Source organism: Schistocerca americana, chromosome 3, assembly GCF_021461395.2.
Source record: "Schistocerca americana isolate TAMUIC-IGC-003095 chromosome 3, iqSchAmer2.1, whole genome shotgun sequence".
Classification (NCBI taxonomy): domain Eukaryota; kingdom Metazoa; phylum Arthropoda; class Insecta; order Orthoptera; family Acrididae; genus Schistocerca; species Schistocerca americana.
This window is the reverse complement of record NC_060121.1, coordinates 671,843,429-671,987,607: the sequence shown is the minus strand read 5'-3', so window position 1 is coordinate 671,987,607 and position 144,179 is coordinate 671,843,429. Positions and strand designations below refer to the sequence as shown.

Below are 144,179 nucleotides of genomic sequence, written 5' to 3'. Positions count from 1 at the left end.
AGGATATTGAAAGGATAATGCAGTATGTAAAGGGGGACGAAAATCTAATAGTCATGGGCGATTGGAATGCAGTTGTAGGGGAAGGAGTAGAAGAAAAGGTTACAGGAGAATATGGGCTTGGGACAAGGAATGAAAGAGGAGAAAGACTAATTGAGTTCTGTAACAAGTTACAGCTAGTAATAGCGAATACCCTGTTCAAGAATCACAAGAGGAGGAGGTATACTTGGAAAAGGCCGGGAGATACGGGAAGATTTCAATTAGATTACATCATGGTCAGACAGAGATTCCAAAATCAGATACTGGATTGTAAGGCGTACCAAGGAGCAGATATAGACTCAGATAACAATATAGCAGTGATGAAGAGTAGGGTGAAGTTCAAGACATTAGTCAGGAAGAATCAATACGCAAAGAAGTGGGATACGGAAGAACTAAGGAATGACCAGATACGTTTGAAGTTCTCTAACGCTATAGATACAGCAATAAGGAATAGCGCAGTAGGCAGTACAGTTGAAGAGGAATGGACATCTCTAAAAAGGGCCATCACAGAAGTTGGGAAGGTAAACATAGGTACAAAGAAGGTAGCTGCGAAGAAACCAAGGGTATCAGAAGAAATACTTCAGTTGATCGATGAAAGGAGGAAGTACAAACATGTTCCGGGAAAATCAGGAATACAGAAATACAAGTCGCTGAGGAATGAAATAAATAGGAAGCGCAGGGAAGCTAAGACGAAATGGCTGCAGGAAAAATGTGAAGACATCGAAAGAGATACGATTGTCGGAAGGACAGACACAGCATACAGGAAAGTCAAAACAACGTTTGGTGACATTTAAAGGAACGGTGGTAACATTAAGAGTGCAACGGGAATTCCACTGTTAAATGCAGAGGAGAGAGGAGATAGGTGGAAAGAATACATTGAAAGCCTCTATGAGGGTGCAGATTTGTCTGATGTGATAGAAGAAGAAACAGGAGTCGATGTAGAAGAGATAGGGGATCCACTATTAGAATCGGAATTTAAAAGAGCTTTGGAGCACTTACGGTAAAATAAGGCAGATGGGATAGATAACATTCCATCAGAATTTCTAAAATCATTGGGGGTAGTGACAACAAAACCACTATTCACGTTGGTGTGTAGAATATATGAGTCTGGCGATATACCATCTGACTTTCGGAAAAGCATCATCCACACAATTCCGAAGACGGCAAGAGCTGACAAGTGCGAGAATTATCGCACAATCAGCTTAACAGCTCATGCATCGAAGCTGCTTACAAGAATAATATACAGAAGAATGGAAAAGAAAATTGAGAATGCGCTAGGTGACGATCAGTTTGGCTTTAGGAAAAGTAAAGGGACGCGAGAGTCAATTCTGACGTAACGGCTAATAATGGAAGCAAGGCTAAAGAAAAATCAAGACACTTCATAGGATTTGTCGACCTGGAAAAAGCGTTCGACAATATAAAATGGTGCAAGCTGTTCGAGATTCTGAAAAAAGTAGGGGTAAGCTATAGGGAGAGACGGGTCATATACAATATGTACAATAACCAAGAGGGAATAATAAGAGTGGACGATCAAGAACGAAGTGCTCGTATTAAGAAGGGTGTAAGACAAGGCTGTAGCCTTTCGCCCCTACTCTTCAATCTGTACATCGAGGAAGCAATGATGGAAATAAAAGAAAGGTTCAGGAGTGGAATTAAAATACAAGGTGAAAGGATATCAATGATACGATTCGCTGATGACATTGCTATCCTGAGTGAAAGTGAAGAAGAATTAAATGATCTGCTGAACGGAATGAACAGTCTAATGAGTACACAGTATGGTTTGAGAGTAAATCGGAGAAAGACGAAGGTAATGAGAAGTAGTAGAAATGAGAACAGCGAGAAACTTAACATCAGGATTGAGGGTCACGAAGTCAATGAAGTTAAGGAATTCTGCTACCTAGGCAGTAAAATAACCAATGACGGACGGAGCAAGGAGGACATCAAAAGCAGACTCGCTATGGCAAGAAAGACATTTCTGGCCAAGAGAAGTCTACTAATATCAAATACCGGACTTAATTTGAGGAAGAAATTTCTGAGGATGTACGTCTGGAGTACAGCATTGTGTGGTAGTGAAACATGGACTGTGGGAAAACCGGAACAGAAGAGAATCGAAGCATTTGAGATGTGGTGCTATAGACGAATGTTGAAAATTGGGTGGACTGATACGGTAAGGAATGAGGAGGTTCTACGCAGAATCGGAGAGGAAAGGAATATGTGGAAAACACTGATAAGGAGAAGGGACAGGATGATAGGACATCTGCTAAGACATGAAGGAATGACTTCCATGGTACTAGAGGGAGCTGTAGAGGGCAAAAACTGTAGAGGAAGACAGATTGGAATACGTCAAGCAAATAATTGAGGACATAGGTTGCAAGTGCTACTCTGAGATGAAGAGGTTAGCACAGGAAAGGAATTTGTGGCGGGCCGCATCAAACCAGTCAGTAGACCGATGACAAAAAAAAAAAAAAAAAAAAAAAAAAACGCGCCCGTCTACAGCTGTCGCCTGATATATCTTCCATTTTAGCAGATGACACGCGATCAGCCGATCGCGTTCTCGAGTTCATTAGTGCCAGTGAGATGACGTCAGTAATTTGAAGCTCTTTTTGGGGACAGACAACCCCCCTTCCATAGTGGTTTTTTAAGCTTTCCTTCTGTTTTTTTTCCCACTTTTTTGAGTTTTGCTCCCATTGCTGCTGGTTTCCAGTTTCGTTTTTTAGCTTTTCCTAAGTCACAGACCGGGCGCTAATGACCGTAGCAGTTTTGCGCCCTAAAACCGTAACAAAAAAAACTAAGCGCTGCATTAAAAACTGTGGTTGTGTCTACCTGTCAGGGTAAAACCATGTAATATTTATCTATCCCCGACAGATAAATACCATATCACAAGCTGGTGAAGCTAGTAGAACAGCTGCCTCCTTCCTCACTCCTACAAGGGAACTTCAGTACCCACAATGCTCTGCTTGGGGGATGCTGAAACACTCATTTAACAAGGGCCAAGTAATAGCGCAATTAGTTTCAGAACCAGAAGTCTGTTCTGAGGGTGCAACATATTTCAGTACAACCTATGAATCGTAACCAGCCACAGGTATTACAGTCTGCAGCCTGAGCGCCTTACTCTTGATTCAGTAGTACGTCCATGGCCTCCCCTGAGTCTGCGAGCACTCTCTCAGGCTATCGACCAAGGGAAAATGCACCACGATGGTAGCTTCAGAAAGACAACCGGCAAACTTAGACTTCCAAAGCAACTTCTGAATCCAGACGAGGGAAAGATATCGATGAATAGGTAAAAGATACTTCTGACACGATTATAAACGGTGCGAAAGCAACCATACCCTATTTTTTCAGGCCCTCCTGGGAACCTGTGTGACGGGGTCTGTAAAAATATCTGCAACTATCAGAGAGAGTCGTACGGAGCTTCAACGATACAAACGCCATTCTTCTACGGAATATTTAATAGCATTTGAGGGACTTTGAGCGAAGTCATGGTTTTTAACAAAAGAAAAAGGAAGCAGATTCTTGAGAATAGTATGTATCGTCTATGATGGCCCACATCCCATCATCTCAACCATGGACTGAACTCCGCCACCCACTGCCCACAATAATTCCTAGCAACACCCTCAATGGCGACATCCGCACTCATTGCTCAGTCATTGCTGGGTGCTTCGCGATACACTTTGCTGACTACGAAACGCGTGGCGGAGCAAGCTACTTATCCTCCTACGCAAGACTTTAATACATCCAGTATTCCATTTAGTCAAGGAAGTTCCGCCACACTTCAGCAGAATGTCGAGAGACAGCCTCTGGATCCAATAAAACCCACAATCAAATGTTTAAATTCCTTAGCAACGACAGCATAAAACACACCCTCGAATTTATCAATCATATTTCACGGGAACGATAGCTTCCTAGCCTGAAACGGCTAAAAGACCCTCAAATTTCGAATAATTATCGATGGGCGATTGGTCTACCATTGAGCAATTAATTTAAACAGAGTGTGCAGTGTGCAATGCTTGCACGCATTGAAAAAAAACTCGTCGCTGAATTCTTCGATATGTAGAAGTCGTGTGGCGCCACCTGGCGCCATCATATCCTATCTACACTGAATGAGTGGGGCTGCTTACTAGTTGTGTCCAGAATTTCCTACCCTTCGACAATTCCAGGTCCGGATAAGTTGAACCCTCAGCAACCAATATTTACAGAAAAATGTGGTCCCTCAGGGATCGGTTTTGAGCGTAAACCGCTTCACCATTGCAGTCAATGATATCATGGTTGCAGCGTGATCTACGGTCTCAGTCACTATGTGGACGATGTTTGCCTATATTACAGCTCTACATCATTACACACCGCAGAGTGCCAACTTCATGGAGTTATACAAGAACTGCATAATTTGGGTAGAACCGTGGACTGTGAATTATCCCTCAGAACGTCGCCTCAGTAAAGATCCGCACTAAATCGAAACTTACAAATTTTTATGCCTTTTGTTTAGCAGTATGATAATATGGTTACCACATGTAAGCCTTCTCTAGGAAAAATTCGTGAGGAAACTTAATACTCTGCTTTCTTTCATTTCTACAAAGTTTTGATTTTATCCGTCCTGGACTATGCATGTGTATTCTACGGGTCGGCTGCAGCAGCATCGGTACTGCGCTTGTTAGACCCTGTCTGCCACAGTGGTGTGCGGTTGGCAACTGGAGACTTCTGTACGCGCCCCGTAGGCAGCCTCTTGTCAGAAGCTAGTATCCCATCACTGAGGGTCAGCCGCTAGTAACTGTTTACGAACTTTTATTTTCTTTTCTTTTTTGTCTCAGGCTTCTGACTGGTTTCGTGTGGTAAGCCACGAATTCCTCTCCAGTGTCAATGTTTTCAACTCAGAAAATAATATTGAGGACGTAGGTTGCAAGTGTTACTCTGAGTACATTCAAATCTGTCTTCCTCTGCAGTTTCCACCCTCTACTTCTCCCTCTAGTGCTATGGAATTTATTCCCTGATGTCTTAACAGATATCCTATCACCCTGTCCCTTCTTCTTGTCAATGTTTTCCGTATTTCACAACCCCATCGATTCTGTGAAGAACCTTCTCAGTCCTTACCTTACAAATCCACCTTACTTTGAACATTCTTCTGTACCACCACATCTCAAATGCATCGATACTTCTATGTTCCCCCGTTCCCAAAGTCCATGTTTCAATACCATACAATGCTGTGATCCAAAAGTACAATCTCAGATATTTCTTCCTCAAATTAAGGCCTATGTTTGACATAGTAGAATACTCTTAATAAGTAATGTCCTTTTTGCCAGGGTTAATCTACTTTTGATGTCCTCCTTGTTCTGTCTGTCATAGGTTATTTTGCTGCCTAGGTACCAGAATTCCTTAACTTCATGAACTACTTGATCGTCAATTACGATGCAAAGTTTCAAGCTATTCTCATTTCTGCTACTTCTGATTACTTTGACCTTTCTTCTGTTTATTATCAATCCATATTGTGCTCTCATTAGACTGTTCATTCCAATCAACAGATTCTGTAATACTTCATTTCCACTGAGAGTGACAACGCCACCTGCGAATCTTATTGTTGGTATCGTTTCACCTTGAACTCTACTCCCACTCCTGAACCTTTCTTTTATTTCCATCAATGGTTCTTGAATGTACAGGTTGAACAGTAGGGGCGAAAGCCTGCATCCCTGTCTTACGTCCTTATTAATCCGAGCACTTCGTTCTTGGTCTTCCAGTATTTTTTTTCCTCTTGGTTGTTGTACGTATTGCATATTAGCCGTCTTCCCCTATAGGTTACCCCTATTTTTCTCAGAAATTCGAATGTCTTGCACCATTTAACACTGTCAAGCATTTTTCCAAGTCGACAAATCCTATGAATGTTTCTTGATTGTTCTTCAGTCCTGCTTCCATTATCTACCGCAACATCAAAATTATCTCTTTGGTACCTCTACCTTTCCTAAAGCCAAACTGACCGTCATCTAACAGATGCTAAAGTTTCTTTTACATTTTTTTCTGTATATTATTTTTGTCAGTAACTTGGATGCGTGAGCTGTTAAGCTAATTGTGTGGATGATGTTTTTCTTAAAGTCAAATGATACATCTCCAGTCTTATATATATTACACATAAACTGAATAGTCATTTTGTGGTCACTTTCCCCTACGATTTTAGAAATTCTGGTAGAATGTTATCTACCCCTTCTGCCTATTTGATCTTAAGTCTTCCAAAGCTCTCTTAAACTCTGATTCTAATACTGGATAGCCTATCTTTTCCAAATCTACTCCTGTCTCCTCACATCAGACAAATTTTCCCCTTTATAGAGGCCTTTAATGTATTCTTTCCACCTATCCGCTCTCTTCTCTACATTTAACAGAGGAATTCCCGTTGCGCTCTTATTAATGTTACCACCCTCGCTTTTAATTTCACTGAAGGTTGTTTAGACTTTGCTATATGCTGAGTCAGTCCTTCCGACAATCATTTATTTTTCGATTTCTTCATATTTTTCGTGCAACCGTTTCGCCTTAACTTCCCTGCACTTTTTATTTATTTCATTCCTAAGTAACTTGCATTTCTATATTACTGAATTTCCCCGAACATTTTTGTACTTCCTTCGTTCGTCGAGCATTCCTTTCGATACCCATGGTCTCTTCGCAGTTACTTTCTTTGTACCAATGTTTTTCTTTCCAACTTCCGTGATTGCCCTTTTTAGAGATGTCCATTCCTCTTCAACTGTACTGCCTACTGAACTACTCCTCAGCACAGAACGTATAGCCACAGAGAGCTTAAAGCATATTTCCTCATTCCTTAGTACTGCCGTATCCCACTTCTCTGATTTCAGAATCTCTGTCTGACCATGATGTAATATAAATGGAATATTCCCGCATCTCCCGTCGTTATCAAAGTATGCCTCCTCCTCCTCCTCTTCCAATTATTCGCAATTACTAGTTGAAATTTATTGCAGAAATCAGTCTTTTTTCCTCTCTCATTCCGAGTACCAAGTCCATATTCTCCTTAACCATTTCTTGTTTACACACTAAACTGGCCATTCCGTATCCTCATATAATTTCTCTATATCATTTTCGGCATGTATACCTGAACTATAGTTGTCTGTGTTGGTCTGCTGTGGATCCTGAAGAGAACGACACTATCGCTGAACTCTTCACGGTGAAACACGTTTTACCCTACCTTTCTATTCATGACGAATCCTACTCCCGTAACACCATTTCCTGGTGCTGTTGATATTACCCTATACATTTTTGACCAGAAATCCTTATCTTCTTTGAATTTCACTTCACCGATCCTCACTATATCTAGATAGTCTTTGCATTTCCTTCTCAGATTTTCTAGCTCCGCTTCCCCGTTCAAACACGTGATATTCCACGCTCAAACTCACATAAGATTACTATTTCGTTGGTTATTCAATCTGTTTCTCATGGTAACATCCCCCTTGGCAACCCCTCCTCGGAAATCCGGTCGGGGGAATAGTCGAGTGTCTTCAGCCATTGGAGAGAACATAAACACACTTTTCAAATACTACTAAAAAGTCCCATAGGTACACGTTGTATCTTTAATACATTGGTATCCATTGCCTAGTAGGCACCAGTGGTATAGGGGCAGCGTCATTAATTAGGCATCAAAACATCCTCGCTAGAATAGGCCCGTGGTATTCCTGCCTGTCATAAGAGGCTCCTAAAAGGAGTCTCACACTTTCGACCTTTATGTGATGGTCTCCTGTCCTGTTTGACCTTTCTAAATTTTCCCGAAGACCGAGCCAATTGGGGAAGGGCGTCTTACATGGTGCATTGTGTCAATCGTGCATTGAGATCTTAAGCTAATTTTCTCGTCGTCGCATTTCAAGCCCGCTGATTCTCCATCTCTTGGGCAAGGGCACCTTCTTGGGTGCGTTTTCCACCTTGCACTATGCAGTGTCGCTTTCTGCGCCGACGATGACCATGGACTTCTTAGCACCTCATATCCAGCATGGTAGCCAGTCCGCTATGTACCCCGTTAATTGTAGTCCCCCGACAACACAGGGATCACTCTGCTGACGCCTGCGCCCATAACTCCCCACGTATGCCATGGAGTAGATGCCCATCTCCCTGGGGCATCGGGATTCCAGGCAATGACTATCCTGCCAGGTGGCCCTTGCTGAGGCTGGGTGGCGCCCATGGGGAGGGCCCCTGGTCGGAGTGGGTGGTATCGGGGCAGAAGTGTAGTACCTCATCTCTTGCTGGTGGTCCGCCACCATCAGTCTCCAAGCGGAAACCGAGCGAGGTGGCGCAGTGGTTAGCACACTGGACTCGCATTTGGGAGGACGACGGTTCAATCCCGTCTCCGGTCATCCTGATTTAGGTTTTCTGTGATTTCCCTAAATCGTTTCAGGCAAATGGTTCCTTTGAAAGGGAACAGCCGATTTCCTTCCCAATCCTTCCCTAACCCGAGCTTGCGCTTCGTCTCTAATGACCTCGTTGTCGACGGGACGTTAAACACTAACCACCACCACCACCACCACCACCACCATCTCCAAGCGGGCAAAGTCTAACTTCATTCCTAAGAAATATGACCTCACACCAGGGAGGAACGCCAGGCTAAGGATGGCAGTCAAGCTTATTAGCCCCGGTACCTTGTATGTACGAGAGTTGATGGGGAATCTTACATGTCCATGAAGCCTCAGTGTTTTGTGGAGTATTTGGAGGACAAGTTTGGGGAGGTGGAGGGCTTGTCCAAACTGCGCTCTGGGCAGAGAATGCTGTTTTTATCAAGACTGACCCAGTCACGGGCATTACTTGCTTGTGACAAGTTGGGGATGTTTCAGTTACCATCACGCCCCATAAAAGCTTAAATATGGTACAGAGTATTATATTCCACAGGGACCTTCTTTTGCAGTCTGACGACGAGCTGCGCGTGAATTTAAAGCGGTGAGGTTTTCATTTCGTCCAGCGCGACCATCAGGGTCCGAGGGATAATGAGGCTGCCACCGGTGCCTTCATCTTGGCCTTAGAGGATGAGACATTGCCTGGGAAGGTGTAGGTGATGGTCTACCGCTGTGATGTCAAGCCATATATCCCTGCCCAGATGTGGTGCTTTAAGTGCTGGAAGTTCAGCCATATGTCTTCCCACTGTACTCCCAGCGTCACATGTCGAGATTGTGGTCGTCTGTCACATCACAATACTCCATGTGCCCCTCCTTCCATCTGTGTCAGCTGTGGAGAGCATCATTCACCTTGTTCGCCAGACTTCAGGATTTTATAGCAAGAGAGGAAAATCATGGAATATAAGACTCCGGAACAACTGACCACTGAGGCTAAGAGGAAATTTGAGCACCTGCATCCTGTGATTATGACCTCCTCTTCACCACTGCTACGAGAACAGTTGCCTCCCCATCAGCTGCTTGCATTCCTGTCGCCTCTCAGAACCAGAAGACTACACCTGCCCCCACGATGGTAGGAGGCACTTCCCTCCCTGTTGCTCCTGCACCACCTACTTTGGGAGCAAAACCCCCGCATCCCAACCATCGGTGGCATCAGTCCCCACTTCTCAGCTGGAGAAGCGTAAGTCTTCTTCGGATCCTCTCGCTAGGAAGGGGTCCCTTGGGGCACTCCCTTCCCAGGTTTCTGCTAGTGGGAAACATGACACCCACCAGTAGCTGAAGAGCCCAAAAGCAGCTAGTCATAGGGCTTCATGCTCATTCTCAATACCGGAGACTGAATCAGTGAAGTCCTCCCAGGCAGGGAAACCCAAGGAGAAGCGAGAGAAATTCAGAAAGAAGGTCCCCAAGACCAAAGCAATGGCGATGGCACCCAAACCACCGCCACCTACAAGCTCTGCATGTGTGGATGACATGGAGATCTGGGTGTCCACTGAGGACCTAGATGTCGCCGGACCCTCAGAGACAATGGATATGGACTGCTCAGGCAAAACGTCGGTGGCAGCAGGTGACACTGAGGCGTAAAGTGCCTCATTGAATGTTCCATGCCTTTCCAGTCTCACGATGACGTTATCCTCCAGTGGAATTGCAGTGGTTTTTTCCACCACCTGGCTGAGCTACGGCAACTGTTAAGCTTTACACCTGCTATCTGCATTGCCCTCCAGGAAACTTGGTTCCCGGCAATGTGGACCCCAGTCCTCTGCAACTATAAGGGATACTACAGGAACCGTAGCAACTATATTGAGTGTCAGGTGGAGTTTGTGTTTATGTCCTGAACTCATGCTGTAGTGAACCTGTGCCTGTTCAAAACCCTCTTGAAGCTGTGGCTGTCAGAATGAGGATGACACAGGAAATCTTCCTCCTGTTAATGCAGTATTCCTGAATGTATTAACTGCACTGATTGGTCAAGTCCCTAAACCTTTCCTACTTTTGGGAGATTTTAACGCCCATAACCCCTTGTCAGGTGGCACCATGCTTACTGGCCGAGGCAGAGATGTCGAAACTTTACTGTCTCAGTTCGACCTCTGTCTTTTAAGTACTGGGCCCGCCACACATTTCCGTGTGGCTCATGGTAGTTACTCAGCCACTGATTTATCAGTTTGCAGTCCAGGACTTCTCCCATCTACCCACTGGAGAGCACATGACGACCTGTGTGGTAGTGACCACTTCTCATCTTTCTGTCACTGCCCCGGCGTTAGGCCCATGGACGCCTGCCTAGTTGGGTTTTAAACAAAGGAGACTGGGAAACTTTCACCTCTGTTGCCACTGTTGAATCTCCTCCACATGGTAACATCGATGTGATGGTTGAGCAGGTGCCTACAATAATTGTTTATGTAGCAGAAAACACGATCCCTCTCTCTTTAGGGTGCCCCCGGCGAAAGGCAGTCCCATGGTGGTAGCCAGAAGTCGCTGAAGCAATTAAGCAGTGTCGGCGGGCTCTACAGCGGCATAAGCGGACCCTTCCGTGGAGCACGTCATAGCCTTTAAACGGCTCTGTACCGCGATCGCCAACTTACCAAACGACGGAAGCAGGAGTGTTATGAGAGAGATGTTTCGACCACTGGGTGCCATTCGCCACCTTCCCAAGTCTGGGCAGAGACCAAAAGTGTTTTCGAGTACCAGACCCCAACAGGTGTTCCCAGTGTTAACGTAAACGGCATGTTACCTACCGACACAAACAGAGTGGGAGCTCCTCAGTGCCCTTGCATATCGCCCCGACACAGCTCTTGGGCCAGATCGGATCCACAGTCAGATGATTAAACATCTCTCATCTGACTACAAGCGAGATCTCGTCATCTTCAACTGGAACATGTGTGATGGCGTCTTTCCATGGCAATGGCGGGAGAGCACATCATTCTGGAGCTCAAACCCGGTAAAAACCCGCTTGATGTGGATAGCTATCAGCTCATAAGCCTCACCAACGTTCTTTGTAAGCTGCTGGAGCATATGGTGTGTCGGCGGTTGGGTTGGGTCGGGTCCTGGAGTCACGTGGCCTACTGGCTCCATGTCAGGGCGTCTCCCGGCAGGGTCGCTCTACCACAGATAATCATGTGTCCCTCGAGTCTCCATCCGAACAGCCTTTTCCAGACGCCTACACCTGGTTGCCGCCTTTCTTTATTTACAAAAAGTTAATGACACCACTTGGCGACATCATGTCCTTGCCTGCCAGGGTGGCCGAGCGGTTCTAGGCGCTACAGTCTGGAACCGCGCGACCGCTACGGTCGCAGGTTCGAATCCTGCCTCGGGCATGGATGTGTGTGATGTCCTTAGGTTAGTTAGGTTTAAGTAGTTCTAAGTTATAGGGGACTGATGACCTCAAAAGTTGAGTCCCATAGTGCTCAGAGCCATTTGAACCATCATATCCTTACCACATTATACGAGTGGGGTCTCTGAGGCCTGCTCCCGATTTTCATCCAAAATTTCCAGTCGCTTCCAACAATCCGTGTCCAAGTTGGTGCCTCCCATAGTTCCCCCCATATCCAGGAGAATGATGTCCCGCAGGCCTCTGTATTGAGTGTGTGTCTATTTTTAGTTGTCATTAATAGTCCAGAAGCAGCTGTAGGGCCATCTGTCTCACCTTCTCTGTATGCAGACGACTTCTGCATTTCGTATTGCTCGACCATCACTCCTGTTGCTGAGCGGCGCCTACAGGGAGCCATCCATAAGGCGCAGTTATGGGCTCTAGCCCACGATTTCCAATTTTCGGTCTCAAAGTCGTGTGCTGTGCGCATCTGTCGGCGTCGTATCGTTCATCCAGAATCAGAACTTTAGCTTAATGACGATCCACTAACTGTAGTGGAGACACATCGCTTCTTAGGACTGGTTTTTGACACCCAATTGACTTGGCTACCTCACCTTTGTCAGCTTAAACAGAAATGCTGGCAGTACCTCAATGCTCTCCGCTGCCTGAGCAACACCAACTGGGCTGCAGATCACTCTACGCTGCTGCAGCTCTACAGAGCCCTTATTCAGTTCAATTCAATTAACTATGGGAGTCTGGTTTATGGTTCGGCGGCGCCACTGTGCGTTTACTCGACCCAGTGCGCCACTGTGAGGTTCGCCTAGCGACAGGAGCTTTTTAGGACGAGTCTGGTGGTTAGCGTACTTATGGAAGCTGGAGTCCCTGCATTGCACAACTGCTGGCCACTTACGTTGCACACGTTAGTAGTTCCCCTACGCACCCCAATCAACATCTCCTTTTCCCACTCACGGCGGTTCATCTCCGTATCAGCGCCCCAGTTCAGCGCTTCCAATTGCAGTTCGTGTCCGATCCCTTCTTTCCAAACTGCAGCCCTTGCCTTTACAACCAATATGTGAGGTCCACTCACGTACACCTCCAGGGTGTACACCTAGGTCGGTGTACACCTTTCACATGGACTCAGTTAACCCCATGGCTCTCTGCTGCCATTTCCTGTCGATTATTGACATGTACCGAGGCCACGAAGTGGCTTACGCCGACCGCTCGATAGCTGATGCTCACTTCGGTTTCGCGTATGTCCATGGAGAACACGTTGGTCATCATTCCTTGCCCAATGGCTGCAGTGTTTCCACTACTGAGCTGGTGGCTATTTGTCGTGCTCTTGAGCACATCCGTTCATGGCCTGGAGAGTCGTTTCTTCTGTGTACTGACTCCTTGAGCAGCCTACAAACAATCGACCAGTGCTACTCTTGTCATCCTTTCGTAGCGACCATCCAGAAGTCCATCTATGCCCTGGAACGGTCCAGTCGTTCAGTGGTGTTTGTCTGGACCCCAGGTCACGTCGGAATCCGAGGCAACGAACTTGCCGACAGGCTACACGGAAACCGCTTAAGGAGATCTGATTCTCTGCAACTGACCTGCATTCAGTACTATGCTGCAAGGTTTTACGGCTATGGGAGTCGAATTGGCGTAACCTCAGCGTGCACAACAAACTGCGCGTCATTAAGGAGACTACGAATGTGTGGCAGTCCTCCATGGGTGCCTCTATCAGGGACGCTGTGGCTCTCTGCCGGCTCCTCATTGGCCACGCTTGGGTGACGCACGGCTACCTCCTGCGCCGTGATGACCCACATCAGTGTCGGTGCGGCGCCCGGCTGACAGTGGCCATATCTGGGTGAGCTGGCCTTCTTTGGCTGCCCTGCGACGGACTCGTTGCCATTAATTTTAGCTGACAACGCCTCATCGGCTAATTTAGTTTTACTTTTTATACGTGACGGTGTGTTTTATCATTCTATATATGCTTTAGCGCATATTCTTTATCCCTTTGCGTTGTCCACTCTAATGCTTTTAGGGTGGATGTTTTAAAGTGTCGCAGAGTGACTGGCTTTTCCATTTTATTCTCGTGGTCGGCCAGCCACGGTCATCTAGTCTCTTGGTTTATCCCTTCTACTTGTTTCTTGCTTCTCTCTGTTCTTTTCCTGTTTTGTCACAGTAGTGTTGGTTGTCCTTCTGTCGTTCTTCTGGTTCTTCCTTTCTCCTGTTATTGTGCTGTACGTCTCCTTCTTCTTCTTTCCCTTGTGAAATTATTTTACCGGGAACAAGGGACCAATGACCTCACAGTTTCGTCACTTCCCACTCCCCCCCCCCCCCCGCTTCCCTTCCCCCCTCCTCTTTTAAACCAACTAACCGGGCATGAAAGTCGCCACCGCTTAAATTTTGATTAATTGGCGGCTGCAGCCGAACACTTCCGTCATAAGAAGTCACCCTCATTCAGCCAACGGCCTTGTCAGAAAGTGCGGAGGAGTGGACAGAAGGTTCAGGGCACTCTTTTGTCCTTGGGATGGGAAACTGCCCATAAAGGCGGAGGAATCAGCTACGATCAACGGCATGAGGTCCGCCCCTGGTAGGTCAGTGATCAGCGCGACAGAAAGTCAATCCTAAGGGACTGGGTTCGTTTCCTGGCTGGGTCGGAGGTTTTCTCCGCTCAGGGACTGGGTATTGTGTTGTCCTAATCATCACCATTTCATCCCCATGGACGCGCAAGTCGCCAAAGTGGCGTCAAATCAAAAGACTTGCACCCGCCGAACGGTCTACACGACGGGAGGATCTAGTCAGACGACATTTACATTTAACAGCATAGAGATGCAGAATGAAATGGAAACCACTACATTGAAGACACATAATGTGTATCCACAGAACATGTGACCTGTATTTGAAGAAGTGTCATGATTTTTCCATTGTCTTGATGATTTCTCCATTGGCATTCCGTAATAGTTCCCCATTCGGATCTCCAGGAGGGGACTGCCAAGGTGGAGGTGACCATGAGGAAATTATTGAATAATCAACGAAAAGATAAGTCGGGGCGTGGAATGTCAGAAGCTTCAATGTGGTAAGGAAGCTAGAAAATCTGGAAAGAGAAGTGCAAAGGCTGAGTCTAGATATAGTAGGGATCGGTGAAGTGAAATGGAAAGATGACAGGGATTTCTGGACAGATGAGTGTAAAGTAATATCAACCACAGCGAGAAATGCTACGACGGGGGTAGGATTCGTTATGAACAGGAAGGTAGGGAAAAAAATGTGTTACAGTGGAGAGTTCAGTCATACAGTTGTTCTTGTCAAAATCGACAGCAAACCAACACCGACAACGACAGTTCAGATATACATGACGACGTCGCAAGCTGAAGATAAAGAGATACAGAAAGTATGAGGGTATTGGAAGGGTAATACAGTACACAAAAGGGAAATGAAAGCCTAACAGTCACGGGGGTCTGAATTGCAGTTATAGGGGAAGGAGTAGGAAAAAAAGGTTACAGGAGAGTATGGGCTTGGGACAACTAATGAGAGAGGAGAAAGACTAATTGAGTTCTGTAACAAGTTTCAGCTAGTAATAGCGAATATCTGTGCACGCACCCAGGAGCAGATATAGACTCAGATCACAACGTAGTAGTGATTAGTCAGGAAGAATCAATATGCAAAGAAGTGGGATACGGAAGTACTAAGGAATGATGAGATACGCTTCAAGTTCTCTAATGCTGTAGATACAGCAATAAGGAACAGATCAGTAGGCGGAGTAGTAGAAGAAGAATGGACATCCATAAAAAAACCAACCACGGAAGTTGGAAAGAAAAACATAGGTACAAAGAATGCAACTACAAAGAAACCATGGGTAACAGAAAAAGTACTTCAGCTGATCGATGAAAGGAGGACGTATTGAAATGTTCAGGGAAATTCTGGAGAACGTAAAAACAAGTTGCTGTTGAATGGAATAAATAAAGTGCAGGAAGCTAGGACGAAATAGCTGCATGAAAAAAAATGAAGAAATCTAAAAAGACATATTTGTTGGAAGGACTGACTCAGCCTACAGGAAAGTCAAAACAGCCTTCGGCTACACTAAGCGCTAGGATGGTAACATGGAGAGTGCAATGGGAGTTCCACTTTTACATACAAAGGAGAGAGCGGATAGGTGGAAAGAGTACATTGAAGACCTCTATGAGGGGGAAGATATGTCTGATGTGACAAGATATGTCTGAATAAACAGGAGTGATTTAGAAGAGATATGGGATCTACTATTAGAATCGAAATTAAGCGAGCTTTGGTGGACATAAGATCAAATAAGACAGAAGGGATGGATTACATTCCATTAGATTTTCTAAAATCGTTGGGGGAAGTAACAAAACGACTATTCAAGTTGGTGTGTAGAATGTGAGTCTGGGGACATACCATCTGACTTTCGGAAAAATATCATCCACACAATTCCGAAGACTGCAAGAGCTGACAAGTGCGAGAATCATCGAACAATCATCTTAACAGCTCATGCATCCAAGTTGATGACAAGAATAATGTACAGAGGAATGGAAAAGAAAATTGAATATGTGCTAGACGCCGATCAGTTTGGCTTTAGAAAAGAGAGACCAGAGAGGCAATTCTGACATTGCGGTTGATAACTGAAACAAGACAAAAAAAATCAAGACAATTTGATGGGATTTGTCGACCTGAAAGAAAGCTTTTGACAATGTAAAATGGTTCAAGATATTCGCAGCTGTGAGAAAAGTAGGGGTAAGCTATGAGGAGAGACAGGTAATGTACAACATCTACAAGAACCAGAAGGGAATAATGGACGACCAAGAACGAAGCGCTCGGATTAAAAATGGTGTAAGAGAAGAATGTAGTCTTTGCTCCCATCCCCCTCCCCCACCCCCTACTGTTCAATCTGTACATCGAAGAAGCAGTGTTGGAAATGAAAGAAAGGTTCAGGTGTGGGATTAAAATTCAAGGTGAAAGGATTGCAGTGATATGATTCGCTGATGACATTGCTATCCTGAGTGAAATTGAGGAAGACCGGCATGATATGCTGAATGGAATGAACAATGTAACGAGTAGAGAAAACGGACTGGGAGTAAATCGAAGAAAGACGAAAGTAATGGGAAGTAGCAGAAATGATAACTGCGAGAAAGTTGACATCAGGATTGATGGTCATGAAGTAGTTGAAGTTGAGGAATTTTGCTACCTAAGCAGCAAGAAACCAGTGACGGACGGAGCATGGAGGACACCAAAATCAGACTGGCACTGGCAGAAAGATCATTCCTGGTCGAGAGAATTGTACTAGTATGAAAAATAGGCCTTAATTTGAGGAAGAAATTTCTGAGAATGTACTTTTGGACCACAGCAGTGTAAAGTAGGAAAACATGGACTGTGGGAAAACCGGAACAGAAGAGAATCGAAGCATCTGAGAGGTAGCGCTTCAGGCGAATGTTAAAAATTAGGTGGTCTGACTAGGTAAGGAATGAAGAGGTTCTGCGAAATTCTGGAGAGGAAAGGGATATGTGGAATACGAGGGTCACTCCAAAAGAAATGCACTTTTTTTTTAAATCCATCTTTTGTTCTACATGTTTGAAAGTTTTACAGTGTGTAGATACATCCTTTAGGAACAATATTTTCAATTCTCCACACAATTTCCATCCCTCTCAACTGGCTTGCGCCATCTTGGAACCAGCGCCTGTATACCCGCACAGTAAAATTCTGGACCAACCTGTACGAGCCACTGTCTGGCAGCGTGTACAAGGGAGTCATCTTCAAACCTTGTTCCACGAAGAGAGTCTTTCAGTTTCCCAAAGAGATGATAGTCACACGGAGCCAGGTCAGGACTGTAAGGTGGGTGTTTCAGCGTTGTCCATCCGAGTTTTTCCATCGCTTCCATGGTTTTTTGACTGACATGTGGCTGTGCATTGTCGTGCAACAGCAAAACATCCTGCTTTTGCCGATGTGGTCGAACACGACTCGGTCGAGCGTGAAGTTTATTCAGTGTCGTCACATATGCATCAGAATTTATGGTGGTTCCACTTGGCATGATGTCCACAAGCAAGAGTCCTTCGGAATCGAGAAACACCATAGCCATAACTTTTCCAGCAGAAGGTGAGGTTTTGAATTTTTTTTTCCTTGGGAGAATTTGCATGATGCCACTCCATTGATTGCCTCTTCGTCTCTGGTGAAAAATGATAGCCATGTTTCATCACCTGTCACATTTATTTCAAGAAATTCATCTCCGCCATTCTCGTACTGTTCCAAAAGTTCGCTGCATACCGTTTTTCTTGTTTCTTTGCGAGCCACTGTCAACATCCTGGGAACCCACCTGGCACAAACCTTTTTTAACGCCAACACTTTCTGTATTCTGCAAACACTTCCTTCCCCTATCCCAATGTAGCGTGACAATTTGTTCACTGTGATGCGTCTGTCATCAGTCACCATTTCGCTAACTCTCTGCACATTGTCTGGAGTGTGCGCAATACGAGGCTTGCCGCTGCGAGGACAATCCTCAATATTGCTGTGCCTGCTTTCATCACGTAACCTGCTTGCCCTCTGACTAACTGTACTGCGATCGACAGCAGCACCTCCATACACCTTTTTCAACCTCTTGTGGATGTTTCCCACTGTCTCGTTTTCACAGCACAGGAATTCTATGATAGCACGTTGCTTATGACGAATGTCAAGTGTAGCAGCCATCTTGAAGACATGCTGTGACGGCGCCACTCACGGGAGCAGGTTGAACTAAGTTTGAAAACAAGCGGGAAGGATGTATCTACACACTGTAAAACTTTCACACATGCAGAATGTAAACTGTATTTTTACAAAAACAGTGTGCATTTCTTTTGGAGTGACCCTCGTACATTGACAACTAGAGGGGACAGAATGATAGGAAATCTGTTACGACGTCATGGAATAACTTCCATGGTACTAGAGGGAGCTGTAGACGGCGAAAACTGTAAAGGAAGACAGGGACTGGAATACATTCAGCAAATAATTAAAGATGTAGGTTGCAAGTGCTACTCTGAGATGGAGTTTGGCACAGGAGAGGAATTCGTGGCAGGTCGCATCAAACCAGTCAAAAGACTGATGACGCCCTCCCCCCCCCCCCCCCTCCAAAAAAAGCCTTCTGCACCCTCATACCATTGATCATTGCTGATTCTTCCACCTTTTAGTGGCAGTTTCCACACACCAAGGGCTACAGAGTGGCCTGAACCTCTGTCTGCTCCTCTGTCGTCCTTGAGAACGCCGTTGGCAGAACAAGAGTGACACATTTTGTCGGAAGTCTTCGACCGCCATTGCTGATGATTTCTATTCATAATTTAAGCAATGTCTGTCTGCGAACATAGGACCTAGGATGTTTTGATTATCAGTCAAATCCACTACCCCTAGCCTATGAGTGAACTATGCAGTCACAATGTCAGTGGTTTACCCATCCATGTTACTTGGCTCTTTCACAGTCAGCAGTTCTTAGCGTTTACAAATCACCCACAAATGGGTTGGCTGGCTGAGATAAGATTGGAAGCTCTGTAAGAGGACATCCAACTGCCGCCCCTCCCCCCCTCTCCCCTTCCTCTTGTTCCTCTTGTCAATATATATAGAGTTCCCTCTAGGCACCCACCGTCATGTGTTCGATTTGTATAGACATTTCCGTGACACCAAGGTAATTGCTGATCACACCATTCACAGAAGCCTATTCCGTTCGATTCTTTACGACGACCTGAATTAGACATGCATCTACACAGACAGATCGACAGAGACAGTGTAGGTTACGCTTCTGCGTACCCAAGGGGCCACGAAAAGTATACTCTGTGCTGGTTGTATGAACTGTATACACTGCAGAGTTGGTCGTCATATCACGAACTCTGCAATACATTAAAAATCTCTTCACAAAGTACTCCTAGGTTAGTAGCGAATTAATGAACTGTTCACAAGGTAAATCACAGTGCTACCCCAGAAATATTTTAGCAGCTAGCAGCCAAGATCTCTTTGTTGACATCCAGCTCTGCGGCACCACCGTAACATTCCTCTGGACACACAGCCACGTAGGTATTCCGTGAAATGAACTCTCTGACAAATTAGTTAAAGAAGCAACAATCGGAGGCAAACTTGAATATCTAGTACCGGGTACAGACCGATGATTGCAACAGCGGCATCAGATTCTGAAATCCTGAGACATGGAATGGCAGGCTACCACAACCTTCAAGGAAACCACCAAGGGATGACATCTTTCTCTCTAGCCCTCTCGGAAAGATGACGTTGTACTGTGCCGACTACTTACCCGCCACACCAAACTTCCGAACGAGTTTCTTTCATGTAAAGAGCACTGCTACGAGTGCTGCTGAAGTAGTCGACTCACAGTAGATCATACTCTCACAATGTGTGCTCAGCTGACTGGTCTGAGACGAGCCATGAACCTGTCTACCTCCCTGTCCCAAATACTTGGGGACGGTGGGATAGCAGCTAACGAAGTCATAAGTTTCCTGAGAAAAAGCGGATTATGTTAGAAAATTTAATACACCTTAACTTTCGATATTAGTGGGAAGTTGAAGTGGGAGAGTGCCTTTCGCTGCGGCGTGTGACCCGAGTGTCCTCTGGCTACTTCCATCCCTCTGCACTGTCATGCATTTATAAATTTTTATGTAGCAATCTTATTTATCTAACTGTTCAAGCTAATTAGCGCTCTAGTCTGTACAGTATTCATTTTCTCACCCCAATTCAGACGTACTTGCTATGACGACTCTTCCTGGTGTGCCCTTCAGTGACCAGTTGCAGTTTTTAGCAGCGTGTGTTTTATCTTACTTTTTAACTATCTGATTAATTCTGTCAAGCACATTCTCATCCACGACGGCAAGTTCACATGCCCAGGAGCTGCCAGTTCTTTATTTCACGTTTCATATTTTCCTATGGGATGTTACACTGAGAAAGGAACTGATAACCAAGTTGTTTAATCCCTTTAAACCAATAATCATCATAAATTATTAACACTCTTCTGTAACTTTGTGAAAACATACGCAGTGTACACAGAATACACAAAATGGTGCCAAGAGTGGCGGAAGGTTGATAGGTGAGCACGAGGGGTGAATGGGAAGAACCAGCCAAGAAAAGAGCTAAGGTAAATAGCTTTCTGCACCTACATCTACACTCCGCAAGCCACCGTACAACTACTAGTCGTGTCCTTTCCTGTTCCACTCTCAGAGCGAGGAAAAAACGATTATCTTTATGCCTCCGTACGAGCCATAATTCCTCTTATATTCATGGTACTCATGCGAAATGTACGTTGGTGGCAGTACAATCGTTCTGTAGTCAGCATCAAATGCCGGTTCTTTAAATTTTCTCAATGCGGTTTCGCGAAAAGAACGACGTCTTCTCTCCAGGGATTCCCATTTGAGCTCACGAAGCATCTCTGCAATACTCCGCGTTGACGGTCTAGCGGCTCGCCTCTAAATTGCTTCGATGTCTTCCTTTATTTCGGTGTCGTGTGTGAGCTAACATCCCTGAGATGTTCGGGCTCCAATGCGGTTCCTTTTAGTCGAAATGTCTTGGCTGAAACTCGTTTAGGGGTTGAACCGCACGTGTCGCATTACACGCCCTAAGCTACACACTCGTGACACTTTGGTTAAATTGTCTGGCTGATGACAAGTTTTCTAAATACAAAGTTAATATAACTATAGTAACAGTAATAATATCGGGAACTAAATTAACAACCCATAAATGATGTAGGCCTCACAATTGCAATTTGGTTAGGGTAATGTTTATTCAGAAAGCAAAATAACAGCGAAAGAGGTCGTATTTAAAATTACTATTACACATATCCATTTGACACAGTTCGATCATTCAGTCTCATCGCGAGATACGAGTTATCTACGCGAAAAGTTCACATCAGGCGCGCGGCTGCTCACCTCTCAGAGACTAAGTCTCGCGATGCCACACAAAGCGAAAATTTCTAAGTCGTTTCACTTCCTAGCTGCTTAAGACCGACTGTCCGCTTTCGCGTCTCAATCCGAACTGTACCCTTTGGCGTCTCGACCACAACTGCCCTCTGCCCGTCTCCGATCGCGTTTCCCGCGCACCGAACATCTTCGCTCAACTGACTAGCGCAGTTATCTTTCCTGAAGCCGTCCATCTGATTGGCTACAACTTATTGTACATTACTTTACATTTTAACATATTTAAATAATCAAAGCTTGACCACTTTCTAAATAAAGTAACAGTAATATCCATTACATAATAAATGTCAAGTTTTTTTTACATAAAACCGATACAATTTCCTTCTTAGCTTTGAATGCCACGGTCAGTAGCCTTGCACCAATGTGCTTTCTGATAAATAAATAAAGCACAAAAGTAAGTATTGTGCACCAGACTTTACAACAAACATTCTATTACCTAATGATCCAATAAGGTGTCATGCTGCCATCGTTGAATGTGGTTTGCGTGGAAGAAATGATGATCTGATGCTTAAATGTAAATACAGATAACTTAAATTTACTATATCTTTTAAACAAATAAAGTTACAGAGTTGATATTTACAACTTTTGTCATTTTAATGATGATCTTCTATGTGAAATCTCGATTGTTAAGATCGACCAAAGCGTTCAGACATTAGCATTCAGGTCTTTGTTACAAAACTTGTTACTTTCACTTTAACAGTAAATAATAAACTATTCTAGATATGATCAATATTAAAGTTTCATTGGGACCCCCATGAAAATCTATGAAGGATGGTAAATTAAAATTACTGTGGCTTAATTCCCTGAATTATTACAGAATTAAATAGTTTTTATAAATGTTTCCCTTTATGGCCGATCTTAGGTCCGCCATATTTAACACTGCTACGTCTCCTCGTCCACAAAAGCCTTCTACTGGGTTTTCCTATGACGTAGGTTCTCGTCTGTCTCACTCGCACACCACAGCGCTTAGGCCTCAATAGACGCCTGTGAGTTTCCCAATCTCGTGGTGAACCTGCGCCCTTCGTGGCAACCGGTTCTGGACGACAGGGTCCGTTTCACAATTCCTGAAGGCTGACTCTTTCAGTCATATTCTTAAACGAGAGCGCAATGCTCGTTAACTCACAGGTGGGAATTCCAAACATTCGAGCAGCAATCAAGAATGGGTCGCACTAATTTTCTGTACGTGAGCTCACTTCTCTAGCATTCTTCCAACAAACCGAAAGTCGGCGGTTATCCCTCCCCAATACCGCCCTTGTGAGCTTGCTACATTTTATATCGCTTTGCAACGTTACACCTAGATATTTAATTGATAGGACTGTCAGGCCGCATATACAATGCTTTTCTCGAACACTATGGGACTGTTTCTCCTACTCACTGCATCAATTTACATTTTTTCTACAGTTAGAGCAAGCTGTTATTCATCAGATCAAACGTAAGAACGTATTTTCTTATGGCCACTCAACGACGACAGATTACCGTTTACCACAGTGTCTTTGGCAAACACAGATACATTGCTTCACACGCTGTCTGTCAGATCATTTATGTATCTTGAAAGGGTACAGTACCGCCCGACATTGAAAATAGGTACAACATACTTCATTATTTTTGTCAGAACACATTTTTTTGTAAAATAACTCAATTTCAATTAATACAGCGAAGCCGGATACCAGTGTAGGAAAGAATGACAATTTATTTATTTAAAAATTGATCACATGTGCACCCCCTCAAAATAAATCCCAACATCCAGTTTGGTGAGATCTGTGAAATAAATGAATGTATGGTCGTCTGCTAACCGCAGATAGTGAATGTGAATATATGATCATCTTTGAGACGATCCTTTGGTGGGACCAAAGAGATGAAATTTACCTGATCTTTGAGCGCCTGAAATGTGGCTGACCAATACGGTAGCAAGGTGCTCCCCCACTTCAACAGAGGTGTGAGAGAACCTGAAGAACGGCCATGTTTCAGCACTCTGCCGCTGGATCTTGTGCTTTTAAGACCTGTCTTAGTTGTGCTCCGTAAAGACAAAAGAGTGGAGACGTGGTATGCATGTGGAATATTTAAGAGTAGTTTGAAATAATAATTTCTCTATTTCAGGAACTTTTTGTGGGGAGAATTAAATGTCGGGCAGGTAATATTAATGGGATCGTAGTAATCTTTGGAAGTGACAAACGGTCACAATGAAACCACGTGTAGCAATAAGTGAAATACTTCCGTGTGCTTAAGTTAAGCTGAATTACTAGCGTGTGTACTATAAGTTGAAATATTTAAGGAATGGCGTGTGCAAGATTTGAAATTAGAGTCGAGTACTTCCACGTGGTGAGTACTGTGTGAGTCTCAATCTGTGTATGAGACAAAGGATAAAGAGAAGTACTCGTCCATGGTATCAGTTAAGGACTTGCGTGTGTGATGAATATGCTCTTAATAGTACTTTGCATGTTATGTTTCCGTGTGACGCTTGATTCAAACTATAATACTCTGATAGAGAAGCAAGGTGAGTCAGCCGTCTATCCAGCAACGCCACTTGGCTTGCATTGCACAGGAAGACGTGCATATATCTCCAGAGTTCATAGTAGGAAAGAAGAATTACGAAGTGGGGCAGTGTCGTGTGAAACTGGGATAAATACTAATTGAAGTGGGAAAGCTGAAAGTGATAGTGTTGACTATTTATTGTATTGTATTCCATGTTGTAGTGTGGTGTATGTCATGTAATTTGGGTATGTGTGGTTTGCATGGGTGAGTAGCAAGGTAGTTTCAAAAGATTAGTGGGTTACGCTTGTTCCTTCTGTACCGCTCGATCTGGAGGAAAGTTTCGTGATGATGATTGTGAGAGTCGAAGTGTGAGATACAATAAAAGATCCACCATCCTATCCAGAAAGTGCACTGTAGCGTTAAATAATTACGAGACCATAAGGTAGAGAATCACCAATGTAAAGCCATCCCCACTGGGGCGGAATTTCTCATGTATTATTGTTGTAGGTTACAGAATTTGTGTGTTTAGGTTATAGAATTTATCGGAATAAATAAGATAGTGAAAAGAAAAAGATTGGTGGCCTTTTCCTTCGAATTGTATGTTGTCATGATATCCAGAATTTATAATGTGTGCGCCACTCATATTCAGTGCGATGGCCACGTGTCGATAAAAGCCGTTAAATAAAAAAAGAAAATGTGGTATTGCCAGTGCGTAGTGAACAGTCAGAGTTCTGTAAATTACTGATAGTCAGATGTCCGTTTCCGTTGCGCATTATTCATACAGGAGGATAATTTGTAACTTAATTGTGAGTACGAGAGTTCATGTTACTCGATAAATAAGAATGAATCCACTCGCTTGGCAGACCTCTCATCTTGCAGGCCTGACTGCTTGATGCCGCAGTATGAGCAAGGCATGTGGGTGCCTCTCAATCTAGAGAGTAAGAGCGGTGCTACCCCACTTCCCAGGTCCACTCTTGACGACACCCTTGTCTCTTATTAACATTCTCCGCCGATGACAGCATACTAGGTTCTACTACTCAAGACGTCTTAGAGTCATTCATATATCTCTATTCCGTATACTGCTCGGATCTTCGCTAAGTCTGCTGTGGGACACCGAACCAATCGCTTTCGTGAAATCGAGGAATGTGGAATCTGCCTGTTGCCCGTCATCCATGGTCAGAGGATATCGTGTGAGAAAAGGACAAGCTGAGTTCCACAGGCGCGGTGCTTTCTGAATCCATGCTGATTTGTGGATACAAGCTTTTCCGTCTAAAGAAAATTTATTATTTTTTGGAACTGAGAAAATCTTAACTTCTGCAGCAGTCCCATCTTAAGAGTACTGGTCTGTAATTTTGCGGATCTGTTCTTTACGCTGCTGATATACAGAAGTCACTTACGCTTTTTCCCATTTGCTTGGGTCTTAGCGCTGGGCGAGAGTACTCTATGCTAAAACGAATTGGGGTTCCATCAGAACTCGATGACTTAATTGTTTTCAGATCTTTCATTTGCTTCTCAGCGCCAGGGATGCCTATTACTATGACTTCCATTCGGGAGTCGGTGAGACGGTCAGACAATTGTATGTGAGTACGACCCTCTTGCGTGAATGATTTATTAAACGTGAATCTTAAAACTTAAGCCTTCCCTTTGCTTCCTTCTATTGCCACACCAGACTGATCAAAGAGTGACTAGACAGTAGCCTTCGACCGCTCAGTGATTCTACGTAGGACCAGAATTTTCTTGGGTTCTCGTAACCTCGTTTTCTAAGATACGACTATGAGTGTTGCACACTTCACGCATCTATCTTATCTATCTTTTTACAGACACAAAATTTCTAAAGACTTTTGCCTGTAGTCATTTGCGCATTCTTTCTTGAACCGAAAGTGACAATTGACTCTACGTCCTCAGTATTTTCCGAATTTTGTTGCTACATCATATAGGATGTTTTCCATCCTTATTCCACTTACACGGCTCATACTTGTCCACAACGCGAATTACAATCCGTTTAAACATACTTCTACGTCCTTCATATTGGAACTAAATGATATCAGTCATTACCTAAATGAGATGCTAAAAACGACTTATTTTCTCTTTCTAGCAAAAATACTCTCCTAATCTTAATTATTATTATTGTAATTATTTTTTTTTTACTGTAGTGACTATCGTTGCTACGACATCTCGAGTTAAATCTGTCTCTATGTTGACAATATCGATAAGGGTAGATCGGTTTGCAGCTACACGGTATAAAATATTTCTGTTGAATGTGAATTGTCGAACTAACAGCTCGAGAGAGTTTTCGGAAAGCATGTTCAAAAACTATTTCACAAGATTCTGCCCATACCACGTGCAATGACCCCTATAGACGTCCCATTATATCCTCGGTAGGTCAAAATTTCCTGGTTTATCTGGATATTTCCACTCTAATGAGCCTATAGTTCCCTTGAATGTTTCTAAAACTTTCACATGTGAATAGGGAGGCCTGTAAAAAACCCGATAATTGAGCTAATCTAGGCCTGTTTTTCGTATCCACTAACTCCACAGTTAGACTCAGGTTCGACGTCGATAGACACAGTAGTTTTTGCTGACTGCAGTGAACAATCCCGTCCTAGAGCGTCCATCTGCCTTTTCGATATACATTCGACACCACACTAAATATTTAGAAGCTTGCTATTTCAGATTTCAACCAGCTCTTGGTTCCGAGAACAATTTGGACGCGACAAATTTCCTGGAGGGTGGTAAATTCGGGAACTTTGTTGCGAATACTTCGACAGTTTACCGTTAAAATTTTGGCAGTCGGTGGCCGTGCGGTTCTGGGCGCTGCAGTCCGGAACCGCGAGACCGCTGCGGTCGCAGGTTCGAATCCTGCCTCGGGCATGGATGTGTGTGATGTCCTTAGGTTAGTTAGGTTTAACTAGTTCTAAGTTCTAAGGGACTAATGACCTAAGCAGTTGAGTCCCATAGTGCTCAGAGCCATTTGAACCATTTTTTTGACAGTCGAAGGTTCTTTACTTTGTACTAGGTCTGATTTCTCTCTCTGCATAGTGATTGCGGAGCTTTCATGAGAGAACCTAAAACTACCGCTTAGCGTAGAGAGCCCCAAATGTACTCCACAAATACTCCACTACCCGAGTAGCTTCTTTCTTTCTGTATTGCACCGCTGACTAATCACCGGGTGTCCTAAAATTCTCCACCCTATAACACAGGACCAGAAACCTGCAGCCAAGACAGCCACGGAATCAGCGGAGCCTTATGGAGACCCTCCATTTGGCTCCAAACTAAAGTACCTGGATCTCTCGATCAACTCGGGGAACGATACCAGCATATCGTGTGCTCTGTGTGCGCCCTGCAATAAGGTCAAGAGTCTTCACCACTTCCACCAATCACCTGGACGAACAGGGGATGGCCTCAGAACCCAAATGACAGGCATCACTGGTGCCGATGTTAGCCACAACATTGAGACAGCTGCATCCTGCACGCTCGATAGCTACAGGCAGGGCCTCCTCGGCATGCACTACAAAAACTACTTCAGCATCTAGTAGACGCCTTATATGCTGGTTACAGCAAAAGAAAAGGAAAAAGAAAGTTATATGTCTGCCCGAAACAAGGGTGTGCAGATGTTTTCCAGAATGCTTCACGAACTGGAATTTCATATTATCTAACTTCGAAAATAAAAATAAACCATGTCCGCTATTCATGCTAGTTACTAATTCAAAACCAGGCTTAAATCATAAAAAGAGATTTCTGCGTCAGTTGCAAGCTAAAGGGTGTGACCTCAAGAAATGAATGTAATAACTGTAGATAAGCATGCATATCGCCTACCAGCTTAATTCTGTTCTCCTTATTCAGTTATCCCAAGCTTCCGCGTGCAGTTCCTTCGTCACGAAGGGGCTAGATCTTGTCTGCAGAAGTTGATTGTATATTAACATATAATTATATCGTCTCTAGTGTTCTTTTTTTTCGTAAGTCTTTCACAATAAAAATCTCATCCTGCGATGCAGCATCAGTATTTCTGATATTGGCTGCAACAAATGTTTTTTGATAGTTTCGCAGGAAAGCACTGTAATATTTGTGAACGTAAACTGTGTATGATCTGTGTTCAGAAATAAAACTTTTCATGTGAATGTCTAAAACTGTGGGTATTGTACGTCGTGTATGGATATTTCAGACATGTCGTCGACCAGAAGTTTCACAGTTTATATTACTCGTATGGTCACTGCTCAACATAAGTGACGACTATCTGTAAGTTTGGCAGTACAGTACTCTGTCGTATTAGTATTAGAACGAATGTTTGTAGAACTCCACTGCAATGTTTTCCGTAATACAAATATTACATTAATATAAAGAAAAATAAAGCAAAAACGACTCAAAAGCAACGAAAAATTACCCCAATACAGACAATAAATAATACTAGATGTGGTGTGTTTACTATCCAGTCCACAACAATAACTTCTGATGTGCTAACGTGCCGCTGAAATTATGAACTTTTGTCCGTTCTATTGCATCTCTTTGCACCACCGCCGACCGATGTGGCCGAGCGGTTCTACGCCCTACAGTCTGGAAAGTGCGACCGCTACGATCGCAGGTTCGAATCCTGCCTCGGGCATGGATGTGTGTGATGTCCTTAGGTTCGTTAGGTTTAAGTAGTTCTAAGTTCTAGGGGACTGATGACCTCAGAAATTAAGACCCATAGTGCTCAGAGCCATTTCTTTGCACCACCGACAAATGTTGGAGGCTCTAGTTATTTGTCGGCTCCGGTTATTTTCTTTCGGAGATATTTTTTCTCCTGATTTTTAGTGATTTACTTTCTAATTGCATTCATTATCTCTTAAATAAAAAAGTTTGCCTCATGCTGTTAGTACGCTTTATTAGATACATCATCCAAGATTGAATACGGGAAAATAATGTACTGAAATATATACCTTCTAGTTATTTGAAATATATCGTCACTTATCACACTGAGAATCTGTACTTTCTTTTTGCTGTGTTAGCGGTTTGTACCTACATTTTAAGAATGTACTTATTTGCATAAATAGTAATATGAATATGTACACTAACCATCAAATATTTTCTTTGTACGCAGGGAACAGGGTACGTTCAGCAAGTGCACGATGTACAACGATAGCCATACGTACAAGGCTGCCAACATTTCAGAAATAACCTGCCAACACGGTTGGGCCTACGACAACACGTGGTTCTCCATGACTGTGCCATCGCAGATGAGCTGGGTGTGCAGTAAAAAGCACATTGTCAATGACATCATGTTTTACTCGCAATATGTCGCTGCTGTAATGGGACTGCTCTTCGGCTACGTGGGAGACATGTAAGAAAACCATTCGGTCGTTGAATTTTTTGTATACTAAACCACTTATAATGAATGAAAGCAATGTTTTCAGTTAGCTGGTCGACTTACATTGCACGCTAACATTCCTGCAGATTGCAACACAAATACATATTTGACTGAGAACGACATGAACAATATGAAAAAGAACTGCACGTAAATGAGAGAATTCAGTATGATCTTAAGCATTCATCGAAGCCTGTATCAAAGATGAGCTGAAGTCCTTGTACAGAACTTCACTCATCGTGGATTGTTTACGAATTCGTAAAAGAGTGAAATATGATTGTTGGAGGACTGTAGTGAAGACCATGCACCTAACCATGTTATGGACAGTGCGTGAAACAGTAAAGTTAACCAGGACGGTGACTGTAATCTTAGTTGTGGGTGTAAGTGTGATGATCTCGACACTGGGTTCTATACAGAAATCCATAAAGTTATAAGGGACAGGCAAAGGAAAAAGAGATGGAAAAAGTCAGCTATTTATTATTTAAAAAGTAATCGCCACAATTAGTAATACATTTACTCCATTGTGAGACAAGACTTCATGGAAAACTGTTACCAGTTTCCTACTGAACCATGATTGTACCCAGGGGCACACCTCTTCGTCAGAACCAAATCGACGGCCACGAACGTCTTCCTTCAGGACTCCAAAACTATGGAAATCGTATGGGGAGAGATGGGGACTATATGGAGAACGTGTGAGAGAAACTTCTGCAGTATAGTCGAAACAACCTGCCAACAAAATGCCCGCCCATATGTTGCCACGTTTGTTTCGAGTACGCTGTAGAAGATTCGCTGGGAGTCCTTACACATCCTACACAGTCCTGATCTCTCCCCGAGTGACTTCCATATTTTTGAAGTTCTGGAGAAACACATTTGTGGCCGCCGATTTGCTTTGGACGAAAAGGTGCAAGCCCTGGTACTATTCAGGATATTTTATAACGACTCCCTATATATCGACAATAAGTATCAATATATCGGCGGAAGAACTATCACTGTATCGACCTATAACAATATCGGAAGCACATTGTAAAGACGCTGCCGGTCTTAGAGTTGTATCGACAGGGGATGTCAAATTGATTCCATGTTTTTACATTTCCAGAAGGCTTTCGACACCGTTCCTCACAAGGGTCTTCTAACCAAACTGCGTCCCTATGGAATATCGCCTCAGTTATGCGTCTGGACTCATGATTTCCTGTCAGAAAGGTCACAGTTCGTACTAATACACGGAAAGTCATCGAGTAAAACAGAAATAATATTCGGCGTTCCCCAAGGAAGTGTTACAGGATCACTATTGTTCTTGATCTATATTAACGACATAGGAGAGGTCTTAAATTGTTTGCAGATGATGCTGTCATTTACAGCCTTGTAAAGTCATCAGGTGACCAAAACAAATTGCAAAATTATTTAGATAAGGTATTTGTATCGTGCGAAAAGTGACAATTGACCCTGAATAAAGAAAAGAAGTTATTCGCATAGGTACTAAAAGAAATCCGCTAAATTTCGATTACGCGATAAGTCACACAAATCTGAAGGCTGAAACTCAACTAAATATTTAGGGATTACAATTACAAATACCCCAAATCGGAACGATCACATAGATAATGTTGTGGGTAGAGCCAACCAAAGACTGAGATTCATTGGCAGAAGACTTAGAAGGTGCAACATGTCTACTAAAGGTACAGCCTACGCCACACTTGTCCGCCCTATTCTGGGGTATTACTGTGTTGTGTGGTATCCACATCAGATGGGACTGACGGATGACATCGAAAAAGTACAAAGAAGGACAGCTCGGTTTGCATTATTGCGAAGTAGGAGAGATAGTGCCACAGACATGATACATGAATTGGAGTGGCAATTATTAAAACAAAGGCGTTTTTTGTTGTGACGGGATCTTCTCATGAAATCTCAATTACCAGTTTTCTCCTCCAATTGCGAAAACATTCTGGTGGCACCCACCTACGTAGGGAGAAATGATGATCACGATAAAATAAGAGAAATCAGGGCTCGCACAGAAAAATTTAAGTGCTCGTTTTTCCGGCACGCCGTTCGAGAGTGGAACGGTAGAGAGACAGCTTGAAGGTGGTTCATTGAACCCTCTGCCGGGCACTTTATTGTGAATAGCAGAGTAATCACGTAGACGTAAAGTTGTAGGTGTATACTTAAGTATTGATTTATTATTCGACATTCTGTACATCAAGCAGCTAGCAGCCTATCTTCCTTAGAGCATGAATTGAAAGAAAACACTTAATCTGAAATTTGTAAGTTAATAATGGGACACTGTGCAGATAAAAAGCTTCTATTAAAATACTTACTTGGGCGATTATTGTGCTAGTTAACAACTGTGTACTTTTTGCATTGTAATGCAATATTTCATTACAGTTAATTTGTCATACTTTATTTTCTTAATTTGTCATTGGCTACTTGTTGGAATAAACCTTTTTTACGCTAATGTAGAAAAACTGCGTGGTGAACTTAAACATTGCAGTTTCTGTTGGTAGCGCCTATCACGTCAGTATTTCCCCTCACAGGTCTCCACACGCGGCAAAGACGAATTTTGTCATTCAGATTTTTGTTCATCACTTTCAGCAACTGTTTTCGAAGACTGCCGATGTGAAGAAATAGATTATAGTAGCGTTAAAAACTGTTATTTAGGCATCTGGTGAGCTATTTCTTCACATCGGATATCCTGTTATTTCATTTATACCACTACCTCCCAGTATAATCGGACTTCCTCTTTTGAGCCATTGACACTTCTTTCACACAGTTAAAGAGAGAGACTGGACGTGACGAAAGCTCAAAAGGCAGTGGAAGTAAAATTAATTTCAAATATTTGCCGAAAATAGCAAAACATATAAAATAAAAATATCGGCACTCGATATTGCCAGTTTGATATCGACTTATATATCTATAGGTTAAGAAAATCTCAGATACGTATCGATATTTCTTGGGGAGATCGATATTTTATGAACTGCCCGAGTACAGCCATGGTTCCATAACAACGCCAAACATTTTTCCATGAAGGTACTGACAGTCTAATCTCAAAGTAGGCTAAATGTATTAACAATTATGTGGATCGCTTTTTACATAATAAACACTTTACTTACTTTTTTCCGTCTGTCTCGTTTTCCTTTGACGGCCCCTTGTATTTGGATGACACCGTGTGGGCTAATAGCAAATACCTGAAGGGAGGGAAATATCACAAGTGGTAAAGTACCAGTGGTTATAAGTGACAGATCAGCAGTTTTTTAGGGTAGGGAGGGCAGGTACAAAAGATGTTCAGAGGCAGGATGAAAATGACATTCATATTAATAAAACAGGCAGCCAGAAAGCAAATTTTAATGTACACTATTCATGCCAACAGCCTCTGATTGAAACTAGAGATCCTAAAAAACTGGCAGGAAAATTAGGTTCATCCAGTTGTAATTCAGCCAGTGCACAAAATCAGTCATCACTATTGCATCAAATATCCCAGGACTAAGGGGTAAGCTTAATGAGGTGCTTATTTGCATTTAAGAATTGGATTTCAGCAAACCAGTTGATATTATCTGCCTCTCTGAACATCATATGACAACTGGTATAGATATGTTAAATGTTACAGGATTTAAGTTAGCTTCTTATTTCTGTACAGAAAATATGGAGAGAGGAGGAGTTACCATATTTGTCAGAATCCGTTTTGATTTCAAGAATATTGATATTAATAAATTTTGTTCAAAGCAGCACTTAGAAGCTTGTGCAACAGAACCAGTATTTCATAATAAGTACTTTATAATAGTAGATATATATGTATCTCCTTCAGGAAATTTTAACCTCTTCATAAAAAATTTGGAAGCTCTGCTGTCCCATCTCATAGTAAAAAACAAGGAAATAGTGGATCTATTGGAAAGCTCTGTCAGTGAACAATTATTGCAGTCAGTAACACTATCATTCAATTTAGTTCCTACTATGCACTTTGCTACTAGGATTCTGAGACTGCTACTGACAATACTTTGTAGACAGATCTAGGGAAAAAAGTCATATCACAAAACCAATAGTAAATCGGCTATCTGATAATGACATGCAGCATCTTGTGTTAAATTTTGAAACATGTCAAAATAAAAATCTATTAAATCTGAGTACAGGAGGGTAATAAATAAGTCAAAAATTGAGAAATTCAGGAAATTGCTCAAAGACATGAACTGGATAAATGTTTACAAAATGTCTGACTCAAATGAAAAATACAAAGCATTCATTAATAAAGTAGCCTCCACTTTTGAAAATTGTTTTCCCCTAAAAGTAACTCAAATCACACAGAAGTCAAAAAATAAACTGTGTATTACACAAGGAATAAATATATCATGTAGGGCAGAAAGGTGACTGTATCGACTATCTAGGAACACCTCTGATGTTAGAATTGTAATGTATTACTAAGAATACTGCAGAATATTGAAACAAGTAATCCAGAAATCGAAGCAGTTTTATTATGAGAAAAAGATAATTACATCAGGTAACAAAATAAAAATTGTATGGGATATTGTGAAGACCGAGACAGGTGGGGTCAAAAAGGAAGATGAACAGATACCTCTAAAAATAAGTGTTGCAAACCTCTTAAACAACTACTTCATTTCTATTACTGACAGCTTGGTGTTTTCAGGTTCAGTGAACAGTGCAATGGAGCATCTGAGACAAGTTTTTAAAAATAACTTCAGTAAAATAGAAATGACACATCTCCCAAAGAAGCAGCATCCATCATGAAATCCTTAAAATATAAGTATTCCAGTGGGCATGAGAACATATGAATGATGTTAATCAAAGAGTGCTCATGCGAGTTGAGTTCAATCTTAAGTTATTTGTTTAATCAATCTCTTATGAGCGGAAAATATCCAGACCGGCTAAAATATACTGAAGTTAAGCCTCTTTACAAGAAGGGGGATAAAGAGATATCATCAAACTATCGACCAGTTTCCCTTTAGCCAGTTTTCTCAAAAATATTTGAAAAGGTTGTGTTCAAGTGTCTCCTTAAGCAACTGACTATAAATAATATATTGTTCAAGTCACAGTTTGGATTTCTTAAATGTTCTGATGTAAGAAAGCTATTTACACGTAGAGTGAGAATGTACTTAAGTCGTTAGATAATAAATTAGAGGCTACTGGCATTTTGTGTGACCTGTCAAAAGCCTTTGACTGTGTGAACCACAGCATTCTCTTAAGTAAATTAGAATATTATGGTGTCACTATCAATGCTGTGAAATGGTTTGAATCTTATCTAACAGGAAACAAAGAGTGTCACTGTGAAATACCTGTGCAGTAAGCGGTCTGTCTTTATCTGACTCGGAATTAATTACATGTGGTGTTCAAGGTTCCATCTTGGGTCCATTGCTTTTTCTTGTGTACATTAATGAACTCTCATCTGTTACATTGCCAGATGCTAAGTTTGTTTTGTTTGCAGATGATACAAACGTTGCAATAAGTAGCAAGTCAATTACAAATTTTGAAGTAGCTGCTAATCAAATTTTCACTGACACTAATTGGTTTAAAGCTAATTCACCGTCATTACACTTTGAGAAGACCCACTATTTGCAGTACAGAACCTGTAAGAGATTCTCTTCCCCCATGAGTATAACATATGAAGACGTGCAGATCGAAGAGGTTGACAGTGTTAAATTTCTGGGATCACAACTCAATAATAAATTCAGTTTGGAAGGGCATACCACTGCTTAAGCGCCTAACTTAAACAAGTCTGTATTTGGCGTGAGAATGATGTCAAATGTAGGAGATATAAATATAAAAAAAACTTTTGTGCTTTGCTTACTTTCATTATATTATGTCACAGGGGATCCTATTCTGGTGCAACTCATCAAACTGAGCAAAATGTTTTAGGGTGCAAAAGCGTGTGATAAGAATCATCTGTGGTGTAATTGAAGAACATCTTGTAGAAACCTGCTCAAGGAACTTTGTATTCTAACTACTGCTTCTCAGTATATTTATTCCTTAATGAAATTTGTTGCAAGTAATACATCTCTATTTCCAACCAATAGCTCAATACATGGTATCAATGCTAGGAATAAGAACAATCTACATAAAGACCTAAAATCACTTACCTTGGTCCAAAACACATATTTTCTATTATTTGCCAGCAACCATTAAGAACTTGGTTTCAGATAAAGCATGGTTTAAACAGAGTTTGAAAAACTTTTTGATACGCAACTCCTTCTACTCCATAGATGAATATCTTAACAAAGAATGTTAAGCCAGCTTAAGTAAGAATATCTGTTAGATTCAGTTTTGACAACACTTGGTCACAACAGTCAAGATTAGGTATTTTGTGTATTTCAAAATTTTAAACATGACTGAATATTTTGTGCGTGATAAATTTATTAGTAGTGTATAACAGTGTTTCTTTCTGACAGCGTGTTAATTCTGTAAATATTAGCTGTTCCAGTTTACTGCATTGTATTAACCTATTTCGACTATCTCCTGGCAAATGATCAGGGTAGTAAGTATTACATTCAAATGTTTTATGTTATACTTTCTGAAATGTTCCACACCCACGAGAATGATCTCACTTCTGGGTCTATGGAACGAAAACTGAATCTGATCTAAACGTTGTGGCACTAGCATCACAGACATCTGTCCCCCTGGCCGTTCTCCGGCGACTTGACGGCAGACAGCTATTTCCATCAAAGTCAATACAGTTTATCGTCGAACGGCAGGTTTTTTAAATTTTAGTTTATTGTGACAAGAATACCAATGTTGTTGTTGTGGTCTTCAGTCCTGAGATTGGTTTGATGCAGCTCTCCATGCTACTCTATCCTGTGCAAGCTTCTTCATCTCCCAGTACCTACTGCAATCTACATCCTTCTGAATCTGCTTAGTGTATTCATCTCTTGGTCTCCCTCTACGATTTTTACCCTCCACGCTGCCCTCCAATACTAAATTGGTGATCCCTTGATGCCTCAGAACATGTCCTACCAACCGATCCCTTCTTCTGGTCAGGTTGTGCCACAAACTTCTCTTCTCCCCAATCCTATTCTATACTATACCAATAGTATGTCATAATACTTTGATATTTGCGCAGTATGTTGTCGCCTAAGGCATGTTTAAGTCCCTAACCCTGAAGTTGTCGAGTACTTGCAAGAGATTTGTGATCGGCGGAATGAACCTCTGTCTTTGCATCACTCGTCATGTTTAGAAATTTACGGCAATCTACTCCCTTTCGCTAGGATATATAACTCCCCTAGTTCCATTTAGTTTTCGTTAAATGGTCCCATGATAGTTTTATCGGGGACTTTAGCTTGTGTGTTGAGTGGGGTGCCAAAAAAATGATGCAAATGTGGTCATCTGTTCCTTACGAATTACTTCAGGGTTGCAAGCACGGGTGTAGTGTCCGTATAAAACAAGAACTGTGAATCCTCAGCTGGCTTGACCGTCTTAAAGAATTGGTCGAATCACCCTGTAAACAAACAACCAGAAGGATGGGCTCTGCCAATTCTTCCTGGAGGAACGCCTTTCATCAACTGGTCCAAAATTTTAGTTCCAGAAAAAGTGAGGATCAAAATGTCCTGATGCACTCATGCAAGCCACGAATGTTAATGTCGAACCTCGAAGTAAGGGCAGCAATTTGGCGCTTTCCCTTTCTGCCAATTACTTGCGGTATTTTACTGTGCACAATACCGGTACTCAAACCTGTCTTATAAACGTTACATATGCGATCCGATGGGTAGTGGTGTTTATTGTAAACCTATTCGAATTGTTCGTAAAAAGCTGTAACATTTTCTTTGTTGAAACCCAATGCGCTTGACAAAGCAGTGCCGCACGGCTAACGAATAGATAGGTGAGATGAATGGCGATTCAGAAAAATATATGCCTGACTGCTACGAGCTGAGTTAGTGGCGAAAAGTGAGTTAATGTCATTTCTCTCTATTAAAACAAACCCTATTCGTTTCAGATCGGATAAAGTATAACCAAGAAACCTTTGTTCCATAGACAGAAAGTAAGGAAAAAGCTCTTCTTCCGGACGTTGTCCAAAACCAGAAGATCTACCTAGCTTAGCACTAACAGCAGCAGTTGGAGTAAGATCTGTTTCCTTTCTTAAGGTCTGCAAGGTAGAGCGAGTACATCATATACTTTTGCACCTTTTAGAGTTTCCATTTTCTTTAACCTCACAGCACTGACGGCTTCAGCCATCTTCAAAGGGTCCCACGTCTTCCTTTTGCCCTTGGCTTGATATTTAGCCTTGTTACGTCTCATACTGAAAAACAAATCTTCAGCAGATTTCAACTAAAATTATAAGAATATAAATTCGTCCAAATATGGACTAGTCCATAAGTAGATTCTTCGTGGTAGCCCATATATGGACCACATTGTGGTTCCTGACAAATGAGGTACAGACAGAACAATGAAAACTGGGAAACAGATTCTTTAACACATCAGTGATACAGTTTTTCGAATGAATTGTAGGGAGAGCTAAGTCAAATTCTGAAGATAATGGTTGAATGCATATCTCTCGTCGGAGTGCAGTTCACAGAATTGAGATTTTCACACGCAAAATCACACTGCATTCAAACAATACGCCTCTTCGCCCATATTTAGACCACTGCTCATATTTGGACCTTCTCCTCTACGTCAGTGGTAGGGTAGTGGGGCTACGAGCACAATTTTGATATCAAATTGATATGTAAATTAATTAAATTGATCAGTTAATCACATTTACTGTGCTGCTCCAACTCTACCCACTACAACAGTGTACAATGACTCTGCACGCCGTGTGAAATCAGGTAACACATCCATTTATCTACAGCACTCCTCCGTTCAAAACTTTTTTGACCTACAGATGGTACTATCCATTGTGTTGGAAAGACTGAACATGTAGGTGCCTTGTGTTAAAGCTGTGTATAGAGACATTGCAGAGTATCCAAGTATGAATAGTGTGCATGTAGACGACTTCGAACAGTGGGTCAGTATGGTGCCAGCGAAAACTAATGTACTGCCAATAAGTTTGAGAGAAATACATGCTGAATTCTGTGCTTACAAGTATGCTTTATTTTCTATATTCCGTACTGGCGTTAAGATAAAGATCCAGTTGATATAGTGCATCCTGTGTGTGACTACTGAATTAAAAAAGTATATAACCATGTATGTGTTTCTTATTTCTTACCTCTTATTATATTGCAAGCACTAAAGCTACTGCCCTGGTATTTTCACTGGAAGTATGCAACACCAGAAAATTATGTCATTTAACTAAATTCTCCTTAAAATCCCATTGCACGCCAGTACATAAACTGGTCGATATCATGGAAGGGGGCACAGTGTACATTTCTTCTATAAAAACCCACTGCACGCCACCTGACGTAGTAGGTATGATGGCAGGGTGGGTGAAGCATCAAGACTTTGTTGTAAGCGACTGGAGCTGTGACGGTGCACAAGAAGACCGGAAGAAGAAGAATGGCGCACTCCTCACGGACAACATACGTGGAATAGTTATAGGTCCATACAACTGCGGCAAGACAAATGTACTCATGTCGCTGCTAAAACATCCGGATGGAGTCCACTTTGAGCATGTATGTGTAAACACTGTTTCAGCCCAAATACCAACTATTACAGGAGATTCTGCAGGGTGTAGACGGTGTGACATTCACATTTAGCGAGAGCAACGATATCCCTCCACCGGAAAAACTAAAGCCAAACACAGTGTTCATATTTGACGGTGTTGCTGCGCAAAACAAAGATCAAATTAGGCGATATTTCTGTTTCGGTCGCCATATGGCTGATGATGTATTTTATCTGAGTCAGACATATTCCAGAATCCCAAAACAGCTAGCGAGGGATAATTCAAACCTAATTATAGCATTCAAACCGGACAATCTGAATTTGAAACACATTTAGCAGGCTCATTTAGGAACCGACATGTCGTTCAATGATTTTGTAAAGATATGTGCAGATTGCTGGAGTTAGTCACAGTATGGGTTTATAGTTATTGATAAAACAATAAAACAGAATGATGGCGCGTACAGACGGAACTTCCAGGAGAGACATAGATGAGTACATCAGTATATGCATCACCATGGATAAATTCGCATATATGCCGGGAGCTCAGTTTGATAGGATGAGTGTACATAGACAAAACATTCGCTTGTACGTGAGCCGCGCGGGATTAGCCGAGCGGTCTTGGGGCGCTGCAGTCATGGACTGTGCGGTTGGTCCCGGCGGAGGTTCGAGTCCTCCCTCGGGCACGTGTGTGTGTGTGTGTGTGTGTGTGTGTGTGTGTGTGTGTGTGTGTGTGTGTGTGTGTGTGTGTGTGTGTGTTTGTCCTTAGGATAACTTAGGTTCAGTAGTGTGTAAGCTTAGGGACTGATGACCTTAGCAGTTAAATCCCATAATATTTCACTCACATTAGATTTTTTTTTTTATACATGGACGCTAAAATTCAATCTCTAGAACAGAAAGTTGGAAGTGTACGCAAGGAACTAGACGTTTTGTCGAACCCTTCTTAGACTGAACAATGCACTGAATGATCGGTTTAATGCAATCGAGAAGAAAGAAAATAGCTTAAATGAAGAGGGAACATCTGTCATTGAGAACGGAACATTGTACGAACGGGTTAACGCAGTTGAAAAGAAAACAGGTAACATAACTGAAGGGAAAACAGCTGTTACCGAGGAGAAGGAGCAGCAGCATAAGAAGAACAAGAGCGGATATATAAAACCACATGCTGCACGGTGTCCGAGATGTCGACTAAGAATGAAGTCATCGAGCCACGGAAGGCTTTTCGCGAGAAGTTACAGTTGCTCATTTTAGGGCATTTGAAGCGGGAACAGACACAGCGAGAAACCTACAAACCAGTTACTGTATTTCTCGATGCATTCTCAACGAAATTCCGCAACAACGACGATGACGCTATTGCCGATTTCATCAACCGTCACAGCGACGCTGGGATGGACAAAACATTCGGTGTTAGTGGGGAGAAACCATCCATGTTGGGTACACAGCCTATAACTTCAAATGAAGAAACACTACAGATCGGCGAGAAACAATTTCAAAGAACATCCGGTCTATTGAAACCACAAAAACTGTAAATTATTCGCCTAAAGATCTGGAAATATTGCTATTAACTGATTTGCATAAGAAGGCAAAAACTCGAAGCAATGTGAAATGCAAATCCATTAAAAGGCCTATTTTGGATGGTGAAAAAAATAGCAACGCTGATGGTATTGACATTCAGCATAAAAGAGAGAGCAATCGATTCTCGCAGTACACGAGTATATCTATTACGACGACCCGAATGAGCTAATATGCCGGCTACGACCGCTCATGTCATCAGCTGCCGCTGGTAATACAGCTCATTCGAATGAAGTTGTTTCAATAATTTCCGAGCTTAGAGAGAGAGAGAGAGAGAGAGAGAGAGAGAGAGAGAGAGAGAGAGAGAGAGGCATCATCGGATAAGTATGGAGACTGTAGTTAGAGAACTGCACAAACCAGCACGCCAAACATACCCTCGAAGATAGGTTTCAATTAAAGGTTTGGATGAGATGTAGCAAGCGGATCTTTCGACATGAGGGAATATTCACGTGTGAATAAAACATTGATAGTTATTCTAAATACGCCTGGGCATTACCTGTGAAAGCGAAATCAGGGAAGGAAGTCACGCATGTGTCTGATGGATTGGTGCAGACGGGGACGAATCGAAGCTCAGATAAACTTCAAACGGATCACGGCGGTAAGTTTTACAATAAATGTGGTGTGATGGAGCGGTATGGAATACATCACTACTCGACGTTCACCCACCTTAAGGCGATTATCGTGGAACGTCTGAACAGAACAGTGAAAACTCAGATGTGGATGAAATTCTATCTTCATGGCTCTCACAGATGGATCGATATCCTCCCACAAATAATTGCACAGTATAATCGAACCAAACATCGCACAATAAAAATGAGACAAGTCGACGTTCGTGATAATAGGCTTCTAGATACAGTATACAATCGTATTAAAATGTTAGATCCGAGCAAACAGCAATTTAATGTAGGTGAATAGTATGTATTTCAAAACACAAGACAACATTGGAGAAGTCATACATGCCAAACTGGTCAACCGAGATATACACAAAGTGCAGAAAACGAATCATAGAACCCACCTATTAAAGGACAGCAGTGGTACTGAAATTGCAGGATGCTTTTAAGCACAAGAGTTACAAAAGAGCTCGGAATCAGGTGTGCATCTCGTAGAGAGGGTCATACGGCGACGAGGGAATAGAGCGTTGGTTAAATGGATTGGTTTTCCCAACTCACAGAACATACGAACCGTCGCTGACGATTTTTTATATAATAGGGAGCGCAGACTCCAATCACCTCAGAGCATAACATGCGTGATAGGAGACGCATTAGAGGAGGAGGCGGTATTCTCGACAAACACATTCCTGGATGTAACTACAGCGGAACTTGAACAAAATTTCAAAATCGATTGGCACGCAGTGATAAGGGAATAAATCTACCCAACGACACGTGTAAGGAACACATCGTTTACGCAACAAATAAAGCTAGTCACACCGCCGATAGAATTTTAGCTGTTAAAGCTAGGACAGTACGTACAAGAAAGGACATTGATGTAGGTCAACGCACTGCAGCATTTGCAGTTGAAAGAACTATGCGTGGTAAAGTTAAACTGGGTTTGGCTTTGAAGTAGTTCACCCAAGTTAAGAGCGCTGCACGTAGGGCGCTAAGGAAGAAGATGGAAACCAGAGGGTACATGGAAAACTGTATCCTGACAACGTTCTATGCAGCTAAAAGCGCCCTGAAGCAGAAAGAAGTGAGTTTAAAAAATATCGATTAAACCACCCAGGGTTCTACCAATACCAAAGACGTCGGGTGGAATTATTCCCTTCCTCATTCCCGCCTTAGCCGGTCTTCCAGCGGTGGGTTCACTGGCTGGGGGTGCTGCGGCTATTGCCAGGACAGTCAAGAATGCACAGAGCTCTCAGGAGTAACTGCAGGAGGCACGAAGACATAACCGCATGGTGGAGGCAGCAGCCATCAGAAAAGGGCTATACTTGAAACCATACAAGAAAGGACTAGAGCTTTTCATAAACAAAAAAAAAGATAATACCCCTAGCAATCCTACCAGACAGGGCGCTTAGATACAGCTCTGCTTAAGTTTGTAACGAAGAAATTCAACATTCCGAGATTCCGAGGTGTGTTCATGCGGAATACACTACCGACGACTATGTGGAAATCAGGAGAATGCGAAATTGTGAATTTGGATGTAGCATGCGTACCTGGAACTCAATGGGTAGCATATGTTAAAAAAAAGAAATAAAAATAACGTCGTGACCTGCAACCCCCAAAAGAATTACAACGATACTTCACAGGCAGAAGACATGTGTTCTACAATTTTTGACTCCACCAAGACTTTAATGCATACCTGTGTGGTCATCTATGCATCACGTTCCTTCTGACTTTTACGAATGATATAAAGGCCGGGTATTGAGCACCCATTCATCAGTCGATGTTTGGATGCAATATCGTAAACTCTGACATTAAAAGAACGATCGTCTGTACTACGTGCGAATTACTTCCCACCAATTGATTTAAGCGTTGGAGATTGGAGAATCGCGCTGATTGGACTAGACATACAACACCATCCAAAATATCACAGAGGCTAACAATAAACTGCATCTGGAAATTAATGTTAAAGAAGAAATTGTAAAAATTGAACCTGGTGCATACGATACTGACGATTTAAACGAAATTCTAAAACAACCTGGAAAAGGGATTGAGCTCCGTGTAAACGTCAGTACACATAAATCTGAAATACTTACGGTGAATGTTTCGATTGACTTTAAGCAGAAAGGTTCAATAGGCACACTACTTGGTTTCACAAAGGCACAGGTTTTGAAGACGGATCCCAATAAATTTTACAAATCTGATCAAACAGTGGATATTCTCCCTGTCAGTACAATCCTTGTTGAGTGAAACACTGCAACGAACTCATATCTCAACGATAGACTGGTTCATTCAATTTACGGATTGTTCCCATCAGTTGGAATAGGGTATAAGATTGTTGAGACTCCTACCACCGCTATATACCTTCAGTGACAGTTCAGACATTGGACTATCTGGAGCTGCGTGTTATGGATCAGAATAACCAACTTGTTGACTTTCGTGGTGAGGAAATCATTGTACGACTACATCTACGACAAGATGGGCGTAAGGTATAAAACCAGCTCAAGCAGCGCACAGCATAGCACTTCGCAGCAGAACCGCACGGTTATAAAACGTGCGAACTACAAGTTTCTTAAATCATTAGGCTTGAAACCTCACAATGACGTGGTCGCTCAATATATCCCACCCAGTGGAATATGATGAGCAAATCACACGCCAGGAATACTTCTCGCATAAACCTTATGCTTCAGCGACATTTAACAAGTACGATGAAATTAGAGTTGTCATCTAGCATTAAGACGTTTCAACTCTTCCATGCAAGAGCTTCATATATTTGGATGGATCCTTTAAGAAAAATGATGGTAGTCATACGGTGGGATGAAGGTTTACATGTAATGCTTTGGCGTTCCTGTTCCAGGAAATGAACGTAATGGGGTGGAGATTGATCGTATACGTAATGTCGGCGTAGTATGAACCCTTAAAACATATGTCTCATCGCAACCCTCAGATTTGAATGGCTTAGAAAATGCAGGATGGTTCATAGACGAGCCTGTGGATAGAACCTCCGATTTATTGCATGCATACCTCTAAAAATACTTAAGGGGTACTTTGAGGACATGCAGCGCATTGTTATGAATGCTAAACAGGAGCTTATTCTGGTATGGAGCGCAACAGATAGCAACTCATACATTGGAGGAGCTCAAGAGGTGAATCAGATCATCAATAAATTTACGTGGAAAATGCTGCACATCACTGTGGCAGACGAGGAGCGTTTGAAGCTGCTTATATTGCTTAAACGATGATGGTCACATTAGAATCACGTTTTACATTCTGGGTCCCAGGATTGAGCAGTTCATTCGATCTTTCTGGTAGTTCTCCCACCAACTCAAATATCTCCATCGCCTGCTCCAGAAGGGAGATCTCGCACTGTCTTTCAGCAGCCACCACCTCATGCTCCCACTCAAGCATCTCACTCTCGCCAGAATTGTTGATGTGAAGCCGTCAATCTATCTCATGGAAGTCGCCTACAACAAGATATTGATTATTAGAAACAACAAAAGATTTGTACTGAATTTAACTGCAGCGAGATATTGATTGCAGCTATAGAAAAAATTAAATAAGTAAAAAATCATGCCAGATGGAATTGATGACTCCTGGTCACCATTCTCGACGCATGCCCCTACAGAGATCTCATTTTCCTCTTGAGCAGCAGCAACATCGACAACAATGAATTTATGTATACCTCACACAACTGTATATGATGTAAAAGTCTAATGGCAATATATTACAACTATACTTAATTTCTTGATGCATTTCAGACTCCAGCAGCAGCAGCAGCAGCAGCAGCTACTGCTGCTGCTCAATGTGCATCAGCGGCTGCTCTAATGCTGCAACAGCGAGATCAAAAGTTTTATAAACACTAGTTGCGGTCTGAATACATCAAGAGCTGTTTTCTGAACATGTAAACTACCACACAGAATTTGAGATGTACTTAAATGAAGGTAGCACAACCTCTTCCACTTGCTGGAGACTTTCAGCTTCCAGCTGGCGTTCTAATTCCAACAACATTTCGTGAATGAATGATATAATAGTAAGACAAAAGAACTTTCATAACCACTTTTTACGAAAATGTATCACACTCTCGAAAAATTTTGAACACTTTGCTACGAAATTTTATAACTGTCGCAATTTGAACTCATGATCTTTTTATGAACATTTACATGGCAATTGACCCAAGTTTGGCCGTTTCCCACTGCCACTGGCATCACTGCTGGCTGAGTGTTTCATGGTGCAGGAATCACACTGGCGCAACTATGCACTGTCAAAGATTGATGATGATTGTGGTGCGGATTGGGCTTTATATAACTTCAGACTCCACCCTCTATTTTGTAGAGGACCAATAGGAACTCAGAGTGCCATGCCAGCAAGTTATAACTTCCATTCTTTTTCTTCTTCAAGCAGGCTTGGTGCAGCTGTTTGAGGAAAATATCACATCAGTGGGGGGAGGAAAGAATGATCTGAGACAAAAATCCTGTGTTTGCCTGCAAGTGGATGGAATATTGGATGCAGCTGCTCGCTTTAGAAAAACACTGTTCATTCTGAGACAGATGGGTAGTCTGACACACCCAATGGCAACTGCACTCCTCTAAATATATGTAGCTGTTTTCCTTAGGACAGAGCTGGGGAGGAAGACGCTAACCTTCTAAACCGGTAATGATCAACAAAGCATGCCTTGAGAGCCACACTGTAAGCGATTCCAGCTGCTGTCTGCCGCCCCCCCCCCCCCGTCCCCCTGACCGAGGCAGACCCATGGACACCAGTAGACAGCCAGACACGTGGCTGAGCTGCACATGTGTCGCAGTTGCGTCATTAGGCTGCCTGAGTGTTACGAGCTCGTGTGGCGTGGCGCCTTTCATGTCACCGCCTCCAGCGCCGGCAAGGGACTTCATAACATACGGGGATGTGGGCGGCCGCTCAGAAGCTACAATGGCGAAGTCCCTGCACGAAACGATGGCGGTAATGTGCGACCTCCGCAGCGCACTGTGGAGCGTCTTAATGACTTTGATATCGCAATATACGAAGCGATGAAGTGATCGGAAGTTAAACAAGAGTATCAATGTCCTATGAAATGCAAATTATGTCCTTCTCAGAGCATAATTCTCCCATTTCCCATTCTCTGAATTGTTTTTTTCCGATTTCTACCACTTATTCCCGTTTTATAAACAATTTCCATAAAAAATTTCCTTAAATATTATGTCCTCTGAACCGCCAGTTGATTTTTACAGCGAAAATTCTTAACTGCCGCCGAAATTCGAAATCACGCCAATAGGGTAGGTGGGGGTGGGGGGGGAGGAAGGGGCTGGGGCACTCGTGCAGGCTGAAAAAAACATGAGACGTCATCCAGGGGCGGGGGTGGGTGTGGGTGGGGGCGGGGTGCTAGGGTGATTAATTGATCAATTTAATTAATCTTCATATCAACTTGATATCAAAATTTCGGTTGTAACCCCACTACCCTATTACTTACGTCTTCCATTTTGTCCCCTGTAACATTTTTTTTTGTCTGTCCTAACAATTTACACAACATACTGCATCTCCCTACTGCTCTCTGAATAAAACTTAATTTTTCAATAGGTTTCGTACCTAAAGGCTACGTCCGATAGCCAACTGCTATCAGTCGAAACTTGTTATGTACACTGATTTTGGACTTCGTTTTCGCATACATTAGATGCTTACGTCTCAGACGGTATTCATTTAGTAAAGGCTCTCCAGGCCATTTGTTACTTCGTGTCGCTGTCCATTAATTTGTAGTCTTAACTGCCCCAAGTATGAAGGAAACGCAGCAGCTGGTCCTCGACATCATTGGTAATTTTTACTATTTTCCTTTCCACATGTTATACACAACTTTAGTTTTGTTGTTGTTAATATTGTCGCACGCTTTAGAACTCGCTCTGTTAATTTCTTGGACTTCATACAAGCAATTCTGTATCTGGAGGCACATAATACTGTATCATAGCCATTGCGAAGATGCCTCAAGTATATTCCAGTAACATGTATTTCTTTTTCGTTTTCATAGCTTAAGAATCTAAAAATTTATTCCACGATAACAGAATACTTTTGGTAATACGAAATATTCTTAAATCTCCTATCTGCTAGTAATTCTGAATTTCCAGCTATCGTGAACAAATCTAATGAAATGAAATGCCGTGTGGCGAGGGCTTCCTGGCCGGTAGACCTGATCGCCTGGTGCAAGTCTTTTGAGGTGACGCCACTTCGGTGACTTGCACGTCGATGAGGATGAAATGAGGATGGTGAACACAACACCCAGACTCTGAGCGGAGAAAATATACAACCCAGCCGGGAATCGAACCTGGGCCCTCCTGCATGACAAGCCGGCCACTGTCCACTCAGCTACGGTGGCGGACAACAAATCTAATGCAGATGTTGATATCAACGGTTACATTTTTCAGTTCATTAACGCAAGCTGAATGAAGATACTGTTCTCAACAGCTATGGGGATGGGTTTTGCTGAAACTTACTCAAAAGGTTCATCGAAGCGTTAGAGTATCCTGCAAAATTGTACTTCACACTGACAGGAAAAGTTGCAACACCAGGGAATTTTGTGAGATAATCAAAAATTGGTAGGCGTGTTTCTGTTACTGAAAGATGATGCCTCTTCAAATTTCGGACTAGTCGCATGAGAGTGGTGTTAGTAGCGTCACTATAACGATGTAAATGAGGTTTTCTTGAAATACACGCTGTAACAGTCGTGAGCATTAGTTACCTTTGAGATTCGACGTGGTCAGTTGATGCTAGTCAAGAATGCCTTTGAGTCGACAAAGATGCCATTATCAACACGTCACTGAGTTTGAACGGGGTTGTGTAATATGGCTATAAGAAGCTGGGTGATAATCCTTCTGCGATACTGCAGAAAGATTTGGCAGGAACGTAGACAATGTACATCGTTGCTGGCAGCAGTGGTTATGAGAAAGTACAGTAGCAAGAATATTGTCCAGACGGCCACATGGCACTACCGAGAGGGAAGACTATCGTGTTCGGCGTATAGCTCTGGCGCATCATACTGAATCTGCAGCAGCAATCTGAGTAGCAATTGGCACGACAGTGACACAATGCAATGTTACAAATCGATTACTTTGACAGCTCATGTATTTGACTGAACCCGTCTGAGGTGTGATTTCATATGACAGCAGGAGCATCTCGAGGTTCTGCTACACGCCCTGACTGCCAATTTGTACGTCAGTTCTGCGATTCAACCTGTTACGCTGTCATTCATGAACAGGATTGCAGGGTTGTTTTTACCGACAGGATGATGCTGGCCCACCTACCGCTGTTGTGGTCCAACATGCCCTACAGTGCTTAGACATGTTGCCTTGGCCTGCTCTATCATCAAATCTATCTCCAATTGAGCGCATATGGGATATCATAGGACGACAACTACAGCGACACCCACAACTACATTTGACCGTCTCTGTATTGACCGATCAAGTGCAACAGGCGTTGAACTCCATCCCACAATCTGACAACCGGCACCTGTAAAACACAGCACATGCACATTTGCATGGTTGCATTCAACACTCTGGCGGTCACACCACTTAATAATGTAACAGAATTTCACATTTACAATGGCTAGTCTCGCCACGTCGGAGTGTGATCTTGCAATATTAATCACTTAAATACACTAATCAGGCAAAACATTACGACCACCTACTTAATTGCAGATATGTCCACCATCGGCCAGGACAACAGCCGCGACATGTCTTGGCATGCAAGCAATGGGCCCTTTGTAGGTCGCCGTAGGCAGTTGGCACCACATCTGCGCGTACATAAGTCACCTAATTCCTGTAAATTGCGGAGAGGGCTTATGAGCTCCGACGCCATGTTCAATCGCATCCCAGATCTGGTGAGATGGGAGGCCAGCACACACTCCCCTGTGTTCCTCGAATCACTTTATCACACTCCTGGCATTGTGACACAGTGCAGTATCTTGTTGAAAAAGGCCACTGCCGTCAGGAAACATGATCGTCGTGAAGGGGTGTACATGGTCTGACACTCCTTGGCCGCCATGATACCTTTCACAAGCCCCACTGGACTCGTGGATGCCCACGTGGATGTTCCCCAGAGCGTAATGGAGCCACCGCCAGCTTGTCACTGTCCAGCGGCACAGGTGTCAAGGAACTGTTCCCCTGGAAGACTATGGATTCGGGCCCTCCGGTCGGCATGATCAAAAAGGTATCGGGATTCATCAAACCATTCAACGGTCTGCCAGTAAGCCAACGTCCAGGGCCGATAGTCACGTTCCCATTTCAGTTACAGTTGCCGATGTCGTTGTGTTAACATTCGCACATGCATGGGTCGTCGGCTGCGGAGACCGGTCGTTAGGAGTGATTGGTGCATTGTGTGTACAGACACACTTGTCCTCTGCCCAGAATTAAAGTCTGATTTTGGTTCAGCCACAGTTCGCCGCCTGTCCTGTTTTACCGGTCTGCCCAGACTACGACGTCCGACATTTGTAATGAGGGGTGGCCGCCCAACCCCTTGATGTCTGGACGTGGTTTCCCCTTGGTTTCGCCACGTGTTGAAGACACTCACCACAGAACTTCTGGAACACCGGACAAGTCGCGCAGTTTCCGTAATGCCGGCGCCGAGCCTCCGGGCAATCACAATGTGCCCTCGGTGAAACTCAGATCGCGCGCCTTCCGCATTCTACACACTCACTGATATTACATGCACCGTGCTTGTGTTCGACTGGCAGTTATTCCTCGCCGGGCGACGCTGCTATCGACTGGAGGTGTTCATATCGGTAGTAGGTTGGTGGTCATAAAGTTCTAGCTGATCTGTGTAAAACTGTATCCCCGAAATTTGTTTACTCTACATTACTTTTTGGCGTTGCGATCTTTTCTCTGTCAGAGTATTTATCGATTAAATGCAGAATTTATTTCCCCACTTGAAATTGGTCAATCATGCTAGACCCACTTCTAAATCCAGCATTTTCCTTTCGCCTACTTCGATTGAAAAACAGTGTTTTGCTTTGCAGTAGGTCACAATTTCAGTGATTTGCTTATACGTCACAGTTAATTGGCAGACCGGACAGAGATTTTTTTCGTCTTTCCTATCTCCTTGCTTGTGAAAGACACAAGTCACGTTTGTAACACATTACCTTCGTTGAAATATTACCATTTCCAGACACCTCTTTTTTAAAAATCTAGAACTGCTTTATACGCATCATGTGACTTTACTTCGTCATTAGGTTACTGATTCAATAACTGAACGATTCTAGTATTGAAGTCAGTCATTGAATGAGCACTGTTGATTTGTGTACTGCTCGTCTTCCAAATTGTATCAGTTGTTTCTCATACAAAATTTTCATCGTTTGTTTGTGCATCCTCTCGAACTTGTTTTCAGTTATTTATGTTTAATGCAGCAAACTTTATCGTGTTCCTACAAGCAGTTGCTTGAAACTGTCGCCGCCTGTTTGCGTGCTTCGTTCCATTTCAGATTTTCCGTCCCTTTTCCTTTTTCGTTCCTTTTTCTTTTTTTCGTTCCTTTTTCTTTTTTTCGTTCCTTTTTCTTTTTTTCGTTCCTTTTTCTTTTTTTCGTTCCTTTTTCCATTCCTTTCTTTCAAGACTGCAATTTTTTTTTGAAAAAATTGATTTGTTGAGTAACTGCCCTTTCTTATCTGCATTTGCATAACCTTCGCTTTCTAGAATGCTGACGTTCTTGTGTAAATTACCCTTGTACACCACTTTTCTTGCGTTAATATTTTTGCAAGTCGGTAAAATACACTGATGTGCAAAAGATAAGGATGAAAGTAGCTTCTGCATTATGCGTCGCTGGTAAATAACATAGCTCGATTAAACTTGGGCTGTACATAAAAAGAGCTGCTACAATACAGAAAGTAACTGAAATAAATACGCAGTGAGAGGAAAAGAAAGGCACTTTTATTCAAAGACAATAATATTACACTGAAGTTATGATGGCCCCCTGGACATTTCAAAATGTGGGACATTGTTATTAAAAAGGGCGTGTGATCACCAAGGACGGAGTTCCATATTCTGAAACGTGTTCCCACGCTACTGACGCATTCCACAAGTGTTCGATGAGACTTAAACCGGAGGGTGTGGGCAGGCCAGTCAATTCTTTGAATATTTTCTTGTTCCGAGAGCTCATCTACCTACGGTATTCAATCCGGTTACACATTATTATCGATAAATATGGGGTCAGTGTCGAATAAACCAATGAAAAAACGCGCATGAACAAGTAGTACAGCGTAACAATAACATTGACCAGCGAGTGTACCGTTTCCGTAGATCTAGCGGTCAATATACCCGCGCAACATTATGCCTTTCTACACCGTAACACGAGCACCAAAACATCATGTTGAACAATTTTCTTTGGTGCATTACGTGACCTCAATTCTCGCCGTATGAGGGTACACCCTGAACCACTACTCATATTGAATTTACTGTCATCTGAGAAAAGCATGCGACCCCTGTCCTTGTTGGTCCAATATCTATGCTGTTGAAACCGTCGCAAGCAAGACCGCCGGTGTGATGCTTTCAATGAAACACAACTTACTGATCTTCAGACAGAGAGTCCATCCCCATGCAGTCGCCAGGCAGCCGAGGAGTGTGAGATTCCCTCTCTTGCAATCGTGATAAATATCGGTGCAATAACATTCAGTAGTTGGTATGGGTCCCTTCTTGCTTGTAACACAATGTATTTGTCGTCTGCTGCTGTGATTGGCCGTGGTCGACCATCTTATCTCCTTCGAGCAGCTGTCTCTGTGGTTTGGTCTCCCCATGCATATCAAACAATGCTGGGAGCAATACCGTACTCCTGGGCTACGTTAGTCACAATTCGTCCTCCTTAGAGTTTCTTGATTCTTCCCCTTGTGAAGTCATCCAAATGTTGTCTCTCAGCTATGAGTAATGAAGAACGCCACCACAATGCACTATAACTGATTGGAACATACTGTTTGTTCTCATTATTTCAACTGCCTCATCTTGCGGGACTAGCCCCATTTGGCACTACAGTCACACTGACCTCATGTCATGTGACGTCCCCCCATTCTTTCATTTTAAATTAGTTGTTAATATGTTACGTTACTTCATCTATCTTGTCCATAAGTTTTGCAGAGCAGTGACTGTATTTCGTCACTCAATTTGTTTATTTTCAATAAGGTCTACGCATACTACATTTTTTTCTCATGTCATTCAAACGTGCCTAGTTGAACAAAAATGAAATATAGAAATAAATAGATAAATAAAAACTCCCGAGTTTCCTAATATGCACAAAAATACTGATGCTTTGATTGACTATCCAGAGTGTGTAACTGCCTTCGAGGGACCAGAACCTGATCTCCACTAACGCCAAGAATTATCGTTCTGTGGGAGGAGTGGAATGGAGTCCACTCGGCATTTGTTATCTATTCTTGTGCTGCAGGTGTGGCCGCCGCTGGCAGCAGTTCTTGTGCTTGGCAGCCCACATGATCAGCAGGGTCGTGCTGATTCTCGCACCATCTATTCCCATGTTATTTGCTGTGGGGGTGTCGCTGGTGGCAGCTGCAAGTGGACCAATGTTCGAGTCATCACTGTCTGTCGGTAAGGTATTCTACGTTTATAGACTAACGTTTTATGAAGTGAATGATCACCACGTTCAACTTTGTTTTTCTCTGGACGTGCATATTGTTGATGGTGCTAGTAGTAGTAGTAGTAGTAGTAGTAGTGCAGAGCACGTGATTAGTGTTAGTGCTACAGACGGTGTTAATGTAGTGGGGGCCAGTGTTGCCGTCCAGCACCGAATAGTTGTGATTGAGTTAGTAGCAGAGGATAACGACGTTTGGATTTGGAAGAATTGTGATTGTTATTACAGATAGGAAATTGGGTTCTGGCTGTTGATGCTATTTGAAGAGGAATGATGCTGTAGCTTCTTCGTGAGATTAAGATAATGGTGTGGGGTTGGCTGGAGAGTTTAAGCCAAAATATTTACGCAGGTGAATAAAGAACTTAGTTCATCCCGAAAGTAACTGACTTGGGCGTTTAACTGGAATACGGAGTGCACAAATAAACTGATTTCAAGAAGACTGCAGGGCCAACCGGGACAGTGAGGGAACATAAAGAATAATTTCTTCATGGTATTGAAAATGGATGGCTATTGAATGTTGGAATAGCAGACGCTTGATTGTAGTTCCTGTGAGGCATAGGGGAGATTTCATGCTGACTTTGATTAAATGAAGTTATACACTCCTGGAAATTGAAATAAGAACACCGTGAATTCATTGTCCCAGGAAGGGGAAACTTTATTGACACATTCCTGGGGTCAGATACATCACATGATCACACTGACAGAACCACAGGCACATAGACACAGGCAACAGAACATGCACAATGTCGGCACTAGTACGGTGTATATCCACCTTTCGCAGCAATGCAGGCTGCTATTCTCCCATGGAGACGATCGTAGAGATGCTGGATGTAGTCCTGTGGAACGGCTTGCCATGCCATTTCCACCTGGCGCCTCAGTTGGACCAGCGTTCGTGCTGGACGTGCAGACCGCGTGAGACGACGCTTCATCCAGTCCCAAACATGCTCAATGGGAGACAGATCCGGAGATCTTGCTGGCCAGGGTAGTTGACTTACACCTTCTAGAGCACGTTGGGTGGCACGGGATACATGCGGACGTGCATTGTCCTGTTGGAACAGCAAGTTCCCTAGCCGGTCTAGGAATGGTAGAACGATGGCTTCGATGACGGTTTGGATGTACCGTGCACTATTCAGTGTCCCCTCGACGATCACCAGTGGTGTACGGCCAGTGTAGGAGATCGCTCCCCACACCATGATGCCGGGTGTTGGCCCTGTGTGCCTCGGTCGTATGCAGTCCTGATTGTGGCGCTCACCTGCACGGCGCCAAACACGCATACGACCATCATTAGCACCAAGGCAGAAGCGACTCTCATCGCTGAAGACGAAACGTCTCCATTCGTCCCTCCATTCACGCCTATCGCGACACCACTGGAGGCGGGCTGCACGATGTTGGGGCGTGAGCGGAAGACGGCCTAACGGTGTGCGGGACCGTAGCCCAGCTTCATGGAGACGGTTGCGAATGGTCCTCGCCGATACCCCAGGAGCAACAGTGTCCCTAATTTGCTGGGAAGTGGCGGTGCGGTCCCCTACGGCACTTCGTAGGATCCTACGGTCTTGGCGTGCATCCGTGCGTCGCTGCGGTCCGGTCCCAGGTCGACGGGCACGTGCACCTTCCGCCGACCACTGGCGACAACATCGATGTACTGTGGAGACCTCACGCCCCACGTGTTGAGCAATTCGGCGGTACGTCCACCCGGCCTCCCGCATGCCCACTATACGCCCTCGCTCAAAGTCCGTCAACTGCACATACGGTTCACGTCCACGCTGTCGCGGCATGCTACCAGTGTTAAAGACTGCGATGGAGCTCCGTATGCCACGGCAAACTGGCTGACACTGACGGCGGCGGTGCACAAATGCTGCGCAGCTAGCGCCATTCGACGGCCAACACCGCGGTTCCTGGTGTGTCCGCTGTGCCGTGCGTGTGATCATTGCTTGTACAGCCCTCTCGCAGTGTCCGGAGCAAGTATGGTGGGTCTGACACACCGGTGTCAATGTGTTCTTTTTTCCATTTCCAGGAGTGTAGATTACACACACTACGAATTTACAGTTGAATGTAGGATAAGGGTGTCTCATTGTTAAGATAGCCAATTTCGTAAATGTATTCAAGAAATGTACGTGTAAGGAAGATAAAATGCGAGTCATTTTGGATATTTCATTGGTTTATGTAAAGTTCTTTCTCGTCGTAGAATTCCCTCCCCTTATCACAGAACTGATGGCTGGAGAGGAGCGAGGAGGACGGGTTGTTTGTGAGATTTTGGTCTGAAAATAGTCTGTGATAGATAGTAACCATGTACTACAATGTGGTTTTCGTGTAATGAAAAGCAGCATTATGTATCTGGATTTACTGCTTACATGGTAAAAAATGGAAACTACTAAACCTAGGCACTTTTTATTTTAAGACACTGTCTCTATAACTATGTAACTTGGCTTCACGGTGGAATAAAATAAAGGAATCGATTTCTGCAGTCATCAGTTAGAAGCAATGGGAGTTAATTCCATCTCGTATACCTGTAATGTATTGCCTCTTGTACATTTCTATAGGTGATAGGTGTTAAGAATGTTTAAGGAACTGGAGGGAATTGGTGAACGTAGACGACTTACATTGAGCTTTTGATCCTGGATGTAGAATTTGGCAGTGTTTATGGTACTGCTCATGGGCGTACCCAGCGAGGGGCAGGGGGGGGGGGCAGCTGCCCCCTCTCCCCCCTAGAAGATATTCGCAGTTTGTCACTAGTTTACTGTTTTATTTAATAAGAAATGCTGCATGTTTTCTCGGATTGTACAAGTGCATTCTTGTATTTAAAATGATTATTAAAAGCAGTTTTTCACTGGTTTATTGTTTTATCTAATAAGAAGTGCTGTATGTTGTCTCGAGTCCTTGTTTCCTGAGACTAGTATGACCTGCCCCTCCCCCTAGTTCAGATCCTGGGTACGCCCTTGGTACTGCTGATGCTGCCACTGGTAGTGGTGATGCTGGTGGTGATCTCGACGGTGCTGCTCCTGATATTGCAGTGAGTGATGAGGTTTCGCAGAGATTGCTCAGTGATTATGTAACGTCCCCTTAGAAAAATTATGAATGACTGTACTGGTAAACCTCTTACGTTATTTCGTTTCCAAACAGCTGAGCAAAACTGGACGTACTCACACATTTCTCTCTTTACTAAAGAGACTAAACTGACACACAATATTTTTAGCGCAGCGCAGTGCAGTCTGACTTTCAATAATCCCTACAAAAGAATGGCCCTGACTAACAATAACCTATACCTTTCATGAATCACTTACCTCACAACAATCCTCGTTACTCGAACTACTGCAATACAGCGAGCGCCAATACTGCCAGCTAAATAAAAGATTCTAACTACTGAAGGCACTAACTACTGATAGGCATTGTTAGCAAATGAAAGATTTTGATAGAGAAAAAACAATGTATTTACCTTAATCATGTTCAAAAGTCTATATATCAGTTCATGACATCCATCTTTACAAATTTCCTTTTTCTGGCGGACACACGTCCCGATCGTTCGCTCAAAACTCTGGCATCTCTGCCCCCACATCCACCACTGCTGGCGGCTCACCTCCAACTCCGCAATGCTACGCGCTGTTCACATCCAACTGCCCAACACTACTCAAGCGAATATTCCAACAATGGCTACCAGCCACTGACTGCACACAGCACAGTCAGTGATTTTCATACAGAGCGCTACGTGTCGTTGCCAACATAAAACCTAAACAGCCTACTTACAATTATTTTTGTATCTAAACTGTGACACCGTTTCGGTGGGAATGACGGGAAGATGAGGGAGGGATAGCAGTTGATTAAAAATCATATTATAGAGCAGGTAAGTAAAACGTGTATGGAGTGATAGTGAACGACAATAAAGAAGACTGATGACAGTGATAGGCTGCAGAAGTAATCAGAATATAATACAATGGATGACAATTGCCGTGAACAGCCACAAAATTAAGACAGGTAGTATCAGTGTCAACTGCTGATGGGCAGCGATATCAAAGACCTGCAGCAATTGGTGGAAAAAAAGCATTGAGATATATACCACATTACTTTCTATTTGAGTTATTTTCCAAATTTCCCAGGCTGCACAGAAAGTTACAGATAAAATATTTCCAAATCAAAGAGATGAAGCACAATAGTTACCTTTAAATAATTTACATATTAATTTCGGCGCCTCTTGCACTGGTTCTTTGGTTAATTTTAATGAGCACTGCGTACAAATCTGCACTGTGGTACTGTGACCACATAACAGGCTGTTGACCTGTGCGTTTGCTTGAGAAGTGGTCAATAATAGGCCGTTTACATGGCAATTAAGGCAAAACTGATTTATATGGTAACCTTGCACCTCACATTTATCACCATTTAATTAAAGAAAAAAAAACTTTTACTGCTAAGAGGAACCACCTACAGAGCACTGACAGCACTTGATTGGGTTAGTGGTGGAGGTGACAGGTCCAGTGACACACTGGTAGTCGAGAGAAATATTTTATTAGACTTTGTTAGCAATGTGAGGGCTGCACAACCCACTCAGGTGACTCAGGATGGTAATGGCTAGCAGACCACTGGCTTCCACTCAGGCGAGGGGATGCATGCGTGGACATCCTGTGTTGATGACATCAGGCTCAGCAACAGTTGGCAATCTGATAAGGGCCAAGGCCCTGACATCAGTGTGCTCTCCTTGTGTTACGACGGTTTGCCATTGTAGAATGGCCACACCTGCCGACAAAGGCTGGACTTACGCTTACCACAGAGGCGAGCAAAGACTACCGTGCATGGTACACGACCCCCTGCCCATAGCAGGAGTCTGGTGATGGCAGGCATAGGCGGCAAGGCGATAGTGTTGTGGCACCAAGAATCACCAGCAGACTCAGAGCAGGAAGTGGGTGGCCCGACCTGGTCTCAAACCCATGGCTGCAGTTGGCGGTGCCCAGTTGCGGCCCAGGCGAGGTGGTGGTGGTGCTGGACACTAAATGAATCTGTCTCAAAATTCACAGCTATTTATACGGCTCTGAGGCGCATTTATTGTAATATTACCCATTCCCCAGCCACGTATCTCAAAACATGGGTCTTGCCATGGTGTGGTGACGTCGTCCTGCCCAATGTGGCTATTAACATTGTGTGGTGCCGGTTTTCTCGAGCACAGTTAGCACAATCGTTTTGAGTGGAGTTGTCACCCCTCTGTAGCCACAATTACCAACAAGTTTCATTTAAAACTAGGTTACTGCGTTACACAACGTAATATCATTGCATTCTCCCCTTTCAAGATCTCTCGAAATCTTTCTAACAAAAATTCATCGTTTTGTATGAGTGCTGTGCTTGTCGAAAACCTGGTTCAGATATCTCGGACCGTTTATGGAAAATCAGGAGTGCCATGGTGCATGGAACACCATGTCTGTGATCGGAGACTGATAGGCTACCTCACCGAGGAGTAATGTTTTCTATGCCATTATACGCTGTGACGTTAACCATAAGTAACCTGAAGTTTAGTTGCAGGATATGTGTTTAATTAATTATTCACAGTACTGACAGTAGAACTTTCCAAGGTCACCTAACTATCTTACTGTTAGTCAGCTATGTCTTGCCATTACGTTGTCACTAGCTTCTGTTGCGGAAGATACCATTTGATACTACTATAGTTCTTGATCCCGTCGATTTTCAAGCATATGTCCTTCAATAATGAAGACTCACTTTTTTAAGTCTTGTAAAGCATTAGTCTTTTGTCGCCAGACCCGAAACAAAATGCTTGGCGTTTTACGACTGCAGATCTTGTCTTTGAAGGGCTCCAGAGCAGAGGGCGATGATTGTGTCTCGCTTTAGTTAATCAGTCACTTCCTAACGAGTAATGACTTCCATTTGACCATGAGGCATCCGACTTTGAAATGGTACCAATCGCATGCAGTAGCTGCTCTGTATTTGTTAGTATGCGATGGACTTCCCAAAACAATACTGGAAACAAGCTACCACACATCAAAAATTTAATTAGAATTTTAATGTGAAGAGAAGGGAGATAATAATTGTGCTGATAATTACTTCACAACTTCGAGATGACTGGTGGTGGAACGCTAACACAACAAATGGAACACAAGAGCAGAAATACTTGGGTCTAGTTTCATTTAAAATCACTGAATATGTTAACTTTAGATTGGACAATATTCAGTAATTAATTACAGCCGGCCTGTGTGGCCGTGCGGTTCTAGGCGCTTCAGTCTGGAACCACGCGACCACTACGGTCGCAGGTTCGAATCCTGCCTCGGGCATGGATGTGTGTGATGTCCTTAGGTTAGTTAGGTTTAAGTAGTTCTATGTTCTAGGGGACGGATGACCTTAGAAGTTAAGTCCCATAGTGCTCCGAGCCATTTGAACAACTTTTTTGCAGCAGTTTTTCACTTTAACGTAAATATGTGAAAGACAATATTCAACTGAACACGATGCTAAAACTGTACTGATGTTATTTAATAACATTCATTTCGTCACACACATTAAAAACAATGTTTTCACTGAACTGCAGTCACCACAGTCCTTATGCTGCTTAATAAGTGATTTGGCGCTTTACCTTTGGAAGTCTGCTTTGTTGTGTATTCCTCAGCCAGTTGGTATATTTTCTACATTAAGCTGAAATAATATTTAGTTGATTCCGTTGCAGAACATATTCATTTAAAATTATATCAGCTTTCCGTTATAACTCTTGAATATGCAAACAAATTTTAGGTACATAGAACACAGGACTGGATTGCACTCACTCCTTACGTAATGAAATATTTAACACCATATTAACTGAACAAAATATCAATTATTCAAAATACACTCCTGGAAATGGAAAAAAGAACACATTGACACCGGTGTGTCAGACCCACCATACTTGCTCCGGACACTGCGAGAGGGCTGTACAAGCAATGATCACACGCACGGCACAGCGGACACACCAGGAACCGCGGTGTTGGCCGTCGAATGGCGCTAGCTGCGCAGCATTTGTGCACCGCCGCCGTCAGTGTCAGCCAGTTTGCCGTGGCATACGGAGCTCCATCGCAGTCTTTAACACTGGTAGCATGCCGCGACAGCGTGGACGTGAACCGTATGTGCAGTTGACGGACTTTGAGCGAGGGCTTATAGTGGGCATGCGGGAGGCCGGGTGGACGTACCGCCGAATTGCTCAACACGTGGGGCGTGAGGTCTCCACAGTACATCGATGTTGTCGCCAGTGGTCGGCGGAAGGTGCACGTGCCCGTCGACCTGGGACCGGACCGCAGCGACGCACGGATGCACGCCAAGACCGTAGGATCCTACGCAGTGCCGTAGGGGACCGCACCGCCACTTCCCAGCTAATTAGGGACACTGTTGCTCCTGGGGTATCGGCGAGGACCATTCGCAACCGTCTCCATGAAGCTGGGCTACGGTCCCGCACACCGTTAGGCCGTCTTCCGCTCACGCCCCAACATCGTGCAGCCCGCCTCCAGTGGTGTCGCGATAGGCGTGAATGGAGGGACGAATGGAGACGTTTCGTCTTCAGCGATGAGAGTCGCTTCTGCCTTGGTGCTAATGATGGTCGTATGCGTGTTTGGCGCCGTGCAGGTGAGCGCCACAATCAGGACTGCATACGACCGAGGCACACAGGGCCAACACCCGGCATCATGGTGTGGGGAGCGATCTCCTACACTGGCCGTACACCACTGGTGATCGTCGAGGGGACACTGAATAGTGCACGGTACATCCAAACCGTCATCGAAGCCATGTATCCCGTGCCACCCAACGTGCTCTAGAAGGTGTAAGTCAACTACCCTGGCCAGCAAGATCTCCGGATCTGTCCCCCATTGAGCAAGTTTGGGACTGGATGAAGCGTCGTCTCACGCGGTCTGCACGTCCAGCACGAACGCTGGTCCAACTGAGGCGCCAGGTGGAAATGGCATGGCAAGCCGTTCCACAGGACTACATCCAGCATCTCTACGATCGTCTCCATGGGAGAATAGCAGCCTGCATTGCTGCGAAAGGTGGATATACACTGTACTAGTGCCGACGTTGTGCATGCTCTGTTGCCTGTGTCTACGTGCCTGTGGTTCTGTCAGTGTGATCATGTGATGTACCTGACCCCAGGAATGTGTCAATAAAGTTTCCCCTTCCTGGGACAATGAATTCACGGTGTTCTTATTTCAATTTCCAGGAGTGTAAAGCACTAAACTTAAGAGAGGTCGGCTGCACAAAACGAAAACTTCGCTCAATGGCTTACTGAGAATGTGTCAATGATTGCACGACACATGTAGTAAAAATATTCAAGTAATTGCTTCAGTGAGCAGTTACTTTGCTTCTGTTGGTAATACTACGTAATTTCACACAGCTGAATCACTTAAATATTTGGCGCCATACAACAATTTGCAATCCACATAACCTGCTAAATTCCTTGTACCAGTAGCCAATCAACATCCATAAGATGCATTTTAACGTCCATTTTATCGTTGAAATACTGACTTTTAAGTACTTCAGAAGTTGATCCAACGTACTCCGCCGATGATGCACAGCTGATACGTAAATGTTGATTCCAAAAGTAGCATTTTTACAAAGTTTACAAAGGCTTACAAGTGTTCACACAAGTAACTTTTCACCAAGACAGTTATAGAACGACTCTCATAGAAGACTCATGAAAAGGCGGGATTTCATCGCGTCTTTGTCCAACCGTAAATCCCCTAATTGACGTAATGGCTATTGCCTTAGTCATTACTCTCTTTAATTACATATCAGTTTTGATAACACTTAGCGGTTAGTTTTGTATACAAAATAACTGAATTACTAAACATCTTAATCTTTTAAAACTATTATTTAAACATTCCTGATTGCACTTGAGGTAACAACGCTCACTCCTTCGAATACGGTTGTACTTTAGGCATAAGACTGCCGTTTCTATGTTAGGATTATAGTTCGATTTCTCTAGTAATATCTTGCAGGGCAACCGGAGGGGTCTCGAAAGTAAGCGTTTTGTTTAATACATAATTCAATGCACGAGTACTTATGTGGGTCATTTTTTTCTGGTTTCAGGACTCGAACTGACAACCATCAAGCACCGTACGACTATCAGCGCCATGGCGTGCCTTTGTGCAGGAGCTGGAATGATGGCGGCTGGCCTGGTGGCGTGGATCATGCCCTATTGGAATTTTCTCTTCCTCTTTGCTGCATTATGTTGTCTTGCATTGTTTTCATTTTTCAGGTGATACGAACTGAATGTTAAACAGAAATGAATGTATTATCTTTTTCCTCATTAACAAATATGTATGTTTTCAGCGGGAGCGCTACGTTCATAGATTGAACTGGTACTGCTACTAACACCAACACTTCCTTTTCAAATAGATCAGTTCTCGTAAGAGGTACTATGTTTACTTCGTTGAGGTCATTTATCAATTAATCGCTACCTTTGAAGTGCGGTGCTTGAGTAAGGTACTATTAAGGGAATATTCAGTTTTTCCAAAGAGAAATATTCACAAATCAATGTGAATTGAACGTCCCATTGTTCACCCAGACCTGATATTTATCCTTCATGCTGTAACATTTACAAATGACAAAGATACTTTGTCTGAACGTTGGTTAGTAGTGATGCCAGGTAGTACGATGACAGCTCACATGGCCTAGAGTTTAAGCCCTTGAATATTGAGCTTCGACCCAGAAACTAGTAGTGACGAAATAAATATAATAGTGTAGATGTGGAAGTTCTTTACAGAAAAGAGGAAGTAGACGTTTGAAAATGTGAGGTAGCCAACATCGTGAAGTGCGGTATATTGAACGTGCCTGCCATTATCTTGGGAGATGGGTTGTAGAACGTCCACCATTTACCACGAGTATGTGGGAGCAGCACAGAGTACCGCAAATATTTACGAATGTTCTCACGGAGTCCATATAAAAAACCCTTAATCTCAAGGTGCGCTGAACACTGATGAGATGCATGGCTGTTGAGGAGGACCAGTCATTAGTGGGCAACCTCTGGGGAACTTCCTGTACCTCACTTGCATAATGTTTACTTAGACATATGGGCTATGTCTAAATGAACCTGCATTTCCGTAGCTGCTAGTCAAACCAAAATCGTTTCTTAGATATTTTCTCTTCCAACTCCTCGCAGAATGAATGTGTTGCTGATAGGTACCAACACCCAGTTAACCCCTGAGGGGCTCGTGATTTTTCCGTGAGTTCGCGCATGGCGCAAATGGGGCCCCGATCTATTGCAGCCCATTCTCCCTTCCCTGGCTATATTTCCTTCCCCACCCTCTCCTTCCCCATCTTTACTCCTTTCCCGCTGCCCTCTCCTTCCCCTCAGCGTTCTTACTTACGCTGACCTGGCTATCCATCTGGTTTCCTGTATTCCTTGCGGTTTTGTTCCCCTTTTTCTTTTTGATCCTTCCTTTTTGACATTTTTGGCTTCCCTTTAGAGTTTGACCTCCGCTTACATATTTTCTCTCCATAGTGTAAGCCATTTGGGGCAGAACTCTCTTCCTAGCATCTATGATGTGGATTCCTCTCCCTCATTCCTTCTCCTCTTCCTTCCTGCTGAAGCACTCTCCGCCCTGCTAGGTCACCAGCACTTGCAGCCGGTCTGTGTGGTGAGGCTGTTAGGTACCTACCTGGCTGAGCACCCTGACAATACTGGCATCATACTTCTGATACCCGAACTGTTGCGTCCCCATGCATGTCTAGGAGTGGTTGCTTGTCATTCTGAAGCCTTGGAACACCTCAGGGCAGATGCTTTGCATATGAAACTATCAAGTTCCAAAAAGCTGGCCATTCTTCTATGACCATCTATGAGGTTGGTAATGGATCATTTCATGATGCTTCTTATGACCCTGGAGCCATCTTCCCTGCTTCCATCATGGGAAGGGCCAGGCTCACTGGAATGGGGTTAAACACTTTCCTGCTACCTCATCTGTACTAGGACGTATGAGGACACATTTACCCATCATTTTTTGTAAAAAACGTCGGAGACAAGTTTGGTCCAGTGAAGTTTCTCAGTTAGATACGATCGAGTTAACTCTTGATAAAAAGTTCTTCTGTCACCCAATCTGCATCCCTCCACGCTTCTTGGCGACGTCTCGGTGTCCATTTCACCTACCAGTCTTTGAATTTGGTACAAGGAGACATTCTTCGCCTTCAAACTCCAGCCAGTCTGGAAAGACAGTGCGTTCATTTTCTTCGGCGCGTTCAGAAAGGTGATCAAGGCAGTTGGGCCAACACTGCCGCCTTAATTCTGGCATTTGAGGGAAACGTCCTCATGGGAAAGGTCGAGGTTATGTGTTACCAGTGTGATGTGAAGCCAAATGTCCCACCACACCACCCATGAGATGTTTTCGATGCCTGCGTTTTGGGGACGTCTTCCCAATGTACGGACGACTGCCTATGTGGCGAATGTGGCCACCCACTACATGAGGGGTGATATATGTTCTGCCACCTGTGTATTTTAATTGCCATGACTATCACTCCCCATGGTTATCAGATTGCCCAGTTTATAAGAAGGAAAAGAAGATACATTTATCTTACACTGAGGTTCATCAGAAATATGATCGACAGCACCCTGTGTCGATGACTCTTACCTTTGCATCTGTTATATCCTTTCCCCTTTTTCCCTTTCCCCATCCTCCCTCTTCCTTAGCCCAGTCCCATCCCTTCTCCTCTCCCCTCCTCCCTCCCCCTCAACTGTGGCTCCAGCGCCCTCTGCTCTGGGTGCAGTTCACCCTGCCCAGCCAAAGGAGAGTCCCCCTTCTTCAGTGCCTGCTGGTGATACGGCTCCTCCCAGGACCACTCCCATAGGAGTCTCTCAGGCCAGAGGCCTGCTACCAGAACTCACCTATGGGACACACAGTCTGTGTACCCCAATGTTGCCCACTCTCCGTTCCAGATGTTCCAGATCTTGCAGAAGTTTGCTCTCCCTTCGTGCCCTCCCCTCCTCGACCTACGAAAGAGAAGAAAAAGAAGCATAAGATCCTGGACAAGGCGCCCCCCCCCCCCCCCTGCAACCTGAATTCGACCTCTTATTTATGGATGTCACCCCATCCTAACTGGTGACAAATGGTGACCTGTCAGGCAACCAGTACCTTCGTGGACCAGTGAGTGCCACTCAGCAATCTGGGTCAAGCTTACACCTCTTTGACGGTTTAACAGCAGGAAACCTCACAGCCTTTCGGGTTGGGAGAGCCAAGGCTCGACATGTCATTAAGGAGAGCAAGAAAAGTTCACGGAAAGCGTTCCTGGACTCCATGAACCGTTCCACGTGTTCTACAAAGGTATGGGAAGCCGTCAGGAGGATTTCCAATAAACACAGTCGTTTACCAATAGCGGCACTGCAGAAACAGAAGTACATCACTGATCTTGCGTACTAGGGATCCGACAGTTTGTTGGTATGTTTTTGGAGGTATGTGGCGCTAGATGTCTACGCACAGATCATGTAATTTGGATAAATAACGGGCAGCTGATATGAGTGTGCGGTGATGGTGGCGATAGCGACCCAGATGGGTTCCACAGAAGAGTTTGATCTTTGTGACATCAACGTTAGTTCACAATAATGCTCCAAAAACCACTGCATCACGGTTCTGGTTGCGAGCCACGGACAATTATACTGCCGAAAGATGACATCGCCGTCGGCGAAGACACAGAGCACAAAGGGCTGCAGGTAGTCCGCAGCTGTCAGCGTGTCTTCGATTAATACCGTAGGTCCTTTTTGAATGTCTGTCACAGCATAATATTGCTCCCACCATCCAGCGTCCGTTGCGTGCTGCACGTTCCGAGCTGCCGTTCACACCAATGACGGCGTTTGTGGAGACGAATATCGACCTAGTGAAGCAAAAATCCGATTCACCCGAAGACCCGACACGTTTCCATTGATTGACGGTCCAGTACGGATGGTCCCGTGCCCACTGCAATTGTAATTGGATCAGCATGTGAACGCGTATGAGTGATACGCTTCAGAGCTCCATGTCCAACAGTATAAAATGAATGGTGTGCTCTAAAACGCTTATGCGTACACCAGCATTGTGCTCTTTCAGCAAAGGTGCCACAGATAACCATCTATCCTACTTTGAGCAGACAAGCCTCCAAACCCCACGTTCTGTGAAGAGTCGCGGACGTCTAATCATTTAGCGCCTAGTAGTAGTTTCACTGTCCTGCTACCTCTTTCCATAGATGCTCATGACAGTAAGCTTCGTCGTTTTCGAGATATTCGTTCACAGGGTCTGCGTAATAATAATCCGCCCTTTGTCAAAGTCGCTGATCTCAATGTATTTCCCCATCTGTAGCTCATATCTTCGCTAGGGTGTTCCCCGTCCGTGTCTGCTGTGCTTACGTACTTTCGTTACCACGTCACGTGCCCGCAACGCCACCGGGCGGCATCCAACGTCGCAGTGGGTAGTGGTCGTAATGTTTTGGCTTACCGGTGTATGTAGCTGGGGGACTCCGTTATTGTTCTTTTATTTTCCCGGATCGTGTCCCCAAGGTCTGACTGTCTCAAGATTTGACTGTCTCAAGATTTTACTGTCTCAAGATTTTACTGTCTCAAGATTTTACTGTCTCAAGATTTTACTGTCTCAAGATTTTACTGTCTCAAGATTTTACTGTCTCAAGATTTTACTGTCGCAAGATTTTACTGTCGCAAGATTTCACTGTCTTCGAAGTGGAATTATACGCGGTCTTGCGCCAGATGGATCAGATGAGACGTTCTTAAAGTCCTAAATTCCTTCAGATCCTCTGAGTGCCCTTCACTGTCTACAACGCTTGTACCCGGCAGATATAGTAGTCCAGAATATCCAGGACGCCCTCCACCACCCACAACAGCTGGGGAAGGAAGTGTCTGTCGACTGGGTGCCAGTGTACACTTTTAATACCACGCTATCGCCTTACCGTTGAAACAAAGAATATTGTCAGTGGGAAGTGTGTGGCTGGAAGTGATAACAATAAGCTCCCTATAGTAAAGCCCACAACGCGGCAGTGGCGTTCCTCGTTAGTCACGTCGACGGGGCGAGGTCTTCCTTAGTAGTCTTTGCATTGGGCACAGCCCTATGGCGCATGGCTTCATGGCGAGAGGACCCTCTAACCTGTAGTGCTTGTGACGTGCAGTTCACTGTGTGCCAAATTATATTTACTGTGTCTTATTTTCCAACCAGCGGGCAGCGGTGGATTTGCCGACGGATGTGACCTATATGTTTGGTGACTTTCAAACGAATGTGGTGAGAGTTTTAAGGTTTTGTGATTTATCCAGCATGTTTCCGAAAATTATAGGGAGGTCTTTTTAACGTTAAGAGGGTGACCGGTTCACCCATGTTTTTTGTTAGCGGTCAGCCAGTCACATTTCCTTATGCCTTTCTTTCAGTTCCAAAATGGTTCAAATGGTTCTGAGCACTGTGGGACTTAACATCTGTGGTCATCAGTCCCCTAGAACTTAGAACTACTTAAACCTAACTAACCTAAGGACATCACATGCATCCATGCCCGAGGCAGGATTCGAACCTGCGACCGTAGCAGTCGCGCGGTTCCGGACTGAGCACCTGAACCGCTAGACCACCGCGGCCGGCTTTTCAGTTCCTTTCTTTCAGTTCCTTTTTATTCATTTTCGTTATTTTTCGTTATTTTATTTATTCTCATGTAAACGTGTGGATGTTTCATTTGGCGAGTGTGCTTAGCTTACGTTAATATAAGTTGCACATAAAGGTCAGTTCAAATATACTCGTATAGTTACATCTAGTTGGAAGAGATGCCCATAATGCGTCAGTGAGTAATCTGTTGACTATCTATTTGTTGCTAGATCGTTGTAATCACGTAAGCTCCATTTGCGTAGGATATTTTCGAGAAACAATTTTAATAGGTGGATTGACTGTTTGTTGTCGTTAATGCTTTATGTTTACCGTATAATCTTTGCTAGTGAGCGATGTTTCATTGATACTATAATTTAGCTCTGACTCGTAGTCTATGGTTACTCCTTATTTACTGTGTTTTTTATCCGTTCCATTGTCCAAAATATTAATAAAATTTTTCTAGATAACTTTTGTATAAGTTAATTTCATTATGAGGATATAGTTCGGGTGAATTTTTTTTTTGTGCATGTATATTTGTAATTCTTTCAGTATTTTCGTGGCATGTTCTTTTGGTACGTGCTTGACCTTAAACTCAGCAACAATAAAAATCATCACGTATTTGAAATTTACGGAAAACCAACTACTACAGACAACATAACCAATGACAGTATTTGTAATCCAAAATGGCAAAAATGTCTATTTCAAAACAGTACTCAGTAGAACAATCAATTCAACACTCGAAATGAGCGGATCAAGAGGTATGTTTCATACGAGTTGTCGGCTTTAGTCAATGAGGTGATGTTTATAGCTACTGTCACGTCACCTTTTGGTGCATATAATCACAGTGTCGAGGTTAGATGGTGAAGCCAACGAATTTGAAAGAAGGGAAAAATAAAATTGGTTGTGGTGACACACTCATCTGTAACTTAGCTCGAGATGTAGGTAAGGATGGAAAGTAACTGTCTGTGAGTTGGCGAAGCCAACTAACGTGATAGTAAAATAATCTTTTAGTGACGACAGGCTGATGTGTAGCTTTGCCTGAGGTCTAGGTCAGGTTGGAAGGTGACAGTCTGTGAGTTAGCAAACTCTAGTTGTAGTGCCGCAGTGATCCGTATCTCAGCCCGTTTGGGGAAAAAAATCACCTTTACCATCACTTCATAGTGCCCATATTGTTTACGGCATTTTTCGCATCTTTCTAAAGTCTCGTATCGAACGTTCCTCTATATCCACATGAGCTTACAATATTCGAAAATTATATACATATCGAACATGTCAAGGAAGCTCCAAAGGTACTGACCGACCGCCGTGTCATCCTCAGCTTATAGGGATCACTGTATGCGTATAAGTTGGGGCGTGAGGTCAGCACACCGCTCTTCCGGCCGTTTTCAGTTTACGTGACAGGAGCTGTTACTCATCAGTCAAGTAGCTCTTCAATTTTCCAAGTGTACCCACTTGCCAACAGCGCTCGGGAGGCCGGACGATCACCCATCCAAGTGCTGGCCAGGCCCGATAGCGCTTAACTTCGGTGATCTGACAGGAGCCGATGTCACCATTGCGGCAAGGCCATTGGCACCTCAATATACAGGGAGTTACAAAAAGGTACGGCCAAACTTTCAGGAAACATTCCTCACACACAAATAAAGAAAAGATATTTTGCGGACATGTGTCCGGAAACGCTTAATTTCCATGTTAGAGCTCATTTTAGTTTCGTCAGTATGTACTGTACTTCCTCAAAAATGGTTCAAATGGCTCTTAGCACTATGGGACTTAACATCTATGGTCACCAGTCCCCTAGAACATAAAACTACTTAAACCTAACTAACCTAAGGACATCACATAACACCCAGCCATCACGAGGCAGAGAAAATCCCTGACCCCGCCGGGAACCCGGGAACCCGGGCGTGGGAAGCGAGAACGCTACCGCACGACCACGAGATGCGGGCTCTGTACTTCCTCGATTGACCACCAGTTGGCCCAATTGAAGGAAGGTAATGTTGACTTCGGTGCTTGTGTTGACATGTGACTCATCGCTCTACAGTACTAGCATCAAGCACATCAGTACGTAGCAGCAACAGGTTAGTGTTCATCACGAACGTGGTTTTGCAGTCAGTGTAATGTTTACAAATGCGGAGTTGGCAGATGCCCATTTGATGTATGGATTAGCATGGGGCCATAGCCGTGGCGCGGTACGTTTGTATCGAGACAGATTTCCAGAACGAAGGTGTCCCGACAGGAAGACGTTCGAAGCAATTGATCGGCGTCTTAGGGAGCACGGAACATTCCAGCCTATGACTCGCGACTAGGGAAGACCTAGAACGACGAGGACACCTGCAATGGACGAGGCAATTCTTCGTGCAGTTGACGATAACCCTAATGTCAGCGTCAGAGAAGTTGCTGCTGTACAAGATAACGTTGACCACGTCACTGTATGGAGAGTGCTACGGGAGAACCAGTTGTTTCCGTACCATGTACAGCGTGTGCAGGCACTATCAGAAGCTGATTGGCCTCCACGGGTACACTTCTACGAATGGTTCATCCAACAATGTGTCAATCCTCATTTCAGTGCAAATGTTCTCTTTACGGATGATGCTTCATTCCAACGTGATCAGATTGTAAATTTTCACAATCAATATGTGTGGGCTGACGAGAATCCGCACGCAGTTGTGCAATCACGTCATCAACACAGATTTTCTGTGAACGTTTGGGCAGGCATTGTTGGTGATGTCTTGATTGGGCCCACTGTTCTTCCACCTACGCTCAATGGATCACGTTATCGTGATTTCATACGGGATACTCTACCTGTGCTGCTAGAACATGTGCCTTTACAAGTACGACACAACATGTGGTTCATGCACGATGGAGCTCCTGCACGTTTCAGTCGAAGTGTTCGTACGCTTCTCAGCAACAGATTCGGTGACCGATGGATTGGTAGAGGCGGACCAATTCCATGGCCTCCACGCTCTCCTGATATCAACCCTCTTGACTTTCATTTATGGGGGCATTTGAAAGCTCTTGTCTATGCAACCCCGGTACCAAATGTAGAGACTCTTCGTGCTCGCATTGTGGACGGCTGTGATACAATACGCCATTCTCCAGGGGTGCGTCAGCGCATCAGGGATTCCATGCGACGGAGGGTGGATGCATGTATCCTCGCTAACGGAGAACATTTTGAACATTTCCTGTAACAAAGTGTTTGAAGTCACGCTGGTACGTTCTGTTGCTGTGTGTTTCCATTCCATGATTAATGTGATTTGAAGAGAAGTAATAAAATGAGCTCTAACATGGAAAGTAAGCGTTTCCGGACACATGTCCACATAACATATTTTCTTTCTTTGTGGGTGAGGAATGTGTCCTCAAAGTTTGGCGGTACCTTTTTGTAACACCCTGTATAGTCCTACAAAATATATAGCTCAGAAACTGTATAGAAAACGCGACACCTAAAAACCAAACCATACACAAAGACATAAAATTAACAAGAGGAAACAAAACTAAACAAAATGCAACATACATACTAACAATATATGCGGAACAAATAGCCAATAAAATAAACCAAATCTTAAACAAAACAACCATAATACTAGCTTTTCCAAAAAAGAGCAATTTAAAAACGAAAATTAGATCTGGAAAACCAAAATACCGGTTTTGCCAAACCACACATAAAAAAATTTCGTGTAAAGACTGGGAAAAATTATGTATCGGTCAAACAGAATGACTTTTCAGCATTATATGCAAAGAACATGAACGAAATTGCGACACCAATCACTCAAGCTGTTACCTGCGTCTCAAAAACCAAAAACCACACAGCAGAACATATCGAGAATAAACATTATAAATTCTACAGTACCAAAAACTATAAATACATATGCATACACAAAATCAGTCAAACGATATCCTTAATGAACAAATCGATTTCAAACATAGAGATTATCTAGAAAGTTTTATCACAGCCTAATACAGATTGTGATTTTATTGACATTTTGGAAAACAGGAACAAATGGCTCTGAGCACTATGGGACTTAACTTCTTTGGTCAGCACTCCCCTAGAAACCTAACTAACCTAAGGACATCACACACATCCATGCCCGAGGAAGGATTCGAACCTGCGACCGTAGCGGTCGCGCGGTTCCAGACTGTCGCGTCTAGAACCGCATGGCCACTGCGGCCGGCCAAAACAGGAACAGATAAACACAATTAATAAAAGACGAAAGATAATCCTAGATACGAATCATAACAAAATTACAATATCGATGAAACACAGTGAACATCACCGAAGAGCAATTATTACACTGTAATGATAAAGCATCAACGCGAATTTTCTTTCAATCCAACTGTCGAAAATGTTTCACGAAAATATTTTGTACCAATAGAACGAACGTGATGATGATCATGATCTAGCAGCAAATAGTCGGTCGACGGTTCACTCAGAGCTGCAATACGGGCATGTAGGCTAAGTACACTCACCAAATGCAACATCTACAAGTTTATGTGAGAATGGCGCTATAGCCGAAATAGGCTTGTAGCAAAGAAGAAACCCGTCTAATTAAACTATTGCAGCTTACCTGGAATTATTAATTATAAAAAAGAGAAGATATTAGAATAACAGTGTGCGGATTGCGAAAGCATTTTCGATGTGCTGGTCGACAGTGGATGTGTACGCATAGCAAGCGCGCTGAAAGGCACACTTAGTTGACGGACTCAGAAGGGTGTAAAAGCTTGATGATGATTTTACAAATTGTGTGTGATGATGACGCTAGCTCTGATATGTTTCTTGGACTGCACTGTATCTACATCTACATGTGTGTAAATACTCAGCAAGCCAGCTTACAGTGCACGTCTGTGGTTACATCTTACCAATATTGTTGATACCAGAATGAGATTTTCACTCTGCAGCGGAGTGTGCGCTGATATGAAACTTCCTGGCAGATTGAAACTGTGTGCCCGACCGGGACTCGAACTCGGGACCTTTGCCTTTCGCGGGCAAGTGCTCTACCAACTGAGCTACCGAAGCACGACTCACGCCCGGTACTCACAGCTTTACTTCTGCCAGTACCTCGTCTCCTACCTTCCAAACTTTACAGAAGCTCTCCTGCGAACCTTGCAGAACTAGCACTCCTGAAAGAAAGGATATTGCGGAGACATGGCTTAGCCACAGCCTGTTTAATATTGTTGATTTTCATTCCTCTTCCATTCGCGTATTCAGCAAGGGAAAAGGGAGTGTCTAAATGCCTCTGTAAGTCCCCAGGTTTCTCTAATCTTACCGTCGTAATCCACACTAGCTTTATGGCAGAGTGATCATCTAATGAAGGGTCTCTAAATTTACCAACATGCTTTTGCGAGAAATGTCGTCTTTGGTCTAAGGAGATCCATTTCAGTTCCCCGATCATTTCTGTTACACTTCCCTATAGGCTATACTGACTAAATAAGATTTTAGCAGTACGTCTCTGAAATTTTCGACTTTTGTTGTAATGCCTACTTGATAATAACTCAATACCAGAGGAATATTCTTCAATTGGTCGCACTAGCGTCTAGTATGCGATTTCCCTTAAAGGTGCATTACATTGTCCCAAAACATTTCCAACAGTTCTGAGTCTTCCATTCCCATTGCATAATACTGATTTTATATGATTGTCCCATTTGATATTACTAATTAGTATTAGACCTTAATACATATATGATGTCACGTGCTCAAGAAGATCACATCTAATTTTGTAATTAGGTCCTTTTGGGTACATAACCTTGCAATGTCAGCGAACTCTTACAGTGCTGGTAATTCTATCTCGTAAATCATTTTTGTATGTTGAAAAGATTACAGATACTATTACACTTCCTTGGGGCCGTTCCGATGCTGCTTCCGCTTGTGTGTAACATTCGCAGTTCAGTATAGAGTAATGCGTTCTTTTAGTCAAATACCAGTAAACCTCCGATTCTTTAAAGAATCGAACTTCCGTGTATAAAGCAGCTTCAGAGTTCTCGTGAGTTAATGTGTTAACTGCACTGAAGGAAAAAACATCGCAACATCAGAAAATAATTAATGTAGAGTAATGAAATTTCGGGAATACGTTTGTCTAGGTAACATATTTAAGTAACTAACGTTACAAGATCACAGGAGAAAAGCCGTTGCAGATGTGAGAAGCTGATACATTTATAACCGGTGTAAGAGCCAGAATGTTGAATTCAAGCATGCAAACATGCATGCATTGTGTTGTACAGGTGCCGTATGTCAGTTTGTGGCATTGAGTTCCATCCCGTGGCGCTTGGTCGGTCAATACACGGATAGTAAATGCTGTTTGTGGATGGCGCTGGAGTTGTCGTCAGATGACGTCCCATATGTGCTTGACTGGAGACACATCTGGTGATCGAGCAGGCCAGGAAAACATGTATAGCATTTTGGATTACAACAGCGGTATGTAGGCGAGCGTTATCCTGTTGGAATACCCTCCTGGAATGCTGTTCAGAAACGGTAGCACAACAGGTCATACCACCAGGCTTCCTCCTATCTAACACACAGTCATCACTGGCACTAAGACAGAATCAGATGTAATCAAAAACACAACAGGCCTCAATCCTAATCTCCACTGAGCTCTCGCTTGACGCGCGAAGGGCGGTGGTTTGGAATCAGTGGGATGTACGCTACGGGATATGTGTCACGGAGCTATCCTTGCAGTAACAGATTTGTAACAGTTAGTTGTCACTGTGGCGCCAACTGATGGTCAAATTGCTGCTGCAAATGCGGTACGACGCGCCAGAGCCATACACAAAACACGCAGGTCTTTCTTCTAGATAGTGTCACGTGGCGTCCGGAGACCGGTTTTCCTGCGACCGTAATTTCTCGTGGCAACTGCTGCCAGCACCCCTGCCAAGTCATTCGAGCTTCTCGTAGCCCTCCTACACTAGCTCGTTCAAACTCAGTGGAGTGTTGATAATGGCGCCTTCGTCGCCCTAAAGGTATTCCTAACTAACATCAACTCAGCACGTCTAGTCTCAAAGGTAACTAACGCTCACTAACGCTCACGATCGTTTCAGCGTATGTTTAAAGCAAACCTATATTCGTCCTCCTAGCGGCGCTACTAGGACAATTCTTGAGAGATTGGCGCGAAATCTTAATAGATATCATCTTTCAGATGTAGAAACATGCCTACTCACATTAGTTTGTCACGTAAATCCTCCTTGGTTTTGAATTTTTATTTAGTCAAAAAGGGTCTGAGCACTATGGGACTTAACCTCTGAGGTCATCAGTCCCCTAGAACTTAGAACTACTTAAACCTCACTAACCTAAGGACATCACACACATCCATGCCCATGGCAGGACTCCAACCTGCTACTGTAGCGGTCTCGCGGTTCCAGACTGTAGCGCCTAGAACCGCTCGGCCACCCCGGCAGCCATATTTAGTCAGTTTACTATTGTGTCGGTAAGCACGTAAGCGAGAAAGTTGCGAAAACTTTGAAGTTATGTATAAATTTTGTTTAAAGTTGCTGTTGTTGTGGTCTTCAGTCCTGAGACTGGTTTGATGCAGCTCTCCATGCTACCCTATCCTGTGCAAGATTCTTCATCTCCCAGTACTTACTGCAACCCACATCCTTCTGAATCTCCGTAGTGTATTCATCTCTTGGTCTCCCTCTACAATTTTTACCCTCCAAGCTGCCCTCCAATGCTAAATTTTTTGTCAAGTTGCGCCACATACTCCTCTTCTCCCCAATTCTATTCAATACTTCATCATTAGTTATGTGGTCTAACCAACTAATCTTCAGCATTCTTCTGAAGCACCACATTTCGATAGCTTCTATTCTCTTCTTGTCCAAACTATTTATCGTCCATGTTTCACTCCCATACATGGCTACACTCCATACAAATACTTTCAGAAACGACTTCCTGACGCTTAAATCTCTACTCTATGTTAACAAATTTCTCTTCTTCCGAAACGCTTTCCTTGCCATTGCTAGTCTACTTTTTATATCTTCTCTACTTCGACCATCATCAGTTATTTTGCTCCCCAAATAGCAAAACTCCTTTACTACTGTAAGTGCCTCATTTCCTAATCTAATTCCCTCAGCATCACCCGACTTCGACTACATTCCATTACCCTCGTTTTGCTTTTGTTGATGTTCATCTTATATCCTCCTTTCAAGACACTGTCCATTCCATTCAACTGCTCTTCCAAGTCCTTTGCTGTCTCTGATAGAATTACAATGTCATCGGCGAACCCCAAAGTTTTTATTTCTTCTCCATGGATTTTAATACCTACTCTGAATTTTTCTTTTGTTTCCTTTACTGCTTGCTCAATATACAGATTGAATAACATCGGGGAGAAGCTACAACCCTGTCTCACTCCCTTCCCAACCACTGCTTCCCTTTCATGCCCCTCGACCCTTGTACCTGCCATCTGGTTTCTGTACAAATTGTAAATAGCCTTTCGCTCCCTGTATTTTACCCCTGCCACCTTTAGAATTTGAAAGAGAGTATTCCAGTCAACATTGTCAAAAGCTTTCTCTAAGTCTACAAATGCTAGAAACGTAGGTTTGCCTTTCCTTAATCTTTCTTCTAAGATAAGTCGTAAGGTCAGTATTGCCTCACGTGTTCCAATATTTCTACGGAATCCAAACTGATTTTCCCCGAGGTCGGCTTCTACTAGTTTTTCCATTCGTCTGTAGAGAATTCGCGTTATCATTTTGCAGCCATGACTTATTAAACTGATAGTTCGGTAGTTTTCACATCTGTCAACACCTGCTTTCTTTGGGATTGGAATTATTATATTCTCCTTGAAGTCTGAGGGTATTTCGCCTGTCTCATACATCTTGCTCACCAGTTGGTAGAGTTTTGTCAGGACTGGCTCTCCCAAGGCCTTCAGTAGTTCTAATGGAATGTTGTCTACTCCCGGGGCCTTCTTTCGACTCAGGTCTTTCAGTGCTCTGTCTAACTCTTCACGCAGTATCGTATCTCCCATTTCATCTTCATCTACATCCTCTTCCATTTCCATAATATTGTCCTCAAGTACATCGTCCTTGTATAGGCCCTCTATATACTCCTTCCACCTTTCTGCTTTCCCTTCTTTGCTTAGAACTGGGTTTCCATCTGAGCTCTTGATATTCATACAAGTAGCTCTCTTTTCTCCAAAGGTCTCTTTAATTTTCCTGTAGGCAGTATCTATCTTACCCCTAGTGAGATAAGCCTCTACATCCTTACATTTGTCCTCTAGCCATCCCTGCTTAGCCATCCCTGCTTAGCCATTTTGCACTTCCTGTCGATCTCATTTTTAGACGTCTGTATTCCTTTTTGCCTGCTTCATTTACTGCATTTTTATATTTTCTCCTTTCGTCAATTAAGTTCAATATTTCTTCTGTTACCCAAGAAGATGTACTAGCCCTCGTCTTTTTACCTACTTGATCCTCTGCTGCCTTCACTACTTCATCCCTCAGAGCCACCCATTCTTCTTCTACTGTATTTCTTTCCCCCATTCCTGTCAATTGTTCCCTTATGCTCTCCCTGGAACTCTGTACCACCTCTGGTTTAGTCAGTTTATCCAGGTCCCATCTCCTTAAATTCCTACCTTTTTTCAGTTTCTTCAGTTTTAATCTACAGTTCATAACCAATAGATTGTGGTCAGAGTCCACATCTGCCCCTGGAAATGTCTTACAATTTAAAACCTGGTTCCTAAATCTCTGTCTTACCATTATATAATCTATCTGATACCTTCTAGTATCTTCAGCATTCTTCCATGTATACAACCTTCTTTCATGATTCTTAAACCAAGTGTTAGCTATGATTAAGTTATGCTCTGTGCAAAACTCTATCAGGCGGCTTCCTCTTTCATTTCTTAGCCCCAATCCATATTCACCTACTATGTTTCCTTATCTCCCTTTTCCTACTCTCGAATTCCAGTCACCCATGACTATTAAATTTTCGTCTCCCTTCACTACCTGAATAATTTCTTTTATTTCATCATACATTTCTTCGATTTCTTCATCATCTGCAGAGCTAGTGGGCATATAAACTTGTACTACTGTAGTAGGCGTGGGCTTCGTGTCTATCTTGGCCACAATAATGCGTTCACTATGCTGTTTGCAGTAGCTTACCCGCACTCCTATTTTTTTTTATTCATTATTAAACCTACTCCTGCATTACCCCTATTTGATTTTGTGTTTATAACCCTGTATTCACCTGACCAAAAGTCTTGTTCCTCCTGCCACCGAACTTCACTAATTCCCACTATATCTAACTTTAACCTATCCATTCCATTTTTAAATGTTCTAACCTACCTGCCCGGTTAAGGGATCTGACATTCCAACGCTCCGATCCGTAGAACGCCAGTTTTCTTTTTTCTGATAACGATGTCCTCTTGAGTAGTCCCCGCCCGGAGATCCGAATGTGGGACTATTTTACCTCCGAAATATTTTACCCAAGAGGACGCCATCATCATTTATCATACAGTAAAGCTGCATGCCCTCGGGAGAAATTACGGCCGTAGTTTCCCCTTGCTTTCAGCCGTTAGCAGTACCAGCACAGCAAGGCCGTTTTGGTTAATGTTGCAAGGCCAGGTCAGTCAATCATCCAGACTGTTGCCCCTGCAACTACTGAAAAGGCTGCTGACCCTCTTCAGGAACCACACGTTTGTCTGGCCTCATAACAGATACCCCTCCATTGTGGTTGCACCTATGGTACGGCCATCTGTATCGTTGAGGCACGCAAGCCTCCCCACCAACGGCAAGGTCCATGGTTCATGGGGAAGTTGCTATGTGTTCTCATTCTCAAATAATGGATGGAGGAGAAAGTACGGTAAAACCTGAGACCTTAACATTTAATTCACTTACGTTTTTTCATTGGGCCGGCTGGAGTTGCCGGGCGGTTCTAGGCGCTAGAGTGTGGAATCACGCGACCGCTATGGTCGCAGGTTCGAATCCTGCCTCGGGCATGGATGTGTGTGTTGTATTTAGGTTAGTTAGGTTTAAGTAGTTCTAAGTTCTAGGGGACTGATGACCTCTGAAGTTAAGTCCCATAGTGCTCAGAGCCATTTGAACCATTTTTTTGTATTCAGTGGTCAATAAGTTCGCAAATTAAGGTTATTCACCCATGGGGTACCCCTTCGAATGAATGGAAGAATCTTGAAAACAAGAAAAATGTTTTATTACACTGTAGAAATATGTGAAAACACATGGGGGTCATTAAATATACTGCCAAGGGATTCGATAAATCTTTTTGAGTTCCAAAACAGGTTTTTAAGAAATATAATTTTTTCAAGGATTCAGAATTTTGATGGTTTAAGAGAAGTTCTCAAAGACTGATCATAATAAAACACCGAGAATACATTTTATTAAGAACATGAATCACAGACGAAGTAGTTGTCGTCTTCCTCAGCACTGGAACATTGTTGATATGTCCAGACACAGGATAAACACCCCTCCACATTTCCTTTGATAAAGAGTCTGAATATAGCCCATTAAAAGTTATGCATACTTCGTCTGGGTGTTCTTCCCCTGATGAAGTCGAAGAACTTTGACTTTAAATTTTTTTGAGCTGTTGTAGTCCTTCCACCTATTGTTGGCTGCTTCTTCGCCTTTATTTATTCCCGACAAAAAGCTTTTGTTTTCAATTTTCCTAATCTTCGCTATCATTTCTAGCTTTTTCTTCAACTTTCAAATAATTTGTGTGTGGAGAGGAGGTCAGTATTCGTGCTTTGCCTTTACTCTCAAGTCAGCCTTCTGAGGCAGGTTTAAAAGTTTTTACTAAACCGGTTTTGCCAAAGCCAGTATATCCGAATGAGCACATAGTGCGAGACTGAACATAACATGGCGTTGGAAAGTTGGAATTAAGTTAATATGCATCACACAAACATTAAAATACACTGATAAACAAGCTGAATCGAAAAAAATCAGATAACTTTTTATCAAGTAATACATCTCTTCGAGACACTGCTCCAAGAAGCACCAACACTGATTAAAATTTCAGCAAAAATTTGAGAATGTTTAGAAGGAAAAGCAAAAGGCGACAGATTACAGGCAGTTAATTAGAATTCCAAGAATGACGGTTGCCATTAGTTATGAGCGTCAGCAAGCTGATGGCAGCACTAGTCACGGAAATCTGAAGCTACCCACTTTATTATACCCGGTTTTACACTACTTTCCCCTATAAAACCCGAGTGCCTTTATGCATCAAGAATTACGCAGCCTTATGACATTCATACAGTTGGTAAGTGTAATATTGTCTTAGTATGCTACACTTTTACCGTTAGATTGTACCTCTTAATGAATAAGATGATAACAGCATTTTAATTTTTTAAATTTGGTCAGTAATTATATGAAGTATTGAACATCAATGTCTTGTTGCTCCTGGACGTCGTTAGATAGGTAACCTACAACTGTGATGGAGTGACGGTGTCCCGAGATAGCTGTTTAGTGGTGTAAATTTCTTCGGCCACATATCTGCGAAGATATTCGATCGTATTTTGCTTAGGAGCCGAACACATTACAGAAATTTAGAAGTAGAGGATATTTAAATTTTTGTACAAAATTTGTGGTATTCAAAGGGAGGTACATGAACTACAAGTTAATTTTAACCAGCGACAGTTGAACTGTGGATAGGTTCGCTAACCATTGTTGCCACATAAATTTAAAATGGGTTAAATTAACTTTAGGAAGACAACTGCTAATATTTTTCGTGTGATTTATAATTTCGCAATCATGTTACGAGAGAAAAAGCAAACGATCAAACTTTAGTGAGATTCCTCTGAGAAGAGGTTTTGTGGTTTTATTCTTTGAACTGAAATAACAATTCGCATTTAAAGCAACATCCAGAGGACAGGTTTGTTTCATTATCAAAGTCCTGTTAGTTGTATTGAAACCAAACAAGAGGGACATAAGAGACAAGAAAATCATATCACTTGGGGTAACTTCTTATGCACATTAACTGTGGTAGCCCGTCCTACTCCCAGTTTAGTCAGATATGCCTACGGCAAGAGTTCTCGGTCAAAAATTTGAAGAAATCATTTATAATACAGACGAAATGATTTGGTTCCACCGACTGTTTCAAGTCTGAAATATCTATGAAGTATATTTGCAGACTGAAGAAACGAAAGAAAATTTGTACCAAGGTCAGGATTGGAACTCGGCTCTCCTGTTCACTAGGCAGATGCGCTAACCACTACACCACCCTGGCAGAGTGACTTTGCGTAACCGCATGGACACTACTGTAGCTTGCCTCCCTCCACAATCCAAATTCCCATTTGGAGAGCCTCTGCAATCCTGTTCCGGTTCAGGGCGAATACCAGGTGGGCTCAGGTGTGAATGGGAATTTGGATTGAGGAAGGAGGCATTCTAGGGTAGTCCGTGCAGCTGTGAAAAGCCTCTGTGCCAGCGTTAGCACATCTGCCTAGTCAGCAGGAGACCAAGTACAAATTTTCATTCGGTGCTGCAGTCTGCAAACACACATGGCAGTTGTAACACATTTTGCAAAGCCTATCGGGTCTGTAAAGTTAGTGATTAATACAGCATTACCAAATCGCTCCCCTGAAGACGAAGATAACAGAAAATTCTGAAAATATATAGGGGTAATGATTGCGCTTTCGCATCAGGCATAAGATCTTCAAATAGAAGGGCAGGAACTATGTCACCCTGCCACAGCCAGGCCCAACAGTACACCTCTCCTCATTCTCATGTTCGCGTGTCACCTGTCTCTTGCAGTGAGGGGTTCGCGGAGGCAGCGCCTATGCGCCTATGTTGCAGGTGGTTCCCCGAGTCGCCGCGCTGGCTGGCCTGCAGGGGGCGCCAGGAGGAGGCGCTCAGCCTGGTGCAGCGCATCGCGGCCGCCAACGGCACTGCCGTGCCTCCGCTCACTCAGAGGGTGCTACGCAATGTGGCCAGGAGCAAGCGCGACAGGAAGGGACTGCTCAGCATTTTCTCCAGCTGGAACCTCTTCAAAAATACAACAGTACTCGTCATCGTCAGGTAAGGAACATTCAGTGGTGCGCCTGATATGTTCACTGGACGACCCCCTAAACGAGCGCATCGGTCTATCACTGTAAATGGCGTAGAACTGGTATCAGGTAATCACGTGATCACCTCCAGTGATGAAGTAAGAAATGGCTGTGTGCGTATGCCAGTAGATTAGAGTAGATTAGATTAGTACTTGTTCCATAGATCATGAATACGACAAATGGTTTGGTTCAAATGGGTCTGAGCACTATGGGACCTAACTTCTGAGGTCATCAGTCCCCTAGAACTTAGAACTACTTAAACCTAACCAACCTAAGGACATCACACACACCCATGCCCGAGGCAGGATTCGAACCTGCGACCGTAGCGGTCCCGCGGGTCCAGACTGTAGCGACTAGAACCGCTCGGCCATCCCGGCCGGCATGAATACGACACTTCGTAATGATGTGGGACGTGCAGGTTAATAAAAGGTGTCTATACAAGATATTAAATTACACAAAATATTACATGACACTTAATATTTTTAATTTTTTTGTGGGGCATGGGGAAATTACCCACTTAATATATCTAAAAATTCATCTAATGAGTAGAAGGAGTTGCCATTAAGAAATTCGTTTAATTTCCTTTTTAATGCTATACGGCTATCTGTCAGACTTTTGATGCTATTAGGTAAGTGACCAAAGACTGTTGTGGCAGCATAATTTACCCCCTTCTGAGCCAAAGTTAGATTTAACCATGAGTAGTGAAGTTCATACTTTCCAGTTAGTTGTATGGTATCAAGGAGCAGTGTGGGTCCATGTGGAGGCGAGATCGAATGACAGCCTGGAGCTGCCCCGTTTAGATGTGCCCATGACTACAGTGGCAGCGAAGTAGCGCACTTTGCTAGTTTATCAACGTGGGCTATCAAATCTTAATAGAAAGGGATCAGGGATGAGTGTAACGCCTTGCCAGTGCACAAGATTTTGTATGGGACATTTTCAACTCAGAGGCGTAGTTAATTTAAAGAGATCAGCTTCAGTTATTCAGTCCACTCACTATATTTACGGTGGTTTTCGTATATTCTGTTTTACACTGCTTGAGCCCCTAATATAGCGTACACATACAGCGTGTTTCAAAATGAATATATTTGTTTTAAGGCTTTGTAGCATTTATTAAAAATGGTTCAAATGGCTCTGAGCACTATGGGAGTTAACTTCTGAGGTCATCAGTCCCCTAGAACTTAGAACTACTTAAACCTAACTAACCTAAGGACAGCACACACATCCATGCCCGAGGCAGGATTCGAATCTGCGACCGTAGCGGTCGCGCGGTTCCAGACTGCAGCGCCTAGAACCGCTCGGCCACCACAGCCACCCAGCATTTATTACATTCAGCTTACAGTTATAAATAGTAGATCTGTAACAGAACTAGCGAGTTGAAGGGCTAGGAGGAAGTAGGTGTGACATTCTTTTGAACAATTTCTCTTTATTGCAATTTTAAACACAGTAAAGATTCTAAAATCCCAAAGTCATTAGTAAGAGAAATAGTTAATATAATCTTTGACACAATAAATGATGATACTGATAATAACACACAATTTCAAACAGCTGATTCCAATGACTGAATGAGTTGCACACTCCAAGTAGTACACGGATAAATTTTGAGAAGGCACCACCTCCAGTCATGAACAAGACTACCACAAAAGTTCTATACCCAAGGCAGCCCACACTACGTGTCTGCTTATCAAAAGAACAAATTTGCTTGCATGAAATAGCACCGGTACAATAACCAGACACAGCGTCCCCTAAAATATATCGGCTAAGTCTCTCACCAGCGCCCGACAGGTTTCAACACCAGTCTTACTTAACCACTTCCAAAAACATAGCAAAGTTCATTGGCAGAGGCACTGACACACACACACCGACCAAAAGGTTAACGCGGCGGTGCGGCGAGCGTCGTGCTGCAGCAAGACGAGTCGACTCATTGACCCTTGCAGGTGGACGGTTGGATTCCAAGATAGGTCGCGATGTGGCCGGCAAGCTGACGGCGCCACACTCGCACCGCTGTCGGCGCCGCGACACAGCAAGTCCCGACGAGGCAACGCCGGAATTAAAGTCGTTGCAACTCGTGGTGACTTAGTGTCGGCACAACATCAAATGATAGAGCATTTCAGTTTTGTTTGTATACCAGTGTGCAAAGGAGGACTTCGAGACGACCAAGAGCGACTGAAGAACGTGTTGAATGAATGAGTCTTTCACGTGTAGTTCCAAGAAATCCGATGGGGAGGCTAGTCGTGAATTAGCAGTTCCAGTGACAACTATGTGGAGACTTTTAAGCAGACGATTACAACTACGTTCTTAACGTTTGCAACTGTTACAAGCTCTAAACCCTACAGACTATGGTTTAACTGCTAACTTTGAAACGAAATGATGGTGCACGGCGATGAAGACTTTCTGGATCGTATCGCATTCAGTGATAAATCGACGTTCAGCTAAGAGGAAATGTGAACACACATAATATTCATATCTGGGGGTCAGAAAATCCCCACGAAATGGTTCAGTTGCAACTAGACTCCCCTAAATTGAATCTTTTTGTGCGTCATATTCCAGCGGAAAGTTTATGGGCCTTTCTTTTTCGGTGAAGCAACTGTAACTTGTGTTTCTTATCCTGATGCGCTAGATTTATGGCTCTTTCCTCAATTGGAAGAACCTGAACCATAGAACATCATTTGTCAGGAGGATGGTGCACCGCCTCACTGGCACAACTCAGTAGGCGATTGGTCAAATGCCTTTGCACCCGACCGCTGGTTCAAAAATGGTTCAAATGGCTCTGAGCACTATGGGACTTAACTTTTGAGGTCATCAGTCCCCTAGAACTTAGAACTACTTAAACCTAACTAACCTAAGGACCTTACACACATCCATGCCCGAAGCAGGATTCGAACCTGCGACCGTAGCGGTCGCGCGGCTCCAGACTGTAGCGCCTAGAACCGCTCGGCCACTCCGGCCGGCCCGACCGCTGGATTAGACGCAAGGGGCCATATGATAGAGCTTCTCTTGCATGACCTCCACGTCCACACATGATCTGACACCATACGATTTTTATCTTTGGGGGTTCATGAGGGACCATTGCGTCTGCCACCGCTCCAGCTGATCTACCCGACTATAGAAACAGCATTGTTGCAGCCATTATTCCAGACACACTGACGTGTCTGAGTTGCTCTTTCATTTCACAAGTTAAGCATAATAACGTTACAAAGTATTAAATCCTATGTATTCATGTTGAAAGACACTGTATTATGATGATTTACTTAGTTTGGTCTATGTTAGCATTAGTTTTTATCTCTGTTTTTAATGTTAATATTCGTTGCTCGTTCATTTTGTCTATGTACCATTGCCTTTTTGCCTAAAACGTTACACTTTGTTAAATGTCTGAGAGTTATTTAGCTTGACAGCTTACTACAGTTCATTCATAGTCTACTATCTTTTTAAATTTTGTAAGCACTCGGATCAGTTCAGATTTTCCGTATCTTCGCCAATAACGACGTAAGTTTACTTCCTTGTACACCATTCGCCTCGCCCGCGCTGTGACCCTCCTCTCAGCCGTGGTTGGCTTTCATAGCGTGCAGAGATGTTCGACAGCTGACAGTGTGAGAACAGTTTTCAGTTCTTTCTTTCTCCTTTGTCCACTCATTCAGATGTTACATTATGCCTGCTTGATTTTTGGGTCCTTTCCTCTGCCATCTCAGATCTTGTTCTGCCTAAGATGGAGTGATTTGTAGCCTTTGCACCCATTGCTCCCACAACATATGATGTATGACCAAATACAGTAAGTGATCAGCCATGTTACATTAGCCTGCTCTTATGGTTTTCCAGATACTTTATATTTATTATTATTTTTCTTACCTCCACTCCGTTCTGTGCAAGTTTGTGTATCTGAAGATGGGGTTTAACCTCCAAAAACCGGTAGTGGATTGAATAAATCATTAGTAAAATTAAAACGGATCTCATTAACTTAATTAGCCTTATCAATGAGAGTTTCAAACCAGGCTCATATCGCCGAGTCAGTAAATGTAGGTTCACCTCAACCACTTTCGGAACACATATTTGGAAGGGAACGTCGTGGCTTTGGACATTTGGAGTCCAGAACCTCGCATAGAGCGAAGTCTTAGGGTTATACCATGACTTTCGTCAACTAATTCAGATTGTCATGAACATGAATCAGAGCGGTATACCTCCTATGGGCAGACCTTGCGCCTACCCACTCAACAACCAACGTTACACCTGAGGGAAGCGGTTACATAACTCTTTAGGAACCAGCCTTCCTGCAGACAGACCAACTCAACCATGATCTCCCTGACCACTAGACGGTATCCCAAGCGACAATAGAGGTCGCTGGCATCGCGGTCGTATTCTCCTCCACAGGCCATGTCACTAAAAGTATTTCCTACGGTATCCTGGTGCCCGAGCTGCATTTAGGCTGGCGCTCAAGCCACTGTGAATGGGCTTCCTGTGTAAGGCGCTGAATGCAGTCGCATTCGGCCAGTCAGTACCTCACGCTGGAGCCGCCGCAACGACGACGCCCTGTTCCATGTAGTTGATCAGCTAGTGGACTTGTAAGATTTCTTGTCTTTACTTCTAACGCAGACTTGCCTGTGTTTCTTCATAGTGCAACGTTGAAACTGAGGTGTCCTTCTGAGACTTCAACTCGTACTGCGCACAAAACTTTTACCGTGCCATCAGTACTTTAACTTTTGCTAGGATAGTGCACTGTGTATTTACTAATTAGTGATATTTTCTAGCAGCGTATTTTCTTCTTAAAGGCCTTTAGTCTTCAGACAATACCGATGTTTATTCGTTCTTCCAAGAAGTAACTGTTTTTGTTCAGGCCTTTGGTCTCCCTCATATTACTATTTTACTTTTTACTCTATCAATTCAGAAAACACTTTTTTTTCAATACTGTTTATTCCTTATTCGAGAAGTAACTGTCTTTGTAAAGCGATTAATTCTTACATTGTATTAAAATTCACGTCGAAGAACATGCATTTTTTCTTGTTAAATGAACTTCGTTCTTACCAAATCTACACGAACATTTCTTGACTGCCGAACCAGGCGGAAGTAACAATATCTACGGCAATTCTGGACAACTTTGTTTATATTTGTGGCATCACGTTACCGGGGTCATCTATCTTACGATGTAAACATACTTAGCACTGACATTCTGCCCTTTCCCCATCTACATTTCTAGCCAACTACAGTGTAGTGTCAAAAATAAAAGTGACAATAAAAAAATCAAAGATTGTTAGTCGGAAATTAAAAACACACTCACTTTCTCCTCCCCCTCATCCCTGTCGCCAGCCGATCAAAAGTTTCAAGATGGGGAACTAGCTCAATTGTGCTATGTACTCAACCGCCCTCTGCCTCGTCTCCATCTAGTCACAGTGAGGTATTAAAATGACGCTTAAAATGGCGTCGCGTTATTTTATTTCCGAAAGATTTTTACATTGTGTGAGGCTTTGGGTAAAATTTATGTCGTTTGTCCTAGTTTATAATTTATAAGTTGGAATATTTGTTACGTCTAGTGCGATTGTTAGATATCACAGTCTTTTACAACGGTGCAGACAGCCAGAAAGCGATGGAGAACGTACTCCCCATAGTCTTCATTCCACAGGACCACTTCTCAGCTCGCCTAAACTGAAATAAAATGTTCCAAATCTCTAAGCATAGTGGAAAAGGATCAGGAACCACGACGATAAATGTCTGCTATCGTCTACTGAAACAATGTACACTCCTGGAAATTGAAATAAGAACACCGTGAATTCATTGTCCCAGGAAGGCGAAACTTTATTGATACATTCCTGGGGTCAGATACATCACATGATCACACTGACAGAACCACAGGCACATAGACACAGGCAACAGAGCATGCACAATGTCGGCACTAGTACAGTGTATATCCACCTTTCGCAGCAATGCAGGCTGCTATTCTCCCATGGAGACGATCGTAGAGATGCTGGATGTAGTCCTGTGGAACGGCTTGCCATGCCATTTCCACCTGGCGCCTCAGTTGGACCAGCGTTCGTGCTGGACGTGCAGACCGCGTGAGACGACGCTTCATCCAGTCCCAAACATGCTCAATGGGGGACAGATCCGGAGATCTTGCTGGCCAGGGTAGTTGACTTACACCTTCTAGAGCACGTTGGGTGGCACGGGATACATGGGGACGTGCATTGTCCTGTTGGAACAGCAAGTTCCCTTGCCGGTCTAGGAATGGTAGAACGATGGGTTCGATGACGGTTTGGATGTACCGTACACTATTCAGTGTCCCCTCGACGATCACCAGTGGTGTACGGCCAGTGTAGGAGATCGCTCCCCACACCATGATGCCGGGTGTTGGCCCTGTGTGCCTCGGTCGTATGCAGTCCTGATTGTGGCGCTCACCTGCACGGCGCCAAACACGCATTCGACCATCATTGGCACCAAGGCAGAAGCGACTCTCATCGCTGAAGACGACACGTCTCCATTCGTCCCTCCATTCACGCCTGTCGCGACACCACTGGAGGCGGGCTGCACGATGTTGGGGCGTGAGCGGAAGACGGCCTAACGGTGTGCGGGACCGTAGCCCAGCTTCATGGAGACGGTTGCGAATGGTCCTCGCCGATACCCCAGGAGCAACAGTGTCCCTAATTTGCTGGGAACTGGCGGTGCGGTCCCCTACGGCACTGCGTAGGATCCTACGGTCTTGGCGTGCATCCGTGCGTCGCTGCGGTCCGGTCCCAGGTCGACGGGCACGTGCACCTTCCGCCGACCACTGGCGGCAACATCGATGTACTGTGGAGACCTCACGCCCCACGTGTTGAGCAATTCGGCTGTACGTCCACCCGGCCTCCCGCATGCCCACTATACGCCCTCGCTCAAAGTCCGTCAACTGCACATACGGTTCACGTCCACGCTGTCGCGGCATGCTACCAGTGTTAAAGACTGCGATGGAGCTCCGTATGCCACGGCAAACTGGCTGACACTGACGGCGGCGGTGCACAAATGCTGTGCAGCTAGCGCCATTCGACGGCCAACACCGCGGTTCCTGGTGTGTCCGCTGTGCCGTGCGTGTGATCATTGCTTGTACAGCCCTCTCGCAGTGTCCGGAGCAAGTATGGTGGGTCTGACACACCGGTGTCAATGTGTTCTTTTTTCCATTTCCAGGAGTGTATTACATGTAGAAAAGAAGCTAATACGCTCCTGTTTTATTGAAAGGCTGAAAAGTGTGGTAGCAGTTGCCTCATTCTGCATTCCTCAGCACCTTTAAAAATTTTCCCAAAAAATTTGGCATGCCAACATATTGGCCCTCTTTCTAACATGCAACTGACGTCAAGTTCCACCCACTGATTCAACGCTCTAAATCGCTCACACTCATCCACTCCAGTTGCCCTTTCCCACTCATTCATTCAGGCCAACTCATTATTATCTCGCTGTGTGTGTCTATCATTGTCTCCAGTGTCACAGCCCCAGTCCCCTTCGTTCTGTCCACTACCACTGTCTCCTGTCACTGTCTCCTTATTCTCTCTTGTTGCTACTATCTCATTCCTTCTTTTGTATCCCGCCTGGGAGGCGGCGCGTGGGTAGGAACGGGAAAAAGTAATACAATTCGGTACTGCTAGAACGTGGTTTACTGGTGCAAAAACAAGGAGATAAAACGATTACATAACTTTTTACGTAGGTACGATGCTGAAGCGAAGTGTCCTGGCTGGCTGCACCTGATCAAATGGGCTGAAGCAGTCGCGGAGCTCGTAGAGCTCGACAGCACCGGCTAGAGGGCGCTGCCGTCTGTCTCTCGTAGTGCCAACTTGAGAAACTATTTCGTGGCATCGTTGCTATCGACACCACACCTTCTTTCCTACTGTTGCTATCTCTTACCGCTGTTGCGCTCTCTCTCTCTCTCTCTCTCTCTCTCTCTCTCTCTCTCTCTCTCTCTCTCTCTCTCCTTCGTTGTTATACCCATATATTGTATTCTGTCTCTTATCTTCACTAGCTCTCGGCCACTTTCTCTTTATTCCGAGCTCCACCTGACACTGTCTCCGTCACTTTTTTTTCCTAGCACTGTTCTGTCACTGTCAACAATGTACCACTGCCACTATATCCCTCTCTTTCCCCCTCTTTCTTCCTCTCTTCCACTCTTTCTACAGCACACACTGCCTCCTATCTTCCAGTATTTATTACTTTCTCATCTCTTTGCTGCTGCCACTGTCTTCTTTTTTCTCAGCATAAAAAAGCTCGAATATGTCCACATGCCAAAATTTTTGGGGAAATTTTAAAGATGCTGAGGAAGGTAGAATGAGGCAGCTGGTACCCCACTTTTCAGTCAGTCTTTCAAGTAAACAGGAACATATTGTCATTTTTGTACTTCAATAGGAACATACACTCCTGGAAATTGAAATAAGAACACCGTGAATTCATTGTCCCAGGAAGGGGAAACTTTATTGACACATTCCTGGGGACAGATACATCACATGATCACACTGACAGAACCACAGGCGCATAGACACAGGCAACAGAGCATGCACAATGTCGGCACTAGTACAGTGTATATCCACCTTTCGCAGCAATGCACGCTGCTATTCTCCCATGGAGACGATCGTAGAGATGCTGGATGTAGTCCTGTGGAACGGCTTGCCATGCCATTTCCACCTGGCGCCTCAGTTGGACCAGCGTTCGTGCTGGACGTGCGGACCGCGTGAGACGACGCTTCACCCAGTCCCAAACATGCTCAATGGGGGACAGATCCGGAGATCTTGCTGGCCAGGGTAGTTGACTTACACCTTCTAGAGCAAGTTGGGTGGCACGGGATACATGCGGACGTGCATTGTCCTGTTGGAACAGTAAGTTCCCTTGCCGGTCTAGGAATGGTAGAACGATGGGTTCGATGACGGTTTGGATGTACCGTGCACTATTCAGTGTCCCCTCGACGATCACCAGTGGTGTACGGCCAGTGTAGGAGATCGCTCCCCACACCATGATGCCGGGTGTTGGCCCTGTGTGCCTCGGTCGTATGCAGTCCTGATTGTGGCGCTCACCTGCACGGCGCCAAACACGCATACGACCATCATTGGCACCAAGGCAGAAGCGACTCTCATCGCTGAAGACGACACGTCTCCATTCGTCCCTCCATTCACGCCTGTCGCGACACCACTGGAGGCGGGCTGCACGATGTTGGGGCGTGAGCGGAAGACGGCCTAACGGTGTGCGGGACCGTAGCCCAGCTTCATGGAGACGGTTGCGAATGGTCCTCGCCGATACCCCAGGAGCAACAGTGTCCCTAATTTGCTGGGAAGTGGCGGTGCGGTCCCCTACGGCACTGCGTAGGATCCTACGGTCTTGGCGTGCATCCGTGCGTCGCTGCGGTCCGGTCCCAGGTCGACGGGCACGTGCACCTTCCGCCGACCACTGGCGACAACATCGATGTACTGTGGAGACCTCACGCCCCACGTGTTGAGCAATTCGGCGGTACGTCCACCTGGCCTCCCGCATGCCCACTATACGCCCTCGCTCAAAGTCCGTCAACTGCACATACGGTTCACGTCCACGCTGTCGCGGCATGCTACCAGTGTTAAAGACTGCGATGGAGCTCCGTATGCCACGGCAAACTGGCTGACACTGACGGCGGCGGTGCACAAATGCTGCGCAGCTAGCGCCATTCGACGGCCAACACCGCGGTTCCTGGTGTGTCCGCTGTGCCGTGCGTGTGATCATTGCTTGTACAGCCCTCTCGCAGTGTCCGGAGCAAGTATGGTGGGTCTGACACACCGGTGTCAATGTGTTCTTTTTTCCATTTCCAGGAGTGTATTTTCTTGGATCCCCTTCTTTTACCTGCTGCAGCAGTGCATATAATTCATATTAAAAGAAATGTATTGGTCAGTAAATTTTAGATAGTTTAGTTATATGAGACTGAAATAACGCAAAATTAATTTTACATCTCAGACCAGATCTTATGTGCAAAAATGTTTTGCATGTGCTACATTACTACATTAAGGGGATTCCATAAAGGACACACTGTACAATCAAAAAATGTTGAAATGTGTGTGAATTCATATGGGAGCAAACTACTGAGGTCATCGGTCCCCAGACTTAAACACTACTTAAACTCACTTATGCTAAGAACAACACAAACACCCATGACCGAGGGAGGACTCAAACCTCCGCCGGGAGGGTCCGCGCAATCCGTGAAAAGGTGCCTCAAACTGCGGGGCCACTCCGCCCGGCTCATTACTATAAAAAACTACGTTTTGCGTCACACCGGATTTTATGTGCGTATTTCACTTGTACAAGTAGGGTAACTTTGGATCTCTGTACCTTGGAAACGGATAAAATTTCCAGAGTTATTCGAGATCGGAGTTTTACGAAAATATCGTAAAAATTTCAGCCATTTGATGCGCATAGCCTTCTTTGAACCCTCGACTGGATTTTGGTCCGCTAGTGATGTAGAAAATACAGGCTCTGAGCACTATGGGACTTAACATCTGTGGTCATCAGTCCCCTAGAACTTAGAACTACTTAAACCTAACTAACCTAAGGACATCACACACATCCATGCCCGAGGGTAGAAAATACAGTAAAAAAAGTCTTTCTTGTAGGGTTTTCTGATGAACAACTCATGACCTAGTGGTGGCTCCATACGTCCCATCAAGTCCACCGTAGGTCACATCAGATGTAAAAATAATCAACCAATTCGCCCCATTTGTCTTTAGGACAGTGACACTAAGAAGCTCCTTCTGTTCGGTGATAAAATGATCCCTAGCCCAACAGTTATTCAAAACACTTGACCCCCACCTTTCTGTCACCGACAGAACACGACGTATGAGCACCGGAAAGTCCTGTTTTTGTGCGCGGCATTTTGGAACTTTCTAAATACGTATGCTGTCCCCATGCACACCGGTGATCAATGTTCGCACCTGTAAAAAAATGGTTCTTCAAATAATTATTTCTTGTCGTACGCAGCATTCGAAGCAGCTCAGAGACGATACCTGCTGCCTGTTGCCATTTACGAAAAGTGGAGAATAATTTCGGACACTTCACACGCAGTTTTATATAGTGCAGCGTGTGGCACACAAAACAGAACATGGAGAACGAAATTCTGGTTTTACAGATAAATACATATTGGAAATAATTTCACTTTTACAACAGTTACCAGTCACAGGCGATGTATCATTCGAATGAAACACAGTATTGTCAACCATTATTAATGGCATCTGAGACGTAAGCGGACACGAACAGATTCACGGCGGAACGTAGCACATTCCCGCATGATTGAGAACGATCGAATAACTCCACAGATGTTTTTTCGAATAACTTCACAGACATTTTTCTTTTTCTTTTTTGTATTTCGATTCCCCCCTCCCCCCCCCCCCCCCCCCCAGAGGGGGAGGGGGGCTGGCAGCAGCGTAATACGCCCCTCTGCAGCCTACAGATAAAGTAAAAGAACATAATGAGGAGACATAACAGTAAAAACAGGTGATACGATGCTGACTGTTTAAAACTGGTACATGGCGAAAAAGTTGTGAAGAAAACATAAAAAACAAAGAGGTCAGTGATGCTGATTAAAACCACTTAAAAATAGACGGGCACAATTAAAAAACATGTGGACAGTTTGGTTTCTGTTCGCAGCACTTTAAAAAGGGGACACACAACACTGAACACTCAAGGAAAACACTGCATGATAGAGTACGAAGGCATATGGGTATGGAGGGGGGGGAGGACCGATGGAGGGAGAGGGCACAGAAAAAGGGGGGCCAGGGCGGACGCGAGAAAGGAGTGGAAGACACTGGAGGGGAAAGAAAAAGGACTCTGGGGGAGAGAATGGAATTAAGGAGTGAGTAGGTGGGGAAAAAGAGGATGGAGGGGGGGAGGAGAGGGAGCCTGGGAAAAGGACAAAGGGTGGGAGGGGGAGGTTAGGATCATAGTTGATACGAGGGATAAATGGCGGGATAGAGGACATCATATGGGAGGGGGAGTTGATGGAAGCCACCTCAGGAAAGGAAATGAAGGGTGCAGAGATGGAGGGAAGGGGGGGGGGGGGCACAACGGTGAAGGCGCGGCAGCGAGCGTGGGTTGGAGATGAGCAACCAGGGGACGAGGGGGATCAAGTCGGCGGGAGGTTTAGAGGATGCAGACATATTAGAGGAAAACGAGCAGATGGGGGGATAGGAATCAGGTCGTAGAGGATCAGTGTGAGGGACTTCACAAATGCTGACACCTCGTTATTTATACACTGAAGCGTCAAAGAAACTGGTATAGGCATGTGTATTGAAATTATATATATGTAAAAACAGGCAGAATACGGCTCTGTGGTCGGCAACGCCTATATGACAGCAAGTCTCTGGCGCAATTACTAGATAGGTTACTGCTATTACAATGGCGGGTCATCTACATTTAAGTGAGTTTAACGTGGTGTTATAGGCAGCACACGAGCGATGGGACACATTGTCTCCGAGGTAGCGATGAGGTGGAGATTTTCCCGGACGACCATTTCACGAGTGCACCGTGAATGAATGTCAGGAATCCGGTAAAACATCAAATCTCCGACATCACTGCGACCCTAAAAGAATCCTGCAAGAACGGGACCAACAACGATTGAAGAGAATCATCCAACGTGACAGAAGTGCTACCTTTCCGCAAATTGCTGCAATGCAGGGACATCGTGTCAGCGTGCGAACCATTCAAGGAAACATCATCGGTATGCACTTTCGGAGCCGAAGGCCCACTCATGTACCCTTGATGATTGCAAGAGACACAAGACTTTACATCTTGCCTGGGCCCATCAACGCCGACACTGGACAGCTGATGACTGGAAACATGTTGCCTCGTCGGACGAGTGCGTAAGCATCCTCTCTGATCACATGCATGCATTGATGTCCACTGTGCATTCCGAAGGACTTGGGTAATTGCAGCACGTCCAGCATTGCTACAGAGAGCTTCTGAGTTTAAACACTTCTGCTGGCCACCAAACTCCCCAGACATGAAAGTTATTGAGCATACCTGGGATGCCTTGCAACGTGCTGTTCAGAACAGATCTCTACCTCCTCGTACTCTTAAGGATTTATGGACAGCCCTGCAGGATTCATCGTGTCAGTTACCTCCAACACTACTTCAGACATTAGTCGAGTCCATGCCACGTCGTGTTGCTGCACTTCTGTGCGCTCGTGGGGGCCCTACACGATATTAGGCAGATGTACCAGTTTCTTTTGCTCCTCAATGTATACGCTGGGTGCAGACGGTGAAGGGAACACTTGTTCCAAAACTGCTGTCACCTCAGCCAACAATGCCCAACCAGCACCCTTTATGGTTACAAAATTATTTATGTTGTGGTTAATAACTCATAAATTTTGGACTCCAGAGTTTTCCAAACGGAACTGACAGTAGATGGTGGACTCTAAACCGTCTCCATTTTAATTTTGTACCTTTTCAAATTTACCATATTATATTGAAACTGAGTACCAATTTATTATTAGACATAATGAATTTAATGCTATCGTCTTGGCTTTGTAGCTTAATGACACAGCTTAACTAATCAAACTTCTTGAACAAAATTTAGGTATAAAAATTGGTTTTACCTTAGTAATTCAAAAAGTAAAAGAGATAGCTTTCTGAAAACGTCTGCCATGTGTTTGATAAGCTGTATCTAATTCCCGAAAAGGAACTTACTAGCTTCAATTTTACGCGACTTTAAGAATTATACAGAAAGTAGGATTTCGAAGTAACTAATTAGTTGAAACTTCCTGGCAGATTAAAACGGTGTGCCGGACCGAGACTCGAACTCGGGAGAGCACTTGTCCGCGAAAGGCAAGGTCCCGAGTTCGAGTCTCGGTCCGGCACACCGTTTTAATCTGCCTGGAAGTTTCATATCAGCGCACACTCCGCTGCAGAGTGAAAATGTCATTCTGGGAACTAATTAGTTAACCATGTGGAGATTCACGTAATCATTGTTTTCATAGTCTCACATAACCTGACAAACTTTTGAAACAATATTTAATCATCTAATTTCATGTAATTATTTGGCGAAACACCTTTGTTAGTGGCTTGCATCACGCGTGATGTTCTCTGTTGGGCTGAACTTGGCTGAGCGACTGGGAAAAATCAATATTTTATTCACCTCCTTAGCACTGGCTTGCTTCCTCACAGTAGGTCTGATTTAATGTTAAAGGATACATAAAATGGTATCAAGTTACATTATCGTATTGATACTGATGTAAAACTGCGTGCATACACAAACCTCTGTATTCAATCAGTGTAGAATTAAAATTGCTATTTTCCCCTTAATTGCGCACATGTGTGCACACCTACAACCAACAATTGACGCCCACAACCAACATCTCTCCCCTCATGCACACACTTCTGTACTTAATTTGTCAAATACTGTAATCTTACCCATGTGATTCCCTCCACCCCCCCCCCCCCCGCCTCTCTCTCTCTCTCTCTCTCTCTCTCTCTCTCTCTCTCACACACTCTCTCTCTCTCTCTCTCTGCCTCTTTCGCATGATTAAATTTAATCTCACATTTGCCTCATCATCGAAGGTATATATTCACATTGAGAAGTGATCAACAACACGGTGATCCGCCCAGACTGGAAAGCAGTGGCAGGATAACGAGGCATCGACCAGCTTGGACTCGAACAAGTGTCCCACTAGGGAGGCTGATGCCCTCAAGACGAAAATCACCCAGTAAGTGACCTATCGACGCAAAGTCGCCAAGTAGTCAGCATACATTGTTCTGTCTCCTCGGATGCCTATAGCTTCTGGAGCTAGTCACAAGACTAGCTACAGTCGAATTCAAACGGGTGGGTATACTGAATGGAGCTTAATTTACTATGTCCCAGCTAGTTCCCCATGTCTACACATGCTGTCTACTATCAAGGAATCCATCTGCCTTTGCAAATCTGCATTACTGTCTTATATGTTCCATCAAAGACTCAATCGCTTCCTGACATGTCATTTCTCGTGTTTGTGATCCAGGCATTTGACATCTACTAAAAATGCTGTACACTTAAAATTTACCAAAAATTCAAAGAGAACCACTACACGCATTCAGGTGTAACAAGAAGAAGAAATGCTATCAAAATTTATGGCGAATAACCAACCACCTCGATTTCATACGTTAATGTGCTTTGTGCCCATAATGCTGGCAAGCACTACATGTAACAGTCATTGATTGTATACAGTGCAACTCACGACCCGATGAAATATGCTGTTGTCGCCTCACTGGTTATATGTAGATGTTTCTATAGTTTCCCCTAAATTGCGACAAGTCTACTGTCCTTCAGATTTCGTAAATTGCACCTTCTGGTGCACATCTTCCTACCATGGTTGTGCACAATAAAGATACAAAAAGACCAAAAATGTAAGGCGTACTCACCACACTCGGACCGTTAAAACTGAGTGCCGGAGCGGGTGCTGACGTCACAAGTGGGACACTTTTCGGCGAATGGCAGGCGCTGACGTTGCAGTCAACACTTCCGCCATGAGAAAGTTGGGGTTGCAAGGTGACCCCCAGGAGTGAGGAAGGAATCAGTTGTTCACATGTCAGGATCGATCACCGCTTCCTTCATGTGGACGTGCGTTTAGAGCGGTGATTGCTGTAATGGAGCGTGAGATCGCTACTTTAGTGGAGGCCGTTGGACCCAAGGTGGTGATGTGGGCCACAGAAGCCCGGTGTGCTGATGTGAGCAAGGCCGCCAGGCAGGCAGCATGCACAGGCAGAGTCGCCCACTGATGTTAGCAAGGCTAAAGAAGCTAACAGAGACCGTGTGCCGCAGATTGTGGAGGGTACTCCGCAGTGTCTTTTCTGAAGGACACGCTGTGCCACTTAACAGTAGCAATTCAGGGAAACCACATGAAATCTAAATTTAGAAGGCCAGATGAGGATTTGAACCATCTATTCGTACCTCCCTAATGGGACTCCATTATTTTACCAATGTGGCAGCTTTAAACGTGCTTCTGCGAACACCACATCAAGCGAATTACATAAAATGATAGCCATGAATTTTTACTGTCGATAGAGCTGTTTTTGTTTTCTTTGCTGCACTTCCATCCGTTTCACTCAGGGTTAGGCCAGTTCCGTTGTTTATGGTGCGTGAGGGGCAGTCAGATAAAAACCGAAAACTCGCCACAATGGGACCATGGAATGGTTCCATTCAAAAGTGATCACCACACACATTAAGACATTTCCAAGCATTTCTCTCTTCATGTCGCCAAAGATGTGAAAATCACATGGTGAAACAACCGGGATGGACAAGTGATGTTACAGTATTTCCCAACCAAATCGCTGAAGCATAGCCTTTGTCCAATTGGCAGTGTGAGGGCGGCCATTATCGTGCATTTCGATGATTCCGTCAGACAGCATTCCTGGGCGTTTGACTTTATAGCTGGTCGTAGGGTCTGCCAACTGACTTCATAGCGCTGCGAACTGACCATAGTTTCATGCTCGAGGAACTCGATGAGAAGAGGGCCCCTGTAGTCGAAGTAGCTCATCTTGACCTTACCGGAACTTGTGTGAACAGTTCTGCATTTCTTTGGTGGAAGGGAGATAGGACGTTTCCACTGTTAGCTTTGCTGTGTACCCTCAGGCTGCTGGTGCGTGTCGGATGGAATCACCTTGTTGCACGATAACGCCTGCCCCCACACTGCCAATCGGATGGAGGCTACGCTTCAGCGATTTGGTTGTGAAACACTGCAACATCCTCCGTATAGCCCGGATCTTTCACTGTTGATTTTCATATCTTTGTTTACCTGAAGGACGACTTGCATGGACGTCCGTTTCTGTCGGAAGGGGAAGTGCAAGACTGGGAACAAGTATGAATCCATCAGGGGCCGACCGTGTTCTACAAAGCAGGAACTGATCATCTCGTCTCCCACTAGGATAAATATCTTAATGAGTGTGTTGTATACTGTAACTGGGTTTTCTCTTTTGATGCTAGTCAATTGTCAGGATGAGTATTAAAAGGGCATTTGATTCTAAAGCATTATGTCAGGGTGAAAAACACTAAATAAATTACTTTTTCTCTCTTAACAACATGTGGGCAGGCTGGGTTCTTCCTTGGCTCGAGTATGAGGTAGAATGAAACAACATTTTTACATAAGATAACTTTTATTGAAAGTTTTGTACAATGGTTTCCTTACGCGATTGTTCTGGCTGGGAGAGCAGCAGTTGTGTCGTTTGTGAAGCCTTCAGCTTGCGTGAGCGGCGGCGTCTGATTACGCCGGGCGGTGTTTATCTCGTGTCGCCGTTTCGCCCAGTTAACTGGAGATGCGCATCGTGCTGTGGCCCGTTTAATTATTGAGAACGAAGTCGTGAATCGGATGGTGATACCTTGGATGTGGCGTCCCAGTGCTTCTCTCTCTATGCGGCCGCGTGCGACGGCCAGCGGTGCGGCGCGGCGGGGGATGGCCAGTGTCCCGGACTCGAACAACGGACTCCAGCTTGCCAGTCTTCGAGTGTTAGATCTTCATCACCAGCTCACAGATGACTGCTGATGTGAGGCCATCTCATTCCCGTCCTCTCGAGTCACATGGGTACGTAAAAATCAGTCTTCAAATACCTTCTAACTTCTGTCTTCTGGCGGCGAGATTGCTGCTTGCTATTCCATTACAGCGGCGGACTTGGTGCTTCTGTGTACGATGTAGTCTCTTCCTGCATGACGGTCTTCAGCACCGAAACTGAACTGAAAACTACTCTCGGGCCTATTGCGTCTCGCTTATTTATTTACTTGAGTTCACTGGAGGTGAACGACTTCACGGTCATTGCCTCTTCCGTCACATTGAAAAGCTTCTCGAAGAATCTTCTTAACGTCGGTCATGGCTCTTGGAATGTAGGCGAGGGCCTTTGATCACATGTGACAACTGAGAAACACGTGAGCCGGTCGGGTGATGCCCTGAATCGACAGCTTCCGCTTATGTGGGGAGGGCAATGGCTTCTCCTGAACGTGCTGACTTCACGGTCATTGCCTCTTCTGCTCTGCCCGCTGTTTGCCAGTGTGTAATTCTTCTAAACTAAACTAAGTTTTTCATTTATTTTCTGATTTCTACTTCACTTCACATTGATTTCACTAATTTATTTACCTATCTTAAGTACCACACAACAATACTTTTGAATGTAACCATACCATGAACCCTCTGCGACCACTGGTTTTCATTTTACCACCCATTATATAATTAGTTAATGCATCATATATTCACACAAAGTTCAGATGAGTATAATGTATCTTATTTGCCATCAAACAAGTCTAAATGCTTTTTAGCACTTTCAACGTGAATGTTTTTAATTGATCCTTTCAGATAGATGAGTGCGTTAGCACGTGACCTCCGGGTTTCACGGAGGTGCCCTGTATCGAATCCACCTGTGGGATTACTAAAAGGACTAGTGTGTCGATCAGCCTGCGTGAGATTTTTAGGCTGTTAACCACTTCTGAGTAGGTCAATACCAGGCTGGTTCCTACGTCCCTCCTTAGTCAAACGATCCGCAGACATTTAGAAAACGCTGTCATACTTGCACGTGAAACAACAGTAGACGCAGGCAGATGGGTTGCATACACAAATTTCGTCTCAGCGGGATGTCGTGGAGACTGGAAGGGAATCCAATCACTCGCCAGGTCTAGCGTTGCCCAATCCGAAAACTGACATGCTGACCTTTTGAGGTTACGGGGTAAGACTAGCAAAACGGAAATACAGAGAGACTGTTTTAATTCGACAGGTTTCTTGGCACCCATTGAACTGAAAAATTTGTCATAACCTGAACGATCTGTGAAATGTGGTGGACAGGTCCTATCAAGATCTTTGCAACGTCAACTAATTACTGCACTATTAATTTTTGCCACGTTCTTGTCCACTGTAGATGTTCTGTGAGTGCCCTGGACGTGCATAAACTACAGTGCATGCAGGATCACATTTGAGTACCCCATTTTTTTACAATAGAAAATGTAGGGGACGAATCCATCAATGTCTAATACAACTGCTCTTATACTCCTATACGGGCTGCAGTTAAACCTCTTAAAAAGAAGTAATTTATTACAATGCAAATTTAAAATTTCATCTAGCTTTGGCCAACACTTAGCACTTTATTGATTACGCAAACACCACACAAAAGCAATACAACTCATGCTTGCATATATTCACACTGTTCCGACAAACTTCAAATTGGCCCTACACTATTCCAGGTACAAGGATTCCTGACATTCTTAGAAATTCGAAAGGAAAAAGCACAGTTAATGGAAGATAAAGAGACAACAGTCAGCATTAAATTCAGCCATATAAGAATCGGACGGTGCTTTTTTCATGAATACACTTCCGTAGCTTCATTGTCCGTTCGACGATACCCGTTCGTGACACGATTAGACCACTGGAAGCTCTTCGCAGATTAACGTTTTATGAGAGACTGGAGCCTTTCGTTACACTGCGATGGACACCATTCCTTTCTTCCAGGAACGGAAGTCCAGCAGAGAATGAAAGCGAGCTTCTGTGGCATTTAGAAAGGGGAAGAAAAGTTCTACCAGGTTGAAGTTGTGAGGTTAGGATCTCCCCCTTTCCCTCACCGCCTCGAACCACGGACTTGAGCGCGAAGGCTTGCTTGCTTGCTTCAAAGGCACAGAGAGCAGTACCATAGTTGCAACCATATCCCAGGGTATCTGTTGAGGGGACAGACTAACTCATAATTCCTGAAGAGGGGTTGCAGGCTCTTCACTCGGTTTGTAAAATTGCCCAACATGGCCTCGATAGGCTGGAACTGCTAACGGCGGAAAGCAAGGGAAAATTACAGTCGTTATCCTTCACGAGTACTGTCTTGACATCTGAGCTCTTAATATGCACACAGCTACTTTTTTTCTTCGATGGCTTCTTCACGTTTCTGTTAGGTCCATTTACCTTTCCCGCTTCCTCTACAGCTTTGCTTCCTCACTCTAGGAATTTCTCCTTCATCACCTTGCACTTTCTGTGAATGTAATTTTTTAACGTCTGAACGTAGTATATTATCTAGTTACATCTTCTGGACCTCGTCTTTATGCCTATTGCGTCCTTTGCTGTCTTCACTGTTTCACCGCTCGAGGTTACCGATTCGTCTTCTAGTGTGTTCCTTGTCTCTGGTTCTATCAATCGTTGCCCAATGCTCTGTTTGAAACCCTCAAAAACCTCTGTTTTTTCTGTTTATTCTTGGCCCAGCTCCTTAATTTTTTTGCATTTTACTATTTGTTTAGTTTTAGTCTGTAGTTCGTAAACAATAATGATCAGAATCCACATCTGACCTGGAGAAGTTTTGCAGTTCAAAATTTGGTTTCGAAACCTTTGCATCACCGTTACATTACCATAGTCTAAACCATGATACATTACTTTGTATCGGGATCTGTTCCAAAACAACATTTTCTTACGATCCCTAACCTATGTGTTTAGCAATTATTGTGTTACGCTCTGTGCAAGGTTCTGCCATGCATCTTTCCGTTTCATTTCTTTCCCCCACGCCATGTTGAACAATTTTTCTTCCTATACCTTTTCCTGTTTCCCATCACAATTAAATTTTCATCATACTTTGTTGTTGTTGTGGTCTTCAGTCCTGAGACTGGTTTGATGCAGCTCTCCATGCTACTCTATCCTGTGCAAGCTTTTTCATCTCCCAGTACCTATTGCAACCTACATCCTTCTGAATCTGCTTAGTGTATTCATCTCTTGGTCTCCCTCTACGATTTTTACCCTCCACGCTGCCCTCCAATACTAAATTGGTGATCCCTTGATGCCTCAGAACATGTCCTACCAACCGATCCCTTCTTCTGGTCAAGTTGTGCCACAAACTTCTCTTCTCCCCAATCCTATTCAATACTTCCTCATTAGTTATGTGATCTACCCATCTAATCTTCAGCATTCTTCTGTAGCACCATATTTCGAAAGCTTCTATTCTCTTCTTGTCCAAACTATTTATCGTCCATGTTTCACTTCCATACATGGCTACACTCCATACAAATACTTTCAGAAATGACTTCCTGACACTTAAATCAATACTGGATGTTAACAAATTTCTCTTCTTCAGAAACGCTTTCCTTGCCATTGCCAGCCTACATTTTATATCCTCTCTATTTCGACCATCATCAGTTATTTTGCTCCCCAAATAGCAAAACTCCTTTACTACTTTAAGTGCCTCATTTCCTAATCTAATTCCCTCAGCATCACCCGACTTAATTAGACTACATTCCATTATCCTTGTTTTGCTTTTGTTGATGTTCATCTTATACCCTCCTTTCAAGACACTGTCCATTCCGTTCAACTGCTCTTCCAAGTCCTTTGCTGTCTCTGACAGAATTACAATGTCATCGGCGAACCTCAAAGTTTTTATTTCTTCTCCATGAATTTTAATACCTACCCCGAATTTTTCTTTTGTTTCCTTTACTGCTTGCTCAATATACAGATTGAACAACATCGGGGAGAGGCTACAACCCTGTCTTACTCCCTTCCCAACCACTGCTTCCCTTTCATGTCCCTCGACTCTTATAACTGCCATCTGGTTTCTGTACAAATTGTAAATAGCCTTTCGCTCCCTGTATTTTACCCCTGCCACCTTCAGAATTTGAAAGAGAGTATTCCACTCAACATTGTCAAAAGCTTTCTCTAAGTCTACAAATGCTAGAAACGTAGGTTTGCCTTTCCTTAATCTTTCTTCTAAGATAAGTCGTAAGGTCAGTATTGCCTCACGTGTTCCAGTGTTTCTACGGAATCCAAACTGATCTTCCCCGAGGTTGGCTTCTACTAGTTTCTCCATTCGTCTGTAAAGAATTCGTGTTAGTATTTTGCAGCTGTGGCTTATTAAACTGATTGTTCGGTAATTTTCACATCTGTCAACACCTGCTTTCTTTGGGATTGGAATTATTATATTCTTCTTGAAGTCTGAGGGTATTTCGCCTGTTTCATACATCTTGCTCACCAGATGGTAGAGTTTTGTCAGGACTGGCTCTCCCACGGCCGTCAGTAGTTCCAATGGAATATTGTCTACTCCGGGGGCCTTGTTTCGACTCAGGTCTTTCAGTGCTCTGTCAAACTCTTCACGCAGTATCGTATCTCCCATTTCATCTTCATCTACATCCTCTTCCATTTCCATAATATTGTCCTCAAGTACATCGCCCTTGTATAGACCCTCTATATACTCCTTCCACCTTTCTGCTTTCCCTTCTTTGCTTAGAACTGGGTTTCCATCTGAGCTCTTGATATTCATACAAGTCGTTCTCTTATCTCCAAAGGTCTCTTTAATTTTCCTGTAGGCGGTATCTATCTTACCCCTAGTGAGATAGGCCGCTACATCCTTACATTTGTCCTCTAGCCATCCCTGTTTAGCCATTTTGCACTTCCTGTCGATCTCGTTTTTGAGACGTTTGTATTCCTTTTTGCCTGTTTCACTTACCGCATTTTTATATTTTCTCCTTTCATCAATTAAATTCAATATTTCTTCTGTTACCCAAGGATTTCTACTAGCCCTCGTCTTTTTACCTACTTGATCCTCTGCTGCCTTCACTACTTCATCCCTCAAAGCTACCCATTCTTCTTCTACTGTATTTATTTCCCCTATTCCTGTCAATTGCTCCCTTATGCTCTCCCTGAATCTCTGTACAACCTCTGGTTCTTTCAGTTTATCCAGGTCCCATCTCCTTAAATTCCCACCTTTTTGCAGTTTCTTCAGTTTTAATCTACAGGTCATAACCAATAGATTGTGGTCAGAGTCCACATCTGCCCCTGGAAATGTCTTACAATTTAAAACCTGGTTCCTAAATCTCTGTCTTACCATTATATAATCTATCTGATACCTTTTAGTATCTCCAGGGTTCTTCCATGTATACAACCTTCTTTCATGATTCTTAAACCAAGTGTTAGTTATGATTATGTTGTGCTCTGTGCAACTTAACGATCTGAATAACATCTTTTACCTCATTATATATTTTTTCAATGACTTCATCTGCAGCGCTAATATAGACGCAAATTTTTACTATGAGTGCTGGTTTTGTATCGATGTTGGCTACGATAATACATTCACTATGCTGTCTCTAGTAGCGCACCCTCATTTCATTCATTATTAGACGTTTTGCTGCATCAAACCTATTTAATCTTTCATTAATAACGCTATGCCATGGACCTTCTGAGGTGGGCTGGCTTTCACGCCTCTGCCGTACAGGTAGCCATACAGTAGGTGCAGCCACCTCACAGGGGTATCTGTGTAGAGGCCAAAAGGAATACCGCTCTTGAGTTAAAAAGTTTGTATTCCGTTCAGTTTCGATTTTTGTCTGGCAAAGGAAGCCTATTAAAATATCCTTAATGGTGGTCTCCTCAAGTAGCTACGATACGATATTGCAGTTCCTGTGTTCAGAAGTATGGTATTTATCCGTCGACATTGGCCAACCGACTTTCAATTACAACGTCTCCCCTGTACGGAAATACACACAATGGATACAAGAGCGCAAGTTGTAGACGGAAGTTTGGATCTGATCGTGAAGTGTGCGGGAATAGCCTTATAGTTAGACACCCGCTCGCGATAAGCGCGAAATCCTGTCCTGCACAAATTTTTGTCGTCGTCATTCAATTACACAACTCACAGTTGTCCATATTCGCAACTGCGAATACATTTTATGTCCCTCACATAGCTGGCTGTGTTCAGAGAAATCTCGACTGTCCGCAGCAACTCCATTGGCTGTCAGGCATTAGGAATCTTTCTCGCAGGACTCTTAGTTTGGTCACATTCATAACGTCTCTACGTCTCTGCGTGTCAAAGTTTACAATGTCCTTCGTGTAACCGCAATAGCGATGACCTCTGGAAATGGCTCGCCGACAAATCCTTTTAGCAACGCTGACACAAGCTCCAGTACGGTTTTATGACAGAGGTTTAAATAAGAATATAGGAAGAGAGAATTTTATGTTTTTGTTGTTCGAATGATTCTCGGGTTTTCGGGTGGATACAATCGTGGAGTGCCCACGATATTTCAGTGGATAACCGTTCTGCCATAGGTGGTGCTGAAGCAATGGTCTGACGCTCTCTGCCGCTAGTATTTATCGCTCGCTGGTCTAGGTACGATTCCGTGTCCGGAGGTGAGGGAAGCGGAGTCTGCGGTAGGTGGTGGTGGTGCACAGGATCTCTTCGGCGGCCATGGCGGAATGATCTCGTGTCCGCTTGCACTGTTGCTCCTAGATAGAGATTAGAATTGGTTCCCAGGCTTTACTGAGTTGGTAACCAGTGTCCCTGTTGACGAGGTTGTTTGTTACGCGAATTTCTATGGCCTCTATGAAAATGAACTCCCAGTAGTTATTTGTGGACGAGGTTGTTTGTTACGCGAATTTCTATGGCCTCTTTGAAGATGAACTCCCAGTAGTTATTTGTGGAGGCCAGTACTTTTGTCTCATCATAATTCGCCATGTGTCCAGCGTTTATGCAATGTTCTGCTAGGGCAGATTAGCTTGGTTGGGCCATGCGGGTATAGCGTTGGTGTTCTTTGCATCGATCTTCCACTGTAGGAACTGTTTGCCCGATATAGGATTTGCCACAGCCGTACGGAATTCTGTATACGTCCGCTTTCTTGAGGCTGACATCGTCTTTCACCGTTCCTAGCATGGCGCGCGTCTAAGCCGGCTGTCAGCAGACTGTGTCGATCTTGTGTTGCCTCAATTGTCTCCCTATTTTGGACGCCCCGTTGCGTGGAGAGGGTAGAAACGCCAGGCCTTATTTCCCTTCTTCGCTTTGTTTTTCATCTAGGTCCCTACTGCGCTTCTGTTATCGAAAGATCCTTTGGATTTGGCGGTTACCATATCCATTCTTGCGGAACTCAGTCTCCAGATACTTGAGTTCCTTGTGTACCAATGTGTTAAGCACTGCTGCGAGGAGTGGCCGCTTGGTTTGAGGCATCATGTCACGAATTGGGCGGCGCCTTCCGCTGGAGGTTCGAGTCCTCCCTCGGGCGCGCGCGCGCTTGTGTGTGTGTGTGTGTGTGTGTGTGTGTGTGTGTGTGTGTGTGTGTGTGTGTATGTGTATGTGTTGTTCTTAGCATAAGTTAGTTTACGTTAGTTGAAGTAGTGCGGGGGTCTAGGGACCGTTTAGGGACTCCGTTTAGCTGAGCCGGATGGTGGCAGCTGGAAACATGTAGATACAGGTCAATGTGCGTGGCCTTTTATCTTTACATTATAATAGATCCGTAGAACGGATCGGAGCGTGGAATGTCAGATCCCTTAATCGGGCAGGTAGGTTAGAAAATTTAAAAAGGGAAATGGATAGGTTGAAGTTAGATATAGTGGGAATTAGTGAAGTTCGGTGGCAGGAGGAACAAGACTTCTGGTCAGGTGACTACAGGGTTATAAACACAAAATCAAATAGGGGTAATGCAGGAGTAGGTTTAATAATGAATAGGAAAATAGGAATGCGGGTAAGCTACTACAAACAGCATAGTGAACGCATTATAGTGGCCAAGATAGATACGAAGCCCACACCTACTACAGTAGTACAAGTTTATATGCCAACTAGCTCTGCAGATGACGAAGAAATTGATGAAATGTATGATGAAATAAAAGAAATTATTCAGATTGTGAAGGGAGACGAAAATTTAATAGCCATGGGTGACTGGAATTCGAGTGTAGGAAAAGGGAGAGAAGGAAACATAGTAGGTGAATATGGATTGTGGGACAGAAATGAAAGAGGAAGCCGCCTGGTAGAATTTTGCACAGAGCACAACATAATCATAACTAACACTTGGTTTAAGAATCATGAAAGAAGATTGTATACATGGAAGAACCCTGGAGATACTAAAAGGTATCAGATAGATTATATAATGGTAAGACAGAGATTTAGGAACCAGGTTTTAAATTGTAAGACATTTCCAGGGGCAGATGTGGACTCTGACCACAATCTATTGGTTATGACCTGTAGATTAAAACTGAAGAAACTGCAAAAAGGTGGGAATTTAAGGAGATGGGACCTGGATAAACTAAAAGAACCAGAGGTTGTACAGAGATTCAGGGAGAGCATAAGGGAGCAATTGACAGGAATGGGGGAAATAAATAAAGTAGAAGAAGAATGGGTAGCTTTGAGGGATGAAGTGGCGAAGGCAGCAGAGGATCAAGTAGGTAAAAAGACGAGGGCTAGTAGAAATCCTTGGGTAACAGAAGAAATATTGAATTTAATTGATGAAAGGAGAAAATATAAAAATGCAGTAAGTGAAACAGGCAAAAAGGAATACAAACGTCTCAAAAATGATATCGACAGGAAGTGCAAAATGGCTAAGCAGGGATGGCTAGAGGACAAATGTAAGGATGTAGAGGCCTATCTCACTAGGGGTAAGATAGATACCGCCTACAGGAAAATTAAAGAGACCTTTGGAGATAAGAGAACGACTTGTATGAATATCAAGAGCTCAGATGGAAACCCAGTTCTAAGCAAACAAGGGAAAGCAGAAAGGTGGAAGGAGTATATAGAGGGTCTATACAAGGGCGATGTACTTGAGGACAATATTATGGAAATGGAAGAGGATGTAGATGAAGATGAAATGGGAGATACGATACTGCGTGAAGAGTTTGACAGAGCACTGAAAGACCTGAGTCGAAACAAGGCCCCCGGAGTAGACAATATTCCATTGGAACTACTGACGGCCGTGGGAGAGCCAGTCCTGACAAAACTCTACCATCTGGTGAGCAAGATGTATGAAACAGGCGAAATACCCTCAGACTTCAAGAAGAATATAATAATTCCAAACCCAAAGAAAGCAGGTGTTGACAGATGTGAAAATTACCGAACTATCAGCTTAATAAGTCACAGCTGCAAAATACTAACACGAATTCTTTACAGACGAATGGAAAAACTAGTAGAAGCCAACCTCGGGGAAGATCAGTTTGGATTCCGTAGAAACACTGGAACACGTGAGGCAATACTGACCTTACGACTTATCTTAGAAGAAAGATTAAGGAAAGGCAATCCTACGTTTCTAGCATTTGTAGACTTAGAGAAAGCTTTTGACAATGTTGACTGGAATACTCTATTTCAAATTCTAAAGGTGGCTGGCGTAAAATACAGGGAGCGAAAGGCTATTTACAATTTGTACAGAAACCAGATGGCAGTTATAAGAGTCGAGGGACATGAAAGGGAAGCAGTGGTTGGGAAGGGAGTAAGACAGGGTTGTAGCCTGTCCCCGATGTTGTTCAATCTGTATATTGAGCAAGCAGTAAAGGAAACAAAAGAAAAATTCGGAGTGGGTATTAAAATTCATGGAGAAGAAATAAAAACTTTGAGGTTCGCCGATGACATTGTAATTCTGTCAGAGACAGCAAAGGACTTGGAAGAGCAGTTGAATGGAATGGACAGTGTCTTGAAAGGAGGATATAAGATGAACATCAACAAAAGCAAAACAAGGATAATGGAATGTAGTCTAATTAAGTCGGGTGATGCTGAGGGAATTAGATTAGGAAATGAGGCACTTAAAGTAGTAAGGGAGTTTTGCTATTTGGGGTGCAAAATTACTGATGATGGTCGAAGTAGAGAGGATATAAAATGTAGGCTGGCAATGGCGAGGAAAGCGTTTCTGAAGAAGAGAAATTTGTTAACATCCAGTATTGATTTAAGTGTCAGGAAGTCATTTCTGAAAGTATTCGTATGGAGTGTAGCCATGTATGGAAGTGAAACATGGACGATAAATAGTTTGGACAAGAAGAGAATAGAAGCTTTCGAAATGTGGTGCTACAGAAGAATGCTGAAGATTAGATGGGTAGATCACATAACTAATGAGGAAGTATTGAATAGGATTGGGGAGAAGAGGAGTATGTGCCGCAACTTGACCAGAAGAAGGGATCGGTTGGTAGGACATGTTCTTAGGCATCAAGGGATCACCAATTTAGTATTGGAGGGCAGCGTGGAGGGTAAAAATCGTAGGGGGAGACCAAGAGATGAATACACTAAGCAGATTCAGAAGGATGTAGGTTGCAGTAAGTACTGGGAGATGAAAAAGCTTGCGCAGGATAGAGTAGCATGGAGAGCTGCATCAAACCAGTCTCAGGACTGAAGACCACAACAACAACAACATTATAATAGATATTTATTTTTCTTTAGTGTTATTTCATCCCCCTCCTCCGACCCATGTAGATGGAGTGGGCTGCCAGCGGATACAATTTGCCACTCTTTAGCCTAATGAGAGTAAAATTTTATATATAGAAACTGGACTTGGCGTTAAAAAAAAAAAAAAAAAAAAAAAAAAAAAAAAAAAAAAAAACTTTTGTACAGTAACAAGACAGCCCGTCAGTTGCGTAAGTTAAAAATGTAATGTTTAATTTGGTGATTGATTACATATAGACACAGAAGATGGATAGACAGCAGCATTAAGGAAAACGGCCAATGTGCTGACTGATTAAAGTAGACATGTAGATGAGTGAATAGATGAGTGGATGTAAACTTCTAGGGATAAGGATATCAAGGGAACGTCGCATTTAAAAGTAGTGCATAGGACGGGGTTTGTGTGTGTGGATGTTTGGAGGAGGGTTTGGGAAGAGTTGAGGGAGATGTGGAAGTGAGAGAGATGGATGTATGTTAGGGCGGATTTCATGGTCGGATAAGGGAAGACTATTATTCGTCGGAAAAGGGTGTGGATGTGTAGTGTTGGTTATTATATGTGAACTTACTTAGATCGTTCACTTAAGTTCAGTTGTTTTATGGTCTAAAGCTGGCTGTACGGGTGAGGCCGAAACTCACTAACAAATTAAAAAAAAAACGTAATTGCGGATTTAGTATTAACACCATTGAGTGTAATTCGAGAACCTGACGGACGGACGGAACCGCGCAGGTCTGTGCACGTGCTGACGATGTTCTCGCTGGTGCTGAGAGCGGGAGGTGTCAGCGCCAACCCGTTCGCCTCGGTGGCCGCGCAGGGGGCGGCCCAGCTGCCCGGCTACCTGGCCGTCCGCCACTGTGCGTCCCGCTTCGGCCGCCGCTGGTCCGCTGTCGCAGCTCCTGTGCTGGCCGCTGCCGTTGGTTCTGCCATGATTCTACTCATGACAGGTAAGCCACATGTCAACATCAGCTCTCTATCTTAACATCACTCTGTGAATGCAGATGCAAAAGGACAACGTCGTAATGTATGAATGCATGGTATCGCGGCGAATTCGTTATTATTTATGGATATCTTTGTGTATTCTCGCCATTCCAGCCGGATAAATTCTAATAAACGTAGGCACTAACATGCATACCTTGAAGAGCTATGGGCACTTCTTCAATAGAATAAATGGGTTTGACAGTAGTGAAGATGAAAAAGTGCACTGTAGAGTCCGTGTTTTCTCGTCAAGTCCTCCTGGGACAATCTGGGTAAGGCTAAGGCCAGCAACTACTTGGAGTGGCTAGATGCCTGAGAAGTACTGAAAAATTTAGGAATACAGCCATTTCCAAAATAATTGAGCAATCGTAAAGAGCGTAGATGCTTCTGACTATCAGCTCTGGAAAAAGCATAAGCATGAGGAGGATCCATGGCACAAATTAAGGAATGTTGTAAGCTACATGGTAGAGTGTGAGGGAGAGAGGATTCAACACTGTTTAATAACAATATTAGAAAGTAGAGTGTTTCTTAGTAAATTCGAGCGATTCCTATTGATATACAAAATCTGAAAAAGCGAATACAAACGTAAGAACAACTACGAGAGAAGGATAACATGAATCCTCAAGGACAATGTTTACTCGACGAGAAGACCTTAAAACCCCTCAGTCTGTTTAAAATCTGTCAACCGATAGAGAGTGAAAGTCGTAAAATAGGTCACGATACACTACATTCTGCCTTTAGAAATTGCTTCATCGAAGAATACAAGACTATTTCTACGTCCAACCGTCACACGAACGCCAAAATAAGATACACACAAATAAGTGACGTGGAGAATCAGCTAACGGAGTTGAATAAGCAAAAAGCACTTGGTATATCGGTGTGCCCGTTGGATTCCGTGTCAGAATCTAGGGAAATGATCTTCCAGCAACAGTCATACGACAGTTTATGTTGCAGACAGACAGCAACGATATAAATGCAGGCTAAAAGTTGATACACAGAGGAACAAAAGTATATAAACACCAAAACCACAACACATTACCATGCCCAATATGGTGTAGGAGACCCGTTCGTGCCGGCCGTTGTGGCCGAGCGGTTCTAGGCGCTTCGGTCTGGAATCGCACTGCTGCTACGCTCGCAGGTTCGAATCCTGCCTCGGGAACGGATGTGTGTGCTGTCCTTAGGTTAGTTAGGTTTAAGTATTTCTATGTCTAGGGGACTGATGACCTCAGATGTTAGATCCCATAGTGCTTCGAGCCATTTGAGACAAACACGTTCGTACTCAGCTTCCAGTCCCTCTGAATAGATAAATACAGGCCCCGTACAGTTTCCAAAGAAATTTAATGCAACTCTTCCAGGAATAGTGGCAAGTTGGGGCAACGATGATGGAGGTGGACAACGATCACGCTCACCTCTCTTCAAAACAACCGAGATTTGGTGTTCGTGGTACCCAGTGGAGACGCGGCATTTCATCACAAAACAAGTTTTGGACAATGAGAGTTGTTACGGTGCTCGCTTATTTCCAAGTTCGTATCGACCTTAGTGCTGAGTTTTCACTGAGACGGCGCTTTGGCGTTAGGCGGTTGTTCCCGTGTGTGATCGCTGGCCGCAGCTTAGCTGGAGGCGTGTGAGGAGGGAAGTGGTGGCTGCTTGGCGTGGAGACAGTTCGGCTCGGCTTGGGTTGTTTGCGTCTGGACGCCGAGTGGAGCCCGATCGGAAGACCGGACCGTGATTTTACGGTTAATAGTGTGGACAGCGGCGTGGTGTGCCGTTTAACTTGATTCGCAAGGGGAGCAAAATCTCGCCTGTTGTAGTTTGTCGAGCCTGTGTTTGAAATACCTTTCAATGTGCGGCGGGATGTCATTTGGTCCTCCTGTCGCTCCGCCGCTGGGATCGCTATCCTCGTTTACCGTCCCATGGATGTATATCGATGGGGTACGCTGCTCTCCGTACTCTACTAGACGCTGGTGATGGAAGTGCGTCGTTCAGCGGCACGTTAATCTGGGTGCTTTATGTTTGATCTTCAAGTGCATAGTCTTCGAGTGGCACTCCTTAGAGTTTGCCTTGCGCAGTTAAATTGGAGTTTATTTTGTCTTGTGGTGCTTCCGCTCTCCGTTAACGAAGGTTGAGCTTCATTCGGCACTCTGTACGACTTTTTACACCTCAGCAGGCGGGTCGGAGCCACCTTCGCGACTAAACGGAAGCCTTTGGACTGAGAGGTCTTGTGTTTGGCATATTGTTCATAAATTGTTGTTTTGGTATTAAGTTGGCCAAGGTTTCTTAAGGATATCCCGGCATTTGGTCTGTTGTCCGGCCCGGGCTAGGTGTCGTTATTTTAGAAGTCGGTCCTTGTTTTGGCTTAGTACGAATCTGGTTTACTGCCTGGTGGTTCTGGTAGTACGCCGGGTCGCTGTGGTTGTGTTGCATTTTGTATGGGGCTGTGTGCTCGGAGCCGTGGAGTACCATGCTTTTATTATTATTAAGTAACATTATCACTTAAATGATTTAATTCTTGTTGCGTTAATTGCAACTTGGGCACTGAGAAATTTAGTAGTGTAATTGCGGAAGATTTAATAGTGGCACATGCCCCTTTACCTGTTTCGTAATTGTTAATTACCGAAAGACCTTAAGCTCATTGTCATATGATGTGATTTTCTGAAAGTATTGTATTTTTTGTCATGTTATTGATTTTTTTTTTAATTTTCTGATCACTGGTGTACTGTTCCAAGTATTAAATGTTTCAGGTAACTATTAATTGGCCGTTCGTGATAGATACTGTTTGTTATAATAGATTTAAGTGTACCAATTGTAATGTCTCATATATCATGATGTGCGTGTGTAATGGTGAAATAAATGGATGATCGTTATTTCTGTTTTGGCGCCCTTCATGCCTCCTTTCTTGTCCCTATTGGTACGCTACCCCTGTGTTCGTAAACCACATCAAGAGTTATATGAACAGGCGCCCTGTCGTCTTGGAGCGCAGCATTATAATGATGGGAACATTGTGGCAAGGGACTGAGCTGATCAGCCAAAATGGTCACATAATCCTTCGCAATAATACGACTTTGCGGAGTAACTGTGCCCCATGGAGCACCCCAATATGGCCGCCCAGATCATTACTGAATCCCCGCCATGTTTCACTCTTGGCATCAAGCAGTCTGCATCTTAGGCTTGGGAAACCGTATGATACACGTAAACTCGACGTGAACTTGGAAAAACTGCGAACAAGACTCATCCGATGAGATAACTTCCTTCCATTGCTTCAAAGCGCGGATGTTATGATTACGGTAACGGGCATTTGCGTTATTTATGAGTGGCTTTGAATTCCAGCTCTCCCTGCAGTTCCGTGCTTATGGAGCTCCCTACGTGATGGTTTGGTGCTGACAGGATTTGCCAGTCCAACGTTCAATTCTGCATTGACTTTTGGAGCTGTCGTCACAATGCCCTTCCTTGACCGGCTACGTTCGTTCCGGAAACACCCACCATGCAAGCACCAACAATTTGCCCTCGTTCGAATCCAATTAACTCTGACATAACGCACTCAAAACTACGCAAAAAAGAGTTTTGACTGTGACTGACACTTAAAACGTACTGAGGACATCGATCAGGTGCCGCTCGTAGCCAGTTACAACAGCGTCTCTGCAAGCTTTGTTAACATCTGTACTCACGTTCAAGAATTCAATTCTCGAGGTGTTTCCATATTTTTATCCAACAACTGTAGGTGGCCTAAACAGCGCAACGTCACATATAATTGCAAAGATGCAGGTCGTTATAACCTTTAAAGTAATCACAGAACGCATGCACACAATTACAGGCCCATCACACTCACGTCCGTTCCTTGTAGGATTATACAATATTTATTTGTGTCGTCACATGGTAACTCTTCTAACCAACATGAATCCTGCCAAGTAGGTCAGGTTTAAGCTCTCTGAGGAGGTCCAGATGGCCTCAGACGGCGGAGGTCAAGTTGGTGCCCCCCTTTTCTTGACCACTGGAAAGTCTCAAATACAGTTGCGCACCGTCGCCTAGTTAACAAAGTATTTGTTTATGGAAGACCAGAACACACATGTACTTTGATTGAAGACTTCGTGACAAACTGCGCTAAATTTATCAGGCTGAACGTTATTGGAAGAAGCCGCTTGTAAAGTTCTGCCTCGACCGGTCGTGAGTATTGATTGTCGGCTTTACCGAGTTGAACTTGAGAGAGAGAGAGAGAGAGAGAGAGAGAGAGAGAGAGAGAGAGAGAGAGAGAGAGAGGGGGGGGGGGAGGGATGGGAGGGTGGAAATAACAGCTGAACGTCTTGTCACGATTGTGTTCAGTGAGTACGAGAGCACAGCAGAAAGCCAAATTACAATGAGTGATGTTACTGTTACGTTAGATATCGCGCATTCAGGAGAGCTTTGCGGTCAAAATTCTAAGAGCCTGCGTTCCAATAATAGTCACTAAATGTATTAAATTCTCGAGCACAAATATCGCGTAATAATCACAAAAATAACAAGAGAAATTCACACGTAAAATGGGCACCAGTAGTTCTCGTTAACGTTTACCAGGGTAGAAGATGGGGCATTTACTCTGATATGCATACACTACACCATGTTTCGTGGGTCGTATGCTCAAACATTTTATGGCGAAGGGTACTTCCGGTATAACTACCTGATCCACTCTTCCCTGTTGCAATTGCGAATGCGGCGTGGGAAGAATGTCGGTAAACCTCCGTATTAACTCCAATTCCTCGACATCTCTCTTTGTGGTAATATCGTTAGATGTATGTGAGAGGAAGTAATAAGTTGTCCAACTTTCCCTGGAACGTATTCTCACCGAATTTCAGCGGGAAACCGTTCCGTGATGCTCGCCTTCTTGCAAGACAGCTAATCTAGCCCAATCTTGCCACGTTAAAAATTCAATGAGGTGGAAAGGGGCCAGTTACAATGCTGAAATCTCTGCTCTATATCAATCGTTGGAGACACTCAACTGCAGAAGCCATTTTTGCAGACCATTTGTATATTCACTGCAATTATGGAAGCTGCTGAGGTCTTTTTCATTGAAAGTGTGACCATGCCAGTTTGAGGGGCAAAATGAGCTCACATGTGACTTATAAGCAATAAATTCGGGAAATCGAGACTCGGCATCACAGTTAAATGCAATCACACGGTAACAGAGACCCGTGTTCGAAATTATTGAGAAAGTTCTTTTATTGGAAAACTGCTGTCAGCTAGCTGCGTGGTACGAAGTACACATTAAACTCTAAGCAAATGGGGAAAGTTACCTTGATAAATGATTCAGTTGTTGAAATTAAAGACAGAAATGTCTAACGCCAAGGCATATCCAGTCTATTGTCAATTAATTACAAATATCATTGAAGAACTGCGTCAGTGTGTCGAAGTTGTCCCAGTACCGTTAGTTTATTCGTAAGGATTTTTGAATCTGACCTCCAAATGCACTTGTGAGATTTTCAATCTCACCAGGAAGAGAGATTGGTGCAAGTCTGACTTCTCTGCCGTGAGACATTAGGATAGTTGTAATTGAAATACGCACAACAAAATGTTTTGCATCTCCTCGGTTCCGAGAGTTCCGGAACCTGTACAGAAAATTGCAATATATATCGAAAAAAACATTATTTTCGTCCTTTTTAGTGCTTATGAAAACAACACATTGCATGTTGTACCATCATATAGACAGACCTTCAGAGGTGGTGGTCCAGACTGCTCTGCACACCGGTACCTCTGATACTCAGTAAAACATCCTCTTGTATTGATGCAAGCCAGTATTCGTCGTGGCATACTATCCACAAGTTCATCAAGGCACTGTTCTTCCAGATTGTCCTACTCCTCAACAGCGATTCGGCGTAGATCCCTCAGAGTGGTTGGTGGGTCACGTCTTCCATAAATAACCCCTTTCAATCTATTCCAGGCATATTCGATAGGGTTCATGTCTGGAGAACATGCTGGCCACTCTAGTCGAGCAATGTCGTTATCCTGAAGGATGTCCTTCACAATATGTGCAAGATGGGGGCGCGAATTATCGTCCATGAAGGCGAATGCCTCGCCAACATGTTGCCGATATGGTTGCACCATCGGTCGGAGGATGGCATTCACGTATCGTACAACCGTTACGGTGCCTACCATGACCGCCAGTGGCGTACGTCGGCCCCACGTACTGTCACCCAAAACAGTAGGGAACCTCCACTTTGCTGCTCTCGCTGGACAGTGTGTCTAATGCGTTCAGCTTGACCGGGTTGCCTCCAAACACGTCTCCGACAATTATCTGGTTGAAGGCATATACGACACGCATCAGTGAAAAGAACGTGATGCCAATCCTGAGCGCTCCATTCGGCATGTTGTTGGGCCCATCTGTACCGCGCTGCGTGGTGTCGTGGTTGCAAAGATGGACCTCACCATGCACGTCGGGAGTGAAGTTGCGCATCATGCAGCCTATTGCGCACAGTTTGAGTAGTAACACGACGTCCTGTGGCAGAACGAAAAGCATTATTCAACATGGTGGCGTTGCTGTCAGGGTTCCTCCGAGCCAAAATCCGTAGGTAGCAGCCATCCACTGCGGTAGTAGCCCTTGGGCAGCCTGAACAGGTCATCGACAGTTCCTGTCTCTCTGTATATCATCCATGTCCGAACAACGTCACTTTGGTTCACTCCGAGGCCCCTGGACACTTCCCTTGTTGAGAACCCTTCCTGTCACAGAGTAACAATTCGGATGCGATCGAACTGCGGTGTTGAGCGTCTAGGCATGGTTGAACTACAGACAACACGAGCCGTGTACCTCCTTCCTGGTGGAATGACAGGAAGTGATCGGCTATCGGACCCCTTCCGTCTAATAGGCGCTGCTCATGCATGTTTGTTTACATCTTTGGGCGGGTTTAGTGATATCTGAACAAAAATTGGTTCAAATGGCTCTGATCACTATGGGACTTAACACCTATGGTCATCAGTCCCCTAGAACTTAGAACTACTTAAACCTAACTAACCTAAGGACATCACACAACACCCAATCATCACGAGGCAGAGAAAATCCCTGACCTCGCCGGGAATCGAACCCGGGAACCCCGATATCTGAACAGTCAAAGGGGCTGTGTCTGTGATACGATATCCACAGTCAACGTCTATCTTAAGGAGTTCTGGGAACTGGGGTGATGCAAAACTTTTTTTGGTGTTTAGAACTGTTCAATCTAGAATTCATCATCATTTGGAAACTGCAATGAAAGTACGCCTGCAGATTTTAAAATGTGTTAAAAGAAGGTGCCATATGCGTCTGATGCAAAGAATGGTTTCCAAATATTTTCAGCTCAGTGCAGTCACTTGAAACTGGTATTTGAGGTAAAAGCTCATTGGTCACCTATTTTTACCAAAAATGCTTTACCCGTCAAGTACACAGAAACGAAATGAGAGGTTAAATTCAACATTCTATGTGACTGACTTCCCAGAAGTCTCACGGCAAATCATACTTGCACCAGTGGTGAGACTAAAAATCTCAGAATCGTGTTTGGGGGTCATATTCAATAATTGTTACTAATAAAGTAACGGTACTGAGGCTACTTCAGACACACTGATGCAATTCTTCAATGATAATACTAATTGGTTAATAATATCGAGGATATGCCTTGGTATTACACATTTCAGCCTTGAATTTTGACAAATGAATAATTTCTCATTTGCATCTACATGAAAACTCTGCAAATCACACTTAAGTGCCTGACAGAGGGTTCATCGAACCAGCTTCACAATAATTCTCTATTATTCGACTCTGGAACAACGCGCGGAAAAAACCGACGCCTATATCTTACCGTGCGAGGTCTGAGTTACCTTATTTTGTTACGATGTCCGCAGCTCGTGGTGTAGTGGCTAGCGTTGCTGCCTCTGGATCACGGGGTCCTGAGTGCAGTTCCCGGCAGGGTTGGGGATTTTCTCCGCCCGGGGACTGGTTGTTTGTGATGTCTCATCATTTCATCATCGTTTATGAATGTGGAGAGTTTGGACTGAGTAACGATTGGGAACTTGTGTGGGCACTGATAACCGCGCAGTTGAGCGCCCCGCAAACCAGTCATCACCACTTTGTTACTATGATCGTATCTCCTTATGCAGGTCGGCATCAACAAAATGTTTTCGCATTCGGAGGAGGAAGTTGGTGATCGAAATTTCGTGAAAAGATCCCGCAGCAACGAGAAACGCCTTTGTTTTAATGATGTCCACCCCAAATTCTGTATCAAGTCCGTGACACTATCTCCTATACTTCTCTATAATACAAAACATGCTGCTCTTCTTTGTACTTTCTCGATGTATTCTGTTAGTCCTATCGGGAAAGGATCCCACACCGTGCAGCAGTACGGTACTCCAAGAGAGGACCGACATGCGTAGTGTTGGCGATCTCTTTGGTAGACCTAATGCCTCTTCTACGTGTTCTGCCAATAAAACGCAGTCTTTAGATCGCCTTCCCCACAACTTTTCTAAGTGTTGTTTCCACTTCAAGCTGCTCCTAACTGTAATTCCCATGTATTTAGTTGAATTTACAGCCTTTAGATTTGACTGAATTATCATGTAACCGAAGTTTAACGGATTCCATTTAGCACTCACATGGATGGTCTGACACTTTTCATTATTTAGGGTCAATTGCCAATTTTCGCACCAAATAAATATCTTTTCTAAATAGTTCTGCAATTTTTTTGATCTTCTGATGGCTTTACTAGTCGATAAACGACAGCAAATCTCAAACAACCTAAGACGGCTGCTTAAATTGTCTCCTAAATCGTCTATGTAAATCAGGAAAAGCAGAGGGTCTATAATACTACCTTTGGGAACGCCAGAAATCGCTTCTGTTTTACCTGATTATTTTCTCTCGATTACTACGAGCTGTGACCTCACTGACAGGAAATCACGAATCCAGTCACATAACTGAGACGATATTCCATAAGCCCGCAATTTGAGAACAAGCCGTTTGTGAAGGCAGTGACGAAAGCCTTCTGGTAATCTGAAATCCCTTGTCTCAACAGTTCGTGTAAGTAAAGAGCTAATTGTGTTTCAAAAAGAGACATTCTCTAAATCCGTGTTGACCATGTGTCAATAGACCGGTCTCTTAGAGGTCTCTCTTCAACATAATTCATAATGTTTTAACACATATTTTCCAAAATCCTGCTACATACAAGCGTTAGTGACATGGGCCTGTAATTTAATGGCTTACTCCTACTACCTTTCTTGAATATTGATGTGACCTGTGCAACTTTCCACTCTTTGGGTACCAACCTTTCGTCGAGCGAGCGGTTTAATATGACTGCTGATGCAATAGCTCCATACGTAACATACTCTCAAAGGAATTTACTTGGTAAGCAGTATGGATCGGAAGACTTGCTTTCATTAAGTGATTTCAGTTGTTTTACTACTCCGAGGATATCTACTTCTAAGTTAATGGGGGCAGCTGTTGCCAATTCGAGCTCTGGAATATTTACTACTTCTTTGGTGAAGGAATTTTGGAAGGCTGTGTTTAGTAAATATGCTCTTGCAGCACTGCCATCGATAGTATCTCCATTGCTATCGCGCGGAGAAGGCAACCATTGGGTCTTGTCGTTATCGTGCTTTACATACAGCTACAATCTCTTTGGAATTCCTGTCAGGTTTCGAGACAAGGTATCGATGTGAAAACTATTATAAGCCTCTCTCATTGAAGTCCGCGCTAAATTACGAGCTTCTGTAAAAGATCACCAATCTCGGAGAGTTGGCGTTCGTTTAAATTTGGCATGCTTTTTCCGTTGTTTCTGCAACAGTGTTCTGACCCGTTTAGTGTACCACGGGGATCAGCTCCGTCGTTTGTTAATTTATTTGGTAAAAATCTCTCAGATGCTGTCGATACTATTTCTTTGAATTCAAGCCACATCTAGTCTGAATATTGTTAATTTGGGAGAAGTGGATATTGTCTCCCAGGAACGTTGTCAATCGAATTTTTAGCTTTTTTTTTGAGTAGATATTTTTTCATTCATTTGGGAGTTACGATCCTGTGTTCACTAATCGCTGTATTCATTTTGATGCTCGTTATTAGCTCAGTATTATTTGTTTCCAAGAGTAAAGTGTTTACTATTGGAGTGGACTCATGAACTAACTGCTCGAAATAATTTTCAGAGAATGCGTTTAGCACCATTTCGGATGATGTTTTGTGCGTACCTCAGATTTAAACATGTATTTTCGCCAACATATCGAGGGTTAATTGAATTCACCACCAACTATAACTGTATGAGTCTGGTATGTGTTTGAAATTAGACAGAAGTTTTCTTTGAACCTCTCACCAATTGTATCATCTGAGTTGTGGGGTCGGTAAAAGGATCCAATTATTATTTTATTCCGGTTGCCGTGAACGACCTCTATCTGTACTAACTCATAGGAAATTATCTACCAATTGCTCCACAAGATAAACTACTTCTAACAGGAACAAACACGCCACCGCCAACCGTGCCTCTTTAGCCTACCCTTTCTGAACGCCGTTAAGTCCTTCGCAAAAGATTCGGTTAAACTTCAGTACCTGTAACGATTGGAGAATCAGTGCTTTCTGTTAGCGCTTGGAGCTCTGGTACTTTCCCAACACAGGTACGATAATTTACAACTGTTATACCAATGATTCCTAGATCTATGTCCTTCCTTTTCTATACCCTGTGAAGCTGTTCTTGTGTTTCCCCGAGACCCTTTAACCTAAGAAACTGCCCAGTCCCCGCCACACAGCCCTCTCTACCCGTGTAGTCGCCTCCTGCGTATAATAGAATCCTGACCTGTTTAGGTCCTATCGTGCAAGTCGAGGAATTTGCAGCCTGCAAAGTCGGAGAACCCTCTGAGCCTCTGATTCAGGCTCTCTACTCGGCTCTGTACCAGATGTCTGCAATAGGTTCTGTCGACTATGTTGCAAATGGTGAGCTCTGCTTTCATATTGCAAATAAGACTGGCAGCCATTAGTCACTGACAGTCGCTCGAAACCAGAGAGAATACCTCCCAATCCAAAGCGCCATACATCATTGGCACTAATGTGAGCCACCACCTTCAGTTGGCTGCACCATGCATGGCATCTGGAAGGACCTGTTCCACATCTGGAATGACTCCACCTGGTTTTCACATGTAGTACAGATAGGCTTTATTCCTCTCCTTAGCAGCCATTGTCCTCAGCGGCCCGATAACGAGCCTAACATTGGAGCGCCCAACTACAATAATCCCACTCTTCGTCACTGCCAAAATCTTGCAGGCTGAGAGGTTTCCTCTGAAACATTACAAGCGACTACATCTAGCTGAGCGACAGTGTCGGCTACAGACAGCAATTGAAACCTGTTTGTCAGAATAACTGGGGAGGCTTTATGTTCGACCCCTGGGAAGTCTGTTACCTGCCATGCCCTGAAGCGATCTCCTACTCGAGCACAGGTGAGGGGTCAACCTCAGTGCGAGCAGTTACTGGGCTGGACACTGGTGTGGACCGATCATGCTGGACTTTCATTGGATCCCCATGAGCGGTCCACAAAAGTGGTGCCCATTCACTGGAGCCCCAAGCTCAGTAACTGAAGCCAAGAAAGCCTGGAGACGACTGCGAAGTGTCAACAACTCAGCTTTCATCCGCACACAGGAATCACAGTCCATGTCGATATTAAAACTTGGAAAACTACGCTACACTACATAGACAAACAAACGACAATCGACACACGCTCAGGCTCTTCTGTAGATTCTGACGGAAAGGCAAGAAACATGTCCAATAAAATAGATTAAAACGCAGAGATTCAAAAACTGAAGTATCAAAGCATCCAGACTACATAATTCGCTCCTGGTTAGCAACTCCTAAAATGTAAAAAAATCGGGTTACTTTCCGACACAAACGAAAAAGCAAATTAACACGCAGAAATTAAAAAACTAAAAAGGACAAAGATGAAACTATATAATTAGTCCTGGTTAGAATCCTTGGTCAGCAAGGTGGCTTTACCAAATTTCCATGTTTCTTTTGTGTATGGGACAGTAGGGCTAAGGATCAACACTGGTGTAGAAAGAACTGGCCTGTGAGGGAGTCTTTAAAACCTGGTGAGAAGAAAATTCTACGCAAAAACCTTGTAGATTCAAAAAACGTACTCCTACCAGTTCTACATATAAAGTTAGGGCGAATGAAACAGTTTGTAAAGGCTTTGCCTAAAGATGGACCATGTTTTAAATATCTCTGCCACAAGTTTCCACACCTTTCAGGAGCTAAACTAAAAGAAGGCGTCTTTGTCGCACCTGACATTAGAAAACTGATGTTTGATGTTAACTCCGAATCCTCAATGACCTTAAAGGAGAAAGAAGCATGGTTATCATTCAAGCAAGTCCTTAAAAAGTTCTTAGGACATGAAAAAACCCAGAATATTTCTATTATAGCTACAATGTTAGAGAAGTTTAAGACTTTAGGATGTTTAATGAGCCTGGAAGTTCACTTTCTGAACAGTCTCCTCGATTACTTCCTGGACAATCTGGGAGATGTTAGTGAGGAGCAAGAAGAGCTCTTTCACCAGGACATTCAAGTGATGGAAAAACGCCAGCAAGTCCGCTGGAACACCAACAGGATGGGGGACTACTGTTAGTCAATTCACCGAGAAGTTCAGCAAGCGACTCATCGTAGAGAAAGCTACACAAGATGCTTAAGAGAAAGAAAATACAACCAATTCCAACTGACAAGTGAAACCTCTATCAACAGACATGGTTTTAAGTAGCTTACTGTAAATACAAACCATGCTTATGTTGTAACAAAACTTTTCATTAATTTCCCCGTTTACTGTATAGCATAGGATTTTTGTACTATATAATAAAAAGCATATTGCTCTAAAACTATGGGTGATACAAAAAAAAAACAAAGACTGGATTTGGATCCAGCTCATAAAAATCTATAAAGATCAGCTATCATAGTAAACAAGGTTTTTAAAAAAAAAAAATTTCGTTGGCCTGTGAAATCAATCTCTCTCTCTCTCTCTCTCTCTCTCTCTCTCTCTCTCTCTCTGTCTCTCTCTCTCTCTCTCTCTCTCTCACACACACACACACACACACACACACACACACACACACTTCACACACTTGTTAATTCAGACGGCCTAAAGGACAGATTTTTCTCTTTTATTTCTTTCTTTGAATGTGCATCCAGTCGTTGCAAATACTCGTCAGTGTTTTAACGACTCTATTTCAGTTTATGGTATCTGCAGTTAAATATGTTGATTTGCACTGTAACTTGTTATAGCTGAGTTTCAGGTCCATTTCCGGACTTTGTCTACTAGTTTCTTCTAACGCGCTTCAGGGAAACAAAATATCAGCAGAAATTTGAAATTAGTTGTTCAGGGATTCCGGTCTACCCCTTTAAAACGTTTTCAATTCCCACTTTTCCAAATTAAGGATCTTAACTTCCTTCATGGTTATTGTAAGTAGTTTCTGTCGTACGCAAACCCCATTCCTGGCTCGTCTGACTTCTAAATTTCAAAATGTCCACATGAAATTTAATGAAGCTGTATCGACGCATTCACTGATGTGCCAAAACATTATGAATACCTGCTCAATAGCTCGTTGATGCACCCTTAGAACGTCGTGCAGCAGCAATTCTGCGTGGTGCGGATTTGATAAGTCCTCGATACGTTTGTGGAAGTATGCTGCATTAGATGACTATGCACAAGTCATGAAGTTCTTGTAAGTTAAGAACGGGTGGTTTGTGGACATGTGTCTGGTGGCTGACAGTGTCTCAGATGAGTTTTATCGGTTTCAGGCCAGGCGAATTGGTGGTCAAGACATCAACGTGAGATTATCAGCATGGTCCTCCAACAGCTTATACACGTTTCTGACCTTGAGACACGCAACAAGTTTAATGTAGTCTACAGCTGTAACGGTGCTTTAGATTACTACCACACGGCCCATGGCAGCCCAGGTGAATGTCCCGCTACACCGTAATGCTGCCTCACTATCCTGTGGATGTCGAGTGGTGCATGTTTCGAGCAGCCGTTCACTTCAACGACATGTCGAGAACTGACCGTTGACCCGGTGCAACAAGAAACACGATTCATCCGACCAGGTAACGTATTTTCACTGAACCCTGCTCTAATCTCGATGAGTCTGTGCCTACTGGAATAGTAATTGTCGTTGAGTCAACATGGAAATACGTAGGGATCGTCAGCCGTGTAGTGCCACGTCAAACAATGTTTACTGAAGAGTGTGCTTCGAAAGTCTTGTGCCAGCACCAGCATTGTAGTATGGGGTAGCGAATCGGACGATTTGGCAACAGCAGTTATGTTGGTTTGGCGGGAACCAATCATTCAGAAACTTTAAAGCACGATTGGGCAACCGACGGCAGCGGGCCGAATGCGCGATTGGTTTCAACCCGGCCCTCGGAAGAAATTTGTGGATGAGAGTGCGAGATGAGGGGCCCTCACACATTCAGTATTATTGTCAACAGCATTGATGTGCAAAATAGCCTCAAGTATTACCAGTCCGTACGTGTGAAGGCGAGTATCATCGGTTTGACAATTTCCTATTCTGTTGTTTCGGATTTTTCTAGTTTGGATTCTGTACAATAAAGCCAATATGCTACGTTCAAGCGATGAGACAACGCTATTTAAAATCAATAAAGATATGAAGGCTAAATTTATTTAGTGTTATAGGGAAAACCCATCCCTTTGTGATCAGTTGGCCATCGTATTTCTCTAAAACTATTTAAAAACTGCTTACTAATGGTGTTTCTGGATATTAACACAATAAACTTCAAACACTTGAATGACTTGACTGTGATCAAAAATCGCTTAGTCCATCCTAATGGCACGTCGACTGTGTTTGCTCATCTCAATGCCACATTTTATTTTTCTGTTCTTTCTCGTATTAATATTGGGAAATAAATCTTGTCCATTGTAGACGTGTTAGAACACTGCTACAGTTGAAACTGAAGGTAATGTACGGTGAATAAGCTGCAAACTCGTTGCTTTTATACGTGTTTATTTTTTCATGGCGTCATTTCAAGATACCTGACGTCTCATCTTCAGATTTTACATTTATATATGGCGTGAATATTGTTTATTCAAAAAAGGCATTGCAGAATTTTTACGCAATTTTTGAAACAGCTATAGTAAGACGTTTTAAGTAAAGAAAGACCTCTGAACATGGGGTGAACATAAAATCAAAGTACTTCCAAAAACACGTGTTTTGAAGCATGATTGTTTGGCGTGGCGTATCGGGAAAGGAGTGCCATTCATATCGGTACTTCACCCCATAAACATGAACCCTAACGTTACCAACACATTTTCCATATCGTGTACTGCCAAGAGGAGGGGGGGGGGGGGTTACTTTTTACCCACCACAAAAAGTTAAAGAATTATTTTCGTTAATTGTTGTTAATTATAGAACTTAATAATGCACTGATGTGTAAGTAGGGTCCACAACGTGAAAGTATCATTTAGTACAGTTTTAAACTCATTTTCCATTTAATGTGTACTACCAAGGATGGGGTACTTCCGACCACCACAAAAAATTAAAAAAATTAAAAATCGTTAACTGTCGTAGATTTTTATTTAGAACATACTTCTTAAAGACATACTGATGTGTAACAGGAGCTCTGAACCTGAAAATAAGAATGGTATTTGGTGTGAAGAATCACATCCACTACGAAGACCTGTTCTTTTGTGTTAAGTTTTACTGAAAAATGTAGAACAATTATGGAATCTGGTAGAAGAAATTACTAAAAACAATAAATATTTTTCAAAAATTTAAAGGTACCTACGATATTTTCAAATGGTGGGCTCAGGTAACCTCCCTCTTGGTATTGCGAGGGTTGATACAGCGCCACCTAGGTGGCGTTGGTTAATACCCCGGACGCTATAGTTCTGACTTGATGCGCTAAAAGCGCTGCTGTCACGTCACAGCACATCACGTGACGAGGCGGCCCGAGAGCTTAAGTATGGTGAATCAGACCTGTGAGTCACCAAAGGTTGCCCATGTCTGCTTTAAAGCTTTGTTTGTAACAATGAAACAGGACATGACGGCAATATGCTTATGCTGTAAAGATATTTTATAAAAACAACGGTTAAGTGATCGCTCAGCGTGAATTTCGGAGGAAGTTCAAGATTCATCGTAGTCAGGGCCGGCACGTGCGAAACGTGTGGCCGCACGGGGCAGCACTTTCCGAGGGGCGGCAAAACTGCCACCCCACCCCTTTTTTTTTAAAACTCAGCACTCATGCCGAAGAAGGGATTCGAAATAAAACCTCGGAGGGAGCGGCTTCGGGAACTGTGGCATGGCGCCTCGACAACCTGCCGGCCGCCCCTCTTGAACAAGGGGAGGGAGGACGACTAATTTCTTCCTCGCCACTGTGGCAGCACCGTCGTACTTTTGCCGGAGGAACAGAGAGGGGGAAGCAGTCTGCCGTACACGCCAGTATTACAGATGGGCAAACTGAAACACGTAACTGTTTCGAAACAAATGAAACAGTACAATGAAATGTTTCGATACGCTGTTTCGAAACAGTGAAACAGTTTGTGTTTTATAACCTAATAAACCTACACATTTTATCATCTTGAATGTCTACTGTATAAGTATGTCCATATAAACACAAATGAGGTGCGAGAGCGCTAATCATATCGCAGAAAGTCTTGGCAGTTTCGTATTTCCTGCAGCAAATGCGCTGCTTTCGTGTCGTGCGACTTTCATACTTTTCAATTGGCTGAGGATAGCCATAGCTGAAGACAGAAGAACCACCACGAACGGAACTGGAGATGGGAGCAAACTGCAGAAACAGCGGATATGCTACTGGGATTCCCACATTCCGTTGGTATGGGTAATATACCCATCCTGATATTTTCCATGCACACAAAGGGAATCATTGTGGATAATAGGCACAGTGACTATGGACTTACAAATAACGCCAAATAATTCGAATAAATAACAAAATAAAACAGAAAAAAATTTTGTCTTTGAAGGTGTTTCGAACCGTTACTATAAATTCACCATGCCTCCCAGCCCTTCCCGTTCACCATAACACTATCAGTGATATGTCAAACAGATTGCTTGCAATTATACCTACATCAGATTTATGTATCTGTCTAATAACTGTCACTCTACGCTTTTTTATTCAAAATGGTTTAGGCTTACTTGCGTTTCCTAATATGATTACTGTACATGAACAGAGAAGCGTATGTTATAAAAACGTGTAATTTAACAATGATTTTCACATATTTATTGTTTTGAATGTGAATAATATGTGTTGTTTTATTTGTTGGTTAGTGTTTATAAAGCAGATGTTACGCCATTTCGGAATAGGACAGTCAGCTAGAAACGAAGCTTTATTTTCGGATATCTTAAGCTTCATGCTATTGCTTGTCAAAAAGACGTCGACACTCTTGAAAGTGTTTCATGAAGTTGTATGTTGTGTTTCAGTACCTGTGCCGAGCCCGAATCTCGTCCGACACAGAGCGGAATGAAACATCACTGTTTCGATACAATTAGTCCGTTCTAAGCACAGGTGGTCTGAAACAGCCTTATTTTGAAACAACGATACAGTTTCTGTGTCTGGCTCGAGATCGAATCTGGTCCGGTTATCCGAGACAGGGGCGGAATGAAACACCACTGTTTCGAAACAGTGAACCACAGCCGTTCCGAAACACTGAAACAGTTCCACGTATCGATACACTGTATCGAAACATAGAAACAGTGGCCAAGTCTAGCCAGTAGTGGAGCGCTACCAGCCTGTTACGCGCCGTGCGTTTACTCACAACTAATTTGGCAGAAGACGAAATCTAATTTGGAAATTCGAATGCAGTGTTCGGTACTGCAGTTACATGTTAAGCCTTAAGCAATTTTGCTAAGCGCTTCAATGGCAGTTTCCGAGTGTTTTATTCTTCCCGCATTATGGAAAAAAATGGTTGAACATTACTACAGTCAAACATCTGCAACACCTACAAATGGCTAGAAGTATTCCGAATGGGTAAATACGCTGCGAGTAATTACAAGAAATAAAGATATTTCTAATAAGCCTGACATGAGTTGGGTTCTGAAGTATTTTTGAAAATTTTTGCAATCCGTTTCTGAGTGATAGTCGGTCGTTTTGGTTTTTGAGCCATGAAACACCTGTCTCCGCCAGAATGAACAACAATTAAACTCTGACCGGCACTTTTGTTTGACAATACTGCTCGCACACTATCACTTTGCCAACATTTATTTACAGTATTATGCGTGTGAATCCATGTTTCATCTTAGTAAACAACTGGTAGCTTTGATTCTGATGAAAACCTGAGAAAGTAAGGTCTTTTAGCAACAATACCCTCTCGTCCGCACAAAACAAAACGTTAATTTTGACACCTTCTAAAACGAAAATCCATAGACAGAACATTGCTTCTAAGGGTTTCCTTGCTAGCTTTGAAGCTCATTTCTGTTTGACAAAAGTTGTGCAGTTTTCGCGAAGTTCCTATTTCTTTCTATTGTTCGTAATGCCATAGAAATTGCTGCCTGATAATACATTTATCCATATCATCGGTCACATACTTATTGTGACCTTCTTGCTTCTTCTTCTTGAGCACTAGTTTAACCGTAGCCTCTCTGTACCTCGTCAGGTCCTGGCACTGCCGTGTCACCACTTCACCTTTCCAGGCAATAGGTATTGTTGCGTTCTCTACAACGAAAACTACAGAATTCGTTTTGGTAGTTGGCCAAGGGAGTCAAGATTGGTAAGAAGCACTTTCATTGCGTTTGGTAAGAACAGAAGAATTGGTGCGTCCGAATTTCTTGCAACTTGGGATGTAATAGGTAAGTGCTTTTCATATAACGTTCAGTTAGTATTGCGCATACACGTTACTCATAAGTTAGAAGTTTTCTCCTTCAAGATAGCAGAATAGGAAAATTTATTTTTCTTGTGATCTGTGACTTCAAAAATTGGCAAGTCGGCAAATGAGCACGCGTCGTCCCAATATCTAGAATGAAAATAAAGCGAAGAAAAGTGAAGTGATTCGGCGATGACTAATTTGTTACCCCTTATTCAATAATCAGACACGAAAGAAGAACACATAAAAATTACGACAGATGTCGAGTGTCAGTTCTTTGAAATGAACAACCGCAGTGCAGTGAGTTAATATATTTCGATTAGCATTAGTACCCGTCGATGTCCGGGTGTGTATTTATTACATTATTATGTTACTCCATCTCCTTATTCTTCCGCTCTCCATTGTCTTCCGCTCCACTCTTTGACCGTTTCACCTGCGTCTGTAGTGAAATTCGGCCTGAAATTCAATTTCACGCGGCTCAGTTCTTATGACATCATCTCCTGGACAGTGTATCCTAGAGTAAGATAATTTTCCGTTTACGTGCAGTGGAATATCAGGAAATTGCCTGTGAAATGTGTTGCAAATAAAGTTAGTACACTGACATCAACAGTTAGTTTCACGCAATCGTTCTTTACAGGCTGGAGTGAAACATGTCCGACGGTAGAAAAAGACTGTCTGGCAGTGAATATAGGAAAAGACGGGCGCTGACGGAAGATGACGATAAGAAGCAAAAGGATGCACTACAACGACATTTCAAACCAAAGAGAGAACGACCTAGCAGCGGCTAAGGTGGAAAAATAGAGCCTGAAAGTACAGAAATTAGTGGAGCTACTGCAGTTACATCTTTATCTTGAGGACATGACCAGAAAGTTGACGAACACAGTATTGCGACCGCCACATACAGTAGCAATGCTGACGGTGAGCCATCCACAACATGTTCAACAGACCTCGTCTGGGCTCAAGATATGCTTTGTGACGAAAGCACCGAGATTGAAAGATCCGGCAGAACTGAAATTAGGGGACCCGATTCGGAAAATACCGGAGGAACATCAGCCGATGAGCCGGCCGAAGTGGCCGTGCGGTTAAAGGCGCTGCAGTCTTGAACCGCAAGACCGCTACGGTCGCAGGTTCGAATCCTGCCTCGGGCATGGATGTTTGTGATGTCCTTAGGTTAGTTAGGTTTACCTAGTTCTAAGTTCTAGGGGACTAATGACCTCAGCAGTTGAGTCCCATAGTGCTCAGAGCCATCAGCCGATGAACTCACCACCGGAGAAGGGATTGAAGGCGAGCCTAAACCGGAAGACACAATTGACTTAGATCCCGGAAGATGGCCGGAAATTATTACCGACTGCGTTCGAACGACTTTCGTCATGTGAGGTCCTCCCGAGCATATTAAGGAAGCTGAAGAACGTCCTAAAAACGCGGACAACCGGATTTTCAGCCCTGTGCACTACAGCTATTCTTTGAAGAATTTAGAATAAGCAGATAGACATTGGTTGGTGTACTCAAAGAGCAAGGATGCTGTGTTCTGCTTTTTCGTCATCTACAGTAAAAATTGCAAAGAACAGTATAAGTGACTGGCGGCACCTTGCTTCGTATATTGAAGGTCACGGGAAGTCTACCGAGCATTTGAATTCACATAAAAAGTGGATCGTGTTTTCCCAGGGACTGAAAAAGTCACGAACTGTCGACGCCCATCATCAAAGGCTTCTGAATACAGAAAGCGAACATTAGAAAAATTTTCTTGAGCGATTAATAGCAATAATTAATTTCCTGGGTCGACAATGTCTGCCTTTGAGAGGAAGTATAGATACACTCTTTCAGCCTGGCAACGGAAACTTCTTGAATCTCGTTGAATTATTCGGAAAGTTCGACACTGTGATGATGGAGCACCTGCACAGAACAAAGCAAGGTGAGAACAAGGGTCATCATCATCTTGGAAAAGAAACACAGAATGAAATAATTCATCTTATTGGATCATCTATAACCAACAACATTCTATTATTGTTGAAATCTGCAAAGTATTACAGTATAATTCTGGACTGCTCACCAGATATTTCAAAAGTTGGGCAGATGACAGTTGTGGTACGTTTCGTCCAGGAGACAAGATTCGACGGGGTATACGATGTCCGAATTCGGGAGCATTTCCTGGGATTTCTTCCAGTGTCCGATTCTTCAAGCTCCACTTTGACGCAGGTCGTACTCAAGTTCTTGGAAGATAAAAAAATCCTATTGTGTAACATGAGAGGGCAAGGATACGACAACGGAGCAAACATGAAAGGAAAGAAGTCTGGCCTCCAGAAAAGAATTTCAGATATGAATAAGAGAGCATTTTATGTACCATGTAGCAGTCACTCATTGAATCTTGTTGTAAACGATGCCCATATATCTTCTAAATATGCTGTTTCCATGTTTTCGACAGTGACAAGCGTGTATGACTTCTTCTCGTCCTCCGTTCGACGTTGGGATGTCTTGAAGAAGTATCTGCCTAACCTGTAGGGGCAATTTAGCAGCTCGCATGGGGCGGCACTTGAGCTTGCGCCGGCCCTGGTCGTAGTAATGCTGTTTCATCAGCCCATGCCATCAAGTCAAGTACGAAACTTTAAGGTGACTGGTTCGGCAGGAAATAGGAGAGATGGCAGCGGAAATAGAGAAAACATAGCGGCAGTGAGACAAGCCATTGAAAGAAGTCCATGCCGTGTCATTCTGACTTTTCGGCTTCTACACCGCCCAGTTCGACGGATCTTACACCAAGATCTTCTTTTCAGCGGCTACAAGATTCAACTGTTCATGCACTACAGGAGAAGGACTGTGGAAATATTTTAATTTTGCTAGCGGCTTCTGCAATGGATTAATGGAAACCTGACTCTTTTTTACAACTTACTCATAAAGGACGAAACAAGCCATCTGTCGGGCCATGTTAACATACAAAATTTCCGTTACCGTTGTAACCTCCCCACAAAAAAATTTTAATAAATGTATGAATATTATGGATAGCGATTCTAATTTTTTGTGTAACCTCAGAACAAAATTTGTTCCCATTTATAACCTCCCTACAGAAATTCATTCACATTTAACCTCCACACAAAATTTGTTTCCCATTTAATGTAAGCTCGAAACAGAGAAATTCCTAAACCTCGTAATAAAAAATAAATTCAGTAACCTGGTAGAATTTAGACGACAGCAGCGCTGCGCCATGGCCCTGTAAGATCATTCTGAATAAAAAAGGAAAAAATTCTTACCTCAATAAAAACGGAGAATATATCCGCTCTTGTATAAAATTTTTCCGGGACAGCTCTGTGCAGTGCTGGCCGATAGATTTGTCATTTTATGAAAGGAAGCAACTGATTTTTCTTTTGCAACAATAGGAATGATCATGGATTGAAGAAATTAGTAAATTCTTTAAATTGAAATGAATGTTTGTTAAAAATTACTTTATATCACGAAGATTATTATTAGGACATTTTTAAAAGATTTACATGGGACTTCACGTAACATTACTAGATATGCGCGAGGCTGCTTTTTACCTTATACAATAATACTCAGGCTCCGACATCGCTGCACCGCGACCGGCCCAGCCAACATGATACACCAGACAGGACTGACAAGCGCAGACAGGCGACTGCTCGCTAGCAACAACTTACTGCTACTGCTACACAGTTCGTACTGCAGTCAACACTGCTCTTTGGTCTCAGATTCTCTTAAACCTTACATATCGCAGGTAGCACATACCTCTTACACCTTTCTAACACAAATCCACAAGAAATCCATGAGAAACCGCTCTACAACCTGAAAGTTACTGTATGGTATTTTGTTTTGCAGTTATTGGTCCGTTCTTCGTTGAAGATGAGAGAAAAGGCTGTACTGTGACAGAGGAACGCTATGTTCACATGTTGGAGAAGTGATTAGCTTCTGCAATTGCTCATCTGCCTGTAAACAAACACATGTTCTTCCAAGAAGATGAGGCTACCAATCACACCGCTCGAAGTTCCGTGATAACTGGGAGGAACCTTTTCCCCAGTCATGTTTTCTATCTTCAGACACTGGGATATCGGATGCATGAACAGATTCCCCGCGTTTTCAACCTGTGATTCTTTTTTTTCCTGTGGGAATGCTTCAAATCACAAGTGTTCAATTCTCCAGCAGCACACAAAATTCAAGAGTCGAAAAATCGAATTCAGGAAAAAAAAATCCAACGAAATAATGTCGTGTCGCAGAACAGATGTTGGGAGCGATTTCAGCAGATGACATGCCGAGTGCATTTGGAACGATGGTGGGCATCTGAAACACGTTATGTTCGGAAAATGAAGACTGCTTGTAGTTTGTTCAGTTTGTAAACTAAAACCTTTTATGTTCATTGTGTGTTCTTGTTTATTTCAAGTAAATAAGTCTAACGATTTACTCATGAGATCACTTTCAAAATTGCCAGATTGGCTGCCACATCTTTTAGTATGTCCTCAGATTAGCCACAATTCGCCGCCATTTCGTGAAGCAGCTAAAATGACAAAAGGAAGCTATTGTGAACGGCGAGGAACCAAAGATATTCCTGATGTATTCTTTTAAAAGTATGTTTTCTTTATTTGCTTAGATGGCAGGACACCGCGAAGTTGTTGTAACCTGTACGTATTTTCTTTATAGCAGGTGCATCCGGCACCTCCATCACCGTGATGACCATCATAATGCAGTTCTGCACTACGACTAGTGGTGCTATATCCAACCTGCAGAGCCTAGAAGTGCACCCCACGTGTCTGCGGCAGATAACAGCTTCTGTCGAGTGGACGGTAGCCGCCATATTTCTATCACTTACGCCACACATTGTTTTCCAGGTACTTGAAGAGGCACAAGCATTAGAATTTTCTTAACGGCATGAAGAATATAGTCCTCCAACAAGATTCCGGATTACGTCAATAATGCAAACAAATATTCTGCATGTGTGTTAACATTGAATGTGTTCTAGAGCTAGCGTCTTTCACTATTAATTCAAAAGTGGTGGGTGCTGGATTCGACACTAGTCACTGTTTATATTTAGAATCAGCTATGACATTCGGTGTAGGAGCTATCCTCATTCAGTCAGCGGAGGGTGGAAGAACGGATAAAGGATTAGGTTACGCTCTTGCTCTACGGGTGATAAACTGCCACTAAAGGCAAAAGAATCAGCAGTGATTAAATTTACGGGGATGTAGAAGCCAGTGCAAACCACAGTACTAAAGCCACACAATCTGCATCCACACAAAATGTAGTTACAATTGAAAAAAGTGTCCTGATGATGATATCTTCACTACCAATAGATTCTAGATTACCATTCGTATATCTGGGAGAGGGCTGCAAAGGGGATAGTGACTGCGAGAAAAATAGTGAAAAACCAACGAAACGTTATGAATCTCATTGTCTGAAATTGCACTGTCTGAATTCTAAATGTGTTAGGGGAGCTGGAAGAACTGATAGGCGAAAAGCAAAGATTGAGTATTGATTACGAGGAACCAGTGAAAGTAAATGAAAAAAAAGAAGATATTTGTTCGGAAGAATGTAAGAAAATATCAAAAACCGCAGAATATTGTATGACGGGAAGGGACTCGCATTCATTATGAATAGAATGGTGTGAGTTACTGTGAACAGCTAGGCGAGTGGAATGGAAAGCAAATCAGTGTTAAGAACCGTATGTTATGTGTGCATCCCAACTTTGCAAGTAAATATGGCGCAAGAGAGGGAACTGAACGGGGAAGTCAGAAGAGGAGCTGCAAATTTATTCATCGTGAGTGACTGGTACGCTACAGTAGGGGATGGAATAGAGGATGGAACTATGGGACTATATGAGCTCGTTAATAGGAATGACTGGTGAGTAAGGCTGCTTTACCTCTGACAGAAATTTCAGCTAGCAACAGCAAATCCACAGCTCGAAAATCAGAAGAGGAGGTGGTATACTTGAGGAACGCTACGAGACACAGAGAGATATAAACTGAATTACATGGATTACAATGAGATAGGGATTTCGAAATCTCTTACTGCGGTTACGTCATACCACTAGCAGAAACAGACTGTGATCAAAATATGCTAATGACGTGCAAGGTCAAGTTTAAGATAATCTTTAGGAATAATGCTCGCGCCGGCCGAAGTGGCCGTGCGGTTAAAGGCGCTGCAGTCTGGAACCGCAAGACCGCTACGGTCGCAGGTTCGAATCCTGCCTCGGGCATGGATGTTTGTGATGTCCTTAGATTAGTTAGGTTTAACTAGTTCTAAGTTCTAGGGGACTAATGACCTCAGCAGTTGAGTCCCATAGTGCTCAGAGCCAATAATGCTCGCACAAGAAAGTGGAATGTTGAAGTACTGAGGAATGATGTGCGTTCGACGTTCTCTGGGTCTGAGGCTGCAGATACTGGAATGAATAGTAGTACGGTAGGAGCATACTTCAGTTGAGGAGCAATGGACATCTCTAACTGCGAATAAATTATGAGTAACATAATGTATAAGCTTACTTAAATTGACTGACGAAAGAAAGAAAGTAAAACTAAATTACCTCAAGAAAGAAAGTACTACAGGATTACAAGTCACTTAGAAAAGAAGTTAATGAGACGTTCAAGGAAGCTACGTTGAAATGGATGCAGGAAAAAAGTGAAGAAACCGAAATATATTGGTTGTCGGAAGGACAGATGCAGCATATCTAAAATCGAAAATTGTCCAACGCTGAACGCATACGAGAGAACGAATAGGGAGAAAACATTGAATGCCTCTCCGAGGAGGAGGATCGTCAAAACAAAGTGGAAAAAAAAAGAAAAATGGATGTCGATTTGAAGACCGGAGAGAACATGGTACTCACGTCAGATTTTGACAGAGCTGTCAAGAACTTGCGATGAGCCTCGTCAAAAGGTATAACTGTTATTTTCTCATTATTTTTAAAAGCACCAGAGGATGTGGCCTTCAATCAATTAATGTGGAGAATCTAGAATTTGTGAAACTGGTGACATATCATCGGTTTTTCGGAAGGCCATCATTCATACCGTCCCTAAGATGGTAAGTGTACCTGAATGCGAAAATTATCGAACAATAAAGTTGACAGCTCACGAATCCAATTAAGTAGCACAAAATTACCATGTTTGACCCACCTCGAAGAGAAAAATGAACTTCAGGTGTCATTGTTGTTTATTTTGTCACGGCCGGTTCTGAGTGTCTGTTACTTTAATCGTCGTCGTCCCCTATTGCGTATTTATTTTCTCAGGGACATAGTCCTGTTTTTCCCTTTATTATTTTGCTTATTTCGTCTTGTCACTCATCTACAGCAGACTTGTTTCTGGCAACCTTCTTTATTAAGTCGTACATGGCTCGTTTTCTTCTTTCTCCTCATTAGATGCTTATGTCGTTGAATGCATGAATGGTGTTTATTTTTCATGTATGTATTCTGTACAAAGGACTGCCGGGTAGTTCTCCGATCTTACATACTGATCTAAGAGATCATTTTTAGAGTTCAAATCGCTGTAGTTGTTATCTACATCCATAACGTACCTTCAGCCACTAATTTAGTTATTGTCGTTGATGATGAAATTTATTTCCTTCCGTGCGCTGTCTGATGGTTATATCGTTTCTCCTGGAATGACGTTTGTCATGCCTAACAATATGATCTCATTCTCGTTATTAGGTATCATATTTGTATTTTTTCCTCTGCCATTTGGGTTGGTCGGTTCTGTACCCTCTTCTTTCTCGTCTAGTATATCTCAACGTATTCATCGCGCATGCCTAGAGTTCAGAGTACGTGCTGGTGTTAATTTCAGCCTCTATTTCTTTCATGATACCTAACTTAATTCTGATGGATTTCTGACTTTCCAGCCGTTATACCAGCCTGTGTGTGTTCGCGAGTATGGTTGGTTAGAGCAGAATCTTCACTGTCAATACATTGGGTGTAACGAGTATAAGTATAGATATTCCTAATGATGACCGAGGACGGAGTACTGAACAAGGCTAGATCAGTATTTACGACGTAAATTTTGCGTCGTTCGCAGACTAATAATTATAGTCATTACAAGTCGTATATTCTTAGTTTGGTTAGAACCTCCGAGCACATCTGGCAAGCGCAAACCATTCATGCTTACTTTCCACTGAGCAGCAGGTCAGATGTTGAAAATGGACGTGTAGACGGAAAACAGTTAATCTGCACTGACGGGTGTATTGTACTTAGTGGTGCAGTACGACCGTACAGGAAATATTAGGTTGTTAAGTTAGTGACCTGCTTTTCAGGAGACTATTCGATGCAGAGAAAGACAAAACACAGCCAACACACTGATGTGTGTTCAAAGTAAGGTATCACATATAAAAAATGTCAGCACTTATACCCGTTACACATTGTATAACTGGCGGGTTGGTCGCTCATCAACAGACTATAAGATATTGTCTGTTAAGGCTCGATTAATTGTTGCCGATGATAGTCCAATATGTAGGCAAGTAAAACCACAAACCCGGTTCTGCGAAAGGTACCTAGACAAAGTACAGCAGATGACACCATATAAATAAATTAAAAGTGGTATATCTGCTGCCGAGCGGTTCTAGGCGCTTCAGTCTGGAACCGCGTGACCGCTACGGTCGCAGGTTCGAATCCTGCCTCGGGCATGGATGTGTGTGATGTCCTTAGGTTAGTTAGGTTTAAGTAGTTCTAAATTCTAGGGGACTGATGACCTCAGATGTTAAGTCCCATAGTGCTTAGAGCCATTTGACCATTTGAAATGGTCAAGAGCCCAGGAAAGGGGCTGCAGGGGATGTCGTGCTATTAGCAACGGCATTCGCTTCGGTTGTATGCTGCTATAGCCCATTAACGCCAGATTTCGCCACACTGTCGTAACGGATACGTTCGTCGTAGGTCCCACATTGATTTCTGCTGTATTTCATGCAGTGTTGCTTGTCTGGTAGCACTGACAACTATACGCAAACGCCGCTTCTCTCGTTCGTTAAATGAAACTTTTGTCACCTTCGTGAAATGTTAGCATTGGAGTCATTATTTGGAGGAGGGTAGAACTTTGGGGTTGCAGTACAGGGTGAATCGAAAAGGACTTTATTCTCTTCATAAAGACAGAACCATCCTTATCTCATATATCTACGCAGATTTGAACTGTGACAAGGTGACATGGTTCTGTATTGAGTCGTAGGTACACTTGTAATTAGACGTTAGACCATAGCGAACACGTCGTCAGTGATTTATCCGAATAAATTTTCACTGTGCGCTTGGAAATTAAAAGTAGTGTACAAAGGGAAGAAACTGGAAGATTTAGATTTCGCGTCCCACAAGCTCGGATGGGGGAAGTGTGAAGACTGAAATCGGCTGCGACCTTTCAAAGGAATCAACGCAACGTTTGCCTCAAACGATTTAGAAAACTCACGGAAATGTGAACTCGACGACCGTAAGAGGGACTTTTTACCGGCATCCTCCTTAATGCGAGTCCGATCTGTTACCACACACACACACACACACACACACACACACACACACACACGATAATACACATACTTACCTTAAATTTTAATCACAGTGAAGTAATGTAGATCGTTGTGAAATATCAGTAGTTGTAGATACAAATTATTTATGAAGTGTGTGTCACAGAACCATACAATGCTCTAACTGCTGATCTTACAGTGAAATTCAACGCATTTGTGCATCTAGACTGCACGTTACAAAAGTAAATTACTGAATGAATGAAAATACATTAAACACTATTTAATTTTTTATTTCCTAGTATTCATGTATAATTATGTGGATTAAACTCGTTTTGTTCCCGACCATTTGTTAAGTGTTGCAGCCTTCACATATAGTGAATTGGTTTCTTGAAGTAGCTTGCGTAATCGAACACCGCATAAAAAGTATTTGATGTATAATGTGAATACTGAAATATTATAATAAATTCTTTGAAAATTATTATATGCACGTTTGAAGTTTTTAAGTTGAGTACTTTCTGTTACAGGCGGGATCAGTGGATCGCCGGCTGCCATTCACCATCCTCTCCGCACTGAACCTTCTGGCAGCTTTTGCTGCATCTTTCCTACCAGAATCTGCTTTACAGAGATTGCCTGAATCTTTGGAGGATGCCGCGTTGTATGGCAAAGGCCGCCGGTATTGGAGCTGGAAACCTAAACCCCATCCATCATACGCACCACGTTGACTCAGTTCCAGAAGTGCCTCGCAGGTGAAAGAACCGCGTATTCATAACGCTCCTGGAATACAGTCCTGGTACTGAACGCTACAACAAAAATACGTATTTGTAGCATGGCAGACGGAACAGTAAATGTATTAAACTATGAAAGGGAAAAGAAATGTAAGAAACTGACGATTAAGCCAATAATTCAGCTCCTGCGAAAATGCCTTAAGAATTTTCCTTAGGAACTGATAATGCAGGATGTGGGAAGACGACAGCTCGTTCTATCTCATCCTCTCACAGAGATTACCTTTCCTTTCTCGTATTTTCCATTTCATTAACTTCAACCTAAAATTTTCTGTCACAGCAAGTTAAAAGGTATTAACTGATTTGGCATAATATTCTTCCTAGAAAGTAAGTTCCCTGTCAGCTGTGTTATATATTTCGAAGTTCACCTTTCATTACAGTTTTATTTTATTCACTATTACCACCATCGCCAAATTACCTACTTATCATGTGACATACATATAACCCATGTCCTTCGATTATTATTTATCATTAATTGCTTTGCTACCCACACACTACCTAACACGTGCATGTAGACTTGAACGTGATAACGCAGCAACAATGTTGACGTGATTCTAGCGTCTTTCCCCCTGTTCCCAACATAACCATTTTACTTTCATATCTGTAGTCTTAAGGGTCCTCTCAGTGGGTGGCAGAGAGTGAACCGTGTACCACATCATCTTCCTGTCACTCCTGTTCCGTTTGTAAAGTGCGGCATGGGGAGGAGTAGTGTCGGTGGTCCTCTGGATGGGCTCTGCCTTCACTGTTCTGCTCGTATCTGCAGATATACGTCGGAACAAGTAATATTTGACTGCTCAGATTGGATGGTATACAGTAGCAATTTTAGTTTTTAACATATACATGATGTAAATAGTCTCTGTCGTAACATCTGCCAGTAGAATTGGACGAGTTTGTGCGCCCCGTTCGCACACTTACTGAACGAAGGAGCGAAGAAACGCGCTGCTCCGTCTTTTCTATTAATTCCAGCTCGTAAGACTGCCTGACTGACGGGCCATGCAAAAGAAAAGGTCGCACAAGCGTTCCATAAGCAAGGAAGGAGGATTACCGTTTTACGGCCAGAGATGGAGGAGGAGGACGGACCGGGCAATTATGCATCAGTTGACGAAATCCTGTCAAGATGGAGCAACAAGAAATTTCTCAGCAGACTGCTCAAGCTTCCTCTCCTCTAGTCACTTTGCAATATGTAATACTAACTAATCATTGAGGATTGTCAATCCACTTACTCCAGTCACAGATTCGAGCCCCTTGATGCGCTTCGCACTTAGCTTTCGCTGCTTTCCCCAGCAGCATGCTACTGACCTCACTACAGCTGTCTGGAGGTTAGTTCCCGTACTTACCATTCACAGCATAACTTGTTGTTGGTATTAACTTATTTCATTTATGATTAGGTTTTTATATATTGCTTATTATGCTGCGTATGTGCACTTTCATTTTTGTTTATGATTTATGACAACTAGAGCTGTGTACGGTTTTGTTTCATTATTTTATCGTACTTTTTACCCCCACCCTGAGATGAGCTTCCAGATATGTACGTCATTAGCTCATTATCTCCAGCCCTGGCACGATATCTGCACTTGTTGTTAGGCTTCTGTACACCATTCTTGACCAGGCGCTGGAAACAGCATGTAACCATTTAAGATATCTTATTGTATTAATGGATTCATTATTGTCTAACTTATTGCTCCTTCACTTTTTAGGACTACAGAAGTACGCTCCAAGAATCGTATTGTTGACACTAGAAAATAATGCGATAGTCATAAGTATGTACCACTTTCTATGTTTAATATTTTTAAACTTTTCGACCTTAATATTCTTATTTTACTTGTGCATATTTGTGGTATACTTTTCTGTACGGCCTGAAACCGGTTTAGAAATAAAATTTGTATTATGCAACTGGTTGCTGATTATTTCGATACGCCTTAAACTACATACATGTAATAATTGTCTAAATATTTTGCATGAAGTCGTTCAACAGCGGTACACCATACATCTAATATTCGCTCTTTGTCGCTTGAATAGTAAGAGTACGTATCCAAAAGTTACTACCGTTCTGAAAACGACTCACTGTTAATATTTTGACTGCGGGTGAGAATATATCTTGGTGACACAGTCAGTGCGACTGCTGCCTCTGGTTCGCCACAGCTGCACTCTGCTGGTTGGTCTGTTGATGGCCGCCCCCGGACTGCTGCAGGTGACCGCTGGTGATGTGTCGTACTCGCATATGTTACCATGCCGACATCGTGCGTGGACAACTAAACTGCACCTGGACAAATCCGAACTGCTGTGGATGGCAGAAACTGCCTTTCCTCAACGCTCTGGCCCGAAAGGCTTCATATCTGCAGATCCATTTCTCTTTTATTGATATCCTGTGCACCTCACTCACGAAGATGCAATGGCCCGGAAAGTTTTTGTTTTGCAGAAGCCATACGTTTTGTATTATGGACCAAGCGTGGTGTGGTACTCCTCTGTATAGTATTCACTGAAGCATGCACTTTTATCTCCGGTGATTCTTCGTCAAAGCAGTCAGTATCTCTCCACTAACGGTCCTTTATAGGGATGACAGCTGTATAAGAGGGTTGGAACTTTAATAGTGGTAAATATTTCATTACAGCTCGTACAAAATAAATACGTCTTTCAAAGTGTTACTGACCTTCAAAGTAGTCACCAGAATTGCGTATAACCCGTTGCCAGCGATGTGGAAGTCGTAGGTTACTCTTAGCAGTGCCAGTTGTGTTGACAGTCAGAAGGGCGGGGTCTGTTGCCCGACGAATTTGTAGCAGTTCTGAAGCGAATGCGAAGTTTAGAAATCGAGTTGAACTTACGAGGGCTTGAGTCAGGGGAGTGCAGCAGGTGGTATAGCATTTAGCAGCCCCATCAGTCAAACAAATCAGTAACAGCTGCACTGTACGTGCTTGAGCAATGTCCTGCAAAGTGATGGTCAGGTCCTGCAGAAAGTGTCATCACTTCTGTCTCTATGCTGTTAATTTACGGAACACAACCTACGAGCAGCTTAGAAACAGAAGTGATGTTACTCTCAACAGGACCTGGCCATCATTTTGCAGGACAATGCTCAAGTACGTACAGTGCTGGCTGTTACTGATTTGTTTGACTGTTGGAGCTGCTAAATACTATACCACCTACTGCAGCTCCCTGACTTAAGCCCTCGTGAGTTCAACTCGATTTCTAAACTGAAGGAAACACTTCACTGCATTCGCTTCAGAACTGCTACAAATTCTCGCCGCTCGAACTGTCAACAAAACTGGCACTGCTAAGAGTATCCCACGACTTCCACATTGCTGGCAACAGGTTATACATAATGCTGGTGACTACTTTGAAGGTCAGTAAAATTTTGAAACACGTATCTATTTTGTACGAGCTGTAAATAAATAGTTGCCACTATTAAAGTTCCCACCCTAGTAGATAATATTGTGCGACATCTTCTGTTATTTGGTTTCACCTTCTTCCTAATAACACATAAAAAGGCTCTCTTCAAGCAGTAGTGTGACGTCGCTAAATATCGTACGTTCACTGAAAGGTATGAATTTTCTGTAATATTCCTATGCCCGTGTTAACTGCTAATCGGTTAAACAATTCGTCACATATCAAACAGGGCTGTTAATCTGCATTCAAAATAATGAATTGCGTCAGGAAGGTAATCAGAGACGCCGTAGAAGCGGTAGAATTCTGAGCTTTTCCTTAAAAACAATAACGCGTCACCTCAACATTCGATAATGCACAAATTTTCTTCTAGAATTTGCAAGTTTCACTGTAGAATGTAATATTTGATATTCATCTCAGTGCTTGCTAGTTAATTGGCTTCAGAGCACCTTTGAGCATTAAATCAGTCATTAGTAGCCATCCAAAGACGCTACGTGTCATTGCAGAGTTAGTGTACTATTAACGTTCGGAAAGTGTACAACTTGTTTCATGTTCTAATTTGAATAATTAACTGAATTATTGTTTTCACACTGGATCCCGGCTATTACTTTTAAATAAATTGCCACTATGTAAAATGTCAGTATTGAGACTAAAGCTTGCATTTGTTTGAAGTAAAGTCATTAGTCTCATTCCAAAGATCAGTACACTCAACAATATTATTTGATCGTCTGAATGAGGGAACAATTTTAACTGCCTTAGGCTGCCAGTCTTCTTCCTTACATGCATGGTGCCTTAAAGGAGTAAAACGGACAGCCGTAAGTTCATAAATAAACAAAAACCTTTTAAGATCACTCGCTAATAGTCTTGTATCATATTAGTGTTCAGTAAACTGAACAAACATTCCTTTAGCCGGCCGCGGTGGCCGTGCGGTTCTGAGCGCTGCATCCGGAGCCGCTGGACTGCTACGGTCGCAGGTTCGAATCCTGCCTCGGGCATGAATGTGTGTGATGTCCTTAGGTTAGTTAGGTTTAAGTAGTTCTAAGTTCTAGGGGACTGATGACCTAAGATGTTAAGTCTCATAGTGCTCAGAGCCATTTGAACCGAACATTCATTTCCTTGCCGTTGTAGAGGTACTGTGCTAATCATAAGATGAGCTTGGCGCATATGAGCGGAGAAACATTTTTTTAAAATCATAAGTTGATAGGTGTTACATACACCATTATATGCGAAAGACATTTTCAAGACTGATATACCAAAAGATTGATCCAGCAACTATTATGATTTGAGACACAAAGGAATTACAGACTTTGGTTGCGACCGGACATTGATTGAAAACACTGATGAAAGTTGAAAACTTTTGCCGGACCGAAATTCGAACCCAGGTCTCGTGGGTACTGGCAGATGCTCATAGATCTATGTCGGAAAGAACAGCCGCCACATATACAGGGTGGTCTACTGATAGTAACCGGGCCAAATATCTCATGAAATAAGATGAAACGAAAAAACTACAAAGAACGAAACTTGTCTAGCTTGAAGGGGGACACCAGATGGCGCTATGGTTGGCCCTCTAGATTGCGCTGCCATAGGTCAAACGGATATCAACTGCGTTTTTCAAAAATA

At 43.4% G+C, this 144,179-nt stretch overlaps 1 protein-coding gene across 1 annotated transcript; it reads left to right on the top strand.

The window, feature by feature from the left end:
• The first annotated feature begins 52,370 nt into the window (after positions 1-52,370).
• On the top strand, positions 52,371-130,733 carry LOC124606308 (solute carrier family 22 member 13-like). Its single transcript, XM_047138289.1, has 6 exons — positions 52,371-52,408; positions 52,527-52,684; positions 61,761-61,929; positions 80,978-81,199; positions 109,976-110,190; positions 130,651-130,733. Exons 1-6 carry the CDS (start codon positions 52,371-52,373, stop codon positions 130,731-130,733), a joined length of 885 nt encoding a protein of 294 aa, XP_046994245.1.
• Positions 130,734-144,179: the final 13,446 nt, after the last annotated feature.

Bases quoted from the DNA above. Each gene is read 5' to 3' on its own strand.
- LOC124606308 (XM_047138289.1), top strand. From the start codon at position 52,371: ATGCACAAAAATACTGATGCTTTGATTGACTATCCAGA. The intron at 52,409-52,526 runs GTGTGTAACTGC...CTTGTGCTGCAG, and splicing joins GCTTTGATTGACTATCCAGA to GTGTGGCCGCCGCTGGCAGC. The intron at 61,930-80,977 runs GTGATACGAACT...CCTATGTTGCAG, and splicing joins GCATTGTTTTCATTTTTCAG to GTGGTTCCCCGAGTCGCCGC.